Source organism: Stomoxys calcitrans, chromosome 4, assembly GCF_963082655.1.
Source record: "Stomoxys calcitrans chromosome 4, idStoCalc2.1, whole genome shotgun sequence".
Classification (NCBI taxonomy): Eukaryota; Metazoa; Arthropoda; class Insecta; order Diptera; family Muscidae; genus Stomoxys; species Stomoxys calcitrans.
In genome coordinates, this window is record NC_081555.1 from 91,424,039 (window position 1) to 91,568,217 (window position 144,179).

The 144,179-nt window shown below is 39.9% G+C and overlaps 10 protein-coding genes across 12 annotated transcripts; 4 read left to right on the top strand and 6 right to left on the bottom strand.

Annotated features, from left to right (window-relative positions):
- Positions 1-273: 273 nt before the first annotated feature.
- Positions 274-72,362, top strand: LOC106095128 (uncharacterized). 3 transcript variants are annotated; one of them, XM_059366729.1, is made up of 4 exons: positions 274-378; positions 19,647-20,024; positions 71,043-71,353; positions 71,421-72,362. In XM_059366729.1, exons 2-4 carry the CDS (start codon positions 19,891-19,893, stop codon positions 72,191-72,193), a joined length of 1,218 nt encoding a protein of 405 aa, XP_059222712.1. In that variant the 5' UTR covers positions 274-378; positions 19,647-19,890; the 3' UTR covers positions 72,194-72,362. The 3 variants fall into 3 exon arrangements, with proteins under 3 accessions (XP_059222712.1, XP_059222714.1, XP_059222713.1); XM_059366731.1 differs by lacking the exon at positions 274-378 and adding an exon at positions 420-766; XM_059366730.1 differs by lacking the exon at positions 274-378 and adding an exon at positions 19,415-19,521.
- A 3,986-nt stretch (positions 72,363-76,348) lies between these two features.
- Positions 76,349-77,742, top strand: LOC106082874 (probable RNA 3'-terminal phosphate cyclase-like protein). The gene is made up of 2 exons (XM_013245612.2): positions 76,349-77,413; positions 77,473-77,742. The coding sequence occupies exons 1-2, from the start codon at positions 76,444-76,446 to the stop codon at positions 77,649-77,651; spliced, it is 1,149 nt and encodes a 382-aa protein (XP_013101066.2). The 5' UTR covers positions 76,349-76,443; the 3' UTR covers positions 77,652-77,742.
- A 4,961-nt stretch (positions 77,743-82,703) lies between these two features.
- On the top strand, positions 82,704-84,324 carry LOC106095465 (vitellogenin-3). The gene is made up of 2 exons (XM_013262704.2): positions 82,704-83,004; positions 83,061-84,324. Exons 1-2 carry the CDS (start codon positions 82,800-82,802, stop codon positions 84,158-84,160), a joined length of 1,305 nt encoding a protein of 434 aa, XP_013118158.2. The 5' UTR covers positions 82,704-82,799; the 3' UTR covers positions 84,161-84,324.
- An 11,478-nt stretch (positions 84,325-95,802) lies between these two features.
- LOC106082876 (vitellogenin-1) lies at positions 95,803-97,397 on the top strand. Its single transcript, XM_013245615.2, has 2 exons — positions 95,803-96,113; positions 96,192-97,397. Exons 1-2 carry the CDS (start codon positions 95,873-95,875, stop codon positions 97,229-97,231), a joined length of 1,281 nt encoding a protein of 426 aa, XP_013101069.2. The 5' UTR covers positions 95,803-95,872; the 3' UTR covers positions 97,232-97,397.
- Positions 97,398-100,832: 3,435 nt separating this feature from the next.
- LOC106082878 (vitellogenin-1-like) lies at positions 100,833-102,362 on the bottom strand. The gene is made up of 2 exons (XM_013245617.2): positions 102,061-102,362; positions 100,833-101,992 (listed from the first exon to the last, which is right to left on the bottom strand). Exons 1-2 carry the CDS (start codon positions 102,296-102,298, stop codon positions 100,929-100,931), a joined length of 1,302 nt encoding a protein of 433 aa, XP_013101071.2. The 5' UTR covers positions 102,299-102,362; the 3' UTR covers positions 100,833-100,928.
- Positions 102,363-107,748: 5,386 nt separating this feature from the next.
- On the bottom strand, positions 107,749-109,273 carry LOC131994001 (vitellogenin-1-like). Its single transcript, XM_059367619.1, has 2 exons — positions 108,980-109,273; positions 107,749-108,911 (listed from the first exon to the last, which is right to left on the bottom strand). The coding sequence occupies exons 1-2, from the start codon at positions 109,215-109,217 to the stop codon at positions 107,848-107,850; spliced, it is 1,302 nt and encodes a 433-aa protein (XP_059223602.1). The 5' UTR covers positions 109,218-109,273; the 3' UTR covers positions 107,749-107,847.
- Positions 109,274-121,448: 12,175 nt separating this feature from the next.
- LOC106082881 (vitellogenin-1-like) lies at positions 121,449-122,872 on the bottom strand. Its single transcript, XM_013245622.2, has 2 exons — positions 122,622-122,872; positions 121,449-122,549 (listed from the first exon to the last, which is right to left on the bottom strand). The coding sequence occupies exons 1-2, from the start codon at positions 122,842-122,844 to the stop codon at positions 121,507-121,509; spliced, it is 1,266 nt and encodes a 421-aa protein (XP_013101076.1). The 5' UTR covers positions 122,845-122,872; the 3' UTR covers positions 121,449-121,506.
- A 3,072-nt stretch (positions 122,873-125,944) lies between these two features.
- LOC106082862 (vitellogenin-1-like) lies at positions 125,945-127,345 on the bottom strand. Its single transcript, XM_013245599.2, has 2 exons — positions 127,080-127,345; positions 125,945-127,013 (listed from the first exon to the last, which is right to left on the bottom strand). The coding sequence occupies exons 1-2, from the start codon at positions 127,297-127,299 to the stop codon at positions 125,989-125,991; spliced, it is 1,245 nt and encodes a 414-aa protein (XP_013101053.2). The 5' UTR covers positions 127,300-127,345; the 3' UTR covers positions 125,945-125,988.
- A 6,293-nt stretch (positions 127,346-133,638) lies between these two features.
- LOC106084979 (vitellogenin-1-like) lies at positions 133,639-135,262 on the bottom strand. The gene is made up of 3 exons (XM_013248969.2): positions 134,983-135,262; positions 134,597-134,904; positions 133,639-134,526 (listed from the first exon to the last, which is right to left on the bottom strand). Exons 1-3 carry the CDS (start codon positions 135,188-135,190, stop codon positions 133,810-133,812), a joined length of 1,233 nt encoding a protein of 410 aa, XP_013104423.2. The 5' UTR covers positions 135,191-135,262; the 3' UTR covers positions 133,639-133,809.
- A 5,964-nt stretch (positions 135,263-141,226) lies between these two features.
- Positions 141,227-142,954, bottom strand: LOC106084981 (vitellogenin-1-like). Its single transcript, XM_013248970.2, has 3 exons — positions 142,702-142,954; positions 142,259-142,638; positions 141,227-142,157 (listed from the first exon to the last, which is right to left on the bottom strand). The coding sequence occupies exons 1-3, from the start codon at positions 142,922-142,924 to the stop codon at positions 141,477-141,479; spliced, it is 1,284 nt and encodes a 427-aa protein (XP_013104424.1). The 5' UTR covers positions 142,925-142,954; the 3' UTR covers positions 141,227-141,476.
- Between the last annotated feature and the right edge of the window lie 1,225 nt (positions 142,955-144,179).

Below are 144,179 nucleotides of genomic sequence, written 5' to 3' on the forward strand. Positions count from 1 at the left end.
AGGTGAGCGGTGTAAAGTAAAATACAAAAGTGAGAAATCCAAAACGTTCTTTGTTTGGCGGAAATAAAAAGCAAAACAAAATAAGAGCCAACTTGCTGCCCGGAATGAGAGCGGCAGAGAGAGAGAGAGTGAGATATCTTGGCCCCACACACAGAAGAAGAAGAAGAGAGCAAAAACAACAACCGCAAAAAAGTCTATACACTACAAAAACAACACACAAACTTAGATGTGCTCACACAAAATTGCTGTGGCGGTTGGCTGCGGTGGCCAACTAAATACGTACCATATGACAGTGACAGTCAGTAATTTTTCGATATTGGAACGCATTACACGGCGTTGTTCTGAAGCGTGAATAGAAGTGGTGTTCTTTCTGTAATGGTTAGTTAGTCTTGTTGGTGGTGCTTGAATTGGAAGTTAATGGAAATTAAAAATATTTTAAAGAAAAAATAAAATACAGTATTTAATTGCAAGCATATCGTTGTATGTGCACAACAACTACAAAGAAAAAAACAAATGAAAATAAACCAAAAATAAGATACTTTTGTATCTGTTTGTTGGTGCTGGTCATCGGCGTCAAACGTTTCAAAAAAAAAGGCAAAAAAGTTACAAAGTTTTACCACCCCTGATTTGTGCAAAAATTTAACAAAACAAAAGTTGATTCCTGTATTGCCGTCATCGCCAAATTGAGGGGCCATTTGCAGTTTTCGTTGTTGCATACACACTCTGTGAACAAATTTTTGAAGAAATCCTCCTCTATATTTACAAAGTACATACAATGGAAAATGTGCATAAATTGTTATGTGTCTTGAATAACAAAAAATGTGAAATCAATTGAAAATGAAATGTTTGCGTGTGACGATTTAAATAAAAATGTACATATTTCCTTTCTTGAATTCTTTGTGGTATATTTTAACATGGATTAAGACTTTTTTCTTTTTGTTAAGAAACAACCACCATATCAAAGGGGAGAAGTAAAATAAGAAACCCAATGCAGCGTTTATGGCGAACTCCCCCTCCCCCATTCATTATGTCATGTTCGGTGTGTGTGTGTGTTCGCTTCCTTCTATTGTGTAGTGAGTGCTGTTGGCAATTTTGTCTTTCGTTTCACCTCTCTGGCTTTTTGTGGAACATACGACCAACCATTGTTTTTTTTACATATGAAAACAACTTAAAGAATAATATACCATGTAAGGCCAAGTTAAAGGGGGAAAATAGTAAAATCTCCATGAAAAACTCCGGGGATTAACAAAATTTTGCTTTTGTCTCATAGGTGTGAGTTTGACACTTGAACGTGATTGGGAATTAAATCAAGAATCAAGAAGATAAGGAAAACCATAAATTTTCACTGTTTAGGGTTATTTTGCACTCCCTTTTGACACCGCACTCAATGAAATTTATTATTCAAAACAGCAAACATTTTTGCTAAAACAACAGTTTTTGTTTGCTTAAAAAGGTTAAGCAGACATTACTGCTGTTACAGCAAACATAGTACTGCTGTTTTAGCAAACATTTCGTACTGCTATATCAGCTAACAAAGCCTGCTGTTTTAAATGCAAAAATATTGAAACAAAAAAATCTGCTGAAATGAAAAATTGTTTTGCATATTACTGAGAGGAATTTACCTGATCAACATATCCTTGTACACAAAGCCATTGCGGTCATTGGTATGAAGGTGGCGAAAAGTCTCTCGTCAATTTTATTGTTCAGCTAGTGCCCACATTGTCGTGGCTACCGGCTTTATAGCTCATTTTTGTTTATATCGCTATTATATGGAAAAAAGCCGTATGGAATGTAAACAGCTACTTAGACAAACATCTCTATTTGCCTACTGGTAAATATATCTGGCAGCCAACATTTTTATATCCACCACCGTAGGATAGGGGATATATTTATTTAGTCATTACGTTTGCTATATAGACCGATTTTCCGATTAAAAGGGACTTCATGCTGAAATTTTAAACAGGGAGTAGTTTTAGACCTCCCGACATCTGACCCCAATATGGTTCAGATCGGACTATATTTAGATATAGCTGCCATATAAACCGATCTGCCGATAAAGGGTCTGAAGCCCATAAAATCTTTATTTATTGCCCAATTTCGCTGAAATTTAAAACAGTTGGTTATTTTAAGCCCGACATCTGACCTAAGTATGGTTTAAATCGGACTATATTTAGATATAGCTGCCACATAGACCGATCTCGCGATAAAGGGTCTGAAGCCCATAAAAGCTTTATTTTTTATCCGATTTCGCTGAAATCTAAAACAGTGAGTAGTTGTAGGTCTACCAACATCTTAACCAAATATGGTTCAGATCGGACAATATTTAGATATAGCTGCCATATAGACCGATCTCCCGATAAATGGTTTGAAGTCCATAAAAACCCTATTTATTACCCGATTTCACTAAAATTTAAAACAGTGGGTCTTTTAGGTCTCCCGCCATCCGACTCAAATATGGTAAAAATAGCACTGTATCCAGATATAGCTGTCATATAGACCCATATGCCGGTTAAGCGTCCGAAGCTCATAAAAGCTTTATTTATTAACCGATTTTGTTGAAATTTTGAATACAAAATTCATCAGTGACTTATATTTTTATGACCACTCAATGTCCGTGCCGAATTTGGGTGCATAAGTTATCCAATTTTCATCGGATTGTGACGAAAGGGGGTTTACATATATACCCGGGGTGGTGGGTATCCAAAGATCGGTCTGGCCGAACTTAATGCCTTTTTTCTGGTTTATTTTTATTCCCTTTACCATATGATAGGGGTATACCAATTTCGTCATTCTGTTTGTAACTCATTCAACAATAAATGCGCCTTTTATGGGCCCAATACCTTTAATCGTGAGATCGGACTATATGGCTGCTATACCCAAATCTGGACCAATCTGGATCAAATTGCAGAAAGATGTCGAGTGGCCTCACACAACTCACTGTCCCAAATTTCACTTTTATGGCCTTACATAACTCATTATCCAAAATTTTGGCAAAATTGCGTCTTTTATGGACCCAAAACCTGAAATCGAGAGATCGGTTTATATGGCAGCTATATCCAAATCTAGACCCGTCGGGGCTAAATTAAAGAAGGATATCGACTGGCCTAACACAACTCACTGTCCCAAATTTAAGCAAAACCGGATAATAAATGTGGCTTTTATAGGCCTAAGATCCTAAATTGGCGAATCGGTCTATGTGGGGCTATATCACGATATAGTCCGATAAAGCCCGTCTTCGAACTTAACCTGCTTATGGACAAAAAAAGAATCTGTGCAAAGTTTCAGCTCAACATCTCTCAATAGACAGACGGACGGACATGGCTAGATCGTCTTAGATTTTTACGACGATCAAGAATATATATACTTTATAGGGTCGGAAATGGATATTTCGATGTGTTGCAAACGGAATGACAAAATGAATATACCACCATTCTTCGGTGGTGGGTATAAAAACGAAATTTGGGGTATAAAAACCTTTTCAGTTAATCAGTATTTTCAGTTATACGATATTTAACTTGAGCGATGTCAATTGCATTGAATAACACCAAAAGTATATGGTTCTTCCCATCAAGTTTCTCTTAAGCGGTTATTTTCATCGTATTACAGTTATGCGTTTTCGACTGTATTTTAAATAGTACCACTTCAGAGGGAATTTAAACAGACAAACGAACTGATTAATAAACGCTATTGATACTACCGATGATATACTGTCTACAAAACTGCATCAGTTATTCGCTGTTGCTTCTTCCTTTATTCATCACATTTTTCTGTTTAGGTTAATGTTTTTGTTTCTCTGGCCGATGTGGTACATAATCATATTTGAATACTTTCTGTTCTATGGAAATACACCCCTATGTCTGACTATCAAATTCATCTATAAGTACGTAAACACTCATAGAGAGATATGTGAATATACACCTGCTATTATCATCCCTTGCTGCAGGATATTGTTTTGATAACAAATCACAACTGATTCAACAGTTTATTAATCATAGCTACATACACACATGCACATACCTGATTAAGGCAATCTCACCATTGCACAGTGGTCACTGCCTCTTGGTAGGTTAGGCATCTCAAAAGTATACATGTGATTAATTCATTCTAACTGTACTCTTGAAGAATAAAACCAGAAGAGAGAAGATGTAATTACTTGGTTTTCGACGTGAGTTAAGTGCAAAAGCGATGTGACAACAAAATATTAATAAAAAATATAATTACAAATTTTATTGACAAAATCTCTAATGAATATTGAAAAGTACAGTAGGACAAGGATAGCACAGTGTCCGTAGCCGCCACATGAATAAAGACAAAGCACCTTAGCCTCACGGCAGTGGTCGAAGTTATTTGTCTATCCACAATGTCCAGAGGCATTGGATTTAGCATTAAATTTATTGCATCAGATGGTGTCGTCCTCACTGCGGCTGTGATGCAAAAGCAAGCCATCTTTTAGATCCGGTTGAGTAGGTGGACTTTTGAAGCGCTGTCCACCAGACCATAACACCATACAGCATTATAGGTCTGACAACTGCAGTATACACAAAATGCATGACGCGTGGTCTAAACCCTCAACTTATGCCAATGGCTCTCTTGCAGGTGTATAGGACAAGAGTTCCCTTTCTTAAACTTTCCAAAATGTTGGATTTGAAGTTCAATTTCCTGTCCAGCAAAATACCCAGTTATTTTGCGCTTTCTGTAAATGGAACATTCTCTCCACCCAGGAAGACAGGTTCCACTGTAGGCAACTTGTAACTCCTGGTGAAAAGAACTACTTCTGCCTTACACGAATTTATACATAGACAACTAACGTTAGCCCCCTTTGCTGTTGCACGTAGAGCTTCCTGAAGTATATCTCCTAGAGTGAAAACTTTCCCCTAACCTCAATTCCCACGTCATCAGCTTTTGCGAACACTTTTACACCGTTTTCTTCCAGAGGCAATAAAAGATTGTTAATGGCTATATTCCAAAGTAGAGGGACAGTACACCTCCTCTGCTGACCCATCTTTCTAGATCCACTGATCCCCAAGCCTGTCGTAAAGCATCTTTTTGTAAGCAAGTTATTAATAAACTTTCTTACGATAGAGTTGGTGCCTAGAAACTCCAACTACTTCATGATTGATGTCTGTTTTATATTTTTGAAAGCACCTTTAATGTCAAGAAATGCTACCATTGTATATTCCTTGACAGCGAGAGAAGCCTCTATATAGCCGACTAGGTCGTGTAGGGCTGTTTCAGTGGATTTGCCTTACTATATGCATGCTGCTGCCGCGACAGGCGATCTCCAGGAATCTTTGCCCTAAGATATATTTCTATCAACCTCGCAAAAGTTTTCAGCATAAAGGATGACAGATTAATAGCACGAAAATCCTTCGCCTTTGCGTGGTAAGGTTTGCCTGCTTTCGGAATGAAAATGACCTTCGTGACCCTCCATCCCACCCGTATATATGACGTGCTGATACAAGCAGAGTATATCTCCCTAAGCCAAGGAACCAGTCTATCAGACACAGCTTCTAATTCAACCGATGATACATGATCAGGGCATCAAATTCAGGCAAAACGTATAAAAATTACGCCCTCCAAGGGCTCAACTCGGGAGATCGGTTTTTATAGGACTTACTTACTTCACTTTAATTGGCTTTGACAGAACATAGAATAGCGATCCAAGCGCTATTCTTTAGATATAGGACCTATATCTAAATATGGTCTGATATGAACCACCTTTAACTCAGATATTGGGGAGCCTACTTCAACTCACCGTTCCAAATTTCAGCGAAATCGGGTAATAAATGCGGCAATTATGGGCTAAAGACTCAAAATCGGCAGATCGGTCTATATGGCAGCTATATCGAAATATAGTCCGATTTTGACCATATTCGGTTCGAACTTCGTTACGAATGATTCAAGTAATTGTTTCAAATTTTATTGAAATCGGGTTATAAATGCGGCTTTTTATGTATTTTTGGCCGCTCTTTCCAAACAAGTCCGACCATAGTGCAATGTAAACGATATACTCGTACCTTGAAGCTAATACTTGTATTGTTTTTGTAATGGCACACAAGTTAATATACTACACGGCTCATGGCAGGGCATTGAAAGAAATAACATTTCAGACTATTTTGATAAGGTTTGAAGAGAGAGATAGTGAGGGTGAAGGTGATGGCTTTAATAATGCTTTATTAATATGCAGAGTTTAGCATGTACGCTTGTGACGCTGAATGCCTTGGTCCGAATCCTGGTGAGAACATCCGAAAAAAATGTTCAGCTGTTGTTATCCCTTCCTATTGCTGGTGAGATTTGTGAGGTATTAAGTCATGTAAAAACTTCTCCCCTAAGAGGTGTCGCACTGCGGCACCACTTTCGGACTCGTCAATAAAAAGGTGGTCCCTTATCATTGAGCTTAAATGTGAATCGGAGAAGTTTGCCTCTGTTGCTTAATGGAGTGTTCATTGGCTAAATTTGCCTTTGTCTTACACTTTAATGGTCTTTTGTAGTACGATCCCTTTCAAAATTTCCCACAGACCTAGTCCAATGTCAGTTTATCGATTTAAAAAGTCAATATGGGTATGCTGGACTTTTAACAATTTGATACATTCATGCTACATTCAGTGTATACGGGCAGTAATGCTTCTCTCGACACCCCGTTTTTACTTGCGGTTTTGTCATTCTTCAGTCCCTAACCATGAAATCATTGGTTATAAAAAAAGAATTATTTGATTATATTATTATGGTATTTTAATTTTTGGCTTTATACATTTCTTTTGTTCTTTATTTGTGGTGTAGCTTTTTTTTATAAATTTGTTTTCTGTCTGCATCACTGACAATAGCGAAGCCGCCGTTGAATAATAACAAAAAGAAATATCCATAGAAGGCAAAGGCAAATAAACTTAAATTTGAATAAGAAATACAGCAAAAATAAGTCAACTTGTGGATATGGACAGACAAAAAGAAACGAAACAAGTAAAAGTGCGCTCTGTTCGGCCGGGCCGAATCTTATATACCCTTCACCATAGATCGTATTTGTCAAGTTCTTTGCCCGTTATTTCCTTTTAGGCAAACAAAGGATAATGGATAAGAATTGCTTTGCTATTGGAGCTATATCAGGTTATGGACTGATTCGGACCATACTTGGTTTCGATGTTAAAGACTGTTAGGAGAAGTCATTGTGCAAAAGTTCAGCCAAACCGGATAAGAATTTCGCCCTTTTACTGGCTGAAGAATTCTAAATTCGAGATCGCTTTATATGGAAGCTATATCAGGTTATGAACCGATTTAGACCATACCTGTAGTAGTTGTTGGATGTCAAATCAAAACACTTCTCGCTAAAATTTAGTCGAATTGGATAACAAATGCGCCATCTAGCTGCTCAAACAAAAATCCGACATCTTAATACCGTCAAACCTGGCCGGCTGTTAACAGCTGTTTGCGCGAGACCACCTTTTTAAATCCGCCTTGCACTAATAGGAAGAATTTGTGCAAAATTTCAAGCGCCTAGAAATGTTGAAGTCGTTTTACAAAATTTCATCCATTTCATTTCACCCTAATGAGTCTTAAACATTATAAAAAGGAAATCGGTTTATTGGGAGCTATACAGGGGCCGAATTACCGTATACGTGAAAGGGTAAAATCGTTCGAAATCTCTCTATTGTGAATGATGTATCTCATTATTGAAAGGGAATTTTGCGATGATTTGGCACCAGGTTACGAACCGATTTAGATCACAGTTTTTGGAAGTCATAACAAAACCCCTCATGCAAAATTTCAGCCAAATCAGATAAGAATTGCGCCCTCTAATGGCTCAACAAGTCAAGATCCGTAAACAGTTTATATGGGAGCTATGTCAGGTTATGAACCGATTTTGACCATACTTAGCACTGTTGTTATTTCATGCGAAATTTCAGACAAATTGTATATTTTTTGCGCCCTCTAGAGGCTCAAGAAGTAAACCGGGAGATCGATTTATGTGGGAGCTATATGAAGTTATAAACCGTTTTAGACTATTCTCGACGTAGTTGTTGGAAGTCAAATCAAAAAATCTTGCAAAATTTCACCCGAATCGGATAATAAATGCGCCCTCTAGCGGCTCAAGAAGTTAAGATCCGACCTACGCTTATAAGAAGTATTCATGCACAATTTCAAGCCACTAGCTTTATTTCTTCGCAAGTTAGGGTGCTTTCGACAGACGGACGGACGTATGGACACGGCTAAATCGATTTAGAATGTCAAGACGATCTAGAATATATACACTTTGTTGAGTCTCATATCAATATTTCGATGTGTTACAAACGAAACGGCAAAATTAGTATACTCCCATTCTAAATATATTGAAGGGTATAAAAAACAACACGCCATTTATTTATTTTGTTGACACTTAAGTAGTATTTAAAACTTTCTAATTGGAATGCGAAAGAAACAAAAACAAAAATAAAACACAGCGCAAATACAAAAGCACCACTAAATATCCGCAAATATAATTTAAAGGAAATATATAAAAGAGGTCAGTCCAAAGAACCTAAAGAGAGACGCTTAAATTGTTTCGTATGTTAATGTGTTTTTTAAATGCTATTAGCTTAGACCTCTGATATCAATAAAAGCAGTTCAATACTTTGTTAAATGCTATTCAAGGACCTCTTATAATCCGGACAAAAATACCCCCAGCACTGTGCTCCTATAGACCCGGAAGGAAGCATGTGCTTGATCGTTTCTTATTCATCTAGACAACTTTTATGCAGGATATATATGCTTGCCGCTTTATGGCCTGATGTGCTGTGCTCAGTTCACTTCCATTTAAGTACTCAGATATAATTCTGTGGAAATGTAACAAAACTCCACAACTTGAGTTTTATCATATAGCTACAGAAATACTTACATACCCCTTAAAATATTTTGTTTATAAATTGACGCAAATTTTAAGAGCAAAATAGTTTTACTTACTTACTTTACTTTAATTGGCTATGACAGAAAGTTTTTTCCACTAGCCGAACGTAGAATAGCGTTCCAAGCGCCTTGATCTTCTGCGCTCATTTTATAATCTCTGACACCAAGTTTTGAGGTGTCTCCCGCCACTTGATCTTTCCATCGGGCTTTTGGTCATCCCGGTTTGCGTGTACCACTGTGTTTGCCTTCAAAAGACTTCTTTGCTGGATCATCTTCATCCATTCTGACAACATGACCTAGCCAACGTAGCCGTTGTATTTTGATATGTGTAACTATGCTATCGATGTCATACAGGTCGTGGTTCATACGACGCCTATATTCTCCATTAACACAAACTGGTCCATATATTTTACGAAGAATCTTTCTCCCAAGTACGCCAAGCAATGCCTTATCTGCTTTAACAAGTACCCATGCTTCAGAACCATATACCAACACGGGTAGTATCAGTGTCTTGTATAGTGTAATCTTCGCCTGTCGAGAGGTGGACTTGTATCTAAACTGCTTACTTAATCCAAAGTAGCATCTGTTTGCCAGTATTATTCTTCGCTTTATCTCAAAACTGGTGTCATTCGTTTTAGTTATGGCGGTGCCGAGGTAGATAAAGCTACTGACTATCTCAAGGTTGTCGCTCCCAACTTTCTCCATTTTCTTTATCTGCTCGGTTGCGCAAGGCTTTTTGGGAGTTGAAACCATCCATTTCGTCTTATCTGCCTTACTGCCAGACCAATTTCCAGTGACTCTCGTTCGATTCTTTCAAAGGCTGCAGTTACTACTTCCGGTGACCGACCTATGATGTCGATGTCGTCGGCGTAGGCGAGTAGCATGTGTTCTCTTGTAATTAGTGTGCCATACCTATTCACATCTACATCTTGTATATTCTTCTCCAACAGGCTGTCTCCTTGTCTGAAACCTCGTTTGGTATTAAATGGTTCGGAGAGATTCTTTGCTATTCTTACTGAGGAACGCGTATCAGCAAGTGTCATCCTGCAGAGTCTTATCAATTTTGCAGGGATACCAAACTCGGAAATGGCTTGAAATACCTTTGAATATAAAAGAGTATCGAAGGCGACTTTGTAGTCAACAAAGAGATGGTAGGTGTTGAATTGTCCTTCTCGGTTGTTTTCCAGGGTTTGGAGCATTGGGAATATAAGATAGAGGGTGGATTTACCAGGTCTAAAGCCGCATTGATAGGGCCTCTCTCTCATAGACTTTATGTTTTAATCTTTCATGCAGTACGCTCGATAGTATCTTGTATGCGATGGGGAGTAGACTTTTTCTTTGTAGTTCTCAAATTCGTCTTGTCTCCTTTCTTGTGTACGGGACATAGTATGCTGAGGTTCCAATCGTCGGGTATGAGTTCTTCTAGCCAGATTTCGCAGATAAGCTGATGCATACGCCTTATCAGCATGTCGCCTCCGTTCTTAAATAGTTCAGCGGGTGACCCGTCGTCTCCTCCTGCCTTGTTGTTCTTTAGACGGGTCACTGCTACTTGGACCTCATTCTGAATAGCAGGTAAACCTTCTATACCATCATCAGGGATTGGTTCTGCGGTATCCTCTTCGCCGCGAACGTCGGATACTAGCAGTTGGGTAAAATGTTCTTTCCATATCCTCAGCATGTTATCTGTGTCAGTTAGCAGATTTCCTTCTTAGTCTTTACTGGAGGATGTGCCTACACCAAAGCTATCGGTTTGATGTTTAATTCTTTGGTAGAATTTCCGGACTTCATTCTGACTCCTGTACATCTCAATTCGCTCGCACTCAAGTGCAGGTGCACGTACAATTTGACAATCGCTCAAAAACGACTCGTGTCAATTAGAGTGAAGAAATATTGAAAAAAATACAATCGTGGTGCTTCAAAATACGTTTAAACGTTCATTCGTTTTGCGCTTCTTTTGTTTGATCACAAAATTATTTCATTTTGTTCTTGGATTTATCCAGCTTAGAGCAATTGTTTTTTTTTTTTTGCTTCTATTTCAAATAGAAAAGCAAAATAACAAAAACCGTTCAAAGAGTTTCAGCTATGTGATATATTAACTGTATTGAGGCCGGGATGCAATAATAGCGATTTCGCCCTTTGTAAGATGGCTCATCAGATTGCTATGCCCCAAATGATTACAATGCTTCCACCTATTCACTAATTAGTGAGCAATGCAATGTATTTGAAGGGCATGCTTCTACCATTGCATTGTTCACTTATTAGTGAGTAGATGGAAGCATGTAATCTTTTGGTGGCATAGTAATCTGGTGAGCCCTGTGGCAAAGGGCGCAAGGCACAAACCGTTAAACAAGGGATCTCTTGTTTAAAATTGAGTCTTTATGAAATCAACTGTTAACATTTATTACAGATATGTTTGCTGAAACAACAAACAATGTAATTAATGGTTGTCACTTCAGTCGTTATATGTATTTAATGTTTTAATTGATCTGGTAGTTAAAACAGTAGATTGTGTGATTTAAAATTACAAATCGAAATGTTTGCTGAAAATCAATTTTTATAAACATCTCAATGTTGATAAATATTTTCCCTTTTGAATCTTTCCCGGGGCTTCTGCTAAATATATCCTTTGTTTTCATACAAAATATTGTATTGCCTACCCTCACAACATACACATCTCAATTTTGGCATTCCACTCTTGCTCTATTCTTGCACACTTTCACTCTGTTTTGCTATTTATATATTAAGGCTCTCTTTCCTTTTTGTTTAAGGTACTTTTTCGCAACCTTACTCTATAATTTTCTCATATTCCCAGGCATAGGCTCAGAGTGGCATACTACCTACTCTCAGTGTTATTGCTTTCAGCAAAGCACATTTATTCGCTCTTTCTCTCTTCCTTTTTAGGTTATCCTTGTATGTTTTTTTTTCTAGACCATTCATTCATGTATTCATTCATACCAACTATTTCAGCTGTTTTTCTCTGGGGTTTCCTTCCTGTACATGTTTCAGTGTTTGTGGTTATTTTGAATGTTGTTGTTGTTATTGTTTAGATTGAAATCACTACAACAATAATAGAGAGGCATAATAATGTGTCGTCCTCCAAACACATGTTTGCAAGGATAAAATCATTATGGGCTTTTAAAATTCATCAACTTTAACCTTTAAAGATTGAAAACAGGCAAAATTAAAGGAGAAAAAAAAGACAACCAACTTAGTTGTGTGGGGAGAAGAATTCTTTGGGGTATGTTAGAATTTTGATTAATTTTTTAAAAATGTGTTAATGGGAAGGGTAAAATATTAATTAATGAGGAATAATATTATATTGGAATATTAGTTTATCCCAAGGTTAAGGGTTTATCCACATAAAAGCGATTATTGATGATGATTTTGTATGATATGGTTTGCGTAATTTAAGTGCAATATGTTGGATGTTGGTTTTAAAGGGTCTTAAGTTGCATTGATAAATGAAAATTGATCCATGAACATTCCAAATTACGTTAGTTAAGGTTAGGTTAGGTTTAAGTGGCAGTCTGCCATCAGACTCACTTAGACGTTTTCGACCATTGTGATACCATGTGGCAACCTTCAGCCTGTCAGCATGTGTTCCGATTAGACAGTGACCTGTCATGACGGACACATTGACTGAGACGTCTGTTCTTGTCAATGACAGCAAAGCAGTAGACCTCTTCAAGTCTAGATTAGGCCACATAGTTATGGAATACTCACAGCCCCCTCTTTGTGACCATCTATCATTCGTTCCCCTTCGGGCCCCGTTGATCGCCGAAGGCAATTAGTCTGTATCGACCTCGATACTAGCCTGCATCGTCACAAACTGGACGAAACCCAAGAAATTCAGCAAGGACATCGGAGTATACTGATGACAGTCCATTGACTATCCCAATCCAATTATTCCTAGGTATGCAGCCCTGTTCTTCTCCCTTGTCGACAACTGCCATCCCCAAACTGTCCCTAGTGACATTAGCAAAGGTTCTTGGACCCATCTTACTGTTGTTCGCCCTAGTTCTTTTAGGCATGGAATGCCCTCCAGGTTACCGCAGCCTTTAGGCTAACTAGGCGGTGCAGTTTCCGAATCTAGACGTGTAGTCTTTGGAGTAGCCTGTGCAGCGAATTCCCGAGCACAATTTAGGGAATCTCTCTCCCTATCAGAGAGAGTCTTAGGATCACTCGTACCAAGCCTCTCAATAAACCTGAGAGCGATGCGTTTTCTATTATTTCAACATCTCAAAGAGCGTGTTGGTTTATCGGGGAAGACCGATGGCCTAAGCTAATTATAGGCATGCGGAGAAGGAATAGGTTCGGCCTTGTCCTTAAGACTCGAACCGGGTGTCTTCGTCAAAAGCCCAGTCGTCTGACGCCTATAGGAGCCTGGAGCAGCCGCTCCACCAGTCGAGGTTTCAGTAGTAGACAACATGCTACAGCATGATACCACCACCGTAGCTGTTGGGTGTTTGGAGTCCATTCTAAGCCTACTCCCGAGCTCTAGATCTGCCGCTCCACTGGAAACAGACGCAGATCATCAACCGCCTAATGGATACGTCTTTCGCAGCTATCCTTGAGTGGCTTAAATTTTTCTTCCAAAAAACAAAAATGACCTATGACGAGTTACAGGAAAATTCTTGCGGAGTGAAATAACAATACTCCACTTCACTCAATGGTAAAAAAATAATAAAAAATAATGTGGGGTGCTCTACATTAAATTGTTTGTGATTAATTCGACTTATATTTGTCCTTAATTTTGGAATAATCATTATAAGTTAAACATTAATAAAAATAATAGAGGCCGCAATAAACACTTACATTTGTGCGTCTTTTGGCATTCGAAAAAAGTATTTATAAAGAAAATAACTGTTTCTCGATAGCAACAGACCAATCCAAAGTGATTTTCGAACGAGCGATAGTCGATATCGATTCTCTTGATTCGAAAAATGTGCAATTCGGTTGAAGAATCGGATGCCGTGATTAGGCTAGAGCTGGCAAACTATCCCTCGATATTTTTGATAGTTTAATAATAAATATCGATAGTATCGATACTATCGTTATTTTCCCATCTCCTATATTTCAAACGAAAATGACATGTATGTTCAAATCGGATAAGAATTACGCCCTCTAGTGGCTCAAGAAGTCAAGATTCAAAATCGGTTTATATGGCTGCTATGCCAGGTTATGGATCGATTTGAACCATACTTAGCGCAGTATTTGGAAGTTATAACACGTCATGCTAAATTTCAGCCAAATCGGATAGTAATTGCGCCCCCTAAAGGCTCAAGATGTCAAGACCCCAGGTTTATAGGACAACCACACTTAGCATAGTTGTTGTAAACCATAACAAAACACCTCATGCAAAATGTCAGCCAAATCGGAAAAGAAATGCGCCCTCTAGTGTCTCAAGAAGTCAAGACCCAAGACCCGGTTAATATGGCAGCTATATCAAAACATGGACCGACATGACCAATTTAGAATCCCAACCAAGCGAGAATTTCGAGCGCCCAGCTTTACTCCTTCGAAAGTTAACGTGCTTTCGACAAACAGACGGATGGACGGGCATGGCTATATCGACTTAAAATGTCATGACGATCAAGAATATATATACTTTATGGTGTCTTAGACGAATATTTGGAGGAGTTACAAACAAAATGACGAAATTAGTATACCTCCATCCTATGGTGGAGTGTATAAAAATCAGGAGATCGATTTATATAGAAGCAATATCAATGCACAGACCAAATAAAACCAAGATTAATAAAGTCTGTTGGAAGTCACTAGAGAAATCATTTGAGAAATGTTTAGCCTAATCGGATGAAAATTGAGCCCTCTATAGGCGCAACGCATCTTAGGACACATTTAATGTCGCATCGCTTATTATACCCACCACTATAGTATGGGGGTATACTAATCTAGTCATTCCATTTGTGACACCTCGAAATATTGTTCAAGGACCCCATAAAGTATATATATTCTTGATCGTCTCGATATTCTGAACTAGCCATGTCCGTCCGTCCGTCTGTCGAAATCACAATAGCGGCCGAACGCGTATTGATTTAGGTCGTTGGGGATTGCAAATGGGCCATATCGGTTCAGATTTGCATATAGTTCCCATATAAACCGATCTCCCGATTTCACTTCTTAAGCCCATGGAAGCCACAATTTTTGTCCGATTTGGCTGAAATTTTGCGACGGAGTACCGCCAAAATTGGCCAAGTGCCAAGTACGGTCCAAATTGGTCTACAACCTGATATAGCTCCCATAAAAACCGATCTCCCGATTTGAGTTCTGAGCGCCTGGAAGCCACAATTTTTGTCCGATTTGGCTGAAATTTTGTACATGGTGTTCTGTTATGACTTCAAACAACTGTGTTAAGTGCGGTTCAAATCGGTCAAGAACATGATATAGCTCCCGTATAAACCGATCTCCCCATTTGACTTCTTGAGCTCTTACCAGCCACGATTTTTATCCTATTTGGCTGACATTTTGCATGTAGTGTTCTGTTATAACTCTGGACAACTGCGCCAAGTACGGTTTAACTCGGTCTATAATTAGATAAAGCTCCCATATTTTAGCAGAATCCATGGTGGTGGGCTCCCAAAATTCGGCTCGGCCGAACTTAGCACGCTTTTATTTGCAAAAAATTTAACTTTTCCTATAGCATCCATCGGAAAAACATCAATCGATCTTTATATCATCGATATTTTGCCAGCTCTAGATTAGGCCCCTGGATAAATTACCAGTGCAGGTTTATGTAGAACATCTGTTGTCATGAGTGCCGTTATTCGTTTTTCACAAATAAGTGTGGCCACTTGCAGATATGCCTCTATTGTGAATAATAAAATAAATTATTTATACAATTGTGTGCACAAAACTTAATAAATTTTATTTCACTGCTTTGCCCAAACAAGCATTGCAAATTTTAATTTGAAATTTTACATAATTCTCACTTTTTGCCTCGTATTGTTTTGATAGGTTGGCAAATGGCGTTACCACTTCGTGGCAAACGAACAGAATTGCACTGGAAACTATTTTTATACCCTCCACCATGGGATGGGGGTATACTAATTTCGTCATTCTGTCTGTAACACCTCGAAATTTGCGTCTGAGACCCCATAAAGTATATATATTCTTGATCGTCATGCCATTTTAAGTCGATCTAACTTTCGAAGGAGTAAAGCTAGCCGCTTGAAATTTTGCACAAATACGTTTTATTAGTGTAGGTCGGTTGGAATTGTAAAAGGGCCAAATCGGTCCATGTTTTGAAATAGCTGCCATATAAACCAATCTGGGATCTTGACTTCTTGAGCTTCTAGAGAGCGCAATTCTTTTCCGCTTTTGACTGGAATTTTGAACTTGGTGTTTTGGTATTACTTCCTAAGTATGATACAAATCGGTCCATGTTCTGATATAGCTGTCACATAAACCCGTCTTGGGTCTTGACTTCTTGAGCCTCTAGAGGGCGCAATTCTTGTCCGATTTGACTGAAATTTTGCACGTAGTGTTTTGGTATCACTTTTAACAACTGTGTTTAGTATGATTCAAATCGATCCATAATTTGGTTTAGCTGTCATATAAACCGATCATGGATCTTGACTTCATGAGCCAATAGAGCGCCCAATTCTCACCCGATTTGGCTGAAATTTCGCATGAGGTGTTTTTTTTATAACTTCCAATAACTGGTAGGTCAATAACTAAGTATGGCGTAAATCGCTACATAACCTGATATAGCTGTCATATAAACCGATCTGGGATCTTGAGCCTCTAGAGTGCGCAATTCTCATCCGATTTGGGAAAAAAATTGTATAACGGCTTCTCTCATGACCTTCAACATACGTGTCTAATATGGTCTGAATCGATCAATAGCTTGATACAGCTGCCATATAAACCGATCTTCCGATTTTGCTTCTTGAGCCCCTAAAAGGCAAAATTCTTATTCGATTTGGCTGAAATATTACACAATGACTTCTACAATGTTCAGCATCCATTCATGATCCGAATCGGACTATAACTTGATATAGCTCCTATAGCCTAATAGTTCTTATTCAATATTCTTTGTTTGCCTAAAAAGAGATACTGCGCATAGAACTCGACAAATGCGATCCATGGTGGAGGGTATATAAGATTCGGCCCGGCCGAACTTAGCACGCTCCTACTTGTTGCGTTTTATTTTTGCCCTTTACAGCTTGTCTATCCTATAATAGATATCTATTGGGTTGCCCAAAAAGTAATTGCGGATTTTTCATATATTCGGCGTTGACAAATTTTTTCACAGCTTGTGACTCTGTAATTGCATTCTTTCTTCTGTCAGTTATCAGCTGTTACTTCTAGCTTGCTTTAGAAAAAAAGTATAAAAAAAGTATATTTGATTAAAGTTCATTCTAAGTTTTTATAAAAAAGCATTTACTTTCTTTTAAAAAATCCGCAATTACTTTTTGGGCAACCCAATATAATACACAGCAAGTATTAGGCTTAGAGTGATAGAGGGAGAGAGAGAGAATGTTACATTAAACCAAAAATTTTATTTAATATGTTAAATGTTACAACTTTAAGTAAAAAATTTCCGCATTTATTACGAATATGGTTTATTCCTTCTCAACGCACTAAAGCCAAATGAGAATTTACAAAAATTCAAGGCAATTTCAAGATTTTATGATGCTTGACCAATAAATAGAAAGAACAAGTAAAAGCGTGCTAAGTTCGGCCGGGCCGAATCTTATATACCCTCCACCATGGATCGCATTTGTCGAGTTGTTTTCCCGGCATCTCTTCTTAGGCTAAAAAGGATATAAGAAAAGAGTTGCTCTGCTATTAAAACGATATCAAGGGGGGCTCACGAAGTAAAATAGGGAGAACGATTTATATGGGATCTGTATCGGGCTAGAGACCGATTCAGAACATAATAAACACGTTTGTTGATGGTCATGAGAGGATACGTCGTACAAAATTTCAGGCATATCGGATAATAATTGCGACCTCTAGGGGTCAAGAAGTCAAGATCCCAAATCGGTTTATATGGCAGCTATATCAGGTTATGAACCGATTTGAACCTTATTTGACACAGTTGTTGAAAGTAAAAATTAAATACGTCATGCAAAATTTCAGCCAAATCGGATAGGAATTGCGCCCTCTAGAAGCTCAAGAAGTCAAATCCCCAGATCTGTTTATATGACAGCTATATCAGGTTATGGACCGATTTGAACCATACTTGGCACTGTTGTTGGATATCATAACAAAACACGTCGCGCAAAATTTCATTTCAATCGGATAAGAATTGCGCACTCTAGAGGCTCAAGAAGTCAAGACCCAAGATCGGTTTATATGGCAGCTATATCAGGTTATGGACCGATTTGAACCATACTTGGCACAGTTGTTGTATATCGTAACAAAACACGTCGTGCAAAGTTTCATTCTGATCGGATAAGAATTGCGCACGCTAGAGGCTCAAGAAGTCAAGACCCAAGATCGGTTTATATGACAGCTATATCAGGTTATGGACCGATTTGAACTATACTTGGCACAGTTGTTGGATATCATAGCAAAACACGTCATGCAAAATTTCGTCCCAATCGGATAAGAATTGCGCACTCTAGAGGCTCAAGAAGTCAAGACCCAAGATCGGTTTATATGGCAGCTATATCAAAACATGAACCGATATGGCCCATTTACAATACCAACCGACCTACACTAATAAGAAGTATTTGTGCAAAATTTCAAGCGGCTAGCTTTACTCCTTCGGAAGTTAGCGTGCTTTCGGCAGACAGACGGACGGACGGACGGACAGACGGACGGACATGGCTAGATCGACATAAAATGTCACGACGATCAAGAATATATATACTTTATGGGGTCTCAGACGAATAATTCGAGTAGTTACAAACAGAATGACGAAATTAGTATACCCCCCATCTTATGGTGGAGGGTATAAAAAAACACAAAATGAAGAATTATTTTGTCATTTAAAATAAAACGCACACCTCGATAATGCGAAGACAAACAAAATTGTTGACGATTTTGATAGAATAAAGTCTCTTTGTCGAACGAACATTGTTCCCAATTTGCGATTGACACAAATGTTTGCATTTACCACCATCGCATACGGGGGATCTCTATTTTCACTTGTTTTGTTTATTTAGGCAAAATACTCTTTTTCCGTTTTAAATATTTCATATTTTTTGCGTTTTTGGTAAAATGCCATTTGAAGATGATTTGAAGAAAACAAACCAAAAAAAAAAGAAGAACAGAGAAGACTCGATCGATGACAAGAATAGGCGACTGAACCACGAGTGAAATACAGTCACTCGTCCATTCAATTCACATGACGACGAAGAATATATGATGATGGGCGGTGATGACGATGCAAATGCGGATGGTGGGGAATCCCCTGGCCATAAAATATATCTAAGTTAAAAATGAAAAACAAATGCAAAAGTTTTGTTAGAAACGGCGAAAAAAAAACACGAAATTGGGCCGAACGCAAAAAAGCACCGTCATTTCCCATAGGCAACACAGATATCAACCTTCTTCTCAATAGACCGCTTCAGTTTCCAAAACATTGTCAATGAGTGCATAAATATTTTAAAAAAAGGAAATTTTCATAAAATAAATTAAACCAACTCAACTCCAAATTGCTACAAAATTATTGGTGTAAAATATTTCCTTCCGTTCTAACGGTTACAATTGCAAACAATTTCCATTTTCAAATGATTTATTAAAGAAGTGTTTTTTGTTTTTAAATCATTGTTTATTTTTTTTCTTCTCATTTCTTATAGAAAGTGCAGTTCAATTTGGGTTAATGACATATGAGAAATTAACCTTGAAAAGTGAAAAAAAGTATAAGAAGAATTTGAAAAAATTTCCCTGTGTTAATATTTTGAACGTAAATTTTTTCGGGAATTTAATATACGAACCAAGAGCACAAGTAAACATCTTTATTGAAGAATCAAACGTTCAAGGCTATACATTGTGTAAATTAGATAACTAAAATAAAAAAAACGAAATCAGCCAAGGATAAAAATGCAAAGAATTAAAACCATGTTAAATGAACGCCTCCAGGTGGAGAGCAGAGTGCAACAGTTGAAGGCCTTTCCAAAAAATACATCCTTTCAAAGTGCTGTGGCCGCTCTAGTCTCTGTGGGATTATTATCATGGTAAGTCTTTATTGCTTTAAATACAAATTTATACAAAAATTTATTTTTTATAAGGAAATTACAACCATATTTAAAAAAAAAATAATTATTTGTATTAGAATTTAAAAATTACTGGCAAGCCTTAACTTTTTTGTTGAAAATTCAATTTCAAAAAGAATTTTTTTTCATAGAAATTTTTGTCGAAATTTTATTATTATAGAAAATGTTGTCGAATTTTTGGTTATAGAATATTTTGTCGAAATTTTGTTTTGACAGAAAACCTGTCAAAATTTCTTGTGGAGCATTGGATCAAAAAAAAATTTTTTATTGGATATTTCATCTATTTTTTTTATCTAAGATTTCGTCAAAAACTTTGTTTTATATTGATTTTTGAAGAACATTTTAATGAAATTTTATAGAAAATCTTATAACCATTTTAAACTTGTCAGATTACCGGGGCCGCTCCGCTGCGCCTTCTTTAACTCTCTAACATCTTTTTAGGTTGGGGACACTTCTCCCTGAATGTGAATATCGAATTTGTGCCACTGTAGCCTATGTTCGCCTATGACGCTGAACGCCTGCGTTCGTAGCCTGGCGAGAACATCGGGCGAAATTTTAAGCGGTGCTTATCCCTTCTTAATGCTGGCGACAATTACGAGTTCCCATCCCATGCATGGTCATGTAAAAAATTCTCCCCAAATGGCACGCCGTTGGCATTCGGCTTAAAAAAAAGTCCCTTGTTATTGATAAAATCAACTTGAATCGGAAAGCACTCATTGATGTGTGAGAAGTCTGCCCCTGCTCGGTTCCTGGGCAAATTTCTTCTTTACTCCCAAATGCCTTTCTTTTACGTCCTATATTACCGTATTGGTAATTTTTTCCTGTTTAGAGGGTTTTTCGTGGATGGTTACTTGGTCATTACTTTAAAAAAAAATTTGATATGAGCCCTATAGTGGCATGATCGGTAAATAAGTTGTGTTTAAGGGTGGGGTGGACCCCAAGGTCTTTGTTCCGAAAATGATGATCAATTTCCCAAAAATCAATCAATTTCCACCCCCAAATAGTTTTTATATAATGGGGTGGGGCGGCTCCCCAAACACATGCCTCTATATTGTTGTGATTGGTCCATATATCCATTTGGTGGCTTTTGGTCGGCCATCGCGACCCCGATCTCAACAATAGAAACCATATTTTGTTTTTTTGGTGACTGTGAGAGTGCAAATAAATTTCGAACGAATCAAAATTAGGGTAATGAGAAGTGCTTTTTAGTGGAGAAATTTCGACTAAAATATAGATATCAAATTCGTGCTCCACTTCCAAATTCCTTTAATTTGAGCCCCATATTGCCGTGGACGGTAAGTATGAACCGTTTGGAGGGTGTTTTGGGACTACCCCAGGCCACCGGCACTTTGCCCTGAAAATATATATCAAATTGGTTCTTTATTTCCAAATACCATTGATTTGAGCTCCATATCTCAATGAGCTCCATAGCTCAATGAAGTTCAGTTTAGGGGGTGCTTTAGGGAGTGCCCTTAAATACTTGGCTCCAAAATTGGAAATCGTTTTCTACTCTCAAATATATATCATTTGAGTCCCATATTTGCATAATGGAGCAATTAACCTATTTAACGTATTTTTAGGAGGAAAAGCGCCACCTAGACTTGAACCCCAATTTTAATGTCATATTCGTAATCTACTCCCAAATATCTTTCATTTCAATCTCATATGGCCATTTGGGGGTTCGGCGACCTTCCATTACTTGGACCTAATTTTTTATGCCATATTTGTAGTTGAACCCCTACACTTCGATCTGATTTTGGATGCCAGATTCGTAATCTACTCCCGAATACCTTTCATTTAAGCCCCATATTGATATGGACTTTCAATTTGTCTGCTGCTCTTAGAAGTTTTGGGGTAAGGGCGACTTCCTGGGTACATGGACCCAATTTTTATATCATATTCGTATTCTACTCTTCTATACCTTTCATTTGATATCCATATTATCCTTATGGGCCCACTTTTGATTTTGGGTGGTGTTTTTGGGGGAAGGGTCCACCCCCTTCCGAAATTATAGAGCCTATTTCTTCTTACTGACTTTATTCGTAATCTACCCCCGAATACCTCTCATTTGAGTCCCATATTGTCACGCTCCTGCAAAAAACCCTATTTTAGAGTGTTTTGGGGTTTAGGGCGGCCCCCAGTTACTTGATATCAGATTCGTGGTCTACTCCCAAATACCTTTCATTTTAGGCCCATATTTCCATAGTCGGTAAACATGACCGTTTTGGGGAATGGGCGGCCACTCAGTGACTTGGTCTCGAAAATATATATCAGTTTCGTGTTCTACACTAAAATACCTCTTATTTGAGCCCCATATTGCAATGGTCAGCAAATATGACCTGTTTGGGTGGTGTTATGGGGAGTGGGTGGCCCCATAGACACTTTTTCCCGAATATTGATATATGATTCGTGCTTTACTTCCAAAGACCTTTTATTTGAGCCCCATATTGGTCGTAAATTTGTCCTCTTTGGAGGATGTTTTTGGGGAGGGGCGGCACCCTAAACACTTGGTCCCACATTTGGATATCAGATTTGTATTTTACATTCAAATACCTATTATTTAAGCCCCATATTGCCATGGTCAGTAAATAAGTCCTGTTTGGGGTGTGTTTTGGGCAAGGGGTGGACCCCCTGAAACCAGATTTGTATTTTACATTCAAATACCTATTATTTAAGCCCCATATTGCCATGGTCAGTAAATAAGTCCTGTTTGGGGGGTGTTTTGGGCAAGGGGTGGACCCCCTGAAACCTGGCCCCACATTTGGATATCAGATTCGTATTCGACTTGCAAATACCTTCCATTTGAGTCCCATATTGCCATGGTCGGTAAATATGTCCGATTTAGGGGTGTTTTTGGGCTAGGGTGGTCCCCAAACCTCTTGGTCCTAAAATTTGATATCGGATAAAAGTTCTACTCTTAAATACCTTTCATTTGAGTCCTATATTGCCGTGATTGGTCTATATATATTTTTGGTAGGTTTTGGGGGTGGGGCGGCCACCCTAGGTACCCCATCCGCTATTTTGGATACCAAATTTTTTGTTTTTAAGTTATTATAAGAGATCACACAAAATTTCGCTTAAATCGCACCACCCATCTTCGAGATCTGGCTATTTTTGAAAATAAGGGTAAGGGGGAGGGTCCGTCCCCTTTCAGATATATAAAAAAAATTTAGTACCCTATTTTCATAGCGGTCGAACGCGTAGAGCTAGCCGCTTGAATTTTTGCACAGATACTTTATTTTGATGTAGGTCGTTGGGGATTGCAAATGGGCCATATCGGTTCAGATTTAGATATAGCTCCATTATAAACCGATCTCCCGATTTGACTTCTTGAGCCTCTGGAAGCCGCAATTTTTTTCCGATTTGGCTGATATTTTGTACATAGTGTTCTATTTTGACTTCCAACAACTGTGCCAAGTACGGTTTAAATCTGTGTATAGCCTGATATAGATCCCATATAAACCGATTTCCTGATTTGACTACTTGAGCCCCTGGAAGCCGCAATTTTCATCCGAGCCGCCATTTTTATCCGATTTGGTTGAAATTTTGCATATAGTGTTCCGTTATGACTCTCAATAACTGCGCCAAGTTTTTTTTTCACGTAACCAACACGCAGGGGATGTCCCCTATATATGCAGTGCATTGCGTGGGCAATTAGGAAAGTTAAGGGTTGGAGGGAGGAAAGAGGGAAAAGTGTTTATTTATATTTGTCTTTAATTTCTGAACGTCAATGTCGGTGGGAAAGACATTAGCCGAAAGTCGATTCCACACACAAATAAATTTTCTCGATAATGCATGGTTCGTTCGACTGGCCAATCAATTACAAACGGATGTGAGTTCCTGGCAAGTCTTGTATTCCTGGTGAACATCCTAACGTCAGGGATAAGAAGACGAATATCCCTGGAACACACACCATGAAAATGACCAACACAACGCTACCCACATTCCGACGATGTTCAAGAGAAGCAATAGAGTTGGATACCCTATTGTCTCCAATCAACACCATAGCTCTCCGTTGAACCCGATCAAGTAGCTCCAAGGATGATTTTGGAGCTCCTGTCCATATATGAGAGTTATATTCCCTCCTCGGCCTGATGTAGGTAGTATAGATATTGAAAAGATCAGAAGGGGTGAAATATTTCTTGCACCGCTTAAGAAAGCCCAAACACTTGAATGCTTCTTGCGACACTTCGAATACGTGTTTTGACCAACGGACATCACATTGTATCTTCATGCCCAGAACATCAAGAGCATCAGACTGTTCAATACCTATACCGTCGATAGATATCGACGATTGAAGTGGGTCAGTGAATCGCTTGTGAGACAAGAAGCAGCACTGCGTCTTCTGTGCGTTAAAGTTTACACTGTTCATTCTACCCCACTCGGAAATGGCCAACAAATCCTGGGAGAGCGTCTCATTCATAATGCACCACCTGTCCACAATTTCTTGAGGACTGGGCCTATGGTCGACTGAATATGAATGACACACACTACTTTCATCGGCAAATGAGTAGACTGAATTCGTAGTTTGACCCAATAGATCGTCAATGAAAATAAGAAAAAGGGAAGGGGAAAGGACAGAGCCTTGTGGCACACCTGCGTTCAATGTATACTCATCTGATCAGAACTCATCCACAACAACTCGTATAGTGCGATCCCTAAGAAAGCTCGATATAAATCGAACGACGTTATTAACAAAAGTCCAATTAGGTCTATTCGGTCTATAACTAGATATAGTTCCCATATTTTAGCAGAATCCATGGTGGTGGTTTCCCCCGAACTTAGCACGCTTTTACTTGTTTTTATAGACAACAAGCCAACCGGCCCATTAATACTTTTTATTTGGTCGGTAAATGAGTTCTGTTGTAGGGGAGTTATGTGGTGGGAAAATTTTGCTCTGCCCATGAACATTTCATTAAGGAACAGGGAATACGTCTCTCATATCAATGAGTGCAGTCCGATTAATGTTTAAACTCAATGAAAGGGCCTCCATATTTATGCTGATTACGATTGGCGTGGCGCATAACGACATCACTTGGAAGAGAAGTTTTAACATGGTAGGATACCTCACAAATGTAAGGGGATAAGCACCGCTGAAAATATTTCTGGTGTTCACGCCAGGATTTCAGCGTACCTCTGTGCCACGGTGGCCTCGCCATGTACACATCTAACATTAAACTAGATTCATGGATGTAAGATTTTAGTGGTGATTTTTTGGTGGTGTGTTCCCAAGATTCGGCTCGGCCAACATTGCAAATTTTTATTTGTTTTAATTTCGTCAAACATTGCTTTTAATGAAACATTGTCCACCCTTTCTTTTTCATCCTGTTCCACATTCCAAACATGCACCTTCTGCGTTCACAGCACAAGTAACCACTTGGTGAGCGAATCTTGACTACAACCTCTACAACTACAACCTTTGCTGACCTCTAGCCAAAATCTTTTTACAACCTGTTACAGCGTCGATGATGATCTGCCACAGCTTACTTGATGGTCGCTTTTAAACCAATATTTTAGGTTTGTGATTAAAACCAGCACGATTTCCATTAACGTTCCTGGTTTCATGGCCAAAACGTCTGAGAATTTTTCATAGATTACGATTTTGACAACCGCAAAAATAGGTTAAAGTGTATATTATTTATTTTAAATTTAGATTTTTTTGCTATACTTTTTCAAAATACATACTTTTTAATAATATGTTGTCCTAAATATTTTTTTTATTGTACAGCGCCATTGTTGTTATTGACCAACAATATTCATTGTTGTCGCGCCCCGTGCATTATATGGCTCATGCGACAATTGGTCATTGGCCTGAATTTGTTTTCTGCTTTTACTGATGTTGTTGTTGTCTTATTTATAGCTATATCTCTTTAAAAAAGTGAGTGAAATTTAAATGAGACATTCATGTTTGTCCTAGAATATGATGAAGTATTGTTGTGATGAAATTCCATGTATTCGCCAATGTTGTCTGTTGGACATACAAACCTTCAATTTATCCAAATTTGCTTATTGCGTTGTGAACTTGGCTAAAATTAAACGATGAGGAATATGTTATTGCGAATTTTGTTAAAATACAAAAAAGGATCAACTTTTTTTTTTTGGTTCGAGTCATTCATGCGAAAAATAAATTAAAACGAAAATAATAAGCAAATAAATGTAATTTTAACAACAAGACAAGAGAAATATTGTATCTCGAAATGCGTAGATATGGTTCAAATGGTACGATGCTGCGGAATACAGTTATAGTAGATAAACCCCATTAAGTGATACTACCAATTCAAGTAAATTCAAATGTTGCGAGATTTTTGAGGCTATGCAGGCTTCGGTATCAATAAGAAAACATTTACTTCAGAACTTAAAAATCTGCCAAAAGCTCTATACCAAAGGTACACAATCAATTCTGGACAAAAACAAGTACAATCTTCCTAAGTTCGGCCATGCTGAATCTTATATAACCTACACCATAGATCGTATTTGTCAAGTTCTTTGCCCTATATCTCTTTAAAGGCAAACAAAGGATAATGGATAAGAACTGCTATGCTAATGAAGCTGTATCCGGTTATGGAATATTTTGCGCCATACTTGACTTGGATTTGGTAAACCATAGTAGATGTCAATTTGTGAAACTTCAACCAAATTGGATAAAAATTGTGTCCTATAGAGGCCCATGAAGTTAAATCGGGAGATCAGGAACTGTATCAAGTTAAAGGCGGATTCTGTCCATATTTGGACTGAAGGTCGTAGAAGAAGTCGTTGTGCAAATTATAGTCAAATCAGAAAAGAACTGCGACCTCTAGCAGGCCCTATAGGGGCCCATGAAGTTAAATCGGGTGATCAGGGACTATCAATTTAAAGGCGAATTCAGTCCATATTTGGACTCAAGGTCGTAGAAGAAGTCGTTGTGCAAATTATAGTCAAATCAGAAAAGAGCTATATCAGGTTTTAAACCAATTCAGACCATATTTATTAAAGTTAAAATTGAACTCCAGGAGTATAATCGGAAGATCGGTTTATATGAGAGCTATATCAGATTTTGGAGCGATTCTGACCATACTTGGCACATCAGTAGAATGTCATAGAAAGTCATAGTACAAAATTTCATTCAAATCTTATAAAAAATTGCGTTCTTTAGAGTCTCAAGAAGTATAATCGGAAGATTGGTATGTTTATATGAGAGCTATATCAAAACATGATCCGATATGGCCCATTTACAATCTCAATCGATCTACACAAATAGGGGTTATACATGTACTATTCTTGATAGCCATGACATTTTAAGTCCATGTATCTATGTCCGTCCGTCTGTTTACAACCTAACCTAACCTATCATTGAGCTTAAATTTGAATCGGACAGCACTCTTTGATATGTGAAAAGTTTGCCTCTGCTTCTTAATGAAATTATCATGGGCAAATTTGCAGATGCAAAAGCAGACATGACATGTTGTTTCAACAAACATAGGGTTGCTGTTTTAACAAATATTTCTGTTAGCTATTACAACTAACAAAATCTGCTATTTCAACAACAAATTCTGGTATAATAATGAACACATATTACTGCTGAACATGCAAAAAAAAAAAATAACACTGCTTTGAGGGCGAATATATATTTGAATGGAATTTCGCATAAAGTAGTTTACTCTTCCAGTTTACTTTATTTAGTTTTTAGCTGTGTTTTACGCTATTTTCGTTTATTTTATTTTACTTTATTTTATTTTATCGCGTTATGGTTATTCAACCATATTCCAGCTTGAAATCATATTCAATGCTTCTATTCAAAGAATAGTAGTAGCAAAGAACTTATAAAAGTTAGCTAAGTGCTTGGTGTTTTCAAAACACTTTGAATGGCATGGTGAATCGTGATTTCTGATACGCCATGTATCTTCATCAACATCTTTGTCAAATTGATTAAGGTGCTCTACATATCCAACGATTGTTGAGTACGGAGTAGAGCACGCTTTTGTTTCGAAACAGGACTCAATAAGTCCTCTAAATCTCTTTAGCGCAGTAAGAGAGAAGAAGCCTAACTTTCCACAAAGCGATACAAACTAATAATCAATACTAAGAAAAACCCAAACTAAAATAACAGCTAAAATAATATTACTAATATTTTTTTGTTGTGCACTTGAACATTAATTTTATTTCTTTTTGGAACTTGTGGTAGCTATAGCCTACCTTGAGCTTTTTTCAAATGTATGTTTCGAGCCTTCACTCGCTCGCTAACAGTATAATTATATCGATTTATGGTCGGATACACAAACACTTTGTTTACTTTGAGGTGTTTGAATTTGCCAACAATAGCCGGTTGTGATTTTCGAGTAAAATATTACGTAATCACACTATTATGCATCCATGCACGAACACCATCATTTCCAGTTTGATAGATATACCAGTGTGAACTTGGTAACACTTCTTGTTAGCTATCCTGTAGTATTTTTTTTTGTGATATACCTACAACTTTTGTCGCAAACTTTGTATATGTGGTCATAAGCATTAACCTATCTTGCATTTTTTATTTTAACTTTTTGACCTAAATTGTCGCTGTATATACACATTTTCTTTTATTTTAAGAAATCATCTATTTTTCTTTTTTTAAAGCCTAAAGTGTAGGCAACCATTAAAGAAAAAAAACAACAAATATTGTGAAATCTGAGGTACTTCTGTCTCATCATCATCATCATCACAACATTTCAACAGAGTTGAAATAGTCACACATACACATGCATAGTTGCATAGATATCGCAATATGTGGAACAAACCAAAAGAGGACCAAGTAAAAATACACTTTGTGAGGGTGGCAAAAAAACATGAAAAAGAACATAAAAAGGCTGACACGCAATGATGAAAATCTTACTAATTATGGTGAAAAATATTTGTGCTAAACGATGTGACATAGGGCGCAACATGATTTAAGTGCTTACACGGAAACATTTGTGCGCATAAGGTGATGTTTAATTTTTTTTTATTTGTGATCCTCATCACTGACACCGTGCCAGTGAGCATTTTTTGTCAGTGCTAAGGCCAATTCAATTTAATGGAAAGTCAGACAATGTGTAAGAAAACAGTAAGTAAGCTTTTGGTAAAGCCATGCTGACTGCAAATCCTAGCGCAAGCTATCTTTTTTTGCATATAAAAACGCTCTCGATATATGGAATTTTCTCTGAACATTAAAAGGATTACAATAAACATAGTTACTTTCAATAATACTACGTTTATGGCTACTTACTTGCTTAACATACTTTAAATGGCTATGACAGAACATTTGTTCCATTAGCCGAACGTAGAATAGCGTTCCAATCGCCTCGATCTTCTGCGCTCATTCTAAAATCTCTGACACCAAGTTTCGAAGTGTCTCCCACCACTTGATCTTGCCAGCATGCTTTTGGTCTTCCTGGTTTGCGTGTACTACCTTCCAGACTTCTTTGCTGGAGCTTCTTCATCTATTCTGATAACATGACCTAGCCAATGCAGCCGTTGTATTTTGATGCGTGTAACTATCCTATAGTCGTCATACAGATCATACAGCTCGTGGTTCATCTGTCGCCTATATTCTCCATTAATGCAAACTGGTCCAAATATTTTACGAAGAATCTTTCTCTCAGATACTCTACTACGTTTATCACATTCGTGATAAAAGTATTTTGTTTGCCGTAAAAATTGCCCAATCGGCAGATCGGTCTATAGATATAGTCCGATATAGCTCATCTTCATACTTTACCTGCCTATGGACAAAAAAGAATCTGTGCCAAGTTTCACTATATCTATTTCTAAAGACGTGTTGCGTGATTTCAACAGACCGACGGACGGACGTGGCTAGGACGTCTCAGATTTTTACGACGATCATATATACTTTATAGGGTCGGAAATGGTTTTTTCGATGTGTTGCAAACGAAATGACAAAATGAATATTCCCCCATCCTTCGATGGTGGGTATAAAAATACTATCTCATATTGTAAGGATTAACTGTCTTTTGTATAATTAGATCGTATGATGTCATCATTTATAGAAAATTTTCATTTCATTGACTTTTGCCTACATTATTTTTATCAAATAATGATTGATTAATAATTACATATTTCATTGATAAGTCACAAACAAGCCATTTTATCAATATAAAAATATTTATATGTACATATATATATATAATGCGGCAACCCTACAGCATGATGCTGAAAAGTAATAATGAATGTAGGCCTTGCCATGCTGCATCGAAAAGGAAAAACAAATTCGAGGGCTTGCCATTATTGACATACGATTTGTAATCAAATTAGAATACAACTAGCTTAGTATGTATGTATATATGTACAGGCGCACTGTACACAGTACACAATAATAAACATTGAAATTAATCGCTTAATTACTACAATTCTCTTTGAACATAACATACCACATGTGCTGGTTGAATGGGCTACGCGATAGTATGAAAAAATAAATTCTCACACACTTTGCAACACTAGACCAGACGACTCAGCAGAGACCCCTGCAGACGACCATGTGTGCGAGTAGGAACAATTGTTTATGTAGATTAGATGCGATGCGATGTGATGTGATATGACAAGTATGTGTGATGCAAATAACAATCCATCAAAACAAAAAAACAAATAAAAACTGACAAACACAAATCGCCCACTCACTCACGCAAGTGAGTCGGCCGGTTCTCTTCTCTCGCCAAATTTAATTAACTACTCAACAACAACAAATTGCATTACCTTTACCATTTAAGTAACGGCACTGTGATAACAACAATAGACATAGTTCTAGCTACGTCATTTTATAATACAAAGACAGCTCTTTAAATTTAAGGATAGTTAGCAAATGCATGCATGCTCTCCCCGTATACATAATTGTATTTCCGCGCCCCTATCGTTGGATTTTCGCAATACAACATGTTGTGAATTTAAGATTTTTAAAACAATTTGTTTATTTATTTGTCAAAATTATATATGAATGTGCATACATCTATAATTGTTTAAACATTGCTGGGAAAATAGGGGCTATTTATGGAATAAAGGGGTTCCCAGGGAAGTTACAATCACTTGTTGAATTCAATTATCCATGGCCACACGGAATCCATGGCATTCACATACATACACCCATTATGGCAATAACACAAAATTGAAATAAATTTTATTATTTAAATGTAGGCACGCTCCATTGATCAGAATAAATCAACATGAAAGCATTTTCTCTCCTAAAAGAGATGAATGGAATGGGCTTGGGGGGAGAGGTAGGTTGGATTTTGTTGTATCGACAATCATTGGTTGTTTGAGTTCTATGCCATACACAAAACCAGTGTTGCCACTGTAAAATATTTTTTTAACAATGTGTGTAAAGTACACAGTGGCCGGTAAAATTTGATTTAAAATCCCGTTTACATTGCTCTGTAAATCCGGATTTAAGGCTCGATCATCTGTTTTCCCTTTATAAAATCAGACCCTTTATGACGAGAGCCTTAAGTCCGGATTAAATAAGCAGTGTAAACGGGATTTTAGACGAGAACATATGTGATGAGTTAACGAATTCAAACGCATCCTACTTTGGAAGAAACAAAGCTAGCAAGCTGAGAGAAATTGATCCATATTTAGATTCAACATGGCGATAATCCTACCTTCCGATTTGATTTTTTGAGCCCCAGCTAGTCTTGGGGTTTGCTAAAATGTTGCACATACCGTTCTGCTATGACTTTCAGCAAGCGTGCCAAACATGCTCAACCTCATAAAAAGGGTGATTTTTTAGCTTTTATCTTTTCGGCAATACGTTCAGTTTGGTCTATAAGTAATTTAACAATGAATCGTTTTACAAACGAATAACGCTTGCGAATTATTATATTTTTTTATCAAAATACATGCTTTGCTAAGAAAGTTCATCGCGCGCTTCCCCCATTGAGGGACGAAGCTCATTTTTGGCTCAATGGGTATGTAAATGAGCTGAATTGTCGAATTTGGAGTGAAGATCAGTCAGAAGCATTGCAAGAGCTGTATAATACAGTGCAAGGCACTTGTTATCGCCTTCGATTGCATGATATCGACAACTTTTTACCCCGTCCTACTTAGCATTGGCGAATATTCATTTTGTCATTCCGTTTGCAACACATCGAAATATCCGTTTTCGATCATATAAAATATATATATATATATATATATATATATATATATATATATATATTCCTGATCGTCGTAAAAATCAAAGACAATCTAGCCATGTCCTTCCGTCTGTTTGTTGAAATAACGCTACAGTCTATAAAAAATAGAGATATTGAGCTGAAATTTTGCCCAGTTTATTTTTTTGTCCATAGGCAAGTTAAGTTCGAAAATGGGCTATACCGTCCTATATCTTGATATAGCCCCCATATAGACCGATCCGCCGATTTAAGATCTTAGGCCCATAAAAGCCACATTTATTATTCGATTTTGCTGAAATTTGGGATTGTAAGTAGTGTTAGTCCCTTTAACATCATTCTTCAATTTGGCCCCGATCGGTCTAGATTTGGATATAGCTGTCAGATCGATTTTAGGTCTTGGGCCCATAAAAGGCGCATTTAATGTTCAATTTCGCCGAAATTTGGGAGAGTGAGTTGTGTTAGGCCCCTTGACATATTTTTGCAATTTGGCTCAGATCGGTCCAGATTTGGATATAGTTCCTATATGGACCGATCTCTCGATTTAAAGTTTTGGGCACATAAAAGGCGCATTAATTGTTCGATGTCGCCGAAATTTAGGACAGTGAGATGTGTTAGGCCCTTTGACACCCTTCTTTAATTTGGCTCAGATCGATCGAGATTTGGATATAGCTGCCATATACATCGATCTCTCGATTTAAGGTTTTGGGCCCATAAAAGGTGCATTTATAATCCGATTCGTTGAAATTTGACACAGTGACTTATGTTATGCTTTTCGACATCTGTGCCGTGTATGCTTCAGATCGGTCTTAATTTGGATATAGTTACCAGGAAGACCAATATTTTGTTCTACAAAATTGAACAATGCCCTGTACTTATTTGACCACTCAATGTCCGTGTCAAATTTGTTCGAAATCGGACCATATTTCGATATAGGTGCTTACTTACTTTAACTGGCTATGACAGAATATTTGTTCCACTAGCCGAACGTAGAATAGCTTTTCCAAGCGCCTCGATCTTCTGCGCTCATTCTAAAATCGCTGACACCTAGTTTCCAGGTATCTCCCACCATTTGATCTTTCCCAATCCCATGGCAGCCGGTTGTATGCACCGGATTAACCCGATGAATTCCTTCATCGGCAAGGGCTGCCGCCTCAGTGTACCACACACTGCTACTATAACAACAACAACTTGATCTTTCCATCGGGCTTTTGGTCTTCCCGGTTTGTGTGTACCACCGTGTTTGCCTTCAAAAGACTTCTATGTCGGAGCTTCTTCATCCATTCTGACAACATGACCTAGCCAACGCAGCCGTTGTATTTTGATGCTTGTAACTATGCTATCGTGGTCATACATCTCGTGGTTCATACGACGCCTATATTCTCCATTTTCGCAAGCTGGTCCATATATTTTACGAAGAATCTTTCTCTCAAATACTCCAAGCACTGCCTCATTTGCTTTCATAAGTACCCATGCTTCAGAACCATATAACAACACGGGTAGGAGGTGAGAGGTGGCCTTGTTTCTAAACTGCTTACTTAGTCCAAAGTAGCATCTATTTGCCAGTATTATTCTTCGCTTTATCTCAAAACTGGTGTCATTCGTTTCAGTTACGGCGGTGCCGAGGTAGATAAAGTTCCTGACTATTTCCTGACATTTTCTTTATCTTCTCGGTTGTACAAGGCGTTTTGGGAGTTAAAACCATCCATTTCTAACATCCATTTACTGCCAGACCCATTTTCACTGACTCTCTTTCGACTCTTTCAAAGGCTGATGACGATGTTGTCGTCATAGGCGAGTAGCATATGTTCTCTTGTGATTAATGTGCCATATCTATTCACATCTGCATCTCGTATAATCTTCACCAACAGGATATTAAAGAGATCACACGATAGGCTGTCTCTTGTCTGAAACCTCGTTTGGTATTAAATGGTTCGGAGAGATTCTTTGCTATTCTTACTGAGGAACGCGTATCAGCAAGTGTCATCCTGCAGAATCATAGTCGAGTCGATAAAGAAGCTATGGGGGCATAAATTATGCATTTTTCACCGGAATTTGACGAAAGTTGGTTAACACATATAGCCAAGGTGGTGGGTATTCAAAGTTCGGCCCGGCCGAACTTAACGCCTTTTTATTGTTTACATCTTCAAAAATTCTATATCTGTGCTTTCGCGTGACACACATTCTTAGTGAGTTTTGCAGTCAGTAATATTATGACGCATATTTTGTCCAAGAAATCAATTTTAATATACAAATATAAATACAAATAAAGAAATTTTGGTTGTCCACTTATGGAAATCCATTCAAAATTGTTTGGGGTTGCTTTGGGGGAAATTCAGCTGAAAGTGGTTATATTTGGGGACAAAGAATTCGAAATTTGAGGACAAGGGACGGAAAAAACTGACACACTGCTGATATATTTTAAAAACCACAACAATCTAATACACTGTTGGATACTCTGTCTTCCATTTGCTGAGCTATATTCTCTCTTACATTGAATCTACTGATTTGCTCGTTGTCACTCTTAAGTATTAAAAAGTTGCAAGTTTTTTCTGAAGCAAAGAACTTTTTAAAACCAAATCATATTCTCAGATGTATGTGTATGTAATTCTTTTAAAAATAGAATAGAAATGTTGTGTAAAATTTGTAAAGCAAAAACAAAAACAAAATTGAAAACCCATTTTTCATTTGATCTTTATTTTTGTTTTGGCATTAAAAGTGAAAATCTGGCTATCTACGGAGTGAGAACAAAGAAATGTTTGGTTCTTGGTTGTTTTATTGTTATTGTTTTTGGTTCCAATTACCGTCTGCAGTGAGAAAAAATATGGTATAGATTCTGGGGTGGGATGTAGGCTAGATTTGGATAGTCATAGAAATAATTTTGGGAAACTGGAAACATTTTAAAGATCCCGATATTAAAATTTAGTTTTATTAGACAAAAAATAAAATTGGCCTAAATATATGATTTTTATATATATTTATTTAAATAAATATTATGTAAGTACGAATTATGTATTAAAAAAAATAATGAATTCCACAATTTGTTGGGAATGTATCTTCCAATAATGTTTATTGTTTTCTTTCAAAATGTATTAAATTTTTTGCATTCCAACTTATAAGACCTTGAAATTTTTACGTTCGCCATAAAATAGTCAATTTCAGTTTCTATGTTCTTTATAACGTTGAATCTGTTTTCTATTTTACTACTAACAATAATATTTTATTTATTCATTAGCACAATTCATGCTAATTTGGAAATGCGCAATTGCGTGCTATTTATTGTAGTTTTCCTTATTATGTTATTTGCAAACGGTTGATGGCTTGGACATTTCCCTAATTCAAACTTTACGGAAAAAGTTGCATCTCTACTTGAAGACAATAGAAAATACATAAACATTGCATAAAAAAAATTATCGGTAGGCATAGTTGAGGCATTTAATAAAGAGAAATTCTCGACTTCATTAGAAATAGCAACTCGATAATTTTGTCAATTATATCTTTGGCAATATCCAACATTTAAACGATGTAAATCTCTTTTAATGCGGATTTTACACGGCATAATAATAATGCTTGATCATAAGAAATGTGTTGGCGGAAACAAAATTTTTTTATATAGTAGCTATATAGTAGCTAAATCTAAAAATAAACCGATCTGAACCATAGACGACGCGGATGCCGAAAAGCCTAATACTGTCAATATGTCAAATTTCAGCGAAATCGGACAATAAATGCGCCTTTTATGGGCCCAAAACCTTAAATCGGTCTATATGGCAGCTATATTCAAATCTCGAACGATCTGGGTCAAATTGAAGAAGGATGTCGAAGAGCCTAACACAACTCACTATCCCAAATTTCAGCAAAGTAGGATAATAAATGTGGCTTTTATGGGCCTAAGACCCTAAATCGGCAGATAGGTCTATATGGGGGCTATATCAAGATATTGTCCGATATAGCCCAACTTCGAACTTAAAAAAGACAAAAAAAAAGAATCTGTGCAAAGTTTCAGCTCAATATCTCTATTTTTAAAGACTGCAGCGTGATTTCAACAGACAGACGGACGGACATGTCTAGATCGTCTTAGATTTTTACTTTGATCAAGAATATATATACTTTATAGGGTCGGAAATGGATATTTCGATGTGTTGCAAATGGAATGACAAAATGAATATACCCCATTCTTCGGTGGTGGTAATAGCAACTGTGAACGTTAAAAATAGCAACTCTGAATGTTGTACACATCGTGTGATGCGTACGAAAAATATAATATGACAAATGGATAATGGAATAATTATGCCACTTTTCGATAAAATGTATTTCATCGAACATATATACTTAAAAAATTACAATACATGTTAGAATACATGTCGATTAGAGCGCGCTTTATTCGTATTTGACGTACAAAAGACAAAACTCATGAATACAGAAAGTGGCAGCGAATACGACAAGTCTTATCGTGTAATAGCAGCTTTACCTGACAGATCTTGAATAACAAGATGTGTGCGTAATAAAATAAATAAAAAGATAGAAAGAATAAAAGTGACAGCTCTTATGACAAGTCTTATCGTATAATAGGAGCTTTACGTGGTAGATCATGAATAACGAGATGTGTGCGAAATCAAATAATGAGATAGAAAGAAAGAAAAGCATAAACAAGAACATATGGATACATCGTGTTTTCGAAAAAAACTGCAATTAATATGTACACACAATGAATGATCGTTTGATGTACAGTGTAAACTCCACATAAGAGAAAAAGCTGAATCTAATCAATTAGTTATTCATACACTGAAAAAAAAGATGGCCCAAAATTTAAGATTTTTCCTAATTTGTAGGATTTTAGCAATGAAAACGAGCCAACGAACCATAACTTTAAACTAAATATGCCACCTTTAGATTTCATATCTTATTTACTAACGGACAGGCGGAGATCCGGGCGATCACGGAATGCGTGAGGTGGTGCGGCACTAACGCGAGGATGTCGAGTGTGAACATCTTTGTGGATAGTAAAATTGCCATAAGGGCAATAACAATCAGGACGGTAAGGTAACGAACAATCTTGTAGTGTAAGAAGGAGATTAACGCCTTCTCTGAGGCAAAATCCGCATCGTTTGGGTGCAGGGCCATAAGGAGTAAGGGGAAATAAAAGGGCAGATGATTTGGCGGTGAAGGCCAGAGGACTGCCCGAAGCCTTCCGGGTCGATAGTCCAAGTTAAGGGAGTCGGCGACGAATGCTTATGCAACATTGTGGAACAGCGAAACGGTCGGTAGGACGGCGAAAATCCTATGGGGGATCCAGATCGTGAGAAGACGAGGCTATTACTGAAAGGAGGTAAGAAGGAGGTCAGTATAGTTATTGGAGCATTTCCTTTGTCATTGTCCGTCTTTGGCGTCTAACAGATACCGGCGATTAGGTGGAGACACAATACCAGACATGAATCAACTTAGGGGTGTGGTATTGAAAATAATTAAGGATTTTGTAAGTAGCACGGAATTTCTAACTTCAAATTTTCTTCATAGAGTTTACTTTATAGTTTTTAGAGCGCTCAACAAGCCGATTACTGGCTTAGGTGTATGTCCAAAATGGCATGGAGCGGATTAATATCTGCACCCTCTTATAGTAAGGCTACATGTCCGTTGGTGTCTTTTGGCGTAAAGCTCTCTAACAGCTGAATCCATATTTCAAAGTAGATTTGTAGTCCACTTGTAAAACCCTCATTGTCATGATATGTGGTTTAAGGAAAAAGGATGACCCCAAACAATTTACGTCACATTTTTATGTCACATACGTTCTGACTCCATTTTACCACATGCCACTTTTGGTTGTTCAGTGGCAGGGCAATCCCTCACACAACCCCCTTCTGATATTGAAATATAAAGTGCACTATTTTCAAATTTGCCCATGAACATTTCATTAAGGAACTGGGGGAAACTTCTCACAAATCAAAGGGGGCTGTCCGATTAAATTTTAAGCTCAATTATAAGAGGCCTCCTTTTCATAGCCGAGTCCGAACGGCGTGCCGCAGAGCGACTTCTCTTTGGGGAGAAGTTTTTACATGCCAAAGTACTTCACTTTAAATGTCGCCAACATTAGGAGGAGATAACCACCACTGAAAAATGTTATGATGCTCCTGGCAGGATTCGAACCCAGGCGTTCAGCGTAATAAGTGGACATGCTAACCTCTGCGCTACGGTGACCTATTTTCATTACATGATCATTTTGAACTATCTGAATATTGCAAGTAAATCTAAGTTTATTCCTTTACTTGTTTTAACTCTTCGCCAACTATTTTATTCATAAAGTGCATAGTATGGCCATATATTGGGTTGCCCAAAAAGTAATTGTGGATTTTTTAAAAGAAAGTAAATTCATTTTTAATAAAACTTAGAATGAACTTTTATCAAATATATTTTTTTTACACTTTTTTTTCTAAAGCAAGCTAAAAGTAACAGCTGATAACTGACGGAAGAAAGAATGCAATTACAGAGTCACAAGCTGTGAAAAAATTTGTCAATGTCAATTAGTTATTTTGATTCCTTTTAATGTTTACCTCAATGTTTAAATAAGTGCGTTGCCAAAGTTGTATTTAACCGTTGTCAACATATTTAACTGCGAACGTTATTGTCCACAGCCGAAGGTTAAACTACTGATTGACCTCCATTCCAAAAGAACGCCAAGTAGGACCACACGCATTACACATGTTTTCCTCGCACATAGCAGTCACCTCTCGTACTCCCACCTATGGTTTGGCATTTACACAAGTAACGGATGCTTAAGTAAAAAGTTAATCAATTTGGTGTGTTTTTGCTTCTTCTTCTTTTTTTATTGGAAATTAATTCCTCATTTTTAGAAAATTTATTTTCATTTATATACTGCAGATCCCTATAAAAAATTTCTTTCGTTTGATGCCCATTTCATTAAAGCCGTTTGGCCGTATTATGTACCACAAACTCACTTTTATAAAACCCACCTGCTGCATATGACCTTTAGTTATAACATTTTTGCATTGTAATGCAGCCTCACAAAAGATATACAAGCAACAACATCAAAAATGCAAATTCTCGCACGCCAAAGCCTTAGGAAATTGGTTGACCTACATGCCAAGTAGGACCACGCACATAACACCCCCACAACACCCTCACCTAAATAGTGAAACTCTTTCTCTCGCACCTTTTGTTTCTCTTACTCTCACCACTAACACTCTCACTTATGGCTTTGCATTCACACTCATAACGAATGGCTTTGAAAAAACCAACAACAATTTGGTGTGTTTCTGGTTCCTCCTCCTTTAATGGATATCAATTCCTCATTTTCATAGTTTTTCCTTTAGGAAAATTAATTTTCTCATATATTCTGCACATCTCTCAACAAAATATCTTTCGATTGACACCAATTTCATTAAAATACATTCAGCCGTTTGGCCGTAATATGCATCACAAAATCGCCTTGTTAAAACCCTTGACCCTTTAATAACACATTTTATGCGATAACATCCCACAAATTGCAAAACTATTTTAAACTTCTTGTTTTAGTCATGTTTCTTTTTTTCACCATCACCCTGTATTGGCAAGTTCATTTCGTTTCGCTACAATTTTACTTCCTTCAACTTTTTAACCTAGTAAAAGACTTTCATGACTGGTTATCGCAATCTGAAACGGAAAAAGGGGCTTGTTTACATTGAATTGCCAATGAAGTTCTACTCGTAGTACAAGACCATTCCCATAATGAACTTGTTATCAGGTGGGTTTTGTTTTGATTTTTAAATGTTTTTTTATATAAGATCTGGGGGCGCTATAAAATGTAAAGCACTCTTATTTCAACAGGGCCTATAAAGCCGCTTTAATCAACCATTTGTTATTGAGACTACAAATCATGGTGCAAGTGTTTTTCTATTCAGTCTCTCCCCGTTTTACTTTTTCCATAAAGGCAGACATACTGACTTAGTCTCTTATCAATGACAAGTGAAAACTTTTATTTGCCTAAGCAGTTTTGCAATTCTCTTTGTCTGTATAGATAAAACCTAAAATATAAGTACGTAGTTGTACTAGATTATATATGTGTCTGAGTGTTTTACTCAGACGGTCAGTAGTTGAAAACTTGGACACTGACCCCATAAACCTTAAAAATAAGTTTAAATAAGTATACTTATTAAGTTACATACTAGGCTTAAATGTATGCCATGATGAATAAAAACATTTCTGAGAATTTGAAGGCAATAAATTTTGTATGAAATTTATTTGGCGTTGTTTAGAACTAGTATTTTTTTTGTACAAAATAATGCCAGAATATGTTGCACATTTGCTAAAGTATTCTAATACATTGAATAACATTTAATTTCATAAATATTTCAGTTCAATAAAATGAAAAAAAATTTAAATGCATTTTTAATAAAGCTTAGAATAAACTTTAATCAAATATACTTTTTTTACACTTTTTTTCTAAAGCAAGCTAAAAGTAACAGCTGATAACTGACAATTACTGAGTCACAAGCTGTGAACAAAATTGTCAACGCCGACTATATGAAAAATCCGCAATTACTTTTTGGGCAACCCAATAAAATATCTTTCAAAGTTAAATTTCATACAAAATTTACGAGAAATTATATTGTAACAGGCATTTGCCCAGGAATTCAGACAATTTTGTCAAAATTACATTTTTATATAAAATGTTAAAGACTTCGTCGAAATTTAGACTTCATATATATTAATAAATGTCGGTAAAAATGTCCTACTTTGCTTTGCTTTTTATAGTTGAATACGACATGTAGAACAGAGCAAGGACAGTACCTGAGGATATAAGGAGGGTTTTATACCCACAGCCATGAAATGGGGGCGTATTAATCTATTCATTCCATTAGTAACACCTCGAAATATTGGTCTGAGACCCCGAAAAGTGTACATATTTTCAGTCGATCTAGCCATATCCGTAGAGATTTTAGTACAAATATATCTTAGGGTAAAGATCTCTGGATATCTCCTGTCTCGGCAACAGCATGTATATAGTAAAGGCAAGTCCATTGAAACAGCCCTTTACGACCTAGTCGTCTACATAGTAGACGATACTATCGTTAATTTTCCATCACCTATATTTCAAACGAAAATGGAAAGCAAGAATCAAGAGATAGATTTATATAGAAGCCATATCAATGCATAGACCGAATAAAACCCAATTTAACAAAGTCAGTTGGAAGTCATGAGAGAAATCATTTTAAAAAAATTAAGCCCATCGGATGAAAATAGCACCCTCTATAGGTGGCATGTGTCTTATAGGATACACTCAGTGTCGGATCGCTGATTTTTGCTAAATTTTGCAAAAAATTTAACTTTGCCAATAGTATCGTATTCAGTATTCAGACAAAAATAAAATATCGATAGTGCCATCGATATTTTGCCAGCTATACTACATAGAGCATTTCTTGACATCGAAGGTACTTTCAATACTGTAAAACCGACGTCAAACATATATCATCAGCATCGCGTATGATGATGATATGGCTATTGCGGTAATGGTAAAATTTTCCCTGCGCTCTCAAAGATATTCTTTATGAAGCTCTACATGCGATACCAAAGTGGGCAGCGGAACTACACTACACTCATAGAAAAAAGTTAGTTGAAAATAGCAAACACTGTCAGCTGAATATTAGTAATAGTTAATTTTGCTGCTATTGTAGCAGTAGTTCTGCTTTTATAGCAGTATTACTGCAATTTAAGAGTAGCAGGCTTACTGCTGAAAAGTCTATTGTTTGCTGAAAATGACTGCTGCTTAACTATGAAGGGGATGTTAGAAGAAAAACAAGTAAAAAGGTGTCAAGTCGGCCGAGGCGAGCATTGGATACCCACTACCTCGGGTATACCTACTCTGCAACAGTCAACCGGATCCATGGGATCGTTGTTTGTGCATCACAGTCGCACTGAATTTAATACTACATCTAATGGTCCTGGACGCTGTGTTATTCTTGATACAATATCCGCTGTTGCAGGCAGTGTGGATTACATCCTGCCTTCGCTGCTTTTTGATAAAAAGTACAGTACCACTATTCCTGATAGAACCGATTGGAACTACGTTATCCCTGGCAGTAGAAGTTATATAGACTTCTATACGGATGGTTGCAAACTAGACGACCAGGTGGGCTTTTGGATTGTATTCTAAGATCTAGAAATGATCATATCGAAAAGGTTACGCGACCACTGCAGTGTGTATCAAGCGGAGATCCTTGCAATTAAGGAAGTGGTTGAATGGTGAAGGTATTATAACATAACTTCGATTGGCATAAATATCTTCTTAGATAGCCAGGCAGCCATTAAATCCCTGGAAAACGTATTTCGAAAACCGTTCTCGACAGTCGCAGATCTCTTAACGAGATGACTGAACCGTTCAAAATTCACCTGCTCTGGGTGCTGGGGCACAGAGATATTCAAGGGAATTGTTAAACGGACGAGCTTGCGAGACAAGGAACTACGTTACACATTCCAGGGAACTGGAATCTAATGGTATGCTTCTAGTGACATGTAAGCAAAGTTTTCAGGACCAGGAATTGTTAAACGGACGAGCTTGCGAGACAAGGAACTACATTACACATTCCAGGGAACTGGAATCTGATGGTATGCTTCTAGTGACTTGTAAGCTAAGTTTTCAGGACCAGGCCCGAAGGACAACGAATGATAGATGGTCACAAAGAGGCGGCTGTGAGCATTCCAAAACTTTGTGGCCTAATCTAGACTTGAAGAGGTCTACTGCTTTGCTGAACAGACGTCTCATTCATTGTGTCCGTCATGACAGGTTACTGTCTAATCGGAAAACATGCTGACAGACTGTAGGTTGCTAGTAAGAACTTTTGCAGAAGCTGTGAGGGCATCGAAGAAGAAGGGACTATAGAACACCTTCTCTGTTAGGTTTTCATTTCTTTGAGAACCTGTCTGATCTGGCGGATGCGAGCGTTCGCAAGTTAGTTAGCTTTTTAAAACAATCTGGATAGTTCAACGGTAGGAACTGGAAGGCATCTTCCTTCTTCTGTTGCTTTGGTATCACAATGGACGAAAACGTCTAAGTGAGTCTGATGGCAGACTGCCACTTAAACCTAACCTAAATTGTGTAAGTCTATTTGTTTTGAAAGACTGTCGTGTTACTTTTATGACCTAGAAATAAATTTGGGAGAAAACGGTTTGGAATGTAGAGAGAACAATCTACAAAATTTGGTAGATAATAAAATCAATAATAACACCTTTAAGCAGGAACTAGAAGGCAATTTCAAATGTTTGTTTCTTTGGAATATATTCGATAGTTCCTGTTATTGCAAATTCGTTTGTTAAACAATTCTCTGGATCCCAGGAAATTTTTGCCATCACAGTACGAGATGATTTGATTTTAGTCATTCATATATTATGTTAAATACTTTAAATCAGATTACTAGCGCCAACAAAAATTAGGTACAAATCCTAATCAGTTTTACTTTATTTGTTTGAAAAACTATTTTAAAGCGAATACTATATATATATCATTTGAAATACTTCTGTATAAATTTAGACACAAAAGCAAATTCAATATAAATGCATTCTAAACAATTGCAAAATTGTGACGAAATAATGAATTGCAAAAAAGAAATCAATCAAAACCATAGGTGCTGCTAATCATTTCGTTTTTCACTTATTGCTAAGCCAAAGCAATTGCAAAAATAGATGAATAAAAAAAGAGGGAAGAATTGGGACAATTGGACGGACAAAGCTCTTTGTTAAGTAAAATTCTTCATTAATGACATAATTTAATTTTATTGATACATTTTAACTCTTTGAAGGAATTTCGTTTTCAACAAAATTTAAATATTCAACAGAAAAGTATATTAGACTATTATGGCCTTATTCATATTATCGACTTAATATCTATTATATAAAAATTAAATTGTTGCGATTTGTTTGTTTGTTAGTTTGTTTGTCTGCTCCGTATAGAATCGAAAACGGCTGAACTGATGATGAACCGATCATGAAAATGAAATTTTCCGATTGGAATGAAATTTCGCACGACGTGTTTTGTCATGATATCCAACAACTATGCCAAGAATAGTTCAAATCGGTCTATAACCTGATATAGCTGTCATATAAACCGATCTTGGGTCTTGACTTCTTGAGCCTCTAGAGTGCGCAGTTCTTATCCGATTTGAATGAATTTTGGCACGACGTGTTTTGTTATGATATCCAACAACTGTGCCAAGTATGGTTCATAACCTGATATAGCTATCATATAAACCGATCTGGGATCTTAACTTCTTGAGTCTCTAGAGGTCGCAATTCTTATCCGATTTGCCTGAAATTTTGTACGACGGATTCTCTCATGACCATCAACATACGTGTTTATTATGGTCTGAATCTGTCTATAGCCCGATACAGCTCCCATATAAATCGATCTCTCTATTTTACTTCTTGAGCTGAAATTTTCCACAGGCCTCCAACATATAATTTAATTGTAGTCCAAACCGGAGCATATCTTGATATCGCTCTAATAGCAGAGCAAATCTTTTCTTATATCCCGTTTTGCCTAAGAAGAGATGTCGGGAAAAAAAACTCGGCAAATGCGATCCATGGTGGAGGGTATATAAGATTCGGCCCGGCCGAACTTAGCACGCTTTTACTTGTTTTTATTTTACTTATTTCCTTGAGCCTTTGCTCCAGTATGTTGTTAATCATACTAGGCTTTTAGTTATTTTTATTTTCGTTTTATTTTATAAAATACAAATGCGTTTTTACATTTGGTAATTGTCGTTTTGCTGCCTTGTTCGTACACTTAATTACTTTTATAGTTGAATGGTGACACATATGGGGTGATTTCAGTAATGTATACAATATTTACGACAACGCAAATGCTTAAATTAAAGGTTTGTCATAGAAAATGTCTCTTTCGAATTGAGCCTAAAGATCGAAGAGTTTCTTGATACATTTCGTCTTTACCAAAGGCTTATAAGGCATATTTGGTATAAAGGCTACAAAAGTCGTATATTGATTGGTAGTACTAATATCGAAGCTATTGTGAAAAGCCATCTAAAATCATCACTACTACCAACCAAGCTTGAATTTTGATCACACCAGCAGCCCTTTGCCGGGAGGAAATTCCGAGACATCATTAACGCAGCAGACGCCCGCTTTATACCAGCCGGTCTGTCGAATACCCCAAGTTCGGCCCAATTTCCCGGCGCAGGCAGTGGTACTCGCAGACGAGCGTGATGGGATTCGTTGTACGGACCCCACTAACCACAGAATCAGTGAGCTGAATCTGGAAATAAACGGGGTAGTCAACGAACATAAGCGGTTTTTGTGGCTGGAACACTTGGAGCAATGTAACTTAGGCACCGGTTAAGGCAAGCTGTGGTCTACTGTTAAGTCACTCTCGAACCCAGGTAGACGGGATGACAGGACCTCAGTCACTTTTGGCGACATAACCGTGACTGATTCGAAGAAATGCACCAGCTTGTTCAACCGTCAATTTATTGTGCATCCCAAGAGTGATAAGGCAAGGAGCAGAGCCAATCGCCGTATCCGTGGCCTCTGAGCCGATGGACAGCCATCACAATTTACTTTGGGCGAAGTTACGAATGTCATCCGTGGCCCCAAATCATCCAAGGCGTTGGGCTCCGACGGAATCTCTACATTGATGCTGAAGACTCCTGATTTAACTGGAATTAAGTACCGTATTACTGCCCTCAACTTGTCTTTGAACACTCTTATAGTTCCCGATGTCTGGAAAATGGGCAGAGTGATCCCGCTACTGAAGCCTGGAAAGACCCGAATTTGGGAGAGTCGTACAGACCGATCTCCCTTCTCTCACCAATAGCAAAGATGTTTGAGGCATTACTCCTTCCGAGCTTCGTAGTAGAATTTCCATTCGCCGAAATTCTCACGTAGACCACCTCCATCAGGAGACAAAGATCCTACCAGTGCGCAGAGTTCATCCAAATCATCATCTTGTGGATAGGTATCCACCGCCCCCAAAGCCTTAAGGTAAATCTACATGATCTAGAGCGTGAGGTTCAGGGCTACAAGAGAGAACCTCCAACATTCATGTAGACACGGTATCAGTGGTGGTAAATAACTACCGGGTGAATGTCGTCCTACAAACCAAAACACTTCATGCAAAATTTCAGCCAAATCGAATAAAAACTGCGCCGCTCAAGAAGTTAAGATCCTAGATGGGTTTGTATGAGAGCTATATCAGGTTATGAACCATACCTGGCACAGTTGTTGATTGTCCAACCAAAACACTTTATGCAAAATTTCAGCAAAATCGGATAAAAATTGTGCCCTCTAGTCGCTCAAGAAGTCAAGATCCGAGATCGGTTTGTATGGGAGGTGTAGGTTAGGTTAGGTAAGAGTGGCAGTCCTTTATATACTCACTTAGACAATTTTAGGTCCATTGTGATGCCACAGTATCGACGGACCAAGGCTTCTGGCGGGAATCGAACCCACGACCCCTGCACTGGTAATCCAAGCTCGCTACCAACTCGGCTGCCGGGACGCCATGGGAGCTGTATCAGGTTATTAATCGATTTGTGGACCATACTTGGCAGAGTTGTTGGAAGTCAAAATAAAATCACTTGTTGCCAAATTTCAGCGTCAAGATACGATATCGGTTTATATGGCAGCTATATCAAAACATGGACCCATTAACAATCCCAACCGACCTGCACTAATAAGAAGTATTTATGCAAAATTTCAAGCATCTAGCTTTACTCCTTTAACATTTCGAAAATATATGGAAAAGCAAACTCTTGCCCTACACATCCACGTTGGCAAAAGTTGGGGGTTTAAACGGTGTGGCAACCATTATTTGGTTGACACACAAAAAAATAAAACTGGAAAAAAAATACCGTTTGGGAGCGGTTTTGGTACCCCTAGGTACTTGACCTCTTTTGTGGTTTTAGACTAACTTTTACGGTTAAAAAATTCACATAAATCAGATATATCTCGGATATACCGCAAAATATGGAGACACTTCGTCTTCTTTTGAGGCCATATTAAAAAGGTTATTAGAAATGTTTGGCCTGAGAACCCAAAACCGGTTTGGGTTTTGCAATACTGACTAGTACTTTAATATCCATTGGGAATTTCCAACCCACCAGAAAATGATCCTGAAATATTGTAGTTCCATAATTTTTATACTTGTTTTTGATTTTTTTTTTTATATTTTAAATATAAAATTTCCCATCATTATGGTTTCATCAATTTTTTTTTTGTTTTTTTGTTAATTACACCTATTACTAAAATGTTTTTTTTCTTAATTTTGATTGATAGTTTCTTAGAATAATTAAGACAAATTAATTATTTTCTTTGAGTTTTTGTTCGTTTTTATACCCTCCACCATAGGATGGGGGTATACTAATTTCGTCATTCTGTTTGTAACTACTCGAAATCTTCGTCTGAGACCCCATAAAGTGTATATATTCTTGATCGTCATGTCATTTTAAGTCGATCTAGCCATGTCCGTCCGTCTGTCTGTCGAAAGCACGCTAACTTTCGAAGGAGTAAAGCTAGCCGCTTGAAATTTTGCACAAATACTTTTTATTAGTGTAGCTCGGTTGGTATTGTAAATGGGCCAAATCGGTCCATGTTTTGATATAGCTGCCATATAAACCGATCTTGGGTTTTGACTTCTTGAGTCTCTAGAGGGCGCAATTCCGGTCCGATTTGACTGAAATTTTGCTCGTGGTGTTTTGGTATCACTTCCCACAACTGTGTAAAGTATGATTCAAATCGGTTCAAAATATTGTATAGCTGTCATATAAACCGATCTTGGATCTTGACTTCTTGAGCCAATAGAGCGCGCAATTCTCATCCGATTTGGCTGAAATTTTGCATTAGGTGTTTTGTTATGACTTTCAATAACTGTGCTAAGTATGACGCAAATCAGTACATAACCTGATATAGCTGCCATATAAACCGATCTGGGATCTTGACTTCTTGAGCTTCTAAAAGGCGCAATCCTCATCCGATTTGGCAGAAATTTTGTACAACGGCTTCTCTGATGACCTTCAACATACGTGTCTAATATGGTCTGAATCGATCAATAGCTTGATACAGCTCCCATATAAACCGATCTCCCGATTTTGCTTCTTGAGCTCCTACAAGGCGCAATTAGTATCCGAATGAACTGAAATATTACACGATGACTACTACAATGTTCAGCATTCATTTATGGTCCGAATCGGACTATAACTTAATATAGCTCCAATAGCATAAGAGTTCTTATTGAATATTCTTTGTTTGTCTAAAAAGTGATACTGCTCATAGAACTCGACAAATGCGATCCATGGTGGAGGGTATATAAGATTCGGCCCGGCCGAACTTAGCACGCTTTTACTTGTTATATTCTTAATAATGTTATGTGTGACTTCATTTGAATGTTTAATTTTTTATTTCTAGTGTTTTAACTACCCAGCTGTTTCTTTCTGTTGGATGTTTTTAAAAATGCAACGTTCGCATTGCTTATGTCATTTATATCATTATTTATACATTCGAGTTCAAATTTGCCAATAAACTCATAAATTAGAAACTGCACAAATTAAAAACTGGAGTCAATAACCAGTAGGTGTTAAAAAGCAAATATCTACCTTGAATGATATTTTATCTATTTTATATTGAAACTTGTTTATGCGTTTTTATTTATATACTCTTGGTAATTTTTAGGATTTTTATCTTTAGATTTTGTTTATTTGATGCATTACTTGCAAAAATTTTTTTTAAAAGGGACATATAAACCATGACCTGTTATAGATTAATAGTGCGAAATTCGTCTAGAACAAATACAATATTCCATAAATAATGCAATTCTAACAAGCAAAAAGGCATTAAGTTCGGCCGGGATACCCACCAACTGGGTTTATATGTAAACCCCCATTCATCACTATCCGGTGAAATTTGGACAACTTTAGCACACAAATTTGGCATAGACATTGAGTGGTCTAATTTAAATAAGTCACTGTTCAATCAGTGAATATCAGTGAATAGGCCGATTCGGATCATGCTTGGCATGGATACTGGAAGTCGTAACAGAAGTCATTGTGCCAACTTTCAGCCAAATCGTATGAAAGTGGGGCTTCTAGGAGATCTATACCCCCTATCCTACGGTGGTGGGTATAACAAGTAAAACACGTCCTAAGGTCGGCCGGGCCGAATCTTGGTTACCTACCACCGTAGATTCCTCCAAAAATTTACCCTTATAGTAACAATCAAATCGGGGCTTGACAGAGGCTTTTATGGTCTCACGAAATAATATCGGACTATTGGAATTTAAGGCGAATCCTTACCTGTATCAGTGAATAGGCTGATTCGGATCATACTTGGTATGGATACTGGAAGTCGTAACAGAAGTCATTGTACCAATTTTCAGCCAAATCGTATGAAAGTGGGGCTTCTAGGAGATCTATATCCCCTATCCTACGGTGGTGGGTATAACAAGTAAAACACGTCCTAAGGTCGGCCGGGCCGAATCTTGGTTACCTACCACTGTAGATTCCGCTAAAAATTTACCCTTATTGTAACAATCAAATCGGGGCTTGAAAGCGGCTTTTATGGTCTCACGAAAAAATATCGGACTATTGGTATTTAAGGGGTATCCTTACCTGTATCAGTGAATAGGCCGATTCGGATCATACTTGGCATGGATACTGGAAGTCGTCACAGAAGTCATTGTGCCAATTTTCAGCCAAATCGTATGAAAAGTGGGGCTTCTAGGGGATCAAGAAATCAAATCCGGGGATCGGTTTATATGGGGACTATATCAGCTTATAGACCGAATCGGACCATACTTGGCACGGATGTTGGAAGTTATACAGAAGTCCTTGGGGGAAATTTTAGCCAAATCGAACGAAAATGGAGGCTTCTATGGACTCAAGAAGTCAAAACTGAGGATCTGTTTATATGGGGGCTATATCAGTTTATAGAAGGATTCGAAAAATACTCGGCACGGATGTTGTGCCAATTTTCAGACAAATCGGATGAAAATTAAGGCTTCCATGGGCTCAAGAAGTCTAATCCTGGGATCGGTGGGGCTATATCAGTATATGGATCAATCCGGTTCATAAATGGCAGGAATGTTGAAAATCAGAATAGAAGTCCTTGGACGAAATTTCAGCCAAATCCGACGAAAATAGGGATTCAAGAATTCAAAACAAGGGATCGGTTTAAATGGGGGGGATTTCCAAATTTGAACCGATATGGTCCATTTGCAATCCCCAATGATCTATATTGATAATAACTCTCTGTGCAAAATTTAAAGCGGTTATCTTTATTCGTTCGAACGCTATCGTGATTTCCACAGACGGACAGGCAAACGGACATGGCTATATCGACTTAGAATGTCAAGACGATCGGGAATATATACTTTCTGCAACCGCAGATAAATACCTTGAGGTGTTAAAAACGGAATGACTAGTTTAGTATACCCCATTTTCTATGGTGGTGGGTATAAAAACGTTCAATGTACAATTCAATGAAGAGAAGCCATGATGAAAACCTTATAACAGCTTAATTTCAATATCATGGGGTATAAATTGAAAGTGTGGGATGGGTTTTTGCCCAGTGCCCGGCTGAAGAATAACAACCCAGCAAGAGCCGATGGTTTATCACGGGATTATTTTATAGTCCGAAAGCGGTACGCTAATATCCATATGCATCAGCTAGTCTGTGCTATCTAAATAGCTAGAAGAACAGATACCCGTTGACTAGAAGCAAGAAATTGAGGTACTTGGAAACTATCTCTAAGTTTGGCTAATTGAACAAACGTTCTGTGATTGTTAATTAAGTATCTTGGGTAGGTAAACAAAGTTCGTACCGCCCACACCTTATTTGTTTTAAACCTTTTCCTATTTCCCATCTCATTTCCAAAGCATAATGTATCCCATTCTGCCAGATTACAAATGAAAACCTGCCATGTATTGTTTTGTTTATTTCAAAATTCCAATTTTTTTTTTTGCAACGTTGTGTGTTCGCAATGCATTTCTTAAAGCCGGATGCAATTTTTCATCCCTGCCAGACAAACAAATTTGCCAAATTGTTTATTAATCATACAAACTAAGGGCTAAGGGTGTATTGCTAAGTGAATGGTTATGTGTTAGAACGTTTCAAACACAATTTTAATTTAAGCTGATAAGTCACATGTTTTGCTTGAAATGCTGTTATAAAATTGTTGTTAATTTTTTCTCATTTAGCGTTGAAAAATTAGTCACGTTTAAAAGTAACACTAAGCACGCATTTATAGAGGGTGAATAGAGGAAAAAAAAACAAAAATTAAAATAAAAAAAGAACTTGTTGCTGATAAGTTATTTCACAAACAGCAAGGACAATTCGTTGCGCGAAAAGCAATGAATCCAAAGAAACACAAGTTAAACAAATATTGTAGAAATGTTTTCCACAACATATGGCCAATCTAGTACTACTTTTAGTATTTGAACATTGTTCGTATTCCATGGATATCCTCCTTCTTCTTAGTGACGTAAGGACGTTTGTCATAAATACAGAACTTTCCAGGAATTCATACCCGCTAAGTCAGGCATTCACACCCGCCTTGGGCCAGCTGACCAGTTCATGTCATTGAAATTAGTGTACTAATCTAATATTGTCGACATAATACGGGACTCAAAGCATGCCGAAACAGATATGTATATCGACCGTGACAAGTCCTAATGGTGTTTTATGCAGGCACCTGCCGTGTTGGCTCAATCCCGCAGGGCTCTTAACCCCGGGTGAAAACAATGCGTCTACCAACGCCCCCATACATAGCCGAAGCTAGCATGAGTACCAATTCGAGTTCACGTTGTTTTGACGTGTTCTCCCCCTTGGTTAGGTGCGGAGCACAATCTTAAACTCCATCCGATGTTTGGGTCACGGCACCCGGTTGCAATGGAACTGCACATCGAGCTTGCGCTCTAGCCGCGATTTGGGTCCAAACCACAGCCACCACGTTACTCCTCACTGGGGCTTCACCATAGTCGGGCTGGGATCGAATTGAGAAATCGATTGAGAACTCCGGTTGTTGTTGTTGTAGCAGCGTGTTATACACTGAGGCGGCAGCCCTTGCCGATGAAGAACTCCATCGGGTCAATCCGGTACGTACAACCGGCTGCTACGGTTCCGGGCGTTCAAAGCCATTTCCTCACACACACAGAATTCCTGACTTATGAAATTTTGCATGAAGTGTTCTGGTATGACTTTCAACATTTTTACGAAGTAAAGTCTATGTCAGTCCATAACCTGATATAGCCGCCATATAAACCGATCGTCCGAATAGACTTCCTGAGCCTCTACAGAGTGCAATTCTTATCCAATTTGGACGAAATTTTGCATGAAGTGATTTATTTTGACTTCCAACAACTGTGTTAAGTATGGTCTAAATCAGCCTATATCCTGATATAGCCGCCATATAAACCGATCTTCCGATAATACTTCATGAGCTTCTAGAGGGCGAAATTCTTATCCAATATGGTTGACATGTTGCATATTTCGTTTTGGTATGACTTCCAACAACTGTTCTAAGTTTGGTCTAAATCGGTATATAACCTGATATAGCTGCCATATAAACCGATCTCCTAGTTTGATTTTTTGTGCATCTGGAGGGCGTAAATATTACTCGTTTTGTCTGAAATTTTGGACCATATTTGGATATAGCTGCTATATAGACCGATCTGAGGATAAACGGTCTAATGGACATAAATGTTTTATTTTTTATCCGATTTCGCAGAAATTTTAATTAGTGGGTAGTTTTAGGCGACCCGATATCTGACCGAAATATGGGTCAGATCGAACTATATTTATATGCAGCTGTCATATATACCGATCTGCCCGATTTCGCTGAAATTTGAAACGGCGAGGTGTTTCACGCCTCCCGACATCTGACCTAAATATGGTTCATATATTTAAATATAGCTGCCATATAGACCGATCTGCCGATAAAGGGTCTGAAGTCCATTAAAGATTTATTTTTAAGCAATTTCGCTGAAATTTGAAACAGTGAGTAGTTTTACACCTCCCAACGTAGGATCCAAATATGGATCAGATTGGAATATATATAGATATAACTGCCATATAGACCGATCTCCCGATAAAGGGTCTGAAGTTCATAAAAGCTGTATTTATTACCCGATATCGCCGAAATTTTAGTTTTAGGTCTCCCGATATCCTTCTCAAATATGGTTCGGATCGGACTATATTTAGATATAGCTGCCATATAGACCGATCTGCCGATAAAGTTTCTGAAGCCCATAAAAGCTTTATTTTTAACCGATTTCGCTGAAATTTGAAACAGTGAGTAATTTTACACCTCCCAACGTAGGATCCAAATATGGTTCAGATCGGACTATATTTAGATATAGCTGCCATATAGACCGATCCCCCAATAAAGGGTCTGAAGCCTATAAAAGCTTTATTTATTACCCGGTGTCGCCTAAATTTTTTAGCAGTGGGTAGTTTTAGGTCTCCCGATATCCGTCTCAAATATGGTTCGGATCGGACTATATTTAGATATAGCTGCCATATAGACCGATCTCCCGATAAAGGGTCTGAAGCCCATTAAAGATTTATTTTTTAACCGATTTCACTGAAATTTGAAACAGTGAGTAATTTTACGCCTATTAACATAGGACCCAAATGTGGTTCAGATCGGACTGTATTTAGATATAGCTGTCATATAGACCGATATGCCGGTTAAATGTCTGAAGCTCATAAAAGCTTTATTTATTTCCCGATGTTGTTGAAATTTGAAATTCTGAATTTGAATAGTGCTGAATTTGGGTGCATAAGTTATCCAATTTTCATCGGATTGTGACGAAAGGGGGTTTACATATATATTCAAGGTGGTGGGTATCCAATGTTCGGCCCGGCCGAATTTAATGCCTTTTTACTTGTTTTGTATTATTTACAACAGAAATAGTCCGATAAGTATAACAAAGTGTCATGAATTTAAAAATAATTTATTTCAAATATATGTCCACATGTTGGAACACACTTTTTGACCAATTTAATAGACCCACTGAGTTACATAATTATATTCAAACTTTCGCTTACCTTAGACAAACAACATTTAAACATTTTGTTCGCTGAAACTTTCGGTTTCTATTGATATTCAAGTTCATTGATCTTTGAACAAAACAAAGAAACTATTTTCATGATGATTCATTAAAAAAAGTTTAAATTCTTCTTTATGAAACATTTAAACCATTCGCTTTTCTTTGACCTCAAGTAACCCCTTGTCAACATATGGTTAGTTGTTTGAATTATTTTTTAATATACAATAACGAGTTATAGCTACCTACTAAACGAGTTGCTTGAATTTTCTCACTGTGTATAGTGGTTTATGTTGTAGATAATTAGTCTTCCTGCTTTCAATAATTTAGTCTCTATAATTTATGCTGTTAAATTATTTAACGGCTATAGCAACAGGAATATGAAGAAAAAAAGATGAATTTTATTTATTCCAATCAAGTTCTTGATTTCTAACAATTTGAAGTTCTTTAGAAGTTCTAGGCAAATTTAACGATCAGTACGAGGAAATCTTTCAAACATTGCGAAACAAATGTCGGTGTGTGAAGAATATTGGCAAGAACTGTGAAAAAAAAAACTACAAAAAACGACTATAAAATTCAATAAACAAAAGGTGTTCAACTGTTCTGCTTAAAGTAAATAAATCAATCTTATAGATGGAAAGACAAAATATAGAAATAGAATTTACAACGTTTGTACAACACTAAGTTATAATAAAAAAATAAACTATACCCACCTACCACTGCACACATTAAACTTAAAACAAAGGAATACCTCAAACATTTGCTTGATCGACAAATTATAAAATCCATATAAAATCACCCAACTATGGGCAGTTTTGTAAAAACATTTAAACAACTGCTAATACCTTAAGAGAAAAAAAAAAACAAAAACATCCGATATATAATTGAACTACGCATTATTTTGTTTGTAAACAACAAATCCAGTTTTGTTCTTTGTTTTTCCTATACACCCAAGAATTTGAATGATGTTGTTCTTGTTGCCAACATTTCCATGGCCTATTGATGATATTGCGGTGTATTTATTATTTATTTCTTTATCTTTTTATGGTTTCGTGCAATTTGTTCCGCATATCAGCCGTTTGACAAAACTGCAAATTGCGAATGGAGGCCTGGAAAAGGGCCCTAAACATTTCATTTTTATAAAAAAAAACTTGTCGAACCTTGCTCGCTTCGCAGAGCACTATTTTACTCTCTAATACCACTTGGGGTAGAGCTGGCAAAATATCTATGGCATTATCGATATTTAATTTTTTGCCTGAATATCTGGCACTATCGATATTTAATTTTTTGACTGAATATCGATTGATATTTTTCCGACGGATACTATCGCAGGAGTTACATTTTTTGCAAAAATAAACAAAAACAAGCAATTCGTCATTGAATGTATTCTTTAATATATATTGCGCCTATAGAGGGCGCTATTTTCATCCGATTAGGCTAACATTTTGTACAATGATTTCTCTCATGACTTCCAACTGATATTGCTTCTGTATACGTACCACTTCTGTGATACAGGGAATTAAAACTTAGTGAATTAGTTTGTAACACCCAAAAGGAAGAGAGATAGACCCATTGATAAGTATACCGATCGACTCAGAATCACTTTCTGTTTCGATTTAGCTATGTCCGTCTGTCTGTCCATGTTAATTTGTGTACAAACTATAGGTCGCAATTTTCATCCGATCGTCTTCAAATTTGCTATGAGCATGTTTTTCGACCTAGAGAGAAACCTATTGAAATCGGAAAAAATCGGTTCAGATTTGGATATAGCTCCCATATATATGTTCGTCCGATTTGCAGTCGCAATTTTCATCCGATCGTCTTCAAATTTGGTATGGGCATGTTTTTCGGCCTAGAGACGAAGCCTATTGAAATTGGAAAAAATCGGTTCAGATTTGGATATAGCTCCCATATATATGTTCGTCCGATTTGCAGTATACTGCAAAAAATGGTAATTTTTTAATCGATTTTCTCAAAATTTGGCAGGAAGGATTTTCTTATGACTGCCGACAAAACAGTTGAATTTCATAGAAATCGGTTCAAATTTAAATATAGCTCTCATATATATATATATATATATATCGCCCGATCTTCACTCCTAGAGCCACTTTAAGCGCATTTATTGACCAATCTTCCCAAAATTTTGTACAACGCTTTCCTCGACGATGTCCATATTGTCTAAAAAGTTTGCTCGAAATCAGTTCAGATTTAGACATAGCTCTTATATATATATTCTCGTCCGATTTGCAGTAATATTGCAATCAAATGGTCATTTGTTAAGCGATTCTTTCGAAATATGGCAGGAAGGATTTTCTTTTGCTTCTCCACATTATAGATGAACTTCATAGCCGTCACATATGTATATTTCCCGATTTTCCCCTCTAGAGCCACTCTAATAGCATTTTTTGACCAATCTTGCCAAAATTTTGCACAACGCTTTTCTCGACGAGTACCAAACTATCAAATTTTGGGTAATTTGCAACATTGTTGTCATTTGTGAATCGTAATTATTACAGTTTAAACATATTTGCTCGAAATGTGATACGGATTGTTTATTAAACCCATCTGAAAACATCCAGTGAGGTCAATTAAAATTGCTTCAGAATTAGACATAGCTCCCACTTTGTACCTATATGGTAGGTGCAGGGTATTATAAAGTCGGCACCGCCTGACTTTTGCCTTTCCTTGCTAGTTACTTCACATTTTCGTTTGAATTATAGGTTATGGGAAATTAACGATAGTTTCGATATTTATTATGAAAACTATCGAAAATTTCGAATGTTGCGATTTGCCAGCTCTACCTTAGGGTGGAGACATTTCGAATGCGGAATTTATGGCATATTCCGCATATGATGCTGAACGCCTGCGTTCGAATTCTGGCGAGAACATCGGAAAAATACTTTAATGATGGTTATCCCCTCCTAGTACTGCTGACATTTATGAAGAACTTTGTCATGCATAGAAGTCATGTAAAAAATTTTCCCCAAAAAAGGTTTCGCTTAGCGGTACGTCGTTTGGACTCCGCTATAAAAAGGAGGTCCCTTTTATTGGAGCTAAAAGTTAAATCGGAACTTGACCTTTTCTTAAATTCGCTCACAGAGAAGTACGAAATTAATGTCCTTGCACCTGTTGATAATTCCGCACCTCTAGCTCTTCGTGCCTTCTCTTCTCCAGCCCCGAGACGGTCAATTTTTCTAAACAAGCTCAATGACGAGGTGACGTAAATGCTGCTGCTGAAATGTTGGTAGGATTAATATTAACAAGTAAAAGCGTGCTTAGTTTGGCTGGGCCGAATCTCATATACCCTCCACCATGGATCGCGTTTGTCGAGTTTTTTGCGCGGTATCTCTTTTTAGGCAAACAAAGAATAATGAATAAGAACTTTATGCTATTGGAGCTATATCAATTTATAGTCTGATGCGGATAATAAACGAAATGAATGCTGAACATTGTAGAAGTCATTGTGTAATATTTCAGTTCATTCGGATAAGAAGAAAAATCGGGAGATCGGCTTATATGGGAGCTGTATCAAGCTATAGACCGATTCAGACCATGTTGGACACGTATGTTGAGGGTCATGGGAGAAGACGTTGTATAAAAATTCAGCCAAATCGGATGAGAATTGCGCTCTAGCGGCTCAAGAAGTCAAGATCCCAGATCGGGTTATATGGCAGCTACACCAGGTTATGAACCGATTTGAATAATACTTAGCGCAGTTGTTGAAAATGACCAAAACCAAAACACCACGTGCAAAATTTTAGTCAAATCGGACGAGAATTGTGTCCTCTAGGGGCTCAAGAAGTTAAAACCCAAGATCGGTTTAAATGGCAGCTATATCAAGATATGGACCGATTTGGCCCATTTACAATCCCAACTGACCTACACTAATAAAAAGTGTTTGTGCGAAATTTTAAGCGTCTAGCTTTACTCCTCCGAAAGTTAGCGTGCTTTCGACAGACAGACGGACGGTCATGGTTAGATCGACTTAAAATGACTTGACGATCAAGAATATATATATTTCTTGGGGTCTTAGACGCATATTTCGAGGTGTTACAAACAGAACGAAGAAATTAGTATACCCCCATCCTGTGGTGGAGGGTATAATAAGATGGTTGATTCCGACCAAGAATTTATCGCTGAAATCAAGAGATTAAATTTGGTTTAACCGAGCATGCAGAGATGCTGTCAGATCAAAATGCATTTAGAAATCGGCGTCTTAACAAGAATGTCAATACGAAAATACTACGCAAACAGGCAAGAACTTCGTATGCCAAAGTACTTAGACAAGATAAGTTTTTTTACGAACTGCGTCCACGTCTACGTCTAGGCGAATCTACTGGCTGAAATGTTTGCAGGAAATTTTTCCCTGTCGTTTAGCAATCAACCACTCCCCGTGAATGAAGGTGTATCTAGTTCGATGCCCCAGATATTCTTACGAACACGTGGAGTCAACACTCCAACACCCGGTTGGTATAACAACACTAGTCCTTTGTAAGTGTTCTTCGACACTTGCTCGTCCACTACGCAATCTTTTCAACCTTGCTTACCGTGCGTGAGTTTACCTGGCGCATTAAAAGGTTGCGAGCGTTCAGCCAATCCCCAAAAGGGTGAGGGAAACAACTCTACGAATTTCCGGTCAATTGCGACATGCTCCACCCGTTTCAAGGTTATGGAGAGCATGGTTAACCACTATCTTGTGAGATACCTAGAGTCCAATGGCCTTCTTAGCGATAGACGGTATGGGTTCCATAGAAATCGCTCTACGGGAGACTAATGGCATTTCTATGGGAACGGTTGAGTTGCTCTATCCACCAGCTTGGTGAGAGTAAGGTCGTTGCTCTGAACATCTTCAAGACATTTGATAGAGTATGGCAAGAGGCACGAGGCACTTTTGTCAAAACTAATCGTTTTTGGAGTCGGTAATAATTTCATTCGATTTATATCTAGCCTTCTCGGAGATCGCACTATACGATTCTCATCCGATGAATATACATTGACCGCAGGTGTGCCACAAGGCTCTGTTCTTTCTCCTTCCCTTCTTATACCCACCACCAAAGAATGGGGTATATTCATTTGGTCATTCCGTTTGCAACACATCGAAATATCCATTTCCGACCCTTTAAAGTATATATACTCTTGATCGTCTTAAAAATCTAAGACAATCTAGCCATGTCCGTCCGTCTGTCTGTTGAAATCACGCTATAGTCTTTAAAATAGAGATATTGAGCTGAAACCTTGCAAAGATTCCTATTTTGTCCATAAGCAGATTAAGCTCTTAGGCCCATAAAAGCCACATTTATTATCCGATTTTGCTGAAATTGGGGACATTTAGTTGTGTTAGGCCCTTCGACATCCTTCTTTAATTTGGCTCACATCGGTCCAGATTTCGATATAGCTGCCATATAGACCGATCTCTCGATTTAAGGTCTTGGGCCCATAAAAGTCGCATATATTGTCCGATTTCGTCGAAATTTGGGACAGTGAGTTGTGTTAGGACTTTCGACATCATTCTTCAATTTGGTCCAGATCAGTCTAGATTTGAATATAGTTGCCATATAGACCGATCTCTCGATTTAAGGTCTTGGGCCCATAAAAGGCGTATTTATTGTACGATTTCGCCGAAATTTGGGACAGTGAGTTGTGTTAAGTTTTTCGATATCCGCGTCTTATACGGTTCAGAATGGTCTATATTTGGACAATTTGGTCTATTATTTCGGTTATCCAATTCTATTGTTCTCTTGAACATCGTCGGAATGTGGGTAGCGTTGTACTGCTGTATCGTGGCGTGTGTTCCGGGGATTTTCGTCTTCTTATTTCTGACATAAGGATGTTCAAGAGAAATACAAGACTTGCCATGAACTCACACCCGTTTGTAATGTCTTTCCCTCCAACATTGACGACCAGAAATTTCAAATGTATATCAATAAATACTCTTTCCCCCCTTCAATCCTCAACTTTCCTAATCGCCAACCTAATGCACTGCGTTTATAAGGGACATTCCCTGGGTGTTGGTTACGAAAAAAAAGTTTAAAATTTTGTATGAATTCATTAAAAAATTTTATTTTAATATCAGCAGATAGTGTTTGCTGATATCAGCAGACTAATTTCTCTGGATGTAGAGAACTCATTCACCACCTCTATTGAATCGTTCTTGTGTTCGTTCAGGAACTCCTTGTACAGATCCTGGTCCGTACGCAAATTAGTTTTATTTGCCCTATTGTAGACCCCTCGTAGTCCATCTAAGCTCCCTTAAATCCCAGTTCCAGCAAGCAGGCTGCAATCTCAAATATTTAAAAAAAATTGGATTTGAGAAAAACGTTATGGTCGGTTGCGAAAATTATTAGCTTTTATATATGGTTAAAGGAGTCCACCGTAGCGCTGAGGTTAGCATTTTCGCCTATGATGCTGAACGCCTGGGTTCGAATCCTGGCGAGACCATCAGAAAAAATTTCTGCGGTGGTTTTCTCCTCCTAATGATGACAACATTTGTGAGGTACTATGCCATGTAAAACTTCTCTCCAAAGGGGTGTCGCACTGCGGCACGCCGTTTGGACTCGGCTATTAAAAGGAGGCCCCTTATCATTGAGCTTAAACTTAAATAGGACTGTACTCATAGATATGTGAGAAGTTTGCCCCTGTTCCTTAGTGGAATGTTCATGGGCAAAATTTGCATTTTGCATAAATGGTTAAGGCCCTCTTTAGTTAGGCCTTAGGTTGTGCTCTTATGTTTCAAACATTAATCACACAACGTATTGATTGTAATTACTCACTGGTGATTTAATCAGCTGGCATTATTCGATGACGTTTCTGTCAGAAGGCAAATACTATAAAACATTCGTAGAAAAAATAGCAACAACAAAATATCAATTCGCAATAAGTAGTATTAATAAAAGACGTATAATGTCAACACATTCGATATTTAAAAACGATTTCAAAAAAGAAAAAAAAAAAAACAAATGACCCAATTTTATAAACTTTTTCCAAGTACTTAGATTAATAAAATGCGAAGTTTTTTAACATATCAAGGACAAATTTTGCACTGCAAATTAAATCAGCGAGTCATTGAATATCGTTGGACTTACATCCGCTAATGATTACGTAAATGGGACCTTTTTTTAACTATGTTATAGGAAGCTCTAGAAGCAATATCAAGAGATCGGTTTATATGGGAGCTGTATTAAGCTATAGATCGATTCAGACCATATTGACCATGTTTGTTGAAGGTCATGGGAGAAGCCGTTGTTCAAAATTTCTGCCAAATCGAATGAGAATTGCGCTCTCTAGGGGCTTAAGAAGTCAAGACCCAGATCGGTTTATATGGCAGCTATATCAGGTAATGAACCGATTTAAAGCGTGCTTGGCAGAGTTATTGGAAGTGATATTTAAACACCACGTGTAAAATTTCAGTCAAATCGGACGAGAATTGCGCCCTCTAGAGGTTCAAGAAGTCAAGACCCAAGATCGGTTTATATGGCAGCTATATCAGGCTATGAACCGATTTGCGCCATACTTAGCACAGTTATTGGATGTCATTAAAAAACACCTCGTGCAAAGTTTCAGCTAAATCTTATGAGAATTGCGCCCTCCAGAGGCTCAAGAAGTCAAGACCCAAGATCGGTTTATATGGCAGCTATACCAGCTAATGAACCGATTTGAAGCGTACTTGGCAGGGTTGTTGGAAGTGATATCAAAACAACACGTATAAAATTTCAGTCAAATCGGACGAGAACTGCATCCTCTAGAGGTTCAAGAAGTCAAGACCCAAGATCGGTTTATATGGCACCTTTATCAGCTTGGCCAGAGGACTGCCGTCAATAAACTTGGTTTATCCGAAGCCTTTCGGATCGACGCAATCCGAGTTAAGGGAGTGGGCGACGAATGCGCATGCAACATTGTGGAACAGCGAAACGATCGGTAGGACGGCGAAAATCCTATGGTGGATCCAGATCGTGAGAAGACGAGGCTATTACTGAAAGGAAGCAAGAAGTAGGTCAGTATAGCTATTGGTATCATAACGGGACACATAGGACTACGAGCTCACTTATGTAAAATCGGTGCGACAAGTGATAGCATGTGTGGGTCATGCGGGGAAGATGATGAAACGTTGGAGCATTTGCTTTGTCATTGCCCGTCCAACAGATACCGCTACTTAGGTGGAGACACAATATCAGACATGAACCAACATAGGGGAGTAGTATTGAAAACAATTAAGGATTTTGTAAGTAGCTCCGAATTCCTAACTTAAAATTTTTTTTGGAGGTTACTTTGTGGTTTTTGGACCGCACAACAAGCCGATTACTGGTTTAGGTGTATATCCATAGTGGCATGAGGCGAATTAATATCTGCACCCACTTTTCAACCTAACCTAACCTATATCAGGTTATGAACCGATTTAAACCATACTTAGCACAGTTATTGGAAGTGATATATAAACACCACGTGCAAAGTTTCAGTCAACTCGGACCAAAATTGCGCCATGTAGAGGCTCAAGAAGTCAAGACCCAAGATCGGTTTATATGGCAGCTATATTAAAACATGGACAGATTTCGACCAACCGACCTACACTAATAAAAAGTATTTGTGAAAAATTTCAAGAGCGTATATTTACTCCTTCAATAGTTAGCGTTCTTTCGACAGACAGACGGACATGGCTAAATCGACTTAAAATGTAACGACGATCAAGAATATATATACTAAATGGGGTCTTAGACGCTTATTTCGAGGTGTTACAAACAGAATGGCGATATTAGTATACCCCCATCCTATGTATATATTGGGTTGCCCAAAAAGTAATTGCGGATTTTTCATATAGTCGGCGTTGACAAATTTTTTCACAGCTTGTGACTCTGTAATTGCATTCTTTTTTCTGTCAGTTATCAGCTGTTACTTTTAGCTTGCTTTAGAAAAAAGTGTAAAAAAAGTATATTTGATTAAAGTTCATTCTAAGTTTTATTAAAAAAAATTTTTAAAAAAAATAAAAAATCCGCAATTACTTTTTGGGCAACCCAATCTAAGGTATTCTATGTAGGTATAAAAATTTGATACTGGATAAAACTTTGTATACGAAGTTAGTCTATGGGTACCAACATTCAGAGCAACTGATTTTATTTTTGAGCTTCTTAAAGGTTTAAACCTTTCTTCTAAAATCATAGCACCCCACACATTCAAGGTAATACAAAAATTAGGGCATCAACATGTTTAGCTCTCAATCATCACCATATGTTCTCTCCGTATTCTCTGTATTTGAAATCTTGCTGGTGAACTTGAAAGTCGTTGGGCTTCTTCGCACATATTTAATTGTAGCCAGCGTTGGTGTATGCTTGCCAGCTGTTGTTTAGGAAGTTTTTATTCGTTTTGCTAATTTTGTTTTTTTTTTCATTCTACATTAACAAGAGGCTTTTGGTTTTGAAAAAAAAAAACAAAAAACATAAAAGCGTTCACACCATAACGTTCACCCCATTCACTTGCCTCCAAATAAGTTTGAAGTGGAGGTAAAACCTTCAAAGCAATTAGCGATTCTTCACATTGCTGTTTACAATCATCAGTAGTCTGGTTTACAATACATATTTTTTTTTGGTATTATAAATTCGTTATTTGTTTATTACACATCATACACTAGCAAATTTACAATACACTTAAAAATGTTATAAAAAATAAAATGTTGTTTTTTGTTATGGTTTTGATATCTTCAGGTTTTTTGCAGCTCAAAACAATTCTATTTATAATGAGGCAATTTTGTTATGAAAAGTTTTGATTTTTATTACTTGTTCAGCCCAATCAATCCTAAAAACTCTCTGGGAATAAATTCCCAGGGAAGTATTTTCTCCTAAAATCCTCCTATTCTGGTTAAATGGGGAGATTGTGTAGCTGAATCTACCGGATCGTTCCTGGGCAGAAATCGCTGGTGAGACAAGAAACAGCACTGCGCCTTCTGTGCGTTAAAGTCTACTCTGTTCATTCTACCCCACTCGGAAATGGCCAACAAATCCTGGGAGAGCGTCTCACCCATAATGCGCCTCCTGTCCACAATTACTTGAGGACTGGGCTTATGGTCGAATGAATATGAATGACACAGACTACTGTCATTGGCAAATGAGTAGACTGGATTCGAAGTCTGACCCAATAGATCGTCAATGAAAATAAGAAAAAGGGAAGGGGAAAGAACAGAGCCTTGTGGCACACCTGCGGTCAATATATCATTCATCTGATGAGAACCCATTTACAACAACTCGTATAGTGCGATCTCTGAGAAAGCTCGATATAAATCGAACGAAGTTATTACCGACTCCAAAAGCGACAAGCTTTGATAAAAGTGCACCTGCCGAAAAGCTACTTATGGATTTAATCCCACTCCTGTGGAGTAGGTTAGGTTAGGTTTAAAAGAGGGTGCGGATATTAATCTGCCCCATACCACTATAGACATACTCCTAAGCCAGTAATCGGCTTGTTGAGCGCTCTAAAAGCTAACAAGTAAAAGCGTGCTAAGTTTGGCCGGGCCGAATCTTATATACCCTCTAACATTTGTCAAGTTCTTTGAATGACTTTTTCAAATAGAAAAACACTAGTCATAGAAAAACATCACCTCCAAAATTTCATTATTTCATCGAGTAAGTCAAGCCGGGTAGTCGGTTTATATGGCAGCTATATCAGGTTATATACCGATTTAGACCATACTTGAAACAGTTGTTGGAAGTCATACCAAAACGACATATGCGAAATTTCAACCGTATTGGATAAGAATTGCGCCCTCTAGAAGCCCAAGAAATCTAATCGGGAGAACGGTTTATATGGCGGCTATATCAGGATATGGACTGACTTAAACCATACCTGACACAGTTGTTGGAAAACAAAATAAAACACTTCATGCAAAATTTCAGCCAAATCGGATAAGAATTGCGCCCTCAAAGGCTCAAGAGGTGGAGACCCAAGATCGGTTTATATGGCAGCTATATCAAAACATGGACCGATTTGGCCCATTTACAATCCCAACCGATCTACACTAATAAGAAGTAGTTGTCCAAAAATTCCAGCACTTAAGTTTGCTCCTTCGAAAGTTATCGTGCTTTCGGCAGACGGACGGACATGGCTAGATCGACTTAAAATGTCTTGACGATCAAGAATATATATACTTTATGGGGTCTTAGATGCCTATTTCGAGGTGTTACAAACAGAATGACAAAATTAGTATATTCCCCATCCTATGGTGGAGGGTATAAAAAGAAACCTCGAAAAATAAAATTTTAAGTAGGGAACTCCCTGCTACTTACAAAATCCTTAATTGTTTTCCATACCACCCCCATAAGTTGGTTCATGTCTGGTATTGTGTCCCCTCTTAAATACCGGTGTCTTTTAGCCGCGAAAGCCGAGCAATGACATAGAAAATACACCAACGTCTCATCATCTTCCCCACATACCCCACACATGCTATCACTTGCCACTATTATAATTTTTCAGTATCGGAAGGGGGACAGACCCTCCCCCTTATGCGAAAAACACAACCCAAAATCAAAAATGGACCGATCGGGACAATACAGGTATCAAATGAAAGATATTGGAGAGTAGAATACATTAATATTGGAAGGGGACGGACGCTCCCCCTTATGCGAAAAACACAACCCAAAATCAAAAGTGGACCGATCGGGACAATACAGGTATCAAATGAAAGGTATTGGAGAGTAAATTACGAATATGGTATTAAAATGTAAGTCCAAGTACCCATCGGGCTGCGACAACCCCAAAACTCCCCCAAACAGACATATTGGACGTTCATTTCAATATGGGGCTCAAATGAAAGGTTTTCGGGAGTAGATTTCGAAACTGGCATAAAAAATCAGATCGAAGTATAGGGGGTCACGCCACCCCTCAAAAACGCCATTAGACCCATTATGACAATATGAATCTTGGCTGAACCGATTTTTTAAAAATTTTCATAGGCTATATAATTTTTAGATATCGGGTGGAGGCGGTCCCTCCTCCTTACCCCAAAAACGCCACCCATATCCGAATGGGCACAATAAAGGGTATCAAATGAAAGGTATAGGAGACCCGAAAATGAAAATGGTATTAAAATTTGGGTCCAAGCACACAGCAAGAAAGATATTTGAGAGTAGAAAAAGAATTTGATATCAAATTTTGAACTCTAATTGAACTTCATTTCCGTTGGGCATAAAGAACGAGTTTAATAACTCAGTTTAACCAATTCTCTTAATAAATTTGCAAGCGAAGCCTTCTCATTGGAGACAGTTTTTGTTTTTTGCCAGAGGCTGATGACATTGGCAAATTGTGGCCATGCGAAGATGTCATAGGATTCTGTCTTGTCCTCAGGCGCCGAAGCAGGAGCGTCTATGTCAAAAGCCTTTGCAATAAAAAAAATTTATTTCATTTAACTTAACCAATCCTTAGTCCGATATTTCAAATGTATTTTGGTGCTTTAATTTTTGTTTTTTGTGTTTTACACTATTTTAGGAAACTCTTTGTTTATTCATTCATTAATTCATGCAGTTTATTTTGTTCTTGTCTACTGCATATTTGCTCAAATTGAATACATTCGAATTGTAGATCCAAAATAAATAGTCTTTCTTCAAAATCAATTGGAATGTTTGCCAAAAAAATAAAACAATTGAGACATTTGCGTATTCACCTTGAACTGGAAATATTTTAAGAACAAAAAAAATCAATACTTTTCACTTTCGTAATACTATAAATAAAGCAATTTGAAGTTGAATATTCTTTCACGGGTCAAGGCAGTACTGTCGGAAAGAAAATTCTTCAATTTGCATAATTAATTGTTAAATTAAGGTTACTCAAAATCCTTGAGCTGCTTAAAATTTCCTCATATTAATGAAATACACAATAAATCCAAAATAGGATTCCTATTGTCAATTAATTTATACCGGAAGACTAAACTCCTTCGCTGGAAGTGTAACTCGAACTTTAGAGAGAGACGTGGAACAACAATCAAATTTTTTTGACAAATCTTCTTGCTGTATTGTCTTCATTCCTATTGTCAATTAATTTATACCGGAAGACTAAACTCCTTCGCTGGAAGTGTAACTCGAACTTTAGAGAGAGACGTGGAACAACAATCAAATTTTTTTGACAAATCTTATTGCTGTTTTGTCTTCATGGCGAAAAAAATTAAAGGTGGTCCCATTTGTACAACAACCACAAATCATATGGTGTAATCCGCCATCTTGCCATAGAGCTGATCGACTTTTTGCCAACACACACAAAGAATTTTGTGTGCGTGTGTGTATACGTGTGCGTACACGAGCAGAGAATATGCGAGAAAGAAGATAACAACAAAGGGAATGCAAACAAAAATCTGACATCTTAATACCGTCAAACCAGGCCGGCTGTTAACAGCTGTTCGCGTGAGTCCACCTTTCGTATACCCTCTACCATAGGATGGGGGTATACTAATTTTGTCATTCTGTTTGTAACTACTCGAAATATTCGTCTGAGATCCCATAAAGTATATATATAAGTATATATATTTTTGATCGTCGTGATATTTTATGTTGATCTAGCCATGTCCGTCCGTCCGTCTGTCGAAAGCACGCTAACTTTCGAAGGAGTAAAGCTAGCCGCTTGAAATTTTGCACAAATACTTCTTATTAATGTAGGTCGGTTGGGATTGTAAATGGGCCATATCGGTCCATGTTTTGATATAGCTGCCATATAAACCGATCTTGGGTCTTCTTATCAATTCTTCTCAATCAATTCTTATCCGTCTGGAATGAAATTTTTGCACGACGTATTTTGTTATGATATCCAACAACTGTACCAAGCATGGTTCAAATCGGTCAATAACCTGATATAGCTGCCATATAAACCGATCTTGAATCTTGACTTCTTGAGCCACTAGAGGGCGCAATTCTTATCCGATTTGAATGAAATTTTGCATGTAGTATTTTGTTATGATATCCAACAACTGTTTAAATCGGTCCATAACCTGATATAGTTGCCGTATAAACCGATCTTGGGTCTTGACTTCTTGGGCCTCTAGAGAGCGCAATTCTTATCCGATTGGAATTAAATTTTATACGACGGATCCTCTCATGACCATCAACATACGTGTTTAATATGGTCTGAATCGGTCTATAGCCTGATACAGCTCCAATATAAATCGATCTCTCTATTTTACTTTAGCTATAACTTCCAACAACTGTGTTAAGTATGGTTCAAATCGGTCAATAACCTGATATAGCTGCCATGTAAACCGATCTTGAATCTTGATTTCTTGAGCCTCTAGAGGTCGCAATTCTTATCAGATTTGAATGAAATTTTGCACGAAGTATTTTGTTATGATATCTAACAACTGTGCCAAGTATGGTTCCAATCGGTCCATAACCTGATATAGCTGCCATATAAACCGATCTTGGGTCTTGACTTCTTGAGCCTCTAGAGGGCGCAATTATTATTCGATTTGGCTGAAATTTTGTACGACGGATCCTCTCACGACCATCAACATACGTGTTTAATATGGTCTGAATCTGTCTATAGCCTGATACAGCTCCCATATAAATCGATCTCTCTATTTTACTTCTTGAACCCCTAAAGGGCGCAATTTTTATTCGAATTGGCTGACATTTTACACAGATCTCCAACATATAATTTAATTGTGGTACGAGCCGAACTATATCTTGATATCGCTCTAATAGCAGAGCAAATTTTTTCTCTTATCCTTTTTTTGCCTTAGAAGATATGCCGGGAAAAGAACTCGACAAATGCGATCCATGGTGGAGGGTATATAAAATTCGGCCCGGCCGAACTGAACACGTTGACTTTGGTTATTTATTTCATAGGCACTCAGTATTTGTGCATGAGGCGGTGCCGCCCGACCTCTCACTGAGACTCTCCGCTCAATACCGCTGATTGTTCGCGACTGCCGTTGCAGCTACACCGTATGGAGCATTGCAATAGTCGCAACCTGCTAAGCTTCACATGAACACCACACAGATCGGACCTCAATGGTCCAGCCTGTGTGGTGCTCACAGCAATCCCGTGCCGGATTTTTGATTTGGTAATACATAGTTTTAAAATTTTGGAAATACTGCAGAAGAAACATTTTGGCCCTCTTAAACTCCATTCATTGGTTTTAAAGTTACAGAGGTTCGAAAATAGTTTGGTTAAAAAGTTTGAATCCTGACAGTATGGCAACCCTGTATTACACAGACAAAAAACCATGCTCTTTATTTTAGTTTTATCATATGTATAAGCATTTTTTTATACCCACCACCGAAGAATGGGGGTATATTCATTTTGTCATTCCGTTTGCAACACATCCAAGTATTCAGTTCCGAACCTATAAAGTATATATATTCTTGATCAGCGTAAAAATCTAAGACGATCTAGCCATGTCCGTACGACTGTCTGTTGAAATCACTCTACAGTCTTTAAAAAAAGAGATATTGAGCTAAAACTTTGCACAGATTCTTTTTTTTCTGTCTTTAAGCAGGTTAAGATCCAAGATGGGCTATATCGGCCTGTATCTTGATATAGCCCCCATATAGACCGATCCGCCGATTTAGGGTCTTAGGCCCATAAAAGCCACATTTATTATCTGATTTTGCTGAAATTTAGGACAGTACGTTGTTTTAGGTCAGTCGACATCCTCCTTCAATTTGGCCCAGATCGGTCCAGATTTGGATATGGCTGCCATATATACCGATTTCTCGATTTAAGGTTCTGTACACATAAAAGGCGCACTTATTGCTCGATGTCGACAAAATTTGGGACAATGAGTTGTGTTACGCTCTTCGACATCTTTCTGCAATATGGCCCAGATCGTTTCAGATTTGGACTTGCCATATAGACCGATCTCTCGATTTAAGGTCCTGGGCCCATAAAAGGCGCATTTAATGTCCGATGTCGCCGAAATTTGGGACAGTGAGTTAAGTTAGGCCTCTCGACACCTTCCTGGAATATGAAACAGATCGGTCCAGATTTGGATATATCTGCCATATAGACCGATCTCTCGAGTTAAGGTCTTGGGCCCATAAAAGGCGCATTTATTGTCCAATTTTGCCATAATTTGGGACAGTGAGTTGTGCTAGGCCCTTCGACATCCTTCTTCAAATTGGCCCAGATCGGTCCAGATTTGGATATAGCTGCCATATAGACCGATCTCTCGATTTAAGATTTTGGGCCCATAAAAGGCACATTTATTGACAGGTGTCGCCGAAATTTGGGACAGTGAGTTAAGTTAAGCCTCTTGACACCTTCCTGGAATATGAAACAGATCGGTCCAGATTTGGATATAGACCGATCTCTCGATTTAAGGTTTTTGGTCCATATAAGGCGCATTTATTGTCCGATTTAGTCAAAATTTGGGACAGTGAGATGTGCTAGGCCCTTCGACGTCTTTCTGCGTCTTGGCCCAGATCCGTTCAGATTTGGATATAGCTGCCATGTAGACCGATCTCTCGATTTAAGGTTTTGGGCCCATAAAAGGCGCATTTATTACCCGATGTCGCCGTAATTTGGGAGAGTGAGTTGTGTTTAGACCCTTCGAGTTGCGTGAGCCCTTCGATCCTTCGAATTTGCTCCAAATTGGACCATATTTCGATAGAGCTTCTACGAGGGCATAAGGTATGCGTTTTTCACCGGCTTATGACAGAAGGTGGTTTACATATATACCCGAGGTGGTGGGTATTCAAAGTTCGGCCGGCCGAACTTTTCGCCTTTTTACTTGTTTAAAGTGGCGTTTTTCCTGAGAATTCTATAATAATATTTATAAAGGATTGTATATATTTTGTACTTATAGTTGTTTTGTTTTAAATTTCTTTTTCTAATCTCTTATTCCTTTTCTGTAATCTTTTTAGGTTGCACATACGTCCCTTGGGTCTTTTATTTTTGCTGATATTTGGTTTTTGGTTTTACAAGACCCGCCTTAATATACGCATACAAACGCCTCCCGAACTACATAAGCATTTACAGCAAATCCAAGAACGTTTATTGGAGTGGCGTCAAACCCGACCGGCAATGTTTAGTGCTGTTGCAAGCAGTGCCCTGGGCGCTTTGGCCGTTGTGGGTCACTTTGTCACCGGCTCAATGGCAGTGGTGGCTGGACTTATAATAGCCGTTGTCATTTCAACCAAATATAATTTCAAAATAATGAAGGTGGAACCGAGTGGTAAGTGAGAACATTCATATGTCTGCCAATGGATCAATGAAGAATTTGTCTTTTTCACTTTACACAGAAATCCCCGATTGGCCAGAAAAAATATATCCCGATAACGAAATGGATGACGAATTTATGCCCGAAGTCAATGAGACCAACATGTTCCTTTTGGAGAGAGCCAGTGACTTGGCCTCCCTCACCTCACCCACTGAAGATGGTGAAAATGAGGAGGACAAAAGTGACGAGGTACCCTCAGAACTGTTGATACCCGATCCCATACCCGAAATCGATGAAAACTCTACAGACGAGGAACAAGATGATCTAATGCCTATTGTCAGATCGCCAGCACCACCACCAATAACAGATTCAAAAAATGCCAAAATGTCAGCCTCATCCACAGTGAAATATTCACAGGCAGGTGATGCCATAGAATTTAAAAAGGGTCACTTTAAGCGTGACTCTTCGCTCTCCTCCACCTCGTCGGAGGAAAGTCTGTCCAAGGGACTGCAGTTTCCCGACCACACACAAGTGGATGGTGGGGGCAGTAGCTCTATCCGAGCCATAGATGCTGCTCCTTCTACATCTACATCGTCTCAATATGCTGCCCGCACTCAAGATGATCTAGCCTCGGAGATGGTTTCGATGGCGGTGAAAGCACAAAGTCAAGCTCTGTTTGCCAACAGTTCCAAGCTGATACCGGAACTGGTGTCCAGTTTGGTGCAAAATGTACTGGGCACCAGTGGTACCGCGGGGGGACCAATGGTTATACCACCCAAACGTGTGCTGTCCACGAATATGGATTCTTCGGATGAGAGTGATTTTGAGATTGTCGAAGATGAAGACTTTAAATAATCGCCCAACCCAGCCAAAATCCAAAACACACCAGCACCTTGACATACATATTTTTCATAATAAGGCAAAACTGCAAAAAACAACAACAACAACAAAACCCATTAGGACATACATACATACTATGTATAAGAGAAATTTGAAAGAAAATTTATTAAATCTGTGAATTATATTTTTTTTTTGATTTTTTTTATTTGCTATTTTTTTTTCTTCTTTCATAAATCCTTTTAATGGATGTAGGTGTTTATATTTATTATTATTATTACTATTTTGAAAAACAAAAGATAGGTGATTGTACCAAAGCCAAGCAATCCTTGCAGTTGATAAATATTACAAGTGTATTTTTTATTTTTATTTTCTATATAATTTAAGGTGTTATTCTTTATGTTGTTCATTTCATGCAGATGCTATCTTAATATTACATAACAATTTATTATTTTTTGTTATGTTATTTTTTTTAAGTTATTATTATTTTTAGTTAATGAAATTTCTTTTGATTTCTTTTTTGTTGTAATATTCTCTCATTTACTTACAAAACCTAATGAAAACAACAACAATTGTGATTATTTTTTACCGCTTAATATATAATATATATATATACATATATATAATAATAATAATAATAATTAATTATAAAATAAAAACAAAAAACACACAAACACAAAACAATTTAAAATGTATAAATTCAATTTAAAACGAAGTAATAAAAAGAAAACGATAAACATATAAAAAAAAATAGTTTTTACCAACTCAAAAACATTTTTATGAATACTCAAAGAAAACACATGCCACATCGGCGGTAAATATGTGTTATATATCTACAAACAGCATCCGCTTAAGACCCCTGATATGGTCCAGGATTGTTTAAATACGTGACATACAAAGCAAACCCGCATTCAGCAGAATAATAAGGCAGCAGCAGCCGATAGGTTGCTAGCTGAGCTATTTAGGATAAAAAATGACATGCTGATAAATCGTATGCATCAGCTTGTTCGGACAATCTGACAAAGCTAAAGATGGGCGATGGGTAAATACCCAACAAGTAAAACGGCGTTAAGTTCGCCCGAGCCGATCTTTGTATACCCACCACCTCGGGTATATATGTAAACCACCTTTCGTCAAAATCCGGTGAAATATGCATACCTTATGCCCCACAGTAGCTATATCGAAATATGGTCCGACTTGGACCAAATACTTATAAGTACAAGCCATTGTACAATTATGTATAAAAAAATTGGTCTTTTTAGTAGTTATATCTAAAAATAAACCGATCTGAACCATATACGATATGGATGTCGAAAAACCTAACATAAGTCACTGTGTCAAATTTCAGTGAAATCGGATTATAAATGCGCCTTCCTATGAGGCCAGGACTTAAAATCGAGATATCGGTCTATAAGGCAGCTATATTCAAATCTGGACCGATCTGAACCAAATTGAAGAAGAATGTCGAAGGGCTTATCTTAACTCAATGTTCCGAATTTCGTCGAAATCGGATTATAAATGCGGGCAAAAAACCTTAAATCGAGAGATCGGTCTATATGGCAGCTATATTCAAATCTGGACCGATTTGAGCCAAATTGCATAAATATGTCGAGGGGCTTAACTTTACCCACTGTGCAAAATTTCAGCGACATCGGATAATAAATGCGCCTTTTATGGACCCACAACCTTAAATCGAAAAATCGGTCTATATGAAATGATATCGAGGGGCCTAACACAACTCACTGTCCTAAATTTAAGCAAACTCGGGTTATAAATGCGGCTTTTATGGGCCTAAGACTCTTAATCGGCGGATCGGTCTATATGCCAGCTATATTCAAATCTGGACCGATCTGAGCCAAATTGAAAAAGGATATCGAAAGGCCTAACACAACTCACTGTCCCAAATTTCGGCGACATCGGACAATAAGTGCGCCTTTTATGGGCCCAAAACCTTAATTCGAGAGATCGGTCTATATGGCAGCTATATACAAATCTTGACCGATTTGAGCCAAATTGAAGAAGGATGTCCAGGGGCTTAACATAACTCACTGTCCCAAATTTCACCGAAATCGGCTAATAAATGTGGCTTTTATGGGCCCAAGATCCTAAATCGGAGGATCGGTCTATATGGCAGCTATATCCAAATCTGGATCTGATCTGTGCCAAATTAAAGAATAATGTCGAAGGGCCTAACACAACTCACAGTACCAAATGTCAGCAAAATCGGATAATAAATGTGACTTTTATGGGCCTAAGATCCTAAATCGGCGGATCGGTCTGTATGGGGGCTAGTCCGATATACCTCATCTTCGAACTTAACCTGCTTATGGACAAAAAAAAATCTGTGCAAAATTTTAGCACAATATATCTATTTCTAAAGACTGTAGCGTGATTTCAACAGACAGACGGACGGACATGGCTAGATCGTCTTAGATTTTTACGCTGATCAGTGGTGGTGGTGTGTATAAAAATACCCGGTAAATTGGGTTAATACCCGCATATGTAGCGGTTATATATAACTAAAATCCGATTTTATGAGATCAGAAGTTCCTGAAACGCTGGGTCGCGAATTATCTGTGTGGTCGCCAGTCATTTGTGGAATATAGGGATAAGAAGTCGAAGCACCGAAGAGTGAAACAGGAAGTTCCCCAAGGCTGGGTGATATATCCGGCACTGTTTAACCTCCACCTATTCTCCATTCTCGAGTCACTTGCCGGCGGCACTTGGGGTGCTGACTACGTACAAAGCAATTGGCCAGTCTGAGGTAAGTTTTGCAGCGCCATTGTGGTCTCATCAGCTCTTTGACACTCAGTGGAATATTATTCAGATCTGTCAGAATGCCACCCTTCGAACTGCGACGGGCTGTCTCCTTAGTTTTCATGTGGACCACCTCCATCAGGAGACAAACAACCTACCAGTGCTAAGACATGACTACATACAGTCTAAGCAATACGTTTTGGGCTGTCATCGCAGAGACCATTCAAATAATCTTTTTGTGGATATATATCCACCACCCAGAAGCCCTAAGATAGATCTACATGATCTAGAGCGTGAGGTTCAGCGCTACAGGAGAGAACCTCTAGATCAAGCGGGTCTAGACAACACTTAACAGACACGGTAGCAGATGCGGTATATAGCTACCGGATGAATGTAGTCCTTGGAGAACGACCGCCTTCCATTGTACCTGAAGAAATTTACCTCCCTCGGCAAAGCAAAGTAGTACTGGCTCAATTACGTTCCGGCAGATGCAGCCACCTCAAATGCTACAGAGCAAGGATTGATGCCGATGAGCACGATGTATGTCCCGATTGTAACCAGAGATCGCACGATACACGACACCTGTTAAACTGCCCAGCCAGATCCACTCGACTCAGACCCAGATCCCTGTGAACGCACCCATCTTAGTCGCAGAGTTCCTGGGCCTTGACACTCACCGGAATCAAGCAGACGAAAAATAGAACACAATAAACTGCTATAACAACAACTATACAAGCCCGTGGGTATGGTGGCACAAATTCCCAGTAGCCTGTTAAATTTTTTAACACTTCCTAATTGAAATCATAGTTTGTATTTGCATTATCATGTGTTGCTGCCAGGTCAAAAGAATTATGATTATAAACGGGTAAATTAGAAATTAAGCCAATTACAATAAAATGAACAAAATGTGAAAAAAAATTAAAAATCCAAAGAAAGCATTTGACGTTCTGGTGAGATTTGGGAATAACTCTGGAATGGCAAAGTACCTTCAGCTGGGCTAGTGACTTTACCTTGTATAAATTTGCCTAGTTTAGGCCTTTATAGATGGTACTATGGTCGTTTTTCAACGGTGAAAACACATGATTTTCACCGCTCCTTTTCTAAAACCATACACACAATCCCTCTCTAGAGAGCTTCGATGAATAGATGTATATACACAAAAAAAACGCTTAATTTTGATGAATGAGTACTTTATCTCCAGAAAAGTGTGGCAGATTGACTAAACGAATGCATAGTTTTTTGTCACCATGTGTTTTCTACCGAAATTTACGCTCGAGGGGCAAACCTCCCTTAAATCGATTCTCTTTTGGAGTAGTCGTTCAACTTATCAATCAGTGTGAACGGTCCAGTATAATATTTTATCTAGTGTATTGGCATTACTGTTTATATATTCTTTGACGTTTATTTTTTGTAAACATTTCGCACATACACACACACATTAAACAACACGTGCATTGTCAAGCTACAAATAGCAAAACCGTCGGAAATATATATTGAAAAATTTATCCAAAATGCCACCCGTAGCCCAAGATGGCAATTGCCTTATATATCGTGGCAGCAATTTTTTCAAACAACGTTTAATCCTGTCCGTGCTGAGTGGGAAGCCAGTTAAAATCACTCAAATACGTTCCGAAGATGAAGCAAATCCGGGTATGCGTGAATACGAAATCGGTCTTATACGTTTGCTGGATAAGCTGACCAATGGCACCAAAATTGAGTTAAATCCTGCTGGAACTTCAGTTATGTTTGTACCCGGCCTCTTGCATGGCGGTCAGTTGCATCATGATTGTAGCTGTCAACGTAGTATTGGTTATTATTTGGATGTTTTAATTGCCTTGGGACCATTTTGCAAGATACCACTTAATGTTACATTGCGAGGCATTACCAATAGCAAAGATTCTCCTTCAGTGGATCACATGAAAGGTGCGGCATTGTCGGTACTCAAGCGGTTTTTGGTTGTTGATGAGGGTCTGGAATTGAAAATTGTAAAGCGTGGTGTTGCTCCTTTGGGTGGTGGAGAAGTTTTGTTCAAGTGTCCCGTACGCAAAACGTTGAGATCATTACAGTTTACCCAACAGGGTATGGTAAAGCGTATACGTGGTACTGTTTACGCTTGCAAAGTTTCACCCGCCATGGCTAATCGTACCGTGGAAACAGCAAAAGGGGTTATGCTGAAATTCTTACCCGATGTTTATATCTACACCGATCAGAATCGAGGCAAAATGTCCGGAAATTCTCCAGGTTTTGGTATATGCCTGTTGGCAGAGACAACCGATGATGTGGTGTTTGCTGCCGAAGTTAATTCACACACAAAAGATGAGTCTAACAAGGATCCTTCCATACCTGAGGATATGGGCAAGGAAGCTGCTTTGCGTCTTTTGGATGAAATATATCGAGGCGGTTGTGTTGATTCAGCTTATCAATGGCTGGTGGCTTTATTCATGACTTTGGGACAGAAAAATGTTTCAAAGTTTATGACCGGTAAGTGGTGGCTGGAATACATTTTTGGCACTAAATAAGCATGTTTGATTTTCTTCCAGGACCTCTTTCGTCGTATACGGTGCATTTTTTACAACATTTACGTGATTTCTTTTCCATAACCTTTAAGTTGGAGAATCCGGAAAATGAAGAAGATGACGATGCTGTGGCGGGAGCTCAAAAGGTTTTGCTAACCTGTGTAGGCATTGGTTATACAAATATCAGCAAACGAGTTATTTAAGCATTTGACATTCTGTCTTGTAGTTGTAGAAATATTTTAGGATACATTTGATTAGGATATTGTAAAGTAAATGCTTTTTTACAAGAACCAAACAAAATGATGTGTTTACAAAATGATGTGTTTACGTTGGAAAATCAGAGGAAGATCGAAGCAATTTGTGTATCTTGAAGGAAAATTTGAATTGTTATAAATACAGCTTGCCAAAATGCTAGATGCTGATGGTAAATCCGCTCTGTATTGGCGACGATGATCTCATCGCCTGAGAAGGTTATCGTTATTGATTTTGTCATTACATGATCGTACAATCGTCCGCATATGATACGATCTCTATGCCGTATGAAGGGGGTGAAGTGGAGGATAGGAAGATGTTAAACAGTGCAGAAGAGATCACCCCGCCGTGGGGAACTCCCTGTTTCTATTGTTGGTTCGACTTCTTATTCCTAAATTCCACAAATGACTGGCGACCACACAGATAATTCGCGACCCAGCGCTTCAGGTCTGGCTGGAGGGACGTGTTGGCGATGTCCTCAAATAGTTAAGCATAGCTGACCGTGTCGAATGCCTTCGAAAGGTCCAGTGCCACGAGGAGCGTCCTATCACATGGGCTGGGCCGGGAAATTGGGCCGCACTTGGGGTATTCGACCAGCTGATATAAAGCGAGTGGCTGCTGCGTTAATGATGTCTCTGAACTTCCTCTCGGCAACAAGCACATCCGAGGGGGTGGCAGTTCACTGAAGCGGCGATTGGTATACTCTTTGAAGCTAGCCCAACCGGCCTTCTTCTGATTGATAAACGTCCGGCGCTCAGAGGTTATGAAGTCGGGTGGTCGGTTGGTGGTGAGAATTATGGGGAGGTGGTCTGTTCCCAAAGAGATGACGGTTTGCCAAGATACGTCACTCAGGAGATCAGCGGATGCAATGGAAATGTCGGGCGAGCTGCTGCACCATCTCGTAATCCTAGTGGAGGCATCCTCATTCACCATGCAAAATGTGGAGCCTTCCATCTGCTTTGCCAAAGCTATGCCACGCTGGTCGTTAACTAGGGGAGAATGTCATGAAAGGTGATGCGCATTTAAGTCTTCTAGAACCAGACGATTATGACCAGATAGTAACCCACTTATGCCGGGCTTGTAAGCCTGGCCATTAATTGGGACACAGCCACAAACCGGCGGTATGTACACGTTGTATAGCTCTATCTTGGCAGTACCGGATCTGACTGCTATCCCCATGCACTCCATGTAGGTGTCACTAGCGCCAGGCACAGGCGAGATTGGATGGAATGGTGTATCATGTAGTGATGTGAGGTCAGAGGTTCTGACAAACTGAACAAAACCAGGATCCGGGGTTCTTTTCAATCCCGGCACGGACCAGAAGCGTGCGGAGAAGGCGAACACGTACACTGAGGCGGCAGACCTTGCCGATGAAGGACCTCCTTTTTATTGACTTTCGACTTCGTACGTAGTGCTGCAGTGCATCACCTCGTAGGGAAGAAGTTTTTATATGGCACATTTGTTGTTATTGTTGTAGCCACATTGCTTGTTGAGGTAGCCATCCTTGTCAAGCTCCTGTAGGTGGCAAGCTTGTTCCGGTCCAAAGGCGCGATCGCCGCGGGAACAGTGTGGTTTGGTGATTTAAAGGCGCCAATAACTCGACTTGTCATGTCAAGCATCATAGACACTCAGTGTTTGTGTAAGAGCCGATGCCGCCCAACCTCTCACTGAGACTCTCCGCTCGACATCGCTGATTGTCCGCGACTGTCAGTGCAGCTACTCCGTATGGAGCATTTTACTGTCCGCAACCTGTGGACGCGCCTGGTACCTCGCTGTTAAGCTTCTCGTGACAGCAATGAACACCATATAGATTGGACCTCAATGTTCCAACCTGTGCTATCCCGCTATCCCGTGCCGGCATCTGGCATAGTACTGCACAAATTCCGCTTCATTAGGAGGACATAACCACCGCTTAACAGTTTTTCTGATGAGTCGATCTAGCCATGTCAGTCCGTCCGTTCGTCTGACGATATCACAATTGCGGTCAAACCCGTAAAGCTTGCGGCTTGAAAATTTGCACAGATACTTAATATTGATGTAGGTCATTGGGTATTGCAAATGGGCCATATCGGTTCATATTTGGATATAGCTCTCATATAAACCGATCTCCCGATTTGACTTCTTGAAGCCCTGGAAGCCATTTTTACCCGATTTGGCTGAAATTTTGCACGTAGTAATTTGTTATGATTTGGAGCAACTGGGCCAAGTGCGATCGAAATCGGTCTATAACCTAATATAGCTCCCATATAAACCGATATCACGATTTGACTTCTTGAGCGCCTGGAAGCCGCAATTTTTGTCCGATATGGCTGAAATTTTGCACGTAGTGTTATGACTTTCAACAACTGTGCCAATCACGGTCTAAATCGGTCTATGACCTGATATAAACCGATCTCCCGATTTGACTTCTTGAGCCCTCGCAAGCCGCAATTTTTGTCCGATTTGGCTGAAATTTTGCATGCGGTGTATTGTTACGACTTTCAACTACTTTGTCGATCATCCTTGTTCGGTTCCTTTATTTTGTATATATTTTTAGCAGAATCCATGGTGCTGGGTTCCAAAGATTTGACCCGGCTGAACTTAGCACGCTTTTACTTGTTACTTGTGTTTGGCTTGCTATAAGAGTGCTAACAAAATTGCGCTTAAATCGTCCCACGCATCTTCGAAATCTGACGTTTTTGAAAATTATGGTCAGGGTGAGGATCCGTAATAGGCTTCTCCTATCCGAACATGGTGCAGATCAGACCATATTTGAATAAAGCGGCTATACAGACCGATCTTCCGACTTGCGGTCTTGAATCCACAAATGGCCCATTTATTTCCCGATTTTGCTGAAATTTGGAACAGTGATTTGTGTTGGACACCTCGACGTTCCACCGAGTTTGGTACAGTTCGGACGCTATTTTGATGTAGCTGCTATAGGATCATAGATTGTGCATTATTCACCGGATTTTGAAGAAATTTTCGAGGTTGTGGGCATATAAAGTTCGGCCCGGCCGAACTTAATACGTTCTTCCTTGTTTTGTACCCTCCACCATAGGATAGGGGTATACTAATTTCGTCATTCTGTATGTAACACCTCGAAATATCCATCTGAGTATATATATTCTTGATCCTCATGTCATTTTATGTTGATCTAGCCATGTCCGTCCGTCTGTCTGTCGAAAGCACGCTAACTTTCGAAGGAGTAAAGCTAGACGCTTGAAATTTTGCAAGAATACTTTTTATTAGTGTAGGTCGGTTGGAATTGTAAATGGACCAAAACGGTGTATATTTTGATATAGCTGCCATTTAAACCGATCTTGGGTCTTGACTTCTTGAGCCTCTAGAGGGCGCAATTCTCATCTGATTTGACTGAAATTTTGCACATGGTGTTTTAGTATCACTTCTAACAACTGTGCTAAGTATGGTTCAAATCGGTCCATAACCTGGTATAGCTGTCATATAAACCGATCTTGGGTCTTGACTTCTTGAGCCTCTAGAGTGCGCAATTCTTATCCGATTACAATGAAATTTTGCTCCACGTGTTTTGTTATGATAGCCAACAACTGTACCAATTATGGTTCGAATCGGCCCATAACCTGATATAGCTGCCATATAAACCGATCTTAGGTCTTGACTTCTTGAGCCTGTAGAGGGCGCAATTCTCATCTGATTTGACTGAAATTTTGCACGTAGTGTTTTGGTATCCTTTTCAACAACTGTGCTAAGTATGATTTAAATCGGAACATAACCTGATATAGCTGCCATATAAACCGTTCTGGGATTTTGACATCTTGAGCCTCTAGAGGGCGCAATTCTCATCCGATTTGGCAGAAATTTTGTAAAACGGCTTCTCTCATGACCTTCAACATACGTGTCTTATATGGTCTGAATCGATCAATAGCTTGATACAGATCCCATATAAACCTATCTCCCGATTTTGCGTCTTGAGCCCCTACAAGGCGCAATTTTTATCCGAATGAACTGAAATACAATATTACACAATGACTTCTACAATGTTCAGCATTCATTTACCGTCCGAATCGGACTATAACTTGATATAGCTCCAATAGCATAATATTATTTGTTTGCCTAAAAAGAGATACCGCGCATAGAACTCGACAATGAAATCCATGATGGAGGGTATATAAGATTCGGGTCGACCGAACTTAGCACCCTCTTACTTGTTTTAATATATTGGGTTTGCCCAAAAAGTAATTGCGGATTTTTTAAAAGAAAGTAAATGCATTTTTAATAAAACTTAGAATGAACTTTAATCAAATATACTTTTTTTTTACACTTTTTTTTTAAAGCAAGCTTAAAGTAACAGCTGATAACTGACAGAAGAAAGAATGCAATTACAGAGTCACAAGCTGTGAAAAAATTTGTCAACGTCGACTATATAAAAAATCCGCAATTACTTTTTGGGCAACCCAATAATATCGTACGATCGAAAATTACTTCAAAACTTTGATCTTCATTGAAGATTTGTCGACATTTAAATGATTCTAGAAAATTTTGCAAAAATCTTCACACTCGTAGAGGATTTCTCTAGACTGCCACATTAAAATTGTTGCACAATTCACAGAGATGAGTACCCAACTTGAAGGTTGTTTAGAATGTCTTTAACTACAAGTAATTAACATGTAATCAAACTCCTATAACAAATGATCTGGGCGGAAAGAGGGAGGGGGTGGGGGCATTGGAAGGGAAAACACTGAAATACTTTTTCCGTTTTTGTTTATGAATGCATTGAGCAATTGTAAGACACACTAGACTGCACCCAATGGAAGATGAATAAAATTTTGTTTTTTTATTCTATTTCTGAAAGTAAGGGAAAATTGATATTTCCCAAAAAAAAAACCCAGAAACAAAAACAAAAATAACAAACATTGGCAAACCACTACTTACGTTTGAATTTAAATTAAATCAGCAAAAAATGAATTTCTTTCACCTGATTTGTGATTTCAATGCTGACAGGCAATAACACTCATTGTTGGTATATAAAGCCTCAAAGCATGGCATTGAGGCACAGTTCAACTTTTTGTTCGCAACGGTAAAGGAATACGACGTACCCAACCTTCAAATCACTGAGATAACTGCGTTAACCGTTTAGGATGAATCCATTGGGAGTTTTGTGTGTTGTAGCCTGTGTGGCTGCCGTTGCGTTGGCCTCGCCAACACAACAAATCAGCAACTTGAAGCCCTCCGAATGGTTACAGCCCAGTGAATTGGAGCAGACACCATCGTTGAATGAAATCACTTTCGAGAAATTGGAGAATATGCCATTGGGCAAGGGTGCAAAATTGATGCGCAAATTTTGTAAGTAGAGCATTGCCAACAGTTTCCTCCATAGTCTCATTTTGTCTTGTCCCCAGATCACTTGTCTCAAATCGATCGGTCCATTACTCCCGATTTTGTGCCCAGCCCTAGCAATATTCCCGTCTACATCTTCAATCACAAGGGCCAAAAGAAAGTTGCCACTTTGAGCAACTATGTCGAAGAAGCCAAGAAAATTGAAGACTTTGGCGATGAGGAAGTCACCATTTTCATCACCGGCTTGCCCGAATCCTTGGAGACTGTCAAAAAGGTCAATACCCAGATGATCAAGTCCTACATCCAAAGTATGAGCCAAAAATCCGAAACTATGGAAAAAAACCAAAAATATCAAAAATACGCCAACGTTGAAGAAGATAATGATGATAATGATGATGATGATGACGATGATGATCAATCCAACAACTGGGACAATGAAAAATCCTCCGGCGCTTACCTCATTGTCATCGACTTGGGCAACACCATCACCGACATGGAACGTTATGCCACTTTGGATGTCTTCAGCTGCGGTAAAATGATTGCCACAACTTTGATCAAATTGACCAACGAATGCGATGTGCCCTTGGATGTTATCCATGTCATTGGCCAAGGTTTGGGTGGCAATGTTGCCGGCGCTACTGGCAAGGTATTCTACGCCATCACTGACCACAAATTGCGCCGCATTACCGCTTTGGACCCTGCCAGCCAAATGGCCAAGCATCCCAATATGTTGACTGCTTTGGCTCGTGGCTCTGCTGATTTCGTTGATGCCATCCACACCTCCGCCTTGGGTATGGGCACCACCAGACGTGTCGGCGATGTTGATTTCTTCCCCAATGGTCCTTGCGATGGTGTTAATGGCTCCAAGAACGTTATCGATGCCCATATGCGTGCCACCAGCTTCTTTGCCGAGTCCGTTCGTCCCGCCAACCATCGCAACTTCCCCGCCATTGAGTCCATCTCCTTGAAGCAGTACAAGAGCAACGATGGCTATGGCAAACGCACCTACATGGGAATTGCTGCCGCTCGTGATCTCTCCGGTGACTACATCTTGGAGGTCAACGACCATAGTCCCTTTGGCCAGAGAACACCTGCCCACAAGCAAAACACCTACCATGGTGTCCACAAAACTTCGTACCTGCAAAACGATGAAAGCTATTAGAAAAAATCATTGGCGTATGTCACACCGTTTAGAAAAGCCTTGAACTGTGAACCTTTTTTTTTAGTTTTATTTTCGTTTTTTATCCATAACTGAGTTACTGCTATTCCAAATTGTGTTTGTAGTAGAGACATAAAAATTTAAGAAAATGTCGGTACCAATAAAAATGTAGCACTTCTTTTGGTGGAGAAAGTTTTGGAAAAGAAAATAACACAAAAAAAAACAAAAAAATTGTTTTTATTGGGATCAAATTGGACAAGGGGGGTGCAAATAAAAAAAAATTGGCAAAAAGCTATTGGGTTGCCCAAAAAGTAATTGCGGATTTTTCATATAGTCGGCGTTGACAAATTTTTTCACAGCTTGTGACTCTGTAATTGCATTCTTTCTTCTGTCAGTTATCAGCTGTTACTTTTAGCTTGCTTTAGAAAAAAAAGTGTAAAAAAAGTATATTTCATTAAAGTTCATTCTAATTTTTATTAAAAATGCATTTACTTCCTTTTAAAAAATCCGCACTTACTTTTTGGGCAACCCATAAAAAATGGTCATGGATGTAAGAAGTAATAGAAAAGCACCACCTCCGAAATTTCAGGCAAATCGAAAATCGAAATCAAATTGGGAGCTCAATTTATGTGACAGTTATATCAGGTTATCAACCGGTTGAGACCATACTTGGAACAGTTGTTGGAAGTCATACCAAAACGACATGTGCCACATTTCAACCAAATTCGATAAGGATTGCACCCTCTAGAAGATCAAGAAGTCTAATCGGGATATATGGTGGTTATATCATATATATAGCCACCATATGTCCCGATTATATCAGATTATGAACTGATTTAGACTATACTTGACACAGTTGAAGGAAGTCATACCAAAACGACATACGCAAAATTTCAGCCAAATCGGATAAGAATTACATTCTCACAAGCTCAAGAAGTCTAATCGGGAGATCGATTTACATGGCAGCTATACTAGGTTAAAAACCGATTTTAATCATACTTAGCACAATTGTTGGAAGTGATATCAAAAAACCGCGTGCAAAATTTCATGCAAATCTTCAGCTCCTCTAGAAGCTGAAGAATATCGGTTTAGACCATATTTGGAGAAGACAGAAGATCGGTTTAGACCATATTTGGCGCGATGGTTAGAAGTCTTAAAAGAACACTACGTGCATTCCAGCTCAATCGGTTAAAAATTGCAGTTTCTAGTGGTTCAGAGGTCAAGTCGATTGACCACTTTATATGGGAGCTATATCCAAATCTGAACCAAAATGACCGATTTGTAAATGGCCCAAAACTTCAAGGAGACAGCTTCATTCGTTCTACCGCCACTGTGGTTTCTATAAACGGGACGGATTTGGCTAGAATTTCCAGCTGTAGCATGGCAGACCCGGCCGACACGGGATAACTATGAACACCATATAGGCTAGAACTTTGGTCTCCGACTTGTGTGGTGTCCATCGTTATCACGGGAAGATTAGCTGAAAGCTAACGGGCGCGTCCGCAGGTGGAAAGCTCCTTTTTTAAGCGGAGTAGCTGCAAATGCGGCCTCGGGCTGTCAGCGATTTTCGAGAGGAGAGTCGCAGTGAGGAGTCAGGTGGCACTGGCTCTTAATGATACTCAAGATGACAAGGCGAGTTATTGGCGCCTTCAAATATCCAATGGCCAACACCAGCGTCTGTTCCCAGGTTAGGGACGGCTGGAGGCGAGCTTCGGATCTTGAAGTAAGCGGCTCGCCACAACGAGGGATACATGTGCAATCCCACAAAACCCATGCGGTTGGAGCGCTGAGCTAGTAACCCGCCTCCGGAAAACTATGAGAACTACTATGAGAAACAAAGGAATAGTAACAAGTAAAAGCGTGCTAAGTTCGACCGGGCCGAATCTTATATACCCTCCACCATGGATCGCATTTGTCAAGTTCTTTTCCCGGCATCTCTTCTTAGGCAAAACAGGATATAAGAAAAGATTTGCTCTGCTATTAGAGCGATATCAAGATATGGTCCGGTTTGGACTACAATTAAATTATATGTTGGAGACCTGTGTAAAATGTCAGCCAATTCGAATAAGAATTACGCTCTTTGTGAGCTCAAAAAGTAAAATAGAGAGATCGATTTATATAGGAGCTGTATCGGGCTATAGACCGATTCAGACCATAATAAACACGTATGTTGATGGCCATGAAAGAATCCGTCGTACGTAATTTCAGGCAAATCGGATAATAATTGCGACATCTAGAGGCTCAAGAAGTCAAGATCCCAAATCGGTTTACATGGCAGCTATATCAGGTTATGAACCGACTTGTATTTTATTTGACATAGTTGTTGAAAGTAACAATAAAAAACGTCTTGCGAAATTTCAGCCAAATCGGATAGGAATTGCGCCCTCTAGAAGCTCAAGAAGTCAAGTCCCCAGATCTGTTTATATGACAGCTATATCAGGTTATGAACCGATTTGAACCATATTTGGCGCAGTTGTTGGATATCATAACAAAATACTACGTGTCAAAATTCATTCAAATCGGATAGGAATTGCGCCCTCTAGAGGCTCAAGAAGTCAAGACCCAAGATCGGTTTATATGACAGCTATATCAGGTTATGAACCGATTTGAACCATACTTGGCACAGTTGTTGGATATCGTAACAAAACACGTCGTGCAAAATTTCATTCTAATCGGATAAGAATTGCGCACTCTAGAGGCTCAAGAAGTCAAGACCCCAGATCGGTTTATATGGCAGCTATATCAGGTTATGGACCGATTTGAACCATACTTGACACAGTTGATGGATATAATAACGAAACAAGTCGTGCAAAATTTCATTCCAATCGGATAAGAATTGCGCCTTCAAGAGGCTCAAGAAGTCAAGACCCAAGATCGGTTTATATGGCAGCTATATCAGGTTATGAACCGATTTGAACCATACTTGGCGCAGTTGTTGGATATCATAACAAAATACGTCGTGCAAAATTTCATCCCAATCGGATAAGAAATGCGCACTCTAGAGGCTCAAGAAGTCAAGACCCAAGATCGGTTTATATGGCAGCTATATCAAAACATGGGCCGATATGGCCCATTTACAATACCAACCGAACTACACTAATAAGAAGTATTTGTGCAAAATTTCAAGCGGCTAGCCTTACTCTTTCGGAAGTTAGCGTGCTTTCGACAGACAGACGGACGGACGGACGGACGGACGGACATGGCTAGATCGACATAAAATGTCACGACGATCAAGAATATATATACTTTATGGGGTCTCAGACGAATATTTCGAGTAGTTACAAACAGAATTACGAAATTAGTATACCCCCCATCTTATGGTGGAGGGTATAAAAACGGACCCCTCCAACGTTGAGGACCCACGCAAACGAAAAAAGGACCATGATTTGCGGATCTACACCTGGCATGTCCGCACTCTTTATAAATTTGGCTGTGGATTTGTGGTTAGTCGGAGACTGAAACACCGTGTCTCCAGCTTTACTTCGGTGGATGGGAGGCTAACCACAGTCCGCATAAAAGCCAAATTCTTCAACATCAGCCTTATTTTCTGTCCATGCCCCGACGGAAGACAAAGACGAGCAAACCAAGGATATTTTCTACGAACGCTTAGAGATAGAATATGTCCGCTGCTCCGCCCATGATATTAAAATCCTTCTGGGAGATTTTAATGCGAAGAAAGGAAAGGAAGACTTTTTGGTCCAATAGTCGGAAAGTTCAGTTTCCACTAGACAATTTCTAGAAATGGGTTGAGGCTGACTGATTTCGCCGCGGCAAAAAACATAGTAGTTCATGGCACCAGATTTCAACATAAAAATATTCACAAAGCCACATGGCTGTCACCCGATCAAAACATGAGGAACCAAATTGATCACGTTGTGATAGATGGAAGGCATTCATCCAGCGTGTTAGATGTACGATCGATCTGTGGAGCGAATATAGATTCGAATCATTACCTTGTTGCAACAAAGCTTCGCACCCGTTTGAACATGGCGAGGAAGGTACGATCTGACACTGCACAGAAGCTGGACATTGAAAAGCTGCAAACACAACAAATAGCAGCGGCATACTCCACTCGACTGACCCAACTGCTTGATGAAAGCACTCCTTGTTCCGATGATAGAATGGCGCAGTGGCAAACTATTGGAAAATGCCGCGAATTCCGTACTTGGGTACCGGAAGCCTCTCCCATGAAACCCATGGTACGACCAAGAGTGTCGAGATGCTACTGAAGCCAAGAATGCGGCATATAGAGCAACCCTGCAATCAGTAGCAACGCGCCAGTTGAAGGAGAGGTATCGGGAGAAAAGGAGAGAGGAGAAACGTCTATTCCGCAGAACGAAAAAAGAAATGGAAAGACGTGAGAGTGAGCGAATTGAGATATACAGGAGTCAGAATGAAGTCCGGAAATTCTACCAAAGAATTAAACATCAAACCGATGGCTTTGGTGCAGGCACATCTTCCTGAAGAGACAAAGAAGGAAATCTGGTAACTGACACAGATAACATGCTGAGGATTTGGAAAGAACATTTTACCCAATTGCTAGTGTCCGACGTTGGCGGCGAAGAGGATACCATAGAACCAATCCCTGATGATGGTATATAATGTTTACCTTCTAGTTAGAATGAGGTCCAAGTAGCAGTGACCCGGCTAAAGAACAACAAGGCAGCAGGAGCCGACGGGTTACCCGCTGAACTATTTAAGACCGGAGGCGACACGCTGATAAGGCGTATGCAATAGCTTATCTGCGCAATCTGGCTAGAAGAACGCATACCCGATGATTGGAACCTCAGCATACTATTGGGTTGCCTAAAAAGTAATTGCGGATTTTTCATATAGTCGGCGTTGACAAATTTTTTCACAGCTTGTGTATCTGTAATTGGATTCTTTCTTCTGTCGGTTATCCGCTGTTACTTTTAGCTTGCTTTAGAAAAAAATTGTAAAAAAAGCATATTAAATTAAAGTTCATTCTAAGTTTTATTAAAAATGCATTTACTTTCTTTTAAAAAATCCGCAATTACTTTTTGGGCAACCCAATATGTCCCGTACACAAGAAAGGAGACAAGACGGAATGTGCCAACTACAGAGGAATAAGTCTCCTCCCCATCGCATACAAGATACTCTCGAACGTACTGTGTAAAAGATTAAAACCTAAAGTCAGTGAGATAATTGGGCCCTATCAATGGGGCTTTAGACCTGGTAAATCCACCCTGGATCAGATATTCACACTGCGCCAAATCCTGGAAAAGACCCGAGAAGGACAAATCAACACACAAAGTCGCCTTCGATACTCCTTTACATTCAAAGGTATTTCAAGCCATGTCTGAGTTTGGTATCCCCGTAAAATTATTAAGACTCTGTAGGATGACACTTGCTGATACGCATTCCTCAGTAAGAATAGGAAAGAATCTCTCGGAACCATTTAATACCAAACGATGTTTCAGACAAGGAGACAGCCTATCGTGTGATCTCTTTAATATCCTGCTGGAAAAGATTATACGAGATGCAGATGTGAATAGATATGGCACACTAATCACAAGAGAACACATGCTACTCGCCTATGCCGACGACATCGACATCATAGGTCGGTCACTGGAAGTAGTAACTGCTGCCTTGGAAAGAATCGAAAGAGAGTCAGTGAAAATGGGTCTGGCTGTAAATGGAGATAAGACGAAATGGATGGTTTCAGCTCTCAAAAAGCCTGCACAACCGAGCAGATAAGGAAAATGGAGAAAGTAGGGAACCAAAACTTTGAGACAGTCAGTAACTTTATCTACCTCGGCACCGCCGTAACCGAAACGAATGACACCAGTTTTGAGATTAAACGAAGAATAATACTGGCAAACAGATGCTACTTTGGACTAAGTAAACAGTTTAGAAACAAGGCCACCTCTCAACAGACGAAGATTACACTATACAAGACACTGATACTACCTGTGTTGTTATATGGTTCTGAGGCATGGGTACCTATGAATGGAGATGAGGCAGTGCTTGGAGTATTTGAGAGAAAATTTATGGACCAGTTTGCGTTAATGGAGAATATAGGCGATGTATGAACCATGAGCTGTATGAGCTGTGTGACGACGATAGCATAGGCTTGGTCATGTTGTCAGAATGGATAAAGAAGCTCCAGCAATGGGGTGGGGGGGGGAGGCGTACCCTCCCCTTACCCTATTTATCAAAAACGCCAAATCTCAGAGATGGGTGGTGCGATTTAAGCGAAATTTTGTGTGCTCTCTTATAGTAACTTAAAAATAAAAGTTTGGTATCTAAGTTTTGGGTGGGGTGTCTAGGGAGGGTGCTTCTCCCAATACCCACCAACTATATATAGAACAATCACAACTATATGCGGTCCAAATGAAAGGTATTTAAGAGTAGGAAAAAATACCTGACATGAACAAACTTAGGGGAGCGGTATTGAAAACAATAAAGTATTTTGTAAGTACCACGGAGTTCCTAACTTAAAATTTTCTTTCTAGGGGTTACTTTATAGTTTTTAGAGCGCACAACAAGTCGATTACAGGCTTAGGTGTATGTCCATAGTGGCATGGGGTGGATTAATATCTGCATCTTCTTTTCAACCTAACCTAACCTGACCTAGAAGTAGAAAACGTATCTGATATCCAATTGTGGGACCAAGTATTTGGGCCAGCCCCCAAAACACCCCAAACTCGGACATATTTGTCGGCCATGGCAAAATTGGGTTCAAATAAAAGGTATTTAAGAGTAGAATTCGAATCTGATATCCAAATGAGGGAACAAGTGTTTGGGGGCCCGCCCTTCCACAAAAACACCCCCTAAAGAGGACAAATTTACCGACTATACCATAAAAGGTTTCAAATGAAAGGTTTTTGGGAGTGGAGCAAGAATATGATATCAATATTCGGAAAAAAGTGTCTAAGGGCCACCATACCCCCATAACATCCCAAATAGGACGTATTTGCTGACCATTACTCACTCAGTGGACACTCCATCCCCTAAAACAACCCCCAAATTGTACATGATTGCCGACTATGGAAATATGGGGCTCAAATCAATGATATAGAACACGAGTCTGATATGAACATTCGGAACCAACTGTCTAGGGGACGCCCCATCCTCATAACAACCCCCAAATAGGTCGTTTTGCTCACCATGACAATTTAGGGCTCAAAGAAAGTGAAGCAAGAAGTTGACAGTTGTTAGAACCCACCCCCCAGTCGGGATATATTTGCTGACTATTGTAATAAGGAGCTCAAATGAAAGGTTTTAGAAAACGACTTTGATATCCAATTTTTGGGCCTAGTGTTTGGCCCGCTTTAACCAATGGCAATATGGGGTTGAAATAAATGATTAGTGAAAGGATTACGATGTTAATATTTTCCAGGGCTAAGTGTTGGGGAGACCATCCCACCACACAAAACTCCCTTAAATCGGTTATATTTGACGACCACGGCAATATGGGGTTCAAATGAAATTCGAGATTTTCATTCGGAAAACTTAAAATGGCCATATCTCCAAAACTAAGCGTATATGCTATACAACTTGTATATACAGCCGGTTGGTAGCTGTGTCCCGATAAATAGCCAGGCTTACAACCCCGACATAAGAGTGTTGTAATCTGTGAACTGCCACCCCCCTCTGATGGGCTTGTGGCCGAGAGGAAATTCCGAGACATCATTAACGCAGCAGGCGGTCGAATACCCCAAGTGTATTGATACCCACTTTCGGGACCAAGAGTCTGGGGGTCCACCCCTTCCGCAAAACATCCCCCAAGCAGGACTTATTGACTGGTCATGGCAATATGGGGCTCAAATAAAAGGTATTTGGGAATAGAATAGAATACGAATCTGATTTCCAAATGTGGGGCTAAATATGTAACTCAAATAAAAGTTATTTGGCAGTAGAATACGAATTTGATATCCAAATGTGGGACCAAGTATTTGGGGACCATATTGACCGACCATGGCAATATAGGGGTGAAATGAAAGGTATTTTGGGAGTAGAGCACGAAATTGGTACTCACTTTCGGGACCAGGTTTCTGTGGGTCCAAACCACCTCCTAAACCCATCATAAACCACCCTAAGGCACATTCCGCTGCTAGAATTCCCATGGGAATGTCGGGCACTAACAAAGTCTTTTAAGAATGGAGTACATCTAACATACCAACTTAAATGACTCTTAACCCTCCATAAAGATCAAAGGGATTTACATAGAGGCAATTATGCAATTATACTCTAAGTCAAGCGACATACATATACCACTTTCGTTGCATATACCATTTCAGAGATGCCGCCTTCAAACCTTAAGTCGCTGGTTGAAGCTGCTTCTGCTTCTCATTGTAGGAGGTGATGCTAATGCACATCACCAGATATGGGGATGTTCGGATGTCAGCGAAAGGGGTGAGCTGCTTGTTGAGTATATTATAAGTTACAATCTGGCGATTTGTAATAAAGGGGATAAACTGACCTTTATTACCAGGAACAGGCAGGAGGTACTAGGGTTGCCCAAAAAGTAATTGCGGATTTTTCATATAGTCGGCGTTGACAAATTTTTTCACAGCTTGTGACTCTGTAATTGCATTCTTTCTTCTGTCAGTTATCAGCTGTTACTTTTAGCTTGCTTTAGAAAAAAAGTGTAAAAAAGTATATTTGATTAAAGTTCGTTCTAAATTTTATTAAAAATGCATTTATTTTCTTTTAAAAAATCCGCAATTACTTTTTGGGCAACCCATTATATAGGAAGATATATTACCATTGTATAGGAAGATATAAGTGGAATAATATGCGACTGGGAAGTGTTGGATGACCACAGCTTCTCTGATCATCGTTATATTAGTTTTAGTCTTGGAGTAAATACTGGAGTAGTGGTCCCTTAGTTAAACAGAAAAAAGGTGGATTGGGATAAATTTCGGTAAAATTCTGCACCACTATCCCTTTTAGACTAGGAGAGGAAGTAGAAACTACGGAGGATATAGACATAGCGGTCAAGCGGATAACGAAGGGCCTGAATGACTCGCTTGTGTCAGCATGCCCTAGTACCAAGCCAAGGGGCAAACAGCGACCGCCATGGTGGATCCCAGAGCTGGTTGGTCTAAGGAAGGACTGCAGAAAACTCTTCAATAGAGCAAAGGCCACAAGAGCACCACACGATTGGGACATGTATAAGGCTGAGCTAAGAAAATATAAGGACGAGCTTAGAAAGGCTCAGAAGAAATCCTGCGTAGAGTTCTGCAGCTCCATGGAGGATACATCTGGGGCCTCTAGGCTAAGGAACATTCTGTCCTCGAGACCTATTACTGTGAGGTATATCCAGAAGTCAGAGAATGTATGGACAATATCTAGTGAGGAAACACTAGAACTACTCGTTGATACACATTTCCCGGGAAATTCTCCAACGGACAACGTGGCGCCAGAAGAGGTTGTCACTGATATGCATTCGTCAGAGGCCATTAGGGAAATTGTGTCTGAGCCGAAAATCCTTTGGGCGATAAAAAGTTTTGACTCCTTTGAGTCACCAGGCCCTGATGATGTATCACCGGTTGAATTACAAGCTGTGTCTGATAGACTGGTTCCTTGGCTTAGGGAGATATACTCTACTTTTATAAGAATGTCATATATACCTGTGGGATGGAGGGACACGAAGGTCATTTTCATTCCGAAAGCAGGAAAACCCTACCACACGAAGGCAAAAGCTTTTCGTCCCATTAGTCTGTCATGCTTTATGCTGAAGACTCTTGAGAGGTTGATAGAAACGGACACTGTGTTATACTTGATACAATATCCGATGCTACGGGCAGTGTGGATTACACCCGTCCTGAGCCGCTTTTTGATAAAAATTACTGTACCACTATTCCTGATAGAATCGATTGGAACTACGTAATAGAAGTAACATAGACTATGTAACAGAAGTTACATAAACTTCTATACGGATGGTTTCAAACTAATTGACCAGGTGGGCTTTGGGGTGTACTCCAAAGATCTAGAACTGGTCATATCGAAAGGTTACCCGATCACTGCAGTGTGCACCAAGCAGAGATCCTTGCAATGAAGAAAGTGGTGGAATGGCTGAGATATAATGTCATTACGACGATTAGCATAAATATCTTCTCAGATAGCCAGGCAGCCATTAAATGTCTGGGGAACGTATTTCTGAACACAAAAACCGCCCTTGACTGTCGCAGATCTCTCAACAAGATGGCTGTACAGTTCAAATTTCACTTGTTCTAAGTGCCGGGCCACAGAGATATCCCAGGGAATTGTAAAGCAAACGAGCTTGCGAGACTAGGAACTACCTTACAAACTCCAGGGACACTGGAATCTGTGGATATGCCTCTAGCGACATGGCAGCTAAGTTTTCAGGACCAGGCCCAAAAGGCAACGAATGGTAGATGGTCACAAAGAGGGGACTGTGAGCATTCCAAAACTATGTAACCTCATCTAGACTTGAAGAGGTCTACTGCTTTGCTGTCATTGGCTATAACAGACGTCTCAATCATTGTGTCCGTCATGACAGGCCACTGTCTAATCGGAAAACATACTGACAGACTGAAGGTTGCCATCAACGACTTTTGCAGAAGCTGTAGGAACATCGAGGAAGAAGAGACTATAGAACAGCTTCCGTGTGTGTGTGCCGCACTAGCAGTTAGAAGGAGTTTCACTTTAGGTTATCATTTCTTTGAGAACCGGTCTGATTTAGCGGATGTGAACATTCGCAAGTTATTGGGCTTTTTAAAGCGATGTGGATGGTTCAACGGTAGGAACTTGAAGGCATCTTCCTTCGTCTAAGTGAGTCTGATGGCAGACTGCCACTTAAACCTAACCTATGCTTAGTTCTCTAGGACATTTCACTATCGAAGAAATTCTGTAGGATCCCAGTTTCTTCTCTTACGCACTGTAATTAATTTTCATTTGGTTTTTGGTCTAATTTGGCAGCGGTAATTATGTCACACCAAAGTTCATTGCCTGCACTTTGGTAGATAATTTAAAATTTTGCAATGGCTATACAACATAATGGAGTAATGGGGTCAATGCTGCACCATGTCGCTCACCCAGTGATTTGCTTAATCGTCAACTATTTTATGTGTTGTTGGATTTAAAATGGATGACCTTTTCGAAAAATGGAAACTGTTGTCTGCAACTATTCTAATTTAAATAGAAAAAATTATAGAACATTTCACCAAAATATGATTTTTGCTGCATATTTGGCCGAAATTTAAGTTTCGTAAAAACATTTCTGCCGGGCACTCTTTTTCATTGCGTTTTAGAAATCTGCTAGGAATTCGTTGATAAACCCTACCTCACCATAATAGTCAAAATTCATTCTTAATATTTCTCAACATTTTTAAGCTTTTCAAAAATTGACAAGAATTTCCGCATTTTACGAAAAAAATATCAATGCCAACTTTTCCGATCACAAGTTTGAAAAAAAAATGCTAGCATTTGCAATGGCTGGCTGCAATTTTGCCACTTTCGTAACTCAAGTGCAGCATGGGTTCAATGATTTCAAAGTAGAGCTAAAAAAACAAACAAAAATGCTAAACGAAAGAACCACCCCCCAAAGTCAGCGAAATTGGTTTTAAGAATAAAGCCATCAATGCTTAGTAGCCAATTCGAGCTAGCTATAAAAACTCTTTCTTTCATAGAGCAGAGGTACAGTTCCAAAGTGTTCTTGATCAGTAATCAACAAGAGAAGTTCCAGCATTCACTGACATTCAAACCAAAGTAGCAGAAGCGAATATGAATCCATTGGGAGTTATGTGTGTTGTAGCCTGTTTGGCTGGCGCTGTGTTGGCCTCGCCCACACAATACCACAGCGGCAACAGCTACAAAAGCTTCAAGAGCAACAGCAACAGCTTGAAACCTGCACAATGGTTGAAGCAAAGCGAATTGGAGCAAACCCCATCCATGGATGAAGTCACCTTCGAGCAATTGGAGAAAATGCCTTTGGAACAGGGTGCTGAATTGATGCGCAAATACTGTAAGTAAAGCCTTCTGCTCGACAAGGAAAGGCAGCTTCTAAAACACAGTTCCATTTTGTTAATCTTTTCAATTTCAGTCCACTTGTCCCAAGCTGGCCATGGCGTAGCCCCTGAATATGTGCCCAGCCCCAGTCAAATCCCCGTCCATATCTTCAGCAATGGCCGCAAGGAAACCACCGATTTGAGCCGTTATGTCCAAACCGCAAAGAACATGCCCAAATTCGGCGATGATGAAGTCACCATTTTCATTACTGGCTTGCCCCAATCCTTGGAGAGTGTTAAGGATGCCAACAAGGATTTGATTGAAGCCTACTCTGAACGTCACAGCCAACAATCCCGTTCTTATTCCCAAAGGAACGCTGGTGAGGAACGCCGCAACTGGGACGATCAAAAACAACTTGGCCGCAGCTTGATTGTCATTGATTTGGGCAACACCATCACCGATGTTGAACGTTATGCCTCCTTGGATGTTGAACGTTGTGGTGAAATGTTCGGCAAGACTTTTGTTGAATTGAGCGAAGAATGCGATGTGCCTGCCGAAATCATCCATGTTGTGGGTCAAGGTGTTGGTGCCAATGTTGCTGGTGTCGCTGGCCAGGAATACTATGAAGCCACCGCCCAAAAATTGTACCGCATCACTGCCTTGGACCCTGCCGTTCAAATGGCCAAGGAACACCACGTTTTGTCTGGTCTCGCCCGCGGTGATGCTGACTTCGTTGATGCCATCCACACCTCTGCCTATGGTTTGGGTACCACCAGCCGTGTTGGCGATTTGGATTTCTTCCCCAATGGTCCATCTCCCGGAGTTCGTGGAGCCAGCAACGTTGTTGAAGCTTCCATGCTTGCCACCAAATTCTATGCTGAGTCTGTTCGTCCCGGCAACGAGCACAACTTCCCCGCCCTCGAAGCCACCTGCATGAAGGAATACAAGAACAACGAAACCTACGGCAAACGCACCTACATGGGTATTGCTGCTGATCGTGATCTCTCCGGTGACTACATGTTGGAAGTCAACGAACAGAGACCTTATGGCAAGAGGACTCCTGCCCACAACAAGAACAATAAGAACAACACCTACCATCATAATCGCCACCAAGTAGAGAGCTACGACTACTAGAATGTCTGTGACTGAGCTGAACGGAAACTGAAGAGAAAAAATCATGAACTTTGGATCACAATGTCAAATTTTTAGTTTTAAGCCTGCAGAATTTTTCAATGAAAATTATTTCCAAAATGTGTTTATCAAATAAATCGAAAGCAAAATTTCTCAAAGAGAAATAAAAAAAAAACTTTATTTTGTTTAAATGAATTGAATGGGAATTTAAAAAAAAACAAACTTTTCAAGTAAGAGATTAAAAAGATTGACTTTTTAAAGGATATCGCTCAAATTTATAAAAATTATTTTTTTAAAACTTTAGATCAAAATTGGATTTCTATGCTATTACTTAAATAAAAAAATTCTTTTAAATAAAAAAAAAAATAAAAAATTTTGGTAGAAATTAACTTTTTATAAAAATTTTGTATTTTGTTTTGTCCTTACCTCACCGTAGCTCCGAGGGTAGCATGTCCGCCTTTGACGTTAAACGCCTGGGTTCCAATCCTAGCCACAACGTAAGGAAAACAAATAAAAGCGTGTTAAGTTCAGCTGGGCATAATCTTATATACCATCCACCATCGCATCGCATTTGTCAAGTTCCTTGGACGGTTTCTTTGTTACAAAATTATAACAAGGATTTCCAATGGTTTTTTATACGTTTGGATAAGAATTTCTCCCTCTATTTATTAGTAGAGGTCGTCCGTCTGTCCGTCCGTCTGTCCGTCCGTCTGTCCGCCCATCTGTCCGCCCGTCTGTCCGTCCGTCTGTCCGTCCGCCTGTCCGTCCGTCCGTCTGTCCGTCCGTCCGTCTGTCTTTCCGTCCGTCTGTCTGTCCGTCCGTCTGTCTGTCCGTCCGTCTGTCTGTCCGTCCATCTGTCCATCCGTCTGTCCGTCCGTCTGTCCGTCCGTCTGTCCGTCCGTCTGTCCGTCCGTCTGTCCGTCCGTTCGTCTGTCGAAAGCACGCAAACTTCCGAAGGAGTAAAGCTAGCCGCTTGAAATTTTGCACAAATACTTTTTATTAGTGGAGGTCGGTTTGGATTGTAAATGGGCCAAATCGGTCCATGTTTTGATATAGCTGCCATATAAACCGATCTTGGGTTTTGACTTCTTGAGCCTCTAGAGAATGCAATTCTGGTCCAATTGGACTGAACCACTGTGCTAAGTATGGTTCAAATCAGTTCATAACCTGATATAGCTGCCACATAAACCGATCTTGGGTCTTGACTTCTTCCGCTTTTAGAGGGCGCAATTCTCATCCGATGTGGCTGAAATTTAGCATGAGATATTTTGTTATGACTGTGCTTGATATGGCGTAAATCGGTACATACATTTGAATCCCATATTTTCATAATTGGTCTAAACAGCCGTTTGGAGGGTGTCTATAAGAGGGTTGTGCGCCGCACCCCATCTGCCACTTGAGCACAAATTTGAATGACGCACTCCACTCAAAAATATCTATCACTTGATCCCCTATTGTTTTAATGGGTCAAATAACCTATTGGAGGCGATTTAAGGAGACTTCAAAACTCCATTCATTTGTGTCTCATATAGCTATGATCGAGTAATATTCCCATTTGAGCGTTTTTTTGGGGTTGGGGCTTTTGGTTTTAGGTGGTGTTTTTGGCGTAACGGGGGAGGGTCCGTCCCCTTCCGATATCAATAAATTATATAGCCGAATATCTTTCAATTGAGTCCCATATTGCCATTATCGTCCAATATGGCGCTTTGAAGGGGTTTTGGCGTCAAGTGAGTCCCATATTGTCCCAATCGGGTGGTGCTTTTTGGGTAGGGGCAGGGTCCGCCCATGTGGTCAAGTGGGTCAGGGGTATTGGGAAGAAGGAGAGGACAATGATATGGATACGCTGGCATGTTCATTGGGCATTAAATACTATAAGTCTCCTGGTCCAGATGGCATCAATTCCAAGATGATACAGGAGGGTTCTCTTACGTACCTTATCATGTAGGAAGGCAATATTGAGCGGCTAAGGACTTGAGGACGAATAACCTCTCATCCTTCTTCGCAAAAAAATTTGTAGTTGGACTGGATTTTGGAATTGGATTTTGTACTTTCATATATTGTAATTGGTGTTTTTTTTTTACAGGTGTCAGCACGCATTAAAAAAATTCTCCCCAAAGAGGTGTCGCACTGAGGCGCGCCGTTCGGGCTGGGCTATAAAAAGGAGGCACCTAATAATTGAGCTTAAACTTGAATCGGACTGCACTCAGTGATATGTGAGAAGTTTCCTCCTGTTTCTTAGTGGAATGTTCATGGACAAAATTTGCTAATTTGCAATTCGTCAGCACGCATATATCAAGGACAGGTTGATTGATTCTGCGTTTCATAGTATCATGCATCACTTGGAGAGGACTCTTCAGTTCAAGGAATTCTGGAAATAGAGGAGGCATTTAATAATGTGCATTAATCCGCCATATCGGCGGCTTTAAGGGATGAGGTTGTGGAAAGCGTCATTACGAGCTGGCTAATGAGTGCATTTCTGCATAGGGAGATCACGGTCAGTATTGGGGCCACCTCGGGGAATGTGAATGCGACGAAGGGTTTATATAGAGACTTAAGCCAAGACGACATCTTGTCACCGCGAGGTTCATTGATTTGGGGTTTCGAACATTGCCCTCGGATTTACGGCGTCTTGGGCTAGTGGGTGTGGAATAGAGGTGAATGCCAGAAAAATCGAAGTAGTATTGCTCACGGCGGAAGGTGCCTGGGTTTAGATTGCAGAGGTTGCAAGAACCACTTGGGTGCTGTTAAAGTCGGCAAAGTTCCTTGGGGTTATTTCGAATTGTAAATTGAGCTGGCAATTGAATCTAGAGTCAAGGGCAAGGAAGGACTTCGTGGCTCTCTATTCGTGTCAGAGGTTTGTTGGTAGTAGATGTGGCCTGCGGCTTAGATTAATGTACTGGCTGTACTCGGCGGTGGTGCGAGCGGTGCTGATCATTTGGTTGCCATATCTGGTGGCCTGTGTTTGCGTCGCATGTGAGTGACTTGGATAAGGGGAATAGGATGGCTTAAGGATTTTTAAGTGGGTTTATTGGTACTACTGCTACCAGGTCCTTTGAGGTGTTACTGAGAACGCAGCCAATTGTCCTATATGTAAGGGAATCCGCCGAGAACCCGCTACTCAGGTTGTTGCATCAGTTTTGGAGGCTACCGGCCAGACATACCGGTTTACTCGACAGGGCTATGGCCGACTTGCAAACTGACTACCTGACGAGGTTGGAATTTGTGGATCGTAGGTTACGTTTGCTAATACCTACCCTGACTGAGTGTCAGATGGGTCGAAGATTGACTGTGGTACCACTGAACGGAACTTCAAATCGTCTCTTGTCGGACAACATAAAGTGACCTTATGTAGACTCCCTGGTCACAAAGATGTATCAGTTAACGAGAAAACTGGTTTGCTTGCGACAGAGGGTGCAACTCTTCCCACGTCACATGTCTACTACGAGCTCCACTAACGTCATAAGGAGACGTGGTTTAATAGATGGAACCCAATAGCATGCTGTGAGCATACGAAACAACAATGAAACTAACGGTATCTTCTATTGATGGAGAGGATTCATCCAGAAACGGTTATGGGAAGTTTAGTATACCAAAAACACTAAAATTAAATTTTTTCCATTTTAATTTATTTTTCTTATTTCTTATCATTTGATAGTCGTATTTTTACAAAATAAAAGTTTAGTAATTTTTTGATATATTTTTAATACACTGCAAGGGGAGCAAACAGGTGCTTTTGTTGGTTTTGGCCGCTTTGGTAGGATTTGGCGTTGCTGTGATAGGCTTTGATATTATGAGCAGGGGTTCTCTTGCCATAGGGACTCTGTGGGTTGACTTCCAACATGAAGTCACCGGAGAGATCACGAGCAGCAGCGATACCCATGTAGGTGCGTTTGCCATAGCTTTCCTTGTTCTTATATTCTGCCATGCTGTTGGCTTCCCGAGCGGGGAAGTTGTGTTCGTTGCCGGGGCGAACAGATTCGGCATAGTAGTGGGTGGCAAGCATGGAAGCTTCAACAACATTGTCGGCATTACGGCTGCCAGCAGAGGGACCTTCGGGGAAGAAATCCAAATCGCCAACACGTCTAGTGGTGCCCAAGCCCAAGGCAGAGGTGTGGATGGCATCAACGAATTCAGCATCATTGCGAGCCAAACCAGTCAAAATATGGCTGTCCTTGGCCATTTGAACGGCAGGGTCCAAGGCTGTAATGCGGTGGAATTTTTCGGAGGTTTCATCATAGTACTTCTGGCCAGCGACACCAGCAACATTGGCACCAACACCTTGACCCACAACATGGATGATTTCGGCAGGCACATCGCATTCTTCGCTCAATTCAACAAAAGTCTTGCCGAACATTTCACCGCAACGTTCAACATCCAAGGAGGCATAACGTTTGACATCGGTGATGGTGTTGCCCAAATCGATGACAATCAAGCTGCGGCCAAGTTGTTTTTGATCTTCCCAGTTGCGGCGTTCCTCACCAGCATTCCATTGGGCATAGGCATGGGGTTGTTGGCTGACACGTTCCAAGTAGGCTTCAATGAAGTCCTTGTTGGCCTCTTTAACACTTTCCAAGGATTGGGGCAAGCCAGTAATGAAAATGGTGACTTCATCATCTCCGAATTTGGGCATGTTCTTGGCGGTTTGAACATAACGGCTCAAATCGGTGGTTTCCTTGCGGCCATTGCTGTAGACATGGACGGGGATTTGGCTGGGGCTGGGCACATATTCAGGGGCTACGCCATGGCCAGCCTGGGTCAAATGATCTGGAATAGAAAAAAATTGGTAACTTTTAAACAACAGCTTTCATTCTAGGAGACAAGGCTTTACTTACAGTATTTGCGCATCAATTCAGCACCCTGTTCCAAAGGCATCTTCTCCAATTGCTCGAAGGTAACTTCATCCATGGATGGGGTGTGCTCCAATTCGATGGTCTTCATCCATTGGGAAGGATTCAAACTGTTGCTGTTGTAGCTTTTGTAGCTATTGCTGTTGCTGTGGTATTGTGTGGGGGAGGCCAAGACAGCGCCAGCCAAACAGGCCACAAGGCACAAAACTCCCAATGGATTCATCTTCGTCAATGTTATGGTTCTGTATTAAATGTGGATGACTTTGTGAATGCCCCTAGTCGACAATGCTTTAGAACCTGAACTGGGACTTTGTCGGTTTTTTGAAGGCATTTTATAGTCACAAAGTTAGCCTACACTTGCCGAATGTACATTTGTTACAATATTGCTGACACAGTTGGAGGGCTTTGGTTATTTTGCAATTTTTTCTCGTATTGTTTTTTGTTGAGAATATCATTTTGTCTTATGTAGAAAGTCTCATAGTCGGCTGGCTTTTCAGAATATTTTTTTTTTAATTCTAGAAAATTGTTGGGTTTTAGTTTTTTTTCTTTTTGAGATAAATCAAAAATTCGGTACATCAAGAAAGAATTCAAAAATAAATTTAGTCTTGATAAATTTTAAAAGAAACTTTTTGCGACATTTCTAATAGTTGGGGCGTATATAATAAACAGAGTTTCTATTTAATTTCTGGCATAAATGTACGTACTTGATACCTCCAGACTATTCCGTTTCCAACGATACTGTGAGGCAATTAATTTTTATACCCACCACCATGGGATGGGGGTATACTAATCTAGTCATTACGTTTGTAACACCTCGAAATATTCGTCTAAGACCTTATAAAGTATATATATTCTTGATCGTCTCGATGTTCTGAGTCGATCTAGCCATGTCCGTCCGTCCGTCTGCCGAAATCACGATAGCTGTCGAAAGCATGAAGCTAGCCGCTTGAAATTATGCACAGATATTTAATATTGTTGTAGGTCGTTGGGTATTGCAAATGGGCTATATCGGTTCAGATTTAGATATAGCTTCGATATAAACCGATCTCCCGATTTGACTTCTTGACCCCTTACAAGTCAAAATTTCGGCCGATTTGGTTGAAATTTTACATGTAGTGTTCTGTTATGACTTCCAAAAACTGTGCCAATCATTACATTCAACAACTGTGCCAAGTACGGTTCAAATCGGTCTATAACCTTTTATTGCTACCATGTAAACTGGTCATTCGATCATCCTTGCTCCGGCAGAAGTTTGGTATGTAGAATAAAATTATGCCCTTCAACTAAATTTATTTTGAATAAATTTTTAGCAGAATCCATGGTGGTGGGTTCCCAAGATTCGGCCCGACCGAACTTAGCACACTTTTACTTGTTTCTTCTAACATCCGCTTCATAATAAAGCAGCAATCATTTTCAGCAAACAACAGACTTTTCAGCAGTAAGCCTGCTGCTCTGAAATTGCAGAACTATTCCTGTAACAGCAGAACTACTGCTAAAATAGCAGTAAAATTCACTAATATTCAGCAGATAGTGTTTTGCTATTTTCAGCAAACTTGTTTCTATGAGTGTACCCACTACCGAAAGATGGGGGTAAATTTATTTTGCCATTCCGTTTGCAACACATCGAAATATTCTTTTGCGACCTAATCTTCTTATATATAACAAGTAAAAAGGGGTTTAGTTCGGCAGGGCCGAACTTTGGATGACCACCACTTCGGGTATATACGTAAACCACCTTTCGTCAAAATCTGGTGACAAATGCATACCTTATGCCCCATAATAGCTATATAGAAATATGTTCTGATATTGATCTTTTCAGTAGCTACATCTAAAAATAAGCCGATCTGAACTATATAAGACACGGATGTCGAAATGCCTAACATAAGTCACTTCGTCAAATTTCAGTGAAATCGGATTATAAATGCCCCTTTTATGGGCCCAAAACCTTAAATCGAGAGATCGGTCCATATGGCAGCTATATGCAAATGTTGACCGATCTAGGCCAAATTGCAGAAATATGTCAAGGGGCTTAACTTAACTCACTGTGCCAAATTTCAGCGTCATCGGACAATAAATGCGCCTTTTGTGGGCCCAAAGTCTTATATTGAGAGATCGGTCTATATGACAGCTATATCCAAATCCGGACCGATCTGGGCCAAATTGAAAAAAGATGTCGAAGGGTCTTAAACAACTCTTGTCCCAAATTGTGGCATAATCGGACAACAAATGCGCCATTTATGGACGCAAGACCCTAAATCGAGAGATCGGTCTATATGACAGCTATATCCAAATCTGACCCGTCTGGGCCAAATTGAAGAAAGATGTCGAAGGGCCTTAAACAACTCACTGTCCCAAATTTCAGCAAAATGGAATAATAAATGTGGCTTTTATGGTCCTAAGACCCTAAATCGGCGGATCGGTCTATATGACAGTTATATCCAAATCCGGACCGATCTGAGCCAAATTGAATAAAACTGTTGAAGGGCCTAACACAACCCACTGTCCCAAATTTCAGCAAAATTGGATAATAAATGTGGCTTTTATGGGCCTAAGACCCTAAATCGGCGGATCGGTCTATATGGCAACTATATCCAAATCTGAAACGATCTGGGTCAAATTGAAGAAGAATGTTAAAGGGCCTAACACAACCCACTGTCCAAAATTTCCGCAAAATTGGATAATAAATGTGGCTTTTAGGGGCCTAAGACCCTAAATTGGCGGATCGGTCTATATGCCAGCTATATCCAAATCTGGACCGATCTGAGCCAAATTGAAGATGGATGTCGAAGGGCCTAACACTACCCTCTGTTTCAAATTTTGGCAAAATCGGACAATAAATGCGCCTTTTATGGGCGCAAGACCTTAAATCTAGAGATCGGTCTATATGGCAGCTATATCCAAATCTGCACCGATCTGGGCCAAATTGAAGAAGGATGTCAAGGGGTCTGACAGAACTCACTGTGCCAAATTTCAGCAAAATCTGACCCAAATTTCAGCAAAATCGGACTCTCTCTCTCTTACCACAAATGTACTACCCAAAAATGGAACTGTACCGATCGGGCAATATGGGACTCAAATGAAAGGTTTTCGGGAGTAGATTACGAATATGGTTAGAAAGGAGGAATAGGCTTTATAATTTGTTGATATCTGAAGGGGGCGGATCCTCCCCCGTAACCCCAAAAACACCACCCAAAATCAAAAGTGGACCGATAAGAACAATATGGGTATCAAATGAAAAGTATTGAGGAGTAGAATACGAAAATGTATTAAAAACTGGGTCCAAGTACCCAAGAAGTCGCCCTAACCCCAGAACTCCTCAATGCAGACGAATTGAACGTTCACATCAATATGGGGCTTAAATGACAGGTATTTGGGAATAGACCACAAAACTGGTATACAATATCAGTTTGAAGTATAGAAGGTCACCCCACCGCTACCCAAAAACGCCTACATTGTTATATAGGCAATCATGACTATATGGGACGGCAGACTATATAAAACGGCAGAACCTTTTTGATCGAAATTTTCACAGATGGTGTAGGTTGGTCTGGAAGAAATTTTTTTTGATATCGGAAGGGGGCGCACCCTTCCCCCTACCACGAAAACACCACTCAAAAACAAAAGTTGACCGATTATGACAATATGGCACTCAAATGAGAAGTATTGGAGAGTAGAATACGAGTATTGTATTGAAATGTGAGTCTAAGAACCCAGGGGGCCGCCCAACCGTAAAACGCCCCCAAACAGACATATTAGACGTCTATGTAAATATAGCACTCAAGTGTAAGGTATTCAGGAGTAAATTACGAATATGGCAAAAAATTAAGTCCCTGTAATGTCTGGGTGGCCTACTCACTGCCAAAATACACACCAACAAATATTTACCCACTGCTATATACGAATCAAAAAAAGTTTTTTTTTTTTGTTTACATGACTTCTATTCATGGCATAGTACCTCAGAAATATCACCAATATTAGGAGAGGATAACCACCACTTAAATTTTTCCAATCTCCTCGCCAGGATTTGAACCCGCGCATTTTGCATCATTGGCGGACTCGCTTACCTCTGCTCTTCAATGACACGAATTCGATATCCACAGTCCACCAAAACAGGTCTAATATATCGACCATTGCAATATAGGGCTCAAATAAATGGTATAAAGACCAAAACAGAATGAGCGCGTTGAGCAATGTTTTTTAGTGCGCGTTGAAAATGCAACCCTGCAAACAAACACCATGAAAGCAACGCGCAGAAGTTGAACAATTTTTAACTTTGACGTCTAAAAAAGCTTTTGACGTATGGCGTCACAGAATGACGCCCGATATCAGTCGCCAAAGTTGAAAATTTTTTAACTTTTGCATATTGTTTTTGCGGGATTTATTTGCATTTTTCAATGCAACTCTCAAAAAAAACTCAACGCGCTCATTCTGTTTTGGCCTTAAGAGCGATAAAGAAGGCGCTGCGGAGCGGGGCCGGTTCGGCTAGTAAAGTATATATACTCCTGATTGTCGTAAAAATCTGAGACGATCTAGCCATGTCCGTGAGTCTGTACGTCCGTCCGTTTGTATGTTGAAATCACGCTATAGTCTTTAGAAATAGAGATATTGAACTGATATTTGCACAAATTCGTTTTATTTGTTCATAGTCAGGTTAAGTTCGAAGATGGGCTATTTCGGACTATATCTTGATATAGCCCCCATATAGATCGGACTGCCGATTTAAGGTCTTAGGGCCATTAAAGCCACATTTAGTATCCGATTTCGCTGAAATTCGAGATAGGGAGTTGTGTTAGGTCCCTCGACATCCCTGTTCAATACAGCCCAGATCGGTCTAGATTTGGATAAAGCTGCCATATATACCTATCTCCTGATTTGAGATTTTTGGCTCATAAAAGGAGAGACTATTAACCGATTTTGCTAAGTTGCCTAAGGCTCCTTGACATTTGTATCGAGTATGGTTAAGATCGGTCTATATTTCGATATAACTGCCATATAGACCGATCTCTTAATTTAAGTTCTTGAACCCATTTGTCAACCGATTTCACTGAAATTTGGGAAATCGCGTTGCATTAGGCCATTGAATATCAGTACGGAACAGATCGATCCAAACTTGAATGTAGCTGCCATGTAGATCGACCTCCCGATTTAAGGTCTTGGACCTTAAATTGCCTTGGATAAAAGGCACATTTATAGTCCGATTTCGCTGTAATTCCGCACAGTGAGCTCTGTTAAGATCCTCGATATCCGTGCCATATATGGTTCGGATTGACCTTTATTGGTCAGATTGACCTATGGACCAATGAACTTCAATCTCCAGATTTGGATATAATCCCACGGTAGCGCTCATTATTCACAGTTACGTTAGGATTTGCATCATCTTTCAAGAAGTGTGGTCCAATGATGCCACCAGCCCATTAACCGCACCAAACTTTGATTTTTTCAGAATGTATTGGTAGCTCTTGCAATGCTTCTGGCTGGACTTTACTCCAAAATCGACAATTCTGCATATTTACGTACCCATTGAGCCAAAAATGAGCTTCGTCGATGGAATGGCCCCCATATAAACCGAAGTCAAATCTTCTTGAGTCCCTGGAAGCCGCAATTTTTGTCCGCTTAGGCTGAAATTTTGCATGCGAATACGGCCAAGTTTTGTATAGCAGAAACACTGCAATGCAGATTCTACAATTTTAATTTATTTTTCTAATTATTTGATGGTTGTAATTTCTACAAAATTTTTACGAAATAATTGTGTAGATAATATTTGAAATATTTTTAATACAGTGCAAGGGGGGCATATAGGTGCTTTTGTTGATTTTGACCGATTTGGTAGGATTTGGTGTTGCTGTGATAGGCTTTGATATTATGAGCAGGGGTTCTCTTGCCATAGGGACTCTGTGGGTTGACTTCCAACATGAAGTCACCGGAGAGATCACGATCAGCAGCAATACCCATGTAGGCGCGTTTGCCATAGCTTTCCTTGTTCTTATATTCGGCCATGCTGTTGGCTTCCCGAGCGGGGAAGTTGTGTTCATTGCCGGGGCGAACAGATTCGGCATAGTAGTGGGTGGCGAGCATGGAAGCTTCAACAACATTGTCGGCATTACGGCTGCCAGCAGAGGGACCTTCGGGGAAGAAATCCAAATCGCCAACACGTCTAGTGGTGCCCAAGCCCAAGGCAGAGGTGTGGATGGCATCAACGAATTCAGCATCACTGCGAGCCAAACCAGTCAAAATATGGCTGTCCTTGGCCATTTGAACGGCAGGGTCCAAGGCTGTAATGCGGTGGAATTTTTCGGAGGTTTCGTCATAGTACTTCTGGCCAGCGACACCAGCAACATTGGCACCAACACCTTGACCCACAACATGGATGATTTCGGCAGGCACATCGCATTCTTCGCTCAATTCAACAAAAGTCTTGCCGAACATTTCACCGCAACGTTCAACATCCAAGGAGGCATAACGTTTGACATCGGTGATGGTGTTGCCCAAATCGATGACAATCAAGCTGCGACCTTGTTGTTTTTGATCTTCCCAGTTGCGGCGTTCCTCACCAGCATTCCATTGGGCATAGGCATGGGGTTGTTGGCTGCAACGTTCCAAGTAGGCTTCAATAAAGTCCTTGTTGGCCTCCTTAACACTTTCCAAGGATTGGGGCAAGCCAGTAATGAAAATGGTGACTTCATCATCTCCGAATTTGGGCATGTTCTTGGCGGTTTGAACATAACGGCTCAAATCGGTGGTTTCCTTGCGGCCATTGCTGTAGATATGGACGGGGATTTGGCTGGGGGTGGGCACATATTCAGGGGCTACGCCACGGCCAGCTTGGGTCAAATGATCTGGAATAGAAAAAAATTGGTCACTCTTAAACAACAGCCTTCTTTCTAGGAGACAAGGCTTTACTTACAGTATTTGCGCATCAATTCAGCACCCTGTTCCAAAGGCATTTTCTCCAATTGCTCGAAGCTAACTTCATCCATGGATGGGGTGTGCTCCAATTCGCTAGCCTTCAGCCATTGGGAAGGTTTCAAACTGTTGCTGTTGTAGCTTTTGTAGCTATTGCTGTTGCTGTGGTATTGTGTGGGCGAGGCCAAGACAGCGCCAGCCAAACAGGCCACAAGGCACAAAACTCCCAATGGATTCATCTTCGTCAATGTTATGGTTCTGTATTAAATGTGGATGACTTTGTGAACGCCCCTAGTTGACAATGCTGTGGAACTTGAACTGTGACTTTGTCGGTTTTTTGAAAGCATTTTATAGCCATATACCAACTTGGCCAACACTTGTCACATATACGAGAGCTGTTATATAGGTTACTGGCCTAATAATGAAAATGCCAGTATTTATCATCAAAAATGGTTCTTTTGTTTTTATACCCACCATCATAGGATGGGGGTATACTAATCTAGTCATTCCGTTTGTAACACCGCGAAATATAGATCTGAGACCCAATAAAGTATATATATTGTGGATCGTCTCAACATTCTGATTCGATCTAGCCATGTCCGTCCGGTCCATATCGGTTCAGATTTGAATATAGCTCCCATATAAACCGATCTTCCGATTTGACTTCTTAAGCCCCTGGAAACCGCAATTTTTATCCGAGTTGGCTGACATTTTGCAAGTTGTGTTCTGTTATGACTCCTAACTAAGTATAGTTTTAATCGGTTCATAACCTGATATAGCAGCCATATAAGCCGATCTAGGATTTTGACTTCTTGAGCTTCGTGGGGGCGCCTTTATTATCAGATTTGGCTGGAATTTTACTTAAAGTGTTTTGTTTTGTTTCGGTCTATAACCTGATATTGCTCCCAGGTTCATATGGGATCCGGATTCATTTGGATTATACTTTTTAAGCCTCTAGAAGGCGCAATTCTAATTTGGCTAAAATTTTGTACAACAGCTTCTCTCATGACCTTCAACACACTTGTCATCATATGGCCTGAATCGGTTTATAGCCTGATTCAGCTCCCGATCTCCCGATTTTACTTCTTGAGTCACTATAAGGGGGCAATTCTTATCTGAATTGGCTTACATTTTACACAATGACTTCTGACGTCCAAATCTGACGTCCAAATCGAACCACAACCTGATATAACATAGCACATGATAGCAATTCTTACCCATTATCCTTTGTTTGCCTAAAAACAGATACCGGACACAGAATTCGACAAATGCGATCCATGGTGGAGGGTATATAAGATTCGGCCCGGATGAACTTAGCACGTTTTTACTTGTTTTTAACATTTTATTGCACCAATCAACACGAGCCTTTTTTTGAGTGATTATCAAATTGTGCGGGATCCAACAAGAACAAACCTTTTTTACGGCAAGATATTCATAGAATATCGAATGTTTGCTGGTGGGAGAAATGCCCAAGGATGCCTCTGTCTCATGGTATGTCACATGACGATCTTGCATTATAAGTTCACGCACGACACCAAAGCCGTTTTTAAACGACCTTCGCATTTAAACGAGCTTCAGCCACGATTGAATTCATGCAACCAGTTTTCACTGTGCTATAGGAGGGTGATTCATCGCCATACTAAGATTTAAGTTCCTTAATGCACTTTTGTCGTGATAATCCATGCCGAAAGGGTTGCAAAATTGTCGTTCGAAAATGTTCACGAGTTAATTCCATTATTTTGCCAAATTAATTTTTATAAGTCACTGTAAACACTCACAAATGATGGTAGTATGTTAAAACGTTCACAGTAAGATTATGCTAGCAAACGTCAACTTTTCCTATGCAAATGTCAAATTACATCGGCAATACATCGTGTGGCCTAGGTCAGAAACTTATAGGGCAGCCCTCGTAGATTGCTTTTAATTGTGCTGACACAGTGATGGGCTTTGGTTATTTTGCATTTTTTTCTGTTTTTGTGTTTTGTTGAGAATGACAATTTTTATCATATGTAGAATGTCTCATAATCTGGTTGCTTCCCAGATTTTTTTTTAATTTGCGATTAATTATTGGGTTTATAATTATTTTGTATGTTAAGATTTATTTTAGGTATAGAAAGAATTTTTATGAGACATGTCCCATATGCGTCTTGGTATATTAAAAAAAAACAAGTAAAATGGCGTTTAGTTCGGCCGGGTCGAACTTTGGATACCCACCACCTCGGGTATATATGTAAACCACCTTTCATCAAATTCCGGTGTAAATTGCATACTTTATGTCCATACTTTATATAACTGTTATATCGAAATATGTTCCGATTTGAACCAAATACTAATCGGTATAAGTCATTGTTCAATTGTGTATAACAAATTATGGGTCTTTTTAGAAGCTATAACTAAAAATAAACCGATCTGAACTATATGCGACATGAATGTTGAAAAGCCTAACACAATGAACTGTCCCAAATCTCGGCGAAATCGGACAATAAATGCGCCTTTTATGGGGCCAAAACCTTAAATCGAGAGATCGGTCTATATGACAGCTATATTCAAATCTGCACCGATCTGGGCCAAATTGAAGAAGGACGTCGAAGAGCCTAACGCAACTCACTGTCTCAAATTTCGGCAAAATCAGACAATAAATGCGCCTTTTATGGCCCCAAAACCTAAAACCGAGAGATCGGTCTATATGGCAGCTATATCGAAATCTGGACCGATCTGAGCCAAATTGACGAAGGATGTCGAGGGGCCTAACACAACCCACTGTCCCAAATTTCGTCAAAATCGGTTAATAAATGTAGCTTTTATGGCCCCAAAACCTAAAATCGAGAGATCGGTCTATATGGCAGCTATATCGAAATCTGGACCGATCTGGGCCAAACTAACGAAGGATGTCGAGGGTTCTAACACAACTCACTGTCCCGAATTGGAGGAAAATCGGACAATAAATGTGGCTTTTATGGGCGCAAGAACCTAAATCGGAGGATCTGTCTATATGGCAGCTATATCGAAATCTGGACGATCTGGGCCAAATTGACGATGGATATTGAAGGGCCTAACACAACTCACTGTCTCAAATTTCAGCAAAATGGAACATTAAATGTGGCTTTTATGGGTCTAAGACCCTAAATCGGAGGATCGGTCTATAGGGCAGCTATATAGAAATCTGGACCGATCTGGGCCAAATTGACGAAGGATATCGAAGGGCCGAACACAACTCACTATCCCAAATTTCAGCGAAATTGGATAATAAATGTGGCTTTTATGGGCCTAAGACCCTAAATCGGAGGATCGGTCTATATGGCAGCTATATCCAAATCTGGATATAATCTACGTACCGGATTGACCCGAGTCATGGGAGAGGCATATTTTGAAGTGCCTTCTCCGCACGCTTCTGGACCGTGCCGGGAGTGAAAAGAACCCCGGACTCTGATTCTGTTCGTTTTGCCAGAACCGCCTTCATCATCGATCGGTGTCGGTGAGGTGTAACCGGTGCATGGAGTGGGTACATTTCCGATCTTACTCTGGCCTTACATCACTACGGGAGTATTGTCACACTGAATATATTGCAAGGTGCTGTGCGAATATAGACAGCAGTGAGTCACAAGCGTTGTCGTCGTCGCCTTCTGCGTCGTCGGACGATGTGACCCCCCCGACCTCTCCCGTGTGGCAATATACGCAACAGCAGCATCCCAGTCCCAATATTGCCAGACCATTACCGGGGAGTGTATCATTTTTGCTAATTGAATTGCAACGGTCTCCGAGGCAAGATGGACGAGATAATGGATTTTATGCGTCGGAAGAACATATTGGCTGCAGCGATCCAGGAGACAAATCAGACCAACCAAATCAGACCCTGCAGTTTGTACAGTTGTCACGGATATAATGTGCTATATAAGGATCGGAGTGGATACACCATTCCGTGCAGTATAGACCCATCTCACCTGCCCCTGGAGTTAGTGACCTCTACATGGAGTGCACTTGGATAGCAGTAAGGTTCGGTACTGCTGAGATACAGCTATACAATGTGTACATACCGCCGATTGGTAGCTGTGTCCCAATTAATGGTCAGGCTATCAAGCCCGACATGAGTGTGCCATAATCGTCTGGTTCTAGGAGACTTTAAAGCGCATCACGTTTCATGGCTTTCTACCCAATGTAACAACCAGTGGGGCATAGCTTTGGCAGAGCAGATTGAAGGCTCCACGTTTTATACATTTCCATTGCATCCCCTGATCTCCTGAGTGGCAAGCCGTAATTTCTTTGGGATCAGACCACCTCCCCATAATTCTCATCATCGACCGACCACTCGACTTCAAAACCTATGAGCGCCGAACGTTTATCAATCAAGAGAAGGCCGATCGGGTTGTCTTCGGAGAGTATACCAATCGTCGCTTCAGTGAACTGACACCCCCCTCAAATGTACTACTTGCCTAGAGGAAATTCCGAAACATCATTAACGCAGCAGTTGCTCTCTTTATATCAGCCGGTCGGATACCCCAAGTGCGGCTCAATTTCAATTTCCTGGCGCAGGGGGATGAAAGTGATGGGATTCGTTGCACGGACCCCACTAACCCCAGAATCAGCGAGCTGAATCTGGAAGTAAATAGGGTAGTCAACGAGCATAGGCAGAATTTTTGGAACACTTGGAGCAATGTTACTTAGGTACCGGTTTAGGCAAGTTGTCCTCTACTGTTAAGACACTCTCGAACACCGGTAGACGGGACGACAGGACCTCAGTCACTTTTGGCGACGTAACCATAACTGATTCGAAAAGGTGCGCCAGGTTGTTCAACCATCGATTTTCTGTACATCCCGAGAGTGACAGGGCTAGGAGGAAAGGCATTCATCGTACCCGTGGTCTCCGAGCCGAAGAGCTCTGGGCCCCGACGGAATCTCTACACTGATGTCGAAGAATCTGGATCAACCTGTAGTCGAGTACCTCACGATTGTCCTCAACCTGTCTTTGAACACTCTTATAGTACCCGATGTCCCGAAGATGGGCAGAGTGATGCCGCTACTGAAGGCAGGAAAGGATCCGAGAGAGGGGTAGTCGTACAGACCGATGACAGATTTCGAAGACTGCATAGCACAACAACTTCTCCGCATGCTATCACCGCACACATTTTCCGCGGCTTCAATCAGTTCAGGCCATGTGATGTGATGGTCCTCGTGGCACTGGACCTATTGAAGGCATTCAACGCCGTCAGCGATGCCAAACTCATTGAGGACATCGCCAATATGTCCCTCCAGCCAGGCCTGAAACGGTTAATAAATGTAGCTTTTATGGCCCCAAAACCTAAAATCGAGAGATCGGTCTATATGGCAGCTATATCGAAATCTGGACCGATCTGGGCCAAACTAACGAAGGATGTCGAGGGTTCTAACACAACTCACTGTCCCGAATTGGAGGAAAATCGGACAATAAATGTGGCTTTTATGGGCGCAAGAACCTAAATCGGAGGATCTGTCTATATGGCAGCTATATCGAAATCTGGACGATCTGGGCCAAATTGACGATGGATATTGAAGGGCCTAACACAACTCACTGTCTCAAATTTCAGCAAAATGGAACATTAAATGTGGCTTTTATGGGTCTAAGACCCTAAATCGGAGGATCGGTCTATAGGGCAGCTATATAGAAATCTGGACCGATCTGGGCCAAATTGACGAAGGATATCGAAGGGCCGAACACAACTCACTATCCCAAATTTCAGCGAAATTGGATAATAAATGTGGCTTTTATGGGCCTAAGACCCTAAATCGGAGGATCGGTCTATATGGCAGCTATATCCAAATCTGGATATAATCTACGTACCGGATTGACCCGAGTCATGGGAGAGGCATATTTTGAAGTGCCTTCTCCGCACGCTTCTGGACCGTGCCGGGAGTGAAAAGAACCCCGGACTCTGATTCTGTTCGTTTTGCCAGAACCGCCTTCATCATCGATCGGTGTCGGTGAGGTGTAACCGGTGCATGGAGTGGGTACATTTCCGATCTTACTCTGGCCTTACATCACTACGGGAGTATTGTCACACTGAATATATTGCAAGGTGCTGTGCGAATATAGACAGCAGTGAGTCACAAGCGTTGTCGTCGTCGCCTTCTGCGTCGTCGGACGATGTGACCCCCCCGACCTCTCCCGTGTGGCAATATACGCAACAGCAGCATCCCAGTCCCAATATTGCCAGACCATTACCGGGGAGTGTATCATTTTTGCTAATTGAATTGCAACGGTCTCCGAGGCAAGATGGACGAGATAATGGATTTTATGCGTCGGAAGAACATATTGGCTGCAGCGATCCAGGAGACAAATCAGACCAACCAAATCAGACCCTGCAGTTTGTACAGTTGTCACGGATATAATGTGCTATATAAGGATCGGAGTGGATACACCATTCCGTGCAGTATAGACCCATCTCACCTGCCCCTGGAGTTAGTGACCTCTACATGGAGTGCACTTGGATAGCAGTAAGGTTCGGTACTGCTGAGATACAGCTATACAATGTGTACATACCGCCGATTGGTAGCTGTGTCCCAATTAATGGTCAGGCTATCAAGCCCGACATGAGTGTGCCATAATCGTCTGGTTCTAGGAGACTTTAAAGCGCATCACGTTTCATGGCTTTCTACCCAATGTAACAACCAGTGGGGCATAGCTTTGGCAGAGCAGATTGAAGGCTCCACGTTTTATACATTTCCATTGCATCCCCTGATCTCCTGAGTGGCAAGCCGTAATTTCTTTGGGATCAGACCACCTCCCCATAATTCTCATCATCGACCGACCACTCGACTTCAAAACCTATGAGCGCCGAACGTTTATCAATCAAGAGAAGGCCGATCGGGTTGTCTTCGGAGAGTATACCAATCGTCGCTTCAGTGAACTGACACCCCCCTCAAATGTACTACTTGCCTAGAGGAAATTCCGAAACATCATTAACGCAGCAGTTGCTCTCTTTATATCAGCCGGTCGGATACCCCAAGTGCGGCTCAATTTCAATTTCCTGGCGCAGGGGGATGAAAGTGATGGGATTCGTTGCACGGACCCCACTAACCCCAGAATCAGCGAGCTGAATCTGGAAGTAAATAGGGTAGTCAACGAGCATAGGCAGAATTTTTGGAACACTTGGAGCAATGTTACTTAGGTACCGGTTTAGGCAAGTTGTCCTCTACTGTTAAGACACTCTCGAACACCGGTAGACGGGACGACAGGACCTCAGTCACTTTTGGCGACGTAACCATAACTGATTCGAAAAGGTGCGCCAGGTTGTTCAACCATCGATTTTCTGTACATCCCGAGAGTGACAGGGCTAGGAGGAAAGGCATTCATCGTACCCGTGGTCTCCGAGCCGAAGAGCTCTGGGCCCCGACGGAATCTCTACACTGATGTCGAAGAATCTGGATCAACCTGTAGTCGAGTACCTCACGATTGTCCTCAACCTGTCTTTGAACACTCTTATAGTACCCGATGTCCCGAAGATGGGCAGAGTGATGCCGCTACTGAAGGCAGGAAAGGATCCGAGAGAGGGGTAGTCGTACAGACCGATGACAGATTTCGAAGACTGCATAGCACAACAACTTCTCCGCATGCTATCACCGCACACATTTTCCGCGGCTTCAATCAGTTCAGGCCATGTGATGTGATGGTCCTCGTGGCACTGGACCTATTGAAGGCATTCAACGCCGTCAGCGATGCCAAACTCATTGAGGACATCGCCAATATGTCCCTCCAGCCAGGCCTGAAACGGTGGGTCGCGAATTATCTGTGTGGTCGCTATCGTATCATATGCCCCCCTCATTGATGACATCTGCGATATGTTAAACATCTACCTCAACCAACTTGCCTGTTACCTCACTGCAAGAAATTTTAAGATATCTGCCACCAAATCTTCAGCCACATTGTCCACTTCATACACGCATGACGTGGGTAGGGAGCTGAAAGGGATGGTCGACGTAGTGACTATTCCGACCATCAAGTGTCACAAAATATTTTGTGGCACATTTACAGCTCTTACATATTCTCCTCACATGCCACATTGAACCTGAAAGACGCCTCTCTAACTAAAGGTGTCATCGCTCTGAGCAGCAAGGAGATCCACCCGAGTTTCTCTCTGTGGAAGGGCTACATGCTATGTGACACCACTTCCAACGCCGACTTCGGAGATAGTGTGGTCAAAAGGCGGCCGATAAGGGGAACACCTCAGGTAGGGGTGTTCTCGCCAATTCTCTGGAACATAGTGGTAAACGATTTTCTGTTGGATTTTAACAGGGATTGCATGAGAATGATCGCAATGCTAGGTATGCAATATATCAAGGCCTATATTCCGAACTGTGCCGTCAAGGTTGCGCTTAGGCTTAGCCTGAGGAACTGGAACTTGGCATGGTGAGACAAACTATGGCCAAAGTTACCTTCTGGGCACTATGGATGCGGTGGGCAGACTAAGGAGAGGTTCAGACTACTTGGAGATTCGGGATTCGCTTTCCATGGAGGGAGAAGTAGTTAGCGAATACTGTGTTTGTAGAGAATGATACCTCGATCTTTAAAGAGGACTCTAAGATAGAGATTGGGTCTATACTACAACACACAACATTTTAGGCAGAGCTCTGGGTCATAATGATAGACGCAGGAGAAATTCTGGGAGGGGACTTACAGTTTTCGAAATCATAATGTATGGCGGCCCTCAAGGCCATGGATTCTAGTACAGTGAGGTTGAAGTGCGAGGCGGAGTGTGTGGAATCCCTGAATAGACACGACATAGTGCTAAGGGTGTGAAGTTGAAGTTATTAGTTAAAGTGATTTTAGCCGAGATATGAACCCGGAATGGTAATTTTAGGCGGATTTCGAAAAATTATATCCAAACAAAGTCCCAAGAAAGCAGAATATGTCACATTAAGAGCTTTTTCTATAGAACCATTCATATAGCCACAAATTAGAAGTTAAATTTGACAAAAAATTTAAAGAGCACATTTCGGGTATTTTTAAAAAATATTAACCCAGAAAAGTTGCCTTCAAATAGAAACCTTAAGAGAGCAGAATTGGCCAATGTTAAGAAGTTCAGGGAATTATTTCCACAAATCGAGATATTTTGAATTAAAAGGGTTATGATGGGTGCCAGGGTTTTGACATTTCTGGTTGGAATTTTTTCAAAAAACTTGACATCGATGGACAGCTAAGGGAGAGCGCAATTGCCTCATATGACCCGATTTTTTGTAGCTTAAACATAATTCCATAAAATAAGAGCAGATTTTTTGATTAAACTTGTGGCCGAATTTGGGACATTTCTGAAAAACATTAACATAGAAAAGGTGCTCTCAAACAAAAGCCCTACATTGACTGAATTCGTCGAGATATTTAAAATTTTGTGGTTGGACATTAGTGCCACGGTTTGGACATTTCTGATTGAAATCGACTGGAAAGCGAAATTCCCTCATATGATTCGATTTTTTGTAGCCTTATTATAACTCTATAAAATGCGACCTAAAATTTTGACTAAATTTTCTGAAAAATATTAACACAGAAAAGGGGTTTTCATATGAAAAAAGGGAGGGAAATCCACCAATGTCCCCAATTAATCTGAATTCGTTACAGAAATCGAGGTATTTGAAATTTAATGGTTGGGCATTAGTGCCACGGTTTGGACATTTCTGGTTGGATATATATTTCGGCTATATCTAAACAATATTAACATAGAAAAGTAGCTCTCAGTGAATTCGTTACAGAAATCGAGATATTTAAAATATTGTGGTTGGACATTAGTGCCACGGGTTGGTCATTACATACCAAACTTCTGCTAAACCAGCAAAAATTGAAGCTTTTACGAACCGAACAAGGATAAACCAGAGACCGGTTTATATGGGAGCTATATGAGATTATAGACTGGTTTGGACTGTATTTGGCACAATTGTTGGAAGTCGTAGCAGAACACCGCATGGAAAATTTCAACCAAATCTTACAAAAATTGCGGCTTGTAAGGACTCAAGAAGTCACATCGAGAGATTGGTTTATATGGGAGCTATATCAGTCTATTGACCGATTTGGACCGTACTTGGCACGATTGTTGGATATCAAAATAGAACACTTCATGCAAAATTTCAGTCAAATTCGACAAATTGCGGTTTGTAAGGCCTCAATAAGCACTTACAAGCCACAAATTGCTATCGGGATTTCGACGGACGGACATGGCTAGATCGACTCAGAACCAGTGTTGCGTTTTTAGGTTTTTATCCTTTTGGTAGGTTGGTAGGCTAATCTAAATTTGTGGTAGGTTTTTCCAACCTACGTATACGTAACCTACGTATACGTATACGTAACCTATTCCAACCTACGTATACGTAACTACCAACTTAATTACTGAAAAAATCGCCGGGAATAACTCAAAACTAATTCTCCTTATGTCGTTTCTGTGTATTCTTTAAGAGTACTGCATATAAAACCATGGATGTTTCTGTTACAAGGGGTCTGCTTCAAATTGCAGGAGTAAGAGCGTACGTTTTGATATTGATCATAACATGCACTAGTGTTAAGGGATCTCTTCTAGATATCGTAAATCTGGGTAGGAAATGCGAGTTTTGTGCGTTCAATGTCTTCAGTCGGTTAACAGGCATATGTAACAGCTGCATACAAAAATATGGCCAAATCTGGTCCATACTCATGGTCCATTCAATTCAGTGTAACGGCGAAAATGGGTAGTAAAAGAGACTTCCTGGGCTCAAATACTTAAATTGGGAGATCAAATTGCAAATTGCAAATTTTGCCCATGAACATTCCTCTAAGGAACAGGGGCAAACTTTTCACATATCAAGGAGTGCAGTCCGATTCAAGTTTAAGCTCAATGATAAGGAGCCTCCTTTTTAAAGCCGAGTCCGAAGGGCGTGCCGCAGTGCAACACCTCTTTGGAGAGAAGTTTTTCATGGCATAGTACCCCACATATGTTGCCAGCATTAGGAGGGGAAAACCACCGCTGAAAAGTTTTTCTGATGATCTCGCCAGGATTCGAACCCAGGTGTTCAGCGTCATAGGCGGAGATCGCTTTATCTAAACTCCGCACGCTTGTTCATTGAAATTGGGGGCAGAAAAACATCTTAATGAATTGAACTGGGAGATCAGTATAAAGGCGTTTATATCAAGATATAGCCCATTTATGAACTTAATGATGTAGAGTGATTTCAAGAAACAGAGGGATGGGTATGTCTACACACAAAACAATAAAATGTTTGGGAAATGTTTACGACAAATCACTTACTTTTATTACGAAGTTTTGCTTTTATTGTAACCGTATAACGTTTTGCTTCAACATATCAAACGTTGGCCGTAAACGTAGTATTATTACGTACGTAGGCAGATTCGTCTACGGTAAAAAGCCTTCCTTTTATTCAAAACCAAAAACTCTTTAATTCCAAAAGCCGCAAATGATTATTCATGTACCGGCCAATAATTATACCCTCCACCATAAGATGGTATACCAATTTCGTTATTCTGTTTGTAACACCTCGAAATATGCGCCTAAGACCCCATAAAGTATATACATTCTTGATCGTCATGACATTTTTAGACGACCTAGCCATGTCCGTCCGTCCGTCATGTTCGTCTGTCTGTCGATAGCACGCCAACTTTCGAAGGTGTAAAGCTAGGCGCTGGAAATTTTGCACAAATACTTTTTATTTGTGTAGGTCGGTTGGGATTGTAAATGGGCCAAATCGGTTTGTGTTTTGATATAGCTGCCATATAAACCGATCTGGGATCTTGACTTCTTGAGCCTCTAGAGGGTGCAATTCTCATCCGAGTTGGCGCATCAATTCAGCACCCTGATCCAATTTTGTACAACGGCTTCTCCCAAAACCTTCAACATACTTGTCCAATATTGTCTGAATCGATCTATAGCTTGATACAACTTCCATATAAACCGATTTCCTGATTTTGCATCTTAAGCCCATACAAGGCGCAATTCTTATCCGAATTGACTGAAATATCACACAATGACTTCTACAATGTTCAGCATTAAATTCATTTATGGTCCGAATCGGACTATAACTTGATATAGCTCCAATAGCATACAGTTCTTATTCATTATTCTTTGTTTGCTTAAAAAGAGGTACCGCGCAAAGAACTCGAAAAATGCTATCCATGGTGGAGGGTATATAAGATTCGGCCCGGAAGAACTTAGCACGCTTTTGCTAAAAATTTTAATTTAAAAAGTAATTTTTATTCGATTTGCAATAGCAATTGAAGCCATAGTGGTTGGTGTGTGTTGCTACCTTTGGCTTTACTTTTCCATTTGCATCTTCGATCATTCAGCTCGTCTCGAAAAGAGAAACAAACAAAAATTGTGAAATTTGTTATTTAAAAAGGATTTTTTTTCGAATTTTTGCAAAATAAAATCCTCAAAATCCAACAAGAAATTCTGCCAAAAATGAATTTTTTGCCAAAATGTCACTGCTTAAATTTTTTATTTTTCTAGATATTTTTATTAATCTTATTTTGTACAAAGTTTTCATTTAATAATAAATAGTTTCGATTTTATTTGAAATATTTTAATCCATTTGAGAGGTGGTATAGTCGTTGCTTGTGTGGTAGTCGTTGTGGTGGTATGTTTTGGTCTTGTGGGCAGGGGTTCTCTTGCCATAGGGACTCTGTGGGTTGACTTCCAACATGAAGTCACCGGAGAGATCACGAGCAGCAGCGATACCCATGTAGGTGCGTTTGCCATAGCTTTCCTTGTTCTTATATTCAGCCATGCTGTTGGCTTCCCGAGCGGGGAAGTTGTGTTCGTTGCCGGGGCGAACAGATTCGGCATAGTAGTGGGTGGCAAGCATGGAAGCTTCAACAACATTGTCGGCATTACGGCTGCCAGCAGAGGGACCTTCGGGGAAGAAATCCAAATCGCCAACACGTCTAGTGGTGCCCAAGCCCAAGGCAGAGGTGTGGATGGCATCAACGAATTCAGCATCACTGCGAGCCAAACCAGTCAAAATATGGCTGTCCTTGGCCATTTGAACGGCAGGGTCCAAGGCTGTAATGCGGTGGAATTTTTCGGAGGTTTCATCATAGTACTTCTGGCCAGCGACACCAGCAACATTGGCACCAACACCTTGACCCACAACATGGATGATTTCGGCAGGCACATCGCATTCTTCGCTCAATTCAACAAAAGTCTTGCCGAACATTTCACCGCAACGTTCAACATCCAAGGAGGCATAACGTTTGACATCGGTGATGGTGTTGCCCAAATCGATGACAATCAAGCTGCGGCCAAGTTGTTTTTGATCTTCCCAGTTGCGGCGTTCCTCACCAGCATTCCATTGGGCATAGGCATGGGGTTGTTGGCTGCAACGTTCCAAGTAGGCTTCAATAAAGTCCTTGTTGGCCTCCTTAACACTTTCCAAGGTTTGGGGCAAGCCAGTAATGAAAATGGTGACTTCATCATCTCCGAATTTGGGCATGTTCTTGGCGGTTTGAACATAACGGCTCAAATCGGTGGTTTCCTTGCGGCCATTGCTGTAGATATGGACAGGGATTTGACTGGGGCTGGGCACATATTCAGGGGCAACGCCATGGCTAGCTTGGGACAAATGATCTGGAAGAGAAAAATATTGGTCTTCTGTAGACTGCGGTTTTCTCTCACTCACGAGTACAAAGTTTTACTTACAATATTTGCGCATCAATTCAGCACCCTGATCCAAAGGCATTTTTTCCAATTGCTCGAAGGTAACTTCATCCATGGATGGGGTGTGCTCCAATTCTATGGCCTTCAGCCATTGGGAAGGTTTCAAACTGTTGCTGTTATAGTTGTTGTAGTTATGGTGTGTGGGCGAGGCCAAGACAACGCCAGCCAAACAGGCCACAAGGCACAAAACTCCCAATGGATTCATCTTTGTCAATGTTATGGTTCTGTGTAAAGTATGGATGCCTTTGTAAATGTACCTAGTTGACTATGCTTCAAACTTGAACTGTGTCTTTGTCGGATATGTAGCAAGCATTTTATAGCCATATACCAATTTGGCCAATACTTGACGAAAATAGCTTTGCTACAGTTTAAGTTTTGCTGACACCGTTATGAGCTTTGGTTATTTTGCGATTTTTCTTTTTTTTGCCTTGCGTTCTGTTGGGAATATCTTTTTTGCCATATGTAGGAAGTGTCATAGTCTCTGCTTCGCTTGCCACAATGACATTTTTTTAACAAATTATTGGGTTCATAATTTTTTTGTATTTAAAAATTTATCTTAGAATAAAAGCATATACATAGTACTATGTATAGTTAAGCCTCTAACCTGAGATGTTTGCTAAAAGATGGTTGTGGTTGAAATCGGAATTGCGGAGAAAGTAAATACAATCTCAGTGCGATATGATACACTTAACTTGTTGCCATGACCGATAGCGATATAAGAAGTGCTCTGTTCCTCACCTAGTGCGAATATGTTAAAATGCTTGGATCGAATTAGAACCTGAACCTTTCCTTTTTGCAGTCTCGGTAAACCAAAAAAATTTTTTTTTCTTTTCCAAGGTTTCCGGGAATTCCCAGAAATTTTCGTTCTTATATTTCCATAAACATTAAAACTAAATGGATGTTGAAAATAATCGTGTTTTCATAAAAGTCGAAGGTTGGTCTCCCCGGCAGCCAAGTCTTTCAAAATTCCGATCCGATTACCAAAATTCCTTTTTTTTGCCGGATAGTAGTCAAAAATCCTTACAAAATAGTTTTCTTAAGATAAACAATGTCTCCACTGGTTTCGGGGATATTCGATTTTTTTGTTGTTGTTGAAATTTTGGCCGAGATTTGCTTGGTATTTTGCAGTTACCAAGGCATTTGTGTTTCGATTTTCATTTTGATTCATGATTGGTGACAAGAATTTCATTGACTTTGCTGTAGTATGCATGAACATCCGATATCTCATTAAAAATGTATACAGTTTGGAAGTAAAACAAGTAAAAACGTATTAACTTCGACCGTTACGAACTATGGTTACCCATCACCATGGATATATTCATCATCCTATTTTATTATAACTACCACTACCAAATCTATAGTTATATCCAAATATGGGCTGGAATGGATCATATTTGATTCAGGTGCCGAGAACTCTTATACAAGTCACAGTTTCAGCGAAATCGGGCAATAAATGAGATTTTTATGGCATTAAGAAGATCGGTCTATTTGACAGCTGTATCTCAATATGCACCGATCTGGAGCATATGTGGGACGCATAACAGAAGGCTTTAAACAACACACTGTTTGAAATTTTAGCGAAATCGTGTAATAAATGCGGGTTTTATGGGCTAAATTCTCTAAATCGGAAGTTCGGTCTATATGGCAGCTATATCTAAATATAGTCCGATCTGAACCATATTAAGGTCGGATGTCGGCTTAAAACAACTCCCTTTTTTTAAATTTCGGTGGAATCGGGTAAAAAATGAGCTTTTTATAGGCTTTAGACCCTAAATCGACAGCTTTATTAAAATATATTCCTCCTGATCGGGAGGCTTAAATCAACTCACAGTTTCAAATTTCAGCGAGATCGGTTAATAAATGCGCTTGTTCAGGGCTTAATTCCATATATCGACAGATCGTGCTGTATGGCAGTTAAATGTAAATATGGTCCGATATGGACCATATTCATGTCGCATGTCGGAAGATATATCAACTTGGACCAAATTTTTAATTTAAAATTCGTCTCTACCGTCGAATACCTTTCATTTGAGTCCCATGTTGTCCCCATTGGCCCACTTTTATTTTTGGGTGGTGCTTTGGGGGTAGGGGTGAGGGACCGCCCCCTTCCGGACAAATTATATAGCCTACTAGCCGAACCGGGACCGCTCCGCTGCGCCTTCTTTAACTCTCTAATATCTTTTTAGGGTGGGGACACTTCGCCGGGTACTTGGAAATAGGTTGATTGACCCATTATGACAATATGGGACTCAAATGAAAGGTATTTGAGAGTAGAAAACGAATTTGATATTCAATTTTGGAGCCATGAGTTTGGGGGTACGCTCTTAAGCTCGCCCTTAACTAAACTTCATATTCGACTATGGTAAAGAACGAATTTGATATCTATTTTTAGGGCAAAGTACCCATGGCCGCCCTAGCTTCAAACACCCTCCAAACGGTTCATATTTACAGACCATGGCAATATGAGGCCCAAATTAAAGGGATTTGTGAGTGTAGCACGAATTTAATATCCATATTTGAGTAAAAATGACTGAAGTGTCATCCCTCCCAAAAAAAAGCACTTCTCATTACCGTAATTTTTAAAAACACCAGATCTCGGAGATTGGTGGCGATTCGTTCGACATTTTTTGCACTCTTACAGTCACTAAAAACAAAACATGGTTTGTAGTCTGGTGCCTCGGGGGCCACCCAAAACTCGCCAAATGGATATATAGATCCATCAGGACAATTTAGAGCTTAGAACGGACTCAAAACCTGCATTTCGGAGTTAAGTAAAAATTTGCCCAGAAACCGAGCAGGGGCAAACTTCTCACACATCAATGAGTGCTTTCCGATTCAAGTTTAAACTCAATGACATGGGACCTTTTTTTATAGCCGAGTCCGAACGGCGTGCCACAGTGCGACACCTCATTGGGGAGAATTTTTTGCATGACCATGCCAGGCATGGTACCTCGCAAATGGCGCCAGCATTAAGAGGCGATAACCACTGCTTTAAATTTTGTCCGATGTTTTGTGCCGGATTCGAACGCAGCCGTTCAGCGTCATAGGCGGACATAGGTTACAATGGAACGAATTCGATATTGACATTCAGGGCAAAGTGTCCCCACCCTAAAAAGATATTAGAGAGTTAAAGAAGGCGCAACGGAGCGGGTCCGGTTCGGCTAGTTCCTTTGTAATACAGATAGATGACTAAGAGATTTTCATGTTTTACATTTATTCTTTCAAAACACTTTGCAAATACAATGAAATAATTTAAAAAAGTTTAGAAAATTAAAAAAAAAAAATATGAAATTCAAATTCTGTCATACAAAATCATAGATTTTCACATTTCGGCACAACTACCACCTACTTAATAATCGTAGCTGTTTTCTTGGCGGCCGCTGTGGGACATTTTCTGTTTGCGGGCAGGAGTTCTCTTGCCATAGGGACTCTGTTCGTTGACCTCCAACATGTAGTCACCGGAGACATCATGGGCAGCGGCAATACCCATGTAGGTGCGTTTGCCATAACCTTCGTGTTTCTTGTATTGCTTCATGCAGTTGGCTTCGACAGCGGGGAAGTTGTGTTCATTGCCGGGGCGGACAGATTCGGCAAAGTATTCGGTGGCAAGCATGGAAGCTTCAACGACATTGCGGGCGCCACGCATACCTTCAGAGGGACCATTGGGGAAGAAATCCAAATCGCCAACACGTCTGGTGGTGCCCAAACCCAAGGCGGAGGTGTGGATGGCATCGACGAAATCAGCATCACCGCGAGCCAAGGCATTCAAGGCATGGCGTTCCTTGGCCATTTGAACGGCAGGGTCCAAGGCAGTAATGCGGCGCAGTTTTTGGGAAGTGTTATCCTTGAATGTTTTGCCTGCTTCACCAGCAACATTGGCACCTACACCTTGACCAATAACATGCATAAGTTTGGCGGGCACATCACATTCCTTGGTCAATTGGACCAAGCTCATGCCAAGCATTTTACCGCAACGCTCAACATCCAAAGAGGCATAACGTTCAACATCGGTGATGGTGTTGCCCAAATCGATGACAACCAAGCTGCGGCCAGTCCATTGCTTCTGGTTTTCCCAGTTGCGGCGCTCATCACCGCCATTTCTGGATAGAGATTGGGCTTCTTGCTCATCGCGTTCCAAGAAAGATTCGATCAATTTCTTGTTGGCATTCTTAACGCTGTCCAAGGTTTGGGGTAAGCCAGTAATGAAAATGGTAACCTTCTCATCACCAAAAGTGGGCATTTTCTTGGCGGTTTGCACAAAACGGTTCAAATCGGTGGTTTCCTTGCGGCCATTGTTGTAGATGTGTACAGGAATTTGGCTGGGGCTGGGCACATAGACGGGAGCTATGCCATGGCCAGCTTGGGACAAATGATCTGGGAAAGAAAATAACTCGCAGGTTAAGAAGGTAATGGGGTTTTTGGGACATAAGCTCTACTTACACCATTTACGCATCATTTTGGCACCCATTTCCAAAGGCATATTCTCCAATTGTTCGAAGGAAATCTCATCCAAAGAAGGAGTTTGCTCCAGTTCGGTTGGCTTCAACCATTGCGAAGGTTTCAAGCTATTGGAATAGCTGCCACGTTTGTAGTCGGAAGGCGAGGCCAACACAACAGCAGCCAAACAGGCCACAATACACACGACTCCCAATGGATTCATCTTCGCTACGTCTACGCTGCTGCAAATAAAATCTGGATGACTCTTTGCTCCCTAGTTGACTATGCTCAAATAGTTGAACTGTGTCTTGCTCTTGCTGAAGCAAGAGTTTTTATACTTAAATTGAAATGGGCACCTAAGCATTGCGGCTTAAGTTGTGGAAAAAAATTTTGCTGACATACCACGCTATGCGTGTCTCACAGCAAAGGTCATAAGTAGGGGAAAAAGAGAGTAGAAAAAAATTAAGAAAAATAGAACAAGTACCAAGGGACGGACATTGGTCATTGTTGCTGGTGATGATAAAAGAGTTTTTTTGAGGTTTTCTCCATACACTGAAAAAAATTAATGCACACAGCTTCTGAGAAGAACTTTATTAAAACATCGAAATGTATTGTAAGATGTGTTGCAAATCGAATGACAAAAAGGTAGTGAATATAAAAGAACAGAAATAAATCTACCAAAACTAGGGTGTAAACCAGGTTTTGTGCATCTTTTAAAGGCACTTGGGAGTCCAGTGGCAAATTGGTTGTTGCTGTTGTTCTCGCTTTGTCGTATCGAGAATCACATGCACTCAATTGAGCCGGTATCCGTGATTGCCCGCGACTCCATTTGCAGCCATAAGCGTAGATAGGCCTCTAGAGGGTGGGCTTAGCACACACCTGAAAAGTTTTAGCCTCCCCAGAATTTTAAAAACTACGTTGAAGTTGAAAAAATTAGCACACAAATTGCTGGCTGGTGACGCTAATGGTTGCAGCTACTTCGTATGAACCATTCCACCGCTACCTGTGGATAGCGATAAACATCTCGTACACAGAGTTCCTCATAGTTACCCCGTGCTGAGAGGTCAGTTGTTGGACCCTCAGAGTTGGTCGCAACGGCCAATATTTTGTTCAGGCTTCAAAACTACCATTCGTGGTCCGATTTTGGTGTTTTTTATATTTTTTATACCCACCACCACAGGATGGTGGTATACTAATCTATTCATTCTGTTAGCAACATTTCGACATATCGATCTGCGTGTATAAATTCTTGATCGTTTTACACGGAAGTCAATGAAGTCAAGTCTGTCCATCTGCCGAACTCACTACATCGCACAGTGGGAGAAAATCGAAAAAAAAGTAAAAAATAAGCGGTGTGAGAGCGAGTAAAGATATCTCTTTGAAATTTTAAATGGTTAGATCTGAGATACGAGCGAGATCGTGTGGAAAATTTCAAGGTTGTCTAGGTTTTCCGAGCGTCTTTTGGCAGGCCCCTAAAGTTGGTCACCTCGGTATTTCGAAAATTTGTTCGGGCTGCCAAATCTTTATTTATGGTCTAATTTTTTGCCGAATAGTGTTCAAAAATACCTTTTGCAGTATCCAGCAAAAAAGAATTTTAAACATCGGACGGCAAATCCTATTCCTTGATCTAAATTTCAGCCAAATAGGATAAAAAAAGAGGCTTCTAAGGGCTCAAGAAGTCAAATCCGGGGATCGGTTTATATGGGGACTATATCTGTTTATAGACCGATTCGGATCATATTTAGCACAGATGTTGGAAGTCAAAACTGAGGTCCTTGATCCAAATTTCAGCCCCATCGGATAAAAAAGAGGCTTCTAAGGGCTCAAGAAGTCAAATCCGGGGATCGGTTTATGTAAGACCGATTTGGATCTTATTTGGCATGGATGTTGAAAGTCATAACTGAAGTCCTTGATCCAAATTTCAGTGAGGTAAACAAAAGCTACAAAAGAGTTGATAAAACGGCTCCCTGTGAAGTTCGTCTGGTCCCAATCTTCCTAAATTCTGATGAAAATAGTGAAAAAGTGCACTATGGCGAAAAGTTTAAATTTCCCTTTTTATACCCTCCACCATAGGGTAGGAGTATACTAATCTAGTCATTTCGTTTGTAACACCTTGAAATATTTATCTGCGACCCCTTAAAGTATATATTTTCTGGATTGTCTCGACATTCTGAGTCGAACTAACCATGACCGTTCGTCCGTTTGTCGAAATCACTATAGCGGTCAAACGCGAAAGATACCCGCTTGAAATTTTGCATAGGTACGTTTTTCTCTTGTGGGTTGTTGAGGATTGCAAATGGGCAATTTCGGATGAGATTTCGATATGTCACCCATATTTTTATCCGATTTCGCTAAAATTTGGAACAAAGACTTGAGTAATGACTTCCAACATCCATGTCTAGTATGATCCGAATCGGTCTATAACCAGATATAGCTCCCATATAAACCTGTTTCCCGATTTTGCTTCTTGAGCCCCTACAAGGCGCAATTCTTATCAGAAAGAACTGAAATATTGCACAATGACTTCTACAATGTTCAGCATTAAATTCATTTATGGTCCGAATCGGACTATAATTAAATATAGCTCCAATAGCATAAAAGTTCTTATTACAATATTCTTTGTTTGCCTAAAAATAGATACCGCGCATAGAACTCTACAAATTCGATCCATGGTGGAGGGTATATAAGATTCGGCCTGGCCGAACTTAGCACGCTCTTGCTTGTTCTTCAAGCATTGCACTCCTAAAAAAGTCTTGCGTATTTTTCTATTACCCATGCAACATTGCACCATGACCAAGCGAATTGCATCCTAGACCCACGGAAAGGTACCAACGAAGAATGAGGTAATTAAGATCGAAGGACTATATCTTGATGTAACCCCCATAAGGATAATCTCCCCATATAAGACGGAGTTTGAGTTTTATTATCATCAAAAACATCTCTACAAAGAGATGACGTAGTGTTGCACGTCGTTCTGACTCGGCTATAAAAAAGGGGGCCCCTGCCATTGAGCTTAAATCGCATCGGACAGCACTCATTGATATGTGGCAAGTTTGGCCCTGTTCCTTAATAGAATGTTCATGGGCAAATTTGCATTTTAGTTTTATTCTATGACATCCATATCCAGTGATCGCACCATACAATATTTTGGATGTATATGCCGTAAAGACCGATCTCCCGGTACGGAGTCTTAAGCCCCTAACATCCGAATTTACCGAATCGAATTTGCTGAAATTTTGAACAACTAGTTGGACTAGGCCCTCGTTATCCGAGATCCAGATCGTCCAGATAGGACGTAATTTCGATATAGCTGCCATATAAACCGATCAACCGATATTGGGTCTTTAGCCCATAAAAACAGAATTTATAGCCCGATTTTTCTAAAATTTAGAACAACAATTTGGGCAAGAGGAGCAAAGCCACATCTCGACAGACGAAGATTACACTATACAAACCACTGCTCTGCTACAGTTGTATGGCTCCGAAGCTTGAGTTCTAAAGGAGATGAGGAGGTAAATGGGGTGTTTGAGAGAAAAATCCTTCATCTTCTTCTTATATATAAAATTGAATTTGTGTTTGTTTGTTTGTTCCGTATAGACTCAAAAACGGCTGAACCGATTACCTTGGAATATTCACAGATTGTGTGGGTTGGTGTGGATGGGTGGGAAGGAAACATAGGCTGTATAATTTTTTGATATCGGAAGGGGGGCGGACCCTCCCCCTTACCCCAAAAGTAAAATGCAAATGCAAATTTTGGCCATGAACATTCCACTAAGGAACAGGGCCTTAGTGGGCCTTATCAATGAGTGCAGTCCGATTCAAGTTTTAAGCTCAATGATAAGGGGCCTCCTTTTTATAGCCGAGTCCGAACGGCATGCCGCAGTGCGACACCTCTTTCGAGAGAAGTTTTACATGGCATAGTACCTCACAAATGTTGCCAGCATTAGGAGGGGAAAACCATCGTTGAAAATTTTTTCTGATGGTCTCGTCAGGATTCGAACCCAAGCGTTCAGCTTCATAGGCGGACATGCTAACCTCTGCGCTACGGTGGCTCCGTACCCAAAAGTACCACTCAAAAATAAAAGTGGACCGATCGGGACAATATGGGACTTAAATGAAAGGTATTCAGGAGTAGAGTACGATTTCATATTAAAAATTGGGTCCAAGTAACTGGGTGCCGCTCCAACCACAAAACCCCCTCAAATAGGTTTTTTGGACGATCATGACAATATGGGACTCAAATGAAAGATATTCGGGAGCAGTTTGCAAATATGGCCAGGAAGGAGAAATAGGCTTTAAAATTTGTTCATTTCGGAAGGGGGCGGACCCTCCCCAGTTACCCAAAAAACCCACCCAAAATCAAAAATGGACCAATCGGGACAATATGCATATCAAATGAAAGGTACTGTAACATAGAATACGAGTATAATATTAAAATTGGGCCTTAGTACCCATCGGGCCAACCCAATCCCAAAATTCCCCAAAACAGACATATTGGACGTTCATGTCAATATGGGGCTCAAATGACAGGTATTCGATAGTAAATTACGTATCTGAGGTTATAGACCGATTTGGACCGTACTTAACACAGTTGATAAAGTCATAACAGATCACCACATGCAAAACTTCAGCCAAATCGGACACAAATTGTGGCTTCCATGGGTTTAAGAAGTGAAATCGGGAGATCGGTTTATATGGGAGTTATATCAGGTTATAGACCGATTTAGACCGTACTTGGCGCAGTAGTTGGAAGTCATAATGAAACACTATGTCCAAATTTCAGCCAAATCGGACAAAAATTGCGGCTTCCATGGGCTCAGGAAGACAAATCGGGAGATCGGTGCATATGGGAGCTATATCAGATTCTTGACCGATTTAGACCGTACTTGACATAGTTGTTGGAAGTCATAATAGAACATCATGTGCAAAATTTCAGACAATTCGGACAAAAATTGTGGCTTCCACTGGCTTAAAAAGTCAAATCCGGAGATCGGTTTATATGGGAGGTATATCCAAATCTGAACCGATATGGCCCATTTGCAATCCCCAACGACCTACATTAATTTGAAGTATCTGTGAAAAATTTCAAGCGGGTAGCTTTACGTGTTCGGTCGCTATCGTGATTTCGACAGACGGACATGGCTAGTTCGAATCACAATGTCGAGATGATCAAGAATATATTGGGTTGCCCAAAAAGTAATTGCGGATTTTTCATATAGTCAGCGTTAACAAATTTTTTCACAGCTTGTGACTCTGTAATTGCATTCTTTCTTCTGTCAGTTATCAGCTGTTACTTTTAGCTTTCTTTAGAAAAAAGTGTAAAAAAAGTATATTTGATTAAAGTTCATTCTAAGTTTTATTAAAAATGCATTTTTCTTTTAAAAAATCCGCAATTACTTTTTGGGCAACCCAATATAAACTTTATGGTGTACTATAATATATCAATATTTCGAGGTGTGACAAACGCAATGACTAGATTAGTATACCCCCATCCTATGGTGGTGGTTATAATAAAGGTGTCGTATATGCATCAAAATACAACGGTTGCGTTGGCTACGTCATGTTGTCAGAATGGATGAAGAGGCTCCAGCAAATAAGTCTTTAAAAGGAGACCGCAAAATAAAACTTAAAAGAAGAAGAACAAAACTCCGACGGGATGACCAAACGGAGAGCGACTTCTCCAAACTGGATGTCAGAGATTGTAGAAGAAGTGCAGAAGATCGAGGCGTTTGGACATCTATACTGCGTTCGGCCAGAGGAATACATTTTCTGTAATGGCAAATTAATGTAAAGTATAGTAAAGTAAAAAGTTGTCGATGTTCGTACTGAATATGGTCCAAGTCGTGCCATATTTCCATATAGCTGTCATATAGAATGATCAGCCGATTTGGGGTATTTAGCACACAAAAGCCTCATTTGGAACAGTGAGTTGGATAGGGCCACCTGATATCCGAGCCGAATATGGTTCACGTCAGACCTTATTTAAATGTTGTATAGATCGATCTTCCGATTCAGGTTGCAAATAGACCGTATCATTTCAGATTTGGATATATCTTCCGTAAATAATGGTCCTTCGACCTGACTTCTTGAGCCCGTAGAAGCTGCAATTATTATCCGATTGGGCTGAAATTTTGCACGTGACGTCCTGTTGTGACTTCCAACGGTCGGGTGAAGTATGATCCTAATCGGTGGATAACCCGTTTTAGCGCCCATATTAATCAATCACCCGATTTGACTTCTTGATTCCCTAGAAGCCGCAATTGTTGGCCGATTTGGCTGGAAGCTTGTAGTGCTTTGTTTTGACTACCAATGGTAACTTTGGTCCAAACCAATTTATAATTTTAAACGAGCTCCCATATAAACCCTTCTCCCGATTAGCCATCTTTTGCTCCTAGAAGGTTAAATTTTTGCCTGGTTTGCAGAAATGTGGTGCGCTAAGTAAAATGATGCCCTTCAGTTTGTGTAAATTTTTAGCAGAAACCATGAGGCTCCCAATGCTCATTTTCTTCCTTATTGTCATAAAAACCTATTTCCTATTTTAATAAAAAAACTTTTATAAAAATTACTTTTTCAAAATGCAAAAAAAAGAAAATAATTTATTTAGAAAATATACAAATTATAAAATTCGAAACAGTTTTTTTTTTTGTTCTAAAATTAAATGGAAATGGACGCAATCACATCATAGCAACTTTAGCAATTTCGGCATACACTCTTGTATCCGCCGCCGCTCCCTTTAGTTGGAGGAAGACCAGTACTTGGAGGAGGTGGAGGAAGAAGAGGAGGATTTGTGGGCGCGATGGCAGTTTCTTTGTTGGTGAGCTGGAGTTCTCTTACCGAAGGGGCTCTTCTCATTGACTTCCAACATGAAATCACCTTCGGCATCCTTGTCGATGGCAAGACCCATGTAGACACGTTTGCCGCAGGTGTTCTTGCTCCTCAACTCATCAAAGGAGCTGGTCTCTTCGGCGGGGAAGCTGTGCTCTTGACCGGGACGAACAGATTCGGCGAAGTAGTGGGTGGCACGCATGGAGGCTTTGACGACATTATCGCAACCGGGAACACCCTTGGAAGGACCATTGGGGAAGATATCAACATCACCAACGCGTTCAGTAGTACCCATGCCCCAGGCGGAGGTGTGGATGGCATCAACGAATTCAGCATCACCACGGGAAAGGCTAAGCAAGCAGTTACAGATCTTGGCATACACGGGGGATGGGTCCAAGGCAGTGATGCGGCTGATTTGTTTGCCAGTTTCACGTTCGAATTCCCTACCAGCCTGACCAGCGACATGGCTGGCAATGTTTTGGGCAACAATGTGGACGGAGTTGGGAGGAATGCCGCACATTTCCATCATCTTAATGAGTTCGTGGGCAATTTGGTTACCGGTCTCGCGGATGTCCAACAACATGTAGTGTTTGGAGGTGGACAATTGTTCACCCAAATCAATGATCTGAAAGTAAGAAGACATTAAGAGATGAGTAAGGGGATTCCCATGTTTGAGGTTTCTGTTATTAACCTACCACAAGGTTGCCAGCATTGGGAGCTTCACCATGGCTCTTGGAGTTTTCGTAGTTGAAACGTTCAACGTAGGCTCCAACCAAATCGTGATTAGCGGTCCTGACTGTCTCACTCTTTTGGGAGGGGAGGCCAGTGATGAAGACGGTAACTTCCTGATTACCAAAGTCGGGCATTTGCTTGGTGGTGCCGGCCAACTTGTCCAAAGTGGTGGAGACCATTTGGCCATTGCTCTTGACAATGGTAACGGGAATGTTGCTGGGGCTGGGGGTAAAAGCTGGCTTCAAGTCGTTGTTGATCTGGGACACATGATCTGCCAAGGGGGTGGAGAAGATAAAAGTCAAGTCACCATACAATTCCCCTGCTATTTATTTGTGATGTTTCAACTTACAAATCGTTTGCAAGGCCTTGGCACCTTCATCCAAGGGCATGCGTTCCAAGTTTTCAATGGACACATCCTCCACAGAAGGGGCTGCCTTCAATTGATTGATGGACAACCATTGGGTGGGCTTATGCTTCAATGATTGCTGATGATTGGGCACAGCCAAAACGCTGGCAGCCAAAAGGGCTACCACACAGAGAGCCTTCAAAGGATTCATGTTTCTCCTAGACCAAGTCCTAGATAATGGATGCGTTAGTTGCGTTCTTGTGTTGTTCACTGATCAGTGGTAAAACTGAACTGTAACGGTTTGTGGTTTGACCGGTACTCTTTATAGTTGAGAATTTTTGTTGATTTTTGCTGAGATCAGAGAATGCCATTTCTTCATATAAGCATTTTTAAATTTTCTTTTTTTTTTTTGTTTTCATTAGTGGTGAAATGTTTTTCAGCCGGTATTGCTTTTAATTAATGCTGAGCTCTTGGCTCACCAGTCATTGACCTGACTTGACTACTATGTGATACGGCTATACAAATGTACTTGCTGTTGATATTGTATTTTATTTCAACTCTTGGGCAATTTCTGTTTGCTGTTGTTTACCAATGTTTGATTTGAGGTGTTTTGACCTCAACTTTCCTGACAACTTAAGTATATGGCCAAACCTTTGATATAGGTCATAAAAGAAAGATTTTCACATGGGGAAAAGTTTTGGATAAAAAAAAAACGATTTTGGATTTTTTCTCTCTTAACTTAAATGGGATATTAATTGCGGGCTCTAGAGGCTCAAGATTTCGAATTGAAACACCGGTTAATATGGGAGCTATATCAGGTTATGCACCGATTTTGACCTTACTTTGGATAAAAATTCATAAAGCAAACCACATGTTGCCTAACCTTTTTGTTTAGATTATATTGAACGGCACGAGTCTATCACCTTTGGTCGATAGCCGTTTCTCTTGGAGACCTCAGGTTGTTATTTTAGGCCCGATTGAGGTGAGTGCTAACGCCGAAAATGTTTGAGAAAATAAAAGAAAATAGGTAAGAGAGTGCTAATTATATACCCTCCACCATGGAAAGCATTCGTCAAGTTCTTTGCCCTCTTTTTAGCCAAACAAAGTATAGTGGGTAAGAATTGCTATGCTATTGGAGATATATCAAGTTATGATCCGATTCGGTAATGGATGCGCTATCTAGGGGCTCAAGAAGTAAAATCGGGAGATCGGTTTACTTGGGAGCTATATCAGGCTATACATCGATTCAGACCATATTTGGCACGAAAATTGAAGGTCATGGAAGAAGCCGTTGTACAAAATTTCAGCCGAATCGGAAAGAATTGCGCCCTATAGAGGCTTAAGAAGTATAATCGGGAGATCGGTTTATATGGGAGCTATATATATTATAAGCCAGTAATCGGCTTATTGTGCGCTCTAAAAACTATAAAGTAACCTCAAAAAAGAAAATTTTAAGTTAGGAATTCCGTGCTACTTACAAAATCCTTAATTGTTTTCAATGCCACTCCCCTTAGTTGGTTCATATCTGATATTGTGTCTCCACCTAAGTACCGGTATCTGTTGGACGCGAAAGCCGGGCAATGACAAAGGATATGCTCTAACGTCTCATCATCTTCCCCGCATGCCCTACACATGCTATCACTTGCCGCACCGATTTTACTTAAGTGAGCTCGTAGTCCCATGTGTCCCGTTATGATACCAATAGCTTTAGTGACCTCCTTCTTGCTTCCTTTCAGCAATAGCCTCGCCTTCTCACGATCTGGATCCCCCCATAGGATTTTCGCCGTCCTACCGACCGTTTCGCTGTTCCACAATGTTGCATGCGCAATCGTCGCCCACTCCCTTAACTCGGACTGCGTCGACCCGAAAGGCTTTGGGTTAACCAAGTTTATTGACGGCAATCCTCTGGCCTTCACCGCCAAATCGTCTGCCCTTTCATTTCCACTTCCTCCGTTATAGCCCGGCACCCAAACGATCCGGTTTTTCCCATGCTCAGAGAAGGCGTTAATCTCTTTCTTACACTGTAAGATTGTTCGCGACCTTTCCGTCCTGGTTGTTATTGCCCTTATGGCAATTTTACTGTCGGTAAAGATGTTCACACTCGACGTCCTCGCGTTAGCACCACATCATTTCACGCATTCCGTGATCGCCCGGATCTCCGCCTGCAGGACCGTATTATGGTCAGGCAGTCTAAAACAGAGGTCAGTCCTTGGGGTTTCAATGTAAACCCCCAGGCCCACTCTGTCCTCTAGCTTTGATCCATCCGTGTAACATGATCTTCCAGATGGCAATACTAGGGTTCCGTCAATGAAAGACTGTGCCGATGGCAGCAGTGCGTCGCACTCGACTTCAAGGTTCATCTCAGGTATCCGATAGGAAACCTGGAAGAAGGTGGAGAGGTTTCGCCTCGATTATACCGCGATGGTATGAGCTGCTCCCATCCTCAATCAATTCTCCCATCGCCTTAAGTCTCATAGCCGTAGTGGCTGTCTCACACTTAATCTGTGTGTCAATAGGTTGGATATCTAGAATAGTCTCCAGTGCCCTAGTGGGCGTGATCCTCATCACTCCGCCTATGCCAAGACAACATGTTCTCTGAACCTGTTGTATGGTCCTTATGTTGCACTTTTTCTCCATAGCAGTCCACCAAACTACTGAGGCGTAAGTTAGTATTGGTCTAATCACGCTCCTGTAGAGCCAGTGGACTATCCTAGGATTCAGGCCCCATTTCGAGCCTACGGCCCGTCTACATAGTGCCCAACATTTGTGAGCCTTCTCAGTACGCTCCTGAATGTGACACTTCCAATTCAGTTTTCTGTCCAAGATTACACCTAAGTGTTTGGCCTTGTTAGATATATAAATCGTCTTATTGAGGAAACGTGGTGCGTTAATTTCGCCCACCTTCGTCTTCCTCGTGAACAGGCATATTTCAGTCTTGTCTGGGTTAAAATTGAGACCTTTGGGTCTAGCCCAGTCATATGCCATATGCAAGACCCTTTCGCCCCATCTGCATAGCTCGTTCGGATCCTTACCTCTTAGAAGTATTATAACATCATAGCGTAGCAGACGGGTTCAAATCCCTCCTCAGTCAGCATCCGTAACAGATCATTTATGGTGGTCACCTATAGGTGTGGCGATAAAATGCCTCCCTGTGGCGTGCCCTATGCCACTTTCTCCCTTATATTTATGCTATTGGACACACAATTTATCCACCTGTTCCTAAGCATATAGTTTATCCAGTATCTAAGGACCGGGTCCACCCGGTACTGGTCTAAGGATTGGATCAGTTTGTCGCTCCGCACATAGTTAAAAGCCCCCTCGATGTCAATGCATACCGCCAGTGTGTACGTTTTGGCATCGAACGATTCTTCTATTTTATGCCCAACCCCGTGCAGGGCAGTCTCCACAGACCTTCCCTTGACAAAGGCATGCTGTTTGTATTTGAGCAGTTCGCTCGATGTCATACTCTTTATCATGGTGTCCACGATACGTTCCATGGTTTTGAGTAGAAAGGACGTAAGGCTTATGGGTCTGTATGCCTTTGATGTCGCATAACTTGCCTTGCCGGGCTTAGGTATAAACACCAGCCTTGCCTCCTGCCAGGCTTTCGGAGTATATAAAAGTCCTAGGCACGCTGTGAAAATTTTGGCCAGATAAGGCGCCAGATAGTCGATCTCCTTTTTTAGTAACGCCGGAAATATCCCATCAGGTCCGGGTGACTTAAATGGTTTGACGCTCCTCAATGATTCCTTCACCATAAATTTCGTTATTATAAACCTTCGATCAACGTCATTATTCCAAGATTCCAGTGTCTCCATGAGTCCTGTGGAAATGGGTTTTCATCAAAAGCCTTAACATGTCCTCCGTTGTCTCTGCTCTCACTCCCATATTGTCTAATAAATTCGTCATTCTGTTTGTAACACCTCGAAATATGCGTCTAAAACCCCATAAAGTATTTATATTCTTGATCGACGTGTGATTTTGAGTCGATCTAGCCATGTCCGTCTGTCTGTCGAAAGCACGCTAACTTTCGAAGGAGTAAAGCTAGCCGCTTGAAATTTTGCACAAATACTTTTTATTAGTGTAGGTCGGTTGGTATTGTAAATGGGCCAAATCGGTCCATGTTTTGATATAGCTGCCATATAAATCGATCTTGGGTCTTGACTTCTTGAGCCTCTGGAGTGCGCAATTCTTATCCGATTGGAATGAAATTTTGCACGACGTGTTTTGTAATGATATCCAACAACTCTGCCAAGTATGGTTCAAATCGGTCCATGACCTGATATAGCTGTCATATAAACCTATCTTGGGTCTTGACTTCTTGAGCCTGTAGAGTGCGCAATTCTTATCCAATTTTATTGAAATTTTGCACGTAGTGTTTTGGTACGCTAAGTATGGTTTAAATCGGTCCATAACATGATATAGCTGCCATATAAAGCGATCTTGGGTCTAGACTTCTTAAGCCTCTAGAGAGCGTAATTCTCGTCCGATTTAACTGAAATTGTGCACATAGTGTTTTGGTATCACTTCCAACAACTATGCTATGATTCAAATCGGTTCAAAATCTGGTATAGCTGTCATATAAACCGATCTTGGATCTTGACTTCTTGAGCCCATAGAGCGCGCAAATCTCATCCGATTTGGCTGAAATTTTGCATGAGGTGTTTTGTTATGACTTCCAATATCTGTGCTAAGTATGGCGTAAATCGGCATATAACCTGATATAGCTGCCATATAAACCGATCTGTGTCTTGATTTCTTGAACCTCTAGAGGTCGCAATTCTTATCCGATTTGGCTGAAATTTTCTACAACGGCTTCTCTCATGACCCTCAACATACGTGTCTTATATGGTCTGAATCGATCCATAGCTTGATACAGCTCCCATATAAACCTATCTCCCGAGGTTGCTTCTTGAGCCCCTACAAGGTGCAATTCTTATCCGAATGAACTGAAATATTACACAATGACTTCTACAATGTTCAGCATACATTTATGGTCCGAATCGGACGATATAGCTCCCATAGCATAACAGTTTTTATTCAATATTCTATGATCGTCTAAAAAGAGATACCGCGCATAGAACTCGACAAATACGATCAACAGTGGAGGGTATATAAGATTCGCCCCGGTCGAACTAAGCACGCTTTTACTTGTTTTAACATATTGTTACATTAATTTTTATACCCCCCTGATGGGGGTATATCCATCTTGTCATTCCGTTTGCAACACATCGAAATATTCATTTCCGACCCTATAAAGTATATATATATTCTTGATCAGCGTCTAAATCTACGACAATCTAGCCATGTCCGTCCGTCTGTGTGTAGAAATCACGCTTCAGTCTTTAAAAAATAGAGATATTGAGCTGAAATTTTGCACAGATTCTTGTTTTGTCCATTAGCAGGTTGAGTTCGAAGATATAGCCCCCTTATAGACCGATCCGATGGTTTAGGGTCTTAGGCCTTTAAAGCCACATTTATTATACGATTTTGCTGAAATTTGGGACAGTGAGTTGTGTTAGGCCCTCTGACATATTTTTTCAATTGGGCTCAGATCGGTCCAGATTTGGAAATAACTGCCGTATAGACCGATCTCTCGATTGAAGGTCTTAGGCCCATAGAAGGCACATTTATTGTCCGATATGGCCGACATTTGCGACAGTGAGTTATGTTAGGCCCTTTGACATCCTTTTGCAATTTCGCTCAGATCGGTCCCGATTTGGATATAGCTGCCATATAGACCGATCTCTCGATTTAAGGTCTTGGACCCATAAAAGGCACATTTATTGTTCGATATCGCCGACATTTGCGACAGTGAGTTGTGCTAGGCCCTATGACATCCTTTTTCAATTTGGCTCAGATCGGTCCAGATTTGGATATAGCTGTCATATAGACCGATCTCTCGATTTAAGGTTTTGGGCCTATAAAATTCGCATTTATGGTCCGATGTTGCCGAAATTTTGGGTTAATTTGGCTCAGATCGGTCCAGATTTGGATATAGACCGATCTCTCGATTTATGGTTTTGGAGCCATAAAAGGCGCCCTTGTTGTTCGATTTCACTGAAATTTGACACCGTGGCGTATGTGGTTCAGATCGGTCTATATTTGGATAGAGTTACCAAAGAGGACGTATATTTTGTTTTTTTCTTTTGCCAATCATGGATTTTTCTGGGAATCTATTAAAAATTTTATTTTTTTTTTATTATATATATTTTTCAAAAAGTTATAAAATAAAACTCAAGAGAAATTCCTTTTTTTTAAAGAAATGCAAAATAATTTATTTGTTAACAAAGTGAGCGCCAACCAATTTTGTTCTTATTGTTTAGCTTTTTTGTTAGTTGTTACTTGATGGTTTCATACTGAAGCTTGAGGGCTACTTAAATCTAATGGACAACTTGTATCTGAATCGGTTTCTTAGATCACTCTTCCTGGTATCTCATTGTTTGTGGGTCATCTTGCAGTTGTTATCATAGTCGATGCGGGCAGTTTCGTTTTGTTTATTCAAAACGTTTGGCATTTTCCCAGGACTTTTTGTGGGAAACTTGGTTGAACATCTTGGGGGAGCTCCTCTTGCCATAGGGACGTTGGGCATTGACTTCCAAGATGAAGTCACCTTCCAAATCGGTAGCAAGATCGATGCCCATGTAAGCACGCTTGCCATAGCCATTGTTGATCATGTAGTTCTCGAGGGAGCTGGCTTCGACGGCGGGGAAGTTGCGTTCATTACCGGGACGAACAGATTCGGCAAACAATTCGGTGGCGAGCATGGAGGCTTCAACAACATTGTTGGTACCGGGAACACCAGCGCTGGGGCCATTGGGGAAGATGTCAACATTGCCAACACGGGTGGTGGTGCCCATGCCCAAGGCAGAGGTGTGGATGGCATCGACGAATTTGGCGTCACCACGGCTAAGGCCGCTCAAAGTTTCGGCATCATCGGCATACACTTTGGAGGGGTCCAAGGCAGTGATGCGGTACAATTTGTGGCCAGTCTTGCGTTTGTATTCTTGGCCAGCGGCACCAGCAACATGGGCGGCAACATTTTGGCCGATAACATGGACATTATCGTGGGGGGTATTCATTTTGACAATTTCGCGACCGATCATGGCACCGGTTTCCTCGATGTCCAAAGTGGCTTGGTGTTTCAAGTCGTGCAATTTTTCGCCCAAGGCGATGACCTAAAAGAAAGCCAACAAAACGGCATTAGTTGCATGTCCAAGAATCAATTTTCACCATCTAGGGAAGAGGGGAAGAGGGCAGTGGGTTAGGTGTTACTTACCACAAGATTGCCGGAGCTTTGTTTGCCAGATTCCCACTCATCTTCATTATCATTTTCTTCATAATCGAAGTGACGTTTGTTGCTGTTACGGGCAAATTTGGCATAGGTGTTCTTTTGTCTTTGACCACTGTAACGTTCAACATAGGCGTTAACCAATTCATTGTTGGGCTCCTCCACGGTCTTGGTGGTTTCGGGCAAGCCGGTGATGAAGATGGTGACCTCGCCATTACCAAAGTTAGATTGTTGGTTAGCGGTGGCAGCCAATTTGTCCAAAGTGGTGGGAACCTTTTGGCCATTCGACTTGACAATGTATGCGGGCACACTGCTGGGGTTGGGCACATAGTCTGCGGTCAATTCATTGTTGATTTGGGCAACATGGTCTGCAAAGAAACGGGAGAACTCCTCATTAACTGGGAACTAGTTTCCTACCCGTGTTTACTTACAGATTGTCTGCAAAGCCTGGGCACCCTCTTCCAAGGGCATATTTTCCAAACGCTCCACGGTGACCTCGGAAAGGGAGGGGGTCTTCTCCAATTGCGACATGGACAACCATTGGGCTGGCTTCAATTTGTTGCTGGAGGACGAGTATTGGTGGTGATGATTGGGTGCTGCACAAACAGCGGCAGCCAAAAAGGCCACAATACAAATAGCTTTCAAAGGATTCATAACTGTTTACAACTTTCTGCAGCCTTCTTCAAAGCTTTTTGTTTTCAATTCTCGGTAAATTTGCAACTTACTAAAACCTTTACAATGATCCAAGTGATCTGTGTATTCTCCAAGCCTCAACCAAGTTTTTATACTTTCGAATGTTGGTATTATTGTTACCAGCAATTTTAGTTACCGCCAACGCTTAATGTTTGCGTTGACATTTTTTTGCATAAAATTTGTCTATGCGTAAAAAAAGGTTTTTTTCGTATACTTTTTTTTGCCAGTGCCATGCTCATCAATTTTCTCAGCTTGAAAAAGAACTTCGCAATCAATATTGCAACGATCGATGTTCTATATAGAAAAAAAAGTTCATTGTTCTGTCCAAAGTCATTAACCTTTTGAATTAGTTCTGGACTTTGGAGATTGGTTTCAGAAATGTTTGAGTATGATTTTTTGCAATTGGAAAAAGAGTTCATGTTCTAGAATTCAATATGAAATAGTTTAAGGTCTATTTTTAGGTCATGGACTTATTGTGTGCTCTCCAATTCAGCCTGGCTGAATAAGAGTTTCTTTAGAAAATCTTCAATTCAGCCTGGCTGAATAAGAGTTTCTTTAGATAATCTTCAATTCAGCCTGGCTGAATAAGAGTTTCTTTAGAAAATCTTCAATTCAGCCTGGCTGAATAAGAGTTTCTTTAGAAAATCTTCAATTCAGCCTGGCTAAATAAGAGTTTCTTTAGAAAATCTTCAATTCAGCCTGGCTAAATAAGAGTTTCTTTAGAAAATCTTCAATTCAGCCTGGCTGAATAAGAGTTTCTTTAGAAAATCTTCAATTCAGTCTGGCTGAATAAGAGTTTCTTTAGAAAATCTTCAATTCAGCCTGGCTGAATAAGAGTTTCTTTAGAAAATCTTCAATTCAGCCTGGCTGAATAAGAGTTTCTTTAGAAAATCTTCAATTCAGCCTGGCTGAATAAGAGTTTCTTTAGAAAATCTTCAATTCAGCCTGGCTGAATAAGAGTTTCTTTAGAAAATCTTCAATTCAGCCTGGCTGAATAAGAGTTTCTTTAGAAAATCTTCAATGCAGCCTGGCTGAATAAGAGTTTCTTTAGAAAATCTTCAATTCAGCCTGGCTGAATAAGAGTTTCTTTAGAAAATCTTCAATTCAGCCTGGCTGAATAAGAGTTTCTTTAGAAAATCTTCAATTCAGCCTGGCTGAATAAGAGTTTCTTTAGAAAATCTTCAATTCAGCCTGGCTGAATAAGAGTTTCTTTAGA

Bases quoted from the DNA above. Each gene is read 5' to 3' on its own strand.
- LOC106095128 (XM_059366729.1), top strand. From the start codon at position 19,891: ATGCAAAGAATTAAAACCATGTTAAATGAACGCCTCCAGGTGGAGAGC. The intron at 20,025-71,042 runs GTAAGTCTTTAT...TAATCTTTTTAG, and splicing joins TCTGTGGGATTATTATCATG to GTTGCACATACGTCCCTTGG. The intron at 71,354-71,420 runs GTAAGTGAGAAC...CACTTTACACAG, and splicing joins AATGAAGGTGGAACCGAGTG to AAATCCCCGATTGGCCAGAA.
- LOC106082874 (XM_013245612.2), top strand. From the start codon at position 76,444: ATGCCACCCGTAGCCCAAGATGGCAATTGCCTTATATATCGTGGCAGC. The intron at 77,414-77,472 runs GTAAGTGGTGGC...ATTTTCTTCCAG, and splicing joins TGTTTCAAAGTTTATGACCG to GACCTCTTTCGTCGTATACG.
- LOC106095465 (XM_013262704.2), top strand. From the start codon at position 82,800: ATGAATCCATTGGGAGTTTTGTGTGTTGTAGCCTGTGTGGCTGCCGTT. The intron at 83,005-83,060 runs GTAAGTAGAGCA...TCTTGTCCCCAG, and splicing joins AAAATTGATGCGCAAATTTT to ATCACTTGTCTCAAATCGAT.
- LOC106082876 (XM_013245615.2), top strand. From the start codon at position 95,873: ATGAATCCATTGGGAGTTATGTGTGTTGTAGCCTGTTTGGCTGGCGCT. The intron at 96,114-96,191 runs GTAAGTAAAGCC...TTTCAATTTCAG, and splicing joins TGAATTGATGCGCAAATACT to TCCACTTGTCCCAAGCTGGC.
- LOC106082878 (XM_013245617.2), bottom strand. From the start codon at position 102,298: ATGAATCCATTGGGAGTTTTGTGCCTTGTGGCCTGTTTGGCTGGCGCT. The intron at 101,993-102,060 runs GTAAGTAAAGCC...TTTCTATTCCAG, and splicing joins TGAATTGATGCGCAAATACT to ATCATTTGACCCAGGCTGGC.
- LOC131994001 (XM_059367619.1), bottom strand. From the start codon at position 109,217: ATGAATCCATTGGGAGTTTTGTGCCTTGTGGCCTGTTTGGCTGGCGCT. The intron at 108,912-108,979 runs GTAAGTAAAGCC...TTTCTATTCCAG, and splicing joins TGAATTGATGCGCAAATACT to ATCATTTGACCCAAGCTGGC.
- LOC106082881 (XM_013245622.2), bottom strand. From the start codon at position 122,844: ATGAATCCATTGGGAGTTTTGTGCCTTGTGGCCTGTTTGGCTGGCGTT. The intron at 122,550-122,621 runs GTAAGTAAAACT...TTTCTCTTCCAG, and splicing joins TGAATTGATGCGCAAATATT to ATCATTTGTCCCAAGCTAGC.
- LOC106082862 (XM_013245599.2), bottom strand. From the start codon at position 127,299: ATGAATCCATTGGGAGTCGTGTGTATTGTGGCCTGTTTGGCTGCTGTT. The intron at 127,014-127,079 runs GTAAGTAGAGCT...TTTCTTTCCCAG, and splicing joins CAAAATGATGCGTAAATGGT to ATCATTTGTCCCAAGCTGGC.
- LOC106084979 (XM_013248969.2), bottom strand. From the start codon at position 135,190: ATGAATCCTTTGAAGGCTCTCTGTGTGGTAGCCCTTTTGGCTGCCAGC. The intron at 134,905-134,982 runs GTAAGTTGAAAC...CCCCCTTGGCAG, and splicing joins CAAGGCCTTGCAAACGATTT to ATCATGTGTCCCAGATCAAC. The intron at 134,527-134,596 runs GTAGGTTAATAA...TCTTACTTTCAG, and splicing joins CCAATGCTGGCAACCTTGTG to ATCATTGATTTGGGTGAACA.
- LOC106084981 (XM_013248970.2), bottom strand. From the start codon at position 142,924: ATGAATCCTTTGAAAGCTATTTGTATTGTGGCCTTTTTGGCTGCCGCT. The intron at 142,639-142,701 runs GTAAGTAAACAC...GTTTCTTTGCAG, and splicing joins CCAGGCTTTGCAGACAATCT to ACCATGTTGCCCAAATCAAC. The intron at 142,158-142,258 runs GTAAGTAACACC...GCTTTCTTTTAG, and splicing joins AAAGCTCCGGCAATCTTGTG to GTCATCGCCTTGGGCGAAAA.